A 144,179-nucleotide genomic window follows, 5' to 3' on the forward strand; every position below is an offset into this window, starting at 1 on the left:
ACAGCAATGGTATACATTGTCCCCAAAACTGAAAATTATAAAGCCTTCACAGAGTCAGTAGTCAGCCAGTCATTCTCGTATACAACAGCATGGTGGTTTCCCGCAAAAAGGGCCCAAATTGGTCTCTTTACTGTATAGATACCCGTCTTCATTGTGATTTTGCAGCACCTCCCATCTGGAGGCAGGGTCTGTCTCCTTGTCCTGGAGTCTGACCTTGGGAATTTGCTTTGGGCGGTTCTGTGTGCCAGAAGGAGTCCTAGCATGTCTTTTTTCTTTTCTTTTCTTTTTTTTTTAAAGATTCTCTTAAAGAGAAAAAGAAGTATTTAAAGGCTGAGAACTTCTATTTTTTAGGATGTAGGAGGATTTCCCCTCGTGATTTTGCTCCCTCTCAATTTGAGCCATCTCATGGACCACCATTTGAGTTTTCTTCAACAATTTTAGGCTAATTTTTATCTTGGTCTAATTTTTATATAATTCTTCACAATTCAAACAGATGGATTGTAAGAGGAATAGAAATTGTGATCGCGTATGAATAAATAATGTACGGAGAGGGGCCAGCATTCAGCTGCTCTGCGTCTGGAGCTTCTGGTAGGACTCTCAGACAGTTGGGATGTCCCTGTGTCCCCAGATTGACGGAGTAAGACTTGTATATCTTATATATCATTGATCCATGAAACCGAAGACATGTCATGAGTTGAGGCCTATGTGTCAGAGCTGTTCTCCTTTCTCAGCCTCAAAACTTACACAGCTGGTGCTGTGAAAAAAGTTACCTAACACAGATCTTGTATGAAGCTGGGGTGTGTGTGTGTGTGTGTGTGTGTGTGTGTAAAAGGATTCCTCCGTCTAGTTAATTAGCACATCCATCACCTCACATTTTGTGTGTGTGAGAAGATTGAAGTTTTACTCTCTCAGCAAATTTCAAGTTTACGATAGCGTGATATCAACAATAGCCACCATGTTTTCCATTATATCCTCAGACTCAATCATAGCTGAAAATCTGCACCCTTTTACCAATCTTTCCTTACTTCCCTCCCCTCCTCCCCACCCCCTGTCCCCAGCAACTATTTTTCTACTCCCTGTCTCTATGAGTTTGGCTTTTGGAGGGGGGTTGGGGGTTTTTTGGGATTTTTTTAGATTTCACATGTAAGCAATACCATACAACATTTCCCTTGCTCCATCTGGCTTATGCCCTTGAGGTCCATCCATTTTGTTGCAAATAATAGGATGTCTTCCTTCTCACGGCTGGACAATATCCGTTGTAGATACAGACTACATCTTCTTTCTCCATTCATGCATTGATGGCAACTTGGGTTGTTTCCATATCTGGACTATTGTGAATTATGCTACAATGGCCATGCAAATGCACGTGTCTCTTCCAGATCCTGTTTTCATTTCCTTTTGATATATACCCAGAGGTGAGGTTCCTGGATCACATTGGAGCTTTATTTAAAAAAATTTTTTGAGGAATCTCCACCCCATTTCCCATAGTGGTACCAGTTCACATTCCCACCAAAAGTGCACGGGGTGTCCTTTTCTCCACATCTTTGTTAACCCTTGTTACCTCCTATCCTTTTGATGATAACCCTTCTAACAGGTGTGAGGTCATATCTCACTGGTTTTGATTTGCATTTCTCTAGCGATTAGAGAGCATCTTTTCTTGTACTTATTGGCCAGGTAGATGTCTTCTCTGGAAAATTTTCTATTCAGTTCCTCTGCCTATTTTTTTTATCAGGTTGTTTGTTCATTTGTTTGCTTTTGCTATTGAATTGTATGAGCTCTTTATGTATTTTGGGTATCAAACCCTTATCAAATATATAATTTGAAAATATTTTCACCCACTCTGTAGGTTGCCTTTTCATTTTGCGGATGGTTTCCTTTGTTGTGTAGAGCTTTTGGGTCTGATATGGTCCCACTGTTTCTGCTTCTGGTGTCGAATCCAGAAACTCATCACCAAGACTCATCACCAGGATCTTCCTGCCTATGGAGTTTTATGGCTTCAGGTCTTACATTTAAGTCTTTAATCCATTTTGAGTTGATTTTGTGTGTGTAAAATACTGATCCAGTTTCATTCCTTTGCATGTGCCCATCCAGTTTCCCCAGCACAATTTATTTAAGAGACTATCCTCTGCTATATACGCATGTGCCTCGGTGCGTGCGCGCACACACACACACACACACACACACCCATCTGTTGGTTCTGTTTCTCTTGAGAACTCTGACTAGCATGACCGATATTTTTGCTATAAATAGAATTCGGGCTTAACATTTTTTTCCTCTCAACAATTTAAGTGTGTCACTCCATTTTACTCCATTTCCTTTTTGCTTGCATGGCTTTGGAGAAAAGATTGCTGTAATTCTTATCCTTTTTCTTCTCTAGGTAACATGTTTTTTGTTTTTTACCTCCCTCTGGCTTCATAACTTTGTCTTGGGTTCCTGCAGTTTGTATGTGAAATGTCTGTGTGTGTGTGTGTGTGTGTGTGTGTGTGTATTTATCTTGCTAAGCATTTTATGAGATTCGTTGATCATTTGTTTAATATCCACCACCATTTTGAAAAGTTCTCACCCATTATTTCTTCTGCCACTTTCCCTTTTACTTCTTCTGGGATTCCAATTATGTGAGTGTTATGCCATTGGCTAGTACTCCACTCCTGGACATCGTATTCTCTCTTTTCCTTCATATATTTCTCTTTGCATTTCATTTTGATTTGCATTCACCAGTTCAAGCTCTATTTCTTTATTCAGGCCCAGTGATTAACCTATTGAAAGCATTCTGTTTTACATTTCTATACTTTTGATTTCTGAGTGTCTTTCTTATTATTTTCATATCTGTCACAAGTACCTCTCTGATCTTATGTGTTGTCTGCATTTTACATTAAAGGCTTGAATATATCAAGATTGTTATTAATTCCCTGTGTAGTAGTTCAAGTATGTGTGTCATATCAGAGTTTGGTTCTGAGGTTTACTTTTACTCCTGAAAATATGGTTGTCCTGATATTTGATTATTACTTCTAATATTTTTGTTTCAGTTCAAGATGGCGGTGCTATCTTCATGCTCCTTTGACATGTTCCAGAATCTTCCAGAAGGGAACTGTTATATGCAGCTGGTACCTTGACTTTTGCAGCTGCCACCTAGGGAACATCACTTGATTGCCTAGCTCTGAAGGTCAAGAACATTTGGAGTCCTGGTGCCATGAAACTGTAATGAGCGGTGTCACCCAGAAAAGAGCTCATACCCATCTGGCACCTTGATTTCTGCAACTGTCATCTGGAGACACCTCTACGTCACATGGCTCTGGTGGCCAAGGGGGCTTACACTTGTGGGTCCCATATGACTGTCACCAGTGAAGAAAGAGTTCTTCTTCTTCTTTTTTTTTAATGTTTATTTATTTTGAGAGAGAGAGAGCATGAATGGGAGAAGGACAGAAAGAAAGAGAGAGAGTGAATCCCAAGCAGGTTCCACCTTGGAAACACAGAGCCCAGTGCAGGGCTCAGGCCCATGAATGGTGAGGTCATGACCTGAGCCTAAATCAAGAGTTGGAGGCTTAACAACTGAGCCACCCAGGAGCCTTAAAATTGTTCTTAAATAGATCCCATCAGCGGGGCAGAGAGGAAACAACAGACCCAGGCGTTCAGACTTTCTGTGAAGAAGATCCATTAGCTAATCATTATGATTGTGGTTTAAGGGGTAGGCTTCTAATTAAATACATCTCTAGGGGCTTACTGTAATCCTTTCTAGCAACCTCAAATGGTAGGGGCTATCTTTACACCAACCATCTGCCTCACCCCAGAGCACTAGCATCTCCTGGAGGAGAGCTTTACACATATCTGCTGCCCTGGTTTTTCTGTGTGTGTCGCACCGCATTTTGTGGCTGCCACCCATGGGCACCCCTTGATTGCTTGGCTCTGGCCAAAGGGCACTTGCATTCTTAGGTCCCTGAAGACTATGGCAATTAAAAGAGTGGATCTTAACCACAGCCTTGAATGCCAGGGCACTGCACAGAGAGCAGAATAGGGCACTCTCCCCAGGCTTTTGTGAATGAGACCTCTTGTCTGGGAGCATTGGCCTGAGGGACATGCTTCAAGTTTGGCACACATTTCACAACCTTTGGAGCTGCATTGGATGTTACTACAACTCTCTCTCTCTCTCTCTCTCTCTGCCTACTTCCAGCTTGCTGGTATCGCCCAGAAAAGAGCTTATAAACTCATTTGGAGCCTCAATTTTTGCAACTTCCAGCAGAAGCCGCCTCCAGATCACCTGGCCAGTAGAGCTTATACTGTTGGTCCCACAGGATTGTATATATTCGCACTTTTAAAAGCTGCTGTCTGAGGGTCTGGCTTCCAGTCAGCATGAATCTAGGTGTAGAGATCCTCCATTTTGAAACACAGACAGGTCTTAGCACATCCTCAACTATTATAGTTCTGGGACTATTAAAAGTAGCTGCTTGGACAAGCTCAAGGTTTGAGACACAGCGAAGAGCTGAGGCAACACTGACCAAGATTCATGTACACAAAGCCATTCCATCAAGACTAGGAGAGATGTTTGTTTCACCTACTGTATAGAAACCAACACAGAGAGTCAAGCAAAATGAAGAAAGAGAAGAATATGTTCCAAATGAAAGACCAAGATAAGACCTCAGAAAAAGACCTTAATGAAACAGACATAAGTAGTTTACCTGATAAAAGGCTCAAAGTAATGTCATATAGATGCTTACCACACTGGAGAGAAGAATGGATGAACACAGTGAGAACTTCAACAAAGAGATGGAAAATATAAGAAAGCACCAAAAAGAAGTCACAGGGCTGAAGAATACAGTAACTGAATTGAAAAATACTTGTGGGCTCACTAGATAAAGCAGAAGAAAGGATCAGTCAACTCGAAGAAAATACAGTAAAAGTCACCCAACCAGAGGAGGAAAAAAATTGAAAAAGATGAGAAAAGTGAAGGTAGCTTAAAAGACTTCCAGGACAACATCAAATGGAATAACATTTGCATCAAAAGTCTCTCAGAAGGAGGAGAGAGAGGAAAAGGGCAGAAACCTTATTTGAAGAAATAATGGCTGGAAACTTCCCTAACCCTGGCAACGAAACAGACATCCAGATCCAGGAAGCCCAGAATGCTCTAAATTAGATGAATCCAAAAAGTCCCACACCAAGACACGTTATAATTAAAATGTCAAAAGCTAAAGGCAAGGAGAGAATATTAAGACTAGCAAGAGAAAAATACCTTGTTACATACAAGGGAACCCCATAAAACTAACAACAGATTTTTCAGCTGAAACGTTACAGGCAAGAAAACAGAGGCACCATATATTCAAAGTGCTGGGAGGAAAAAAAAGCCTGTCACCCCAGCAAAAATGCTCTACCCAGCAATGTTGTCATTCAGAATTGAAGGAGAGATAGTATTCCAGGTAAGCAAGAGCTAAAGTTCATCACCACTAAACTGGTCTTATAATAATGTTAAAGGGATTTCTTTCAGCTGAAAAGGAAGGACACTAATTAATAATGAGAACACACATAAAAAAAATAAATCTCACTGAAAAGGTTAATATATAGTAAAGGTGTACATTAACCATATATCAAGCTATTATGAAGGTTAAAAGACAAGTGGTAAAAATAACCATGATTACAATAATTAGTTAAGGGATACACAAGGTAAAAAGATGTAAAATGTGACATCAAAAACATAAAACTTGGGGGGTCAGTATTAATATTTAGCTTTACAGTAGGATCAAACTTAAGTCATTATCAACTTACAATAGACTATACTAGACATATGTTGTTATGTATAAGCCTCATGAGAACCACAAAACAAAAACCTATGGTAAATACACAATGATAAAGAGAAAGGAATGTAAATGTACCACTAAAGAAAAACATTAAACCACAAAAGAAGACATCAAGAGGTGACAAGGACAGAAAGCAACTACAAAAACAGAAAACAATGAACAAAATGGTAAAAAGCACATACTTACTAATAATTACTTTAAATGTAATCAAAAGACATAGAGAGGCTGAGTGGGAAAAAAAAAAAAAAAGAAAAAAGCAAGATGGCTATGCTGTCTAAAAGGAGTTCCCTTTAAACCTAAAGACACACAAAGGGGATGCCAGCGCGTGGGAAGCTCAGTTGATTAAATCTAACTTCGGCTCAGGTCATGATCTCACGGTTCATGGGTTGGAGCCCCGTGTCAGGCTCTGTGCTGACAGCTCGGAGCCTGGAGCCTGTTTCGGATTCTGTGTCTCCCTCTCTCTCTGACCCTCCCCTGATCTCACTGTCTCTCTCTCAGAAATAAATAAACACATTAAAAAATATGATAATAACGTCCAGCCCTGTGTGTCCTCACTCACGCTGCAGCCTCAGCCCCCAGTCCAGGACTTTGCTCTGTCGGGAAGGAAATGGGCTCACAGACACACACACACACACACACACACACACACACACACACGACAAGGTGCCCAGAAGGGCTCTGAGAAGGAAAAGAAAGAGCTTTTCTTCTCTCTTTTTCCATAGTTGAGGTGAGGTTGAAATATAACAAAATGGTCCAGTTTTTGCAACAAAGATGAAGTCCGCCAGGTGCAGGTAAACTGGATGCCACTCCTCGACCTTTAAGAAACAGGTGACCTGGACACCCTCTTGCACTGTTGGTGGGAATGTAAACTGGTACAGCCCCTCTGGAAAACAGTGTGGAGGTTCCTCAGGAAACTAACACTAGAACTCCCCTAGGACCCAGCAATAGCACTACTAGGAATTTACCCAAGGGATACAGAAATGCTGAGGCATAGGAGCACGTGTACCCCAATGTTCACAGCAGCACTCTCCACAATAACTAAAACATGGAAAGAGCCTAAGTGTCCATCAACAGATGAATGGATCAAGAAGAAGTGGTTTATCTATACCATGGAATACTCCATGGCAATGAGAAACAATGACATCTGGCCATGTGTAGCAACATGGATGGACCTTGAGGGTGTTATGCTGAGCGAAATAAGTCAGGCAGAGAAGGACAAATATTATATGTTTGCACGTATAGGAGGACTAGGAGGAACTTAACGGAGGACCGTGGGGGAGAAGAAGGGGGAAATGGTGGGGGAGAGGGAGGGAGGCAAACCATGAGAGACTCTTGAATGCTGACAAAAACTGAGGACTGATGGATGTGGGGGGGGAGGGGGGATGGGCATGGGGGAGGGCACTTGGGGGGATGAGCACTGAGTGTTATGTGGAAACTAATTTGACAATAAACTATTTGTAAAAAATAAAAAAATTAAAAAAAAAAAAAAAGAAATAGGTGACCTGGACAATCACCTCAATTTTGTCACCCATAAAGAGGGGTTCTTTTATCTGACCCCAACATCAAAGGGATATTACAAGAAACGTTTATAGGGGCACCTGGGTGGCTCAATCAGTTAAGCATCCAACTCTTAGTTTCGGCTCAGGTCATGATCTCAGTTTGTGGGTTCGAGCCCCCCGTCGGGCTCTGTGCTGACAGCATGGACCCTGCTTGGGATCCTTTCTCTCCTCTCTATCTGCCCCTCCCCTGCTCACTCTCTTTGTCTCAAAATAAGTAAACAAACTTTTAAAAAAGAAATATTTATACAATATCTTTAAAGCATTTGTGGTTGTCCGGGGGTGGCGGTGGGGGAGGGGGGTGGATGAAGTGACACCATACAGTAAAGCATCGGAAAACAAGTGAAGACAGGTTCTCAGATCACTACCAGATTTCCAGCACCCCCGGGACGCGGCCTGGCCGAGGGCCCCTGGGCCCCCTCTGGGAGCGCCGTCGGGGACAGTCCCAGCATGGACCCCCTGAGGAGCACACAGGGCCTCCTCCCGCCTCGGCACCTGCCCTTCCTAGCGCCCCCTCGCCCGTCGTCCCCCCACCTCGACTACCAGCAGCTCCCCACCACCGCCCTGCGACACCCACCGCCCTCAACCCCGCCCGATGGCCTGCAAGTCGGGCCTCCAGGAAAGCAGGGGAGACTGGAGAGAGTCTGGCCGCGCCCAACTGGCAGGTGACAAGTGGGACCCGTGAGGGGACTTTCGAGGTTGCTAGCACCGGGAGGGTCGCACCAAGGCCCTGGCGGGGGTCAACCGGCACCACCCAGAAGGGCCCAAACACACATTGCTGGCTGGAGGCTGCAGGCGTGAACGGCCGCCCACCGTGGGAAAGGTGGCCGGGTTGCACGTTGCAGGGCAGGGAGGAGGCGAGGAGCCCGCGGCCGCCCTCGAGCAGCTGGCACGCGAGCTGCGGTCACGTCCTCTCCATGACCTCCTGCAAAGCCACCGTCCATCAGTCACCCTGCTAGCCCTCCGAGGAACACTGAGGAGCGGGCCGGGGACAGGAGACGCGGTCTGGGCCGTGTACTGGATTCACAACCTGTCATCAGAAGACACTTAGTAAGTTGCCTTGAGCAATAACAAGAACAGCTCATAATTTTGAGTGCTTACTACGCGCCGGGGACCATTCCAAGTGCTTTTTGTGCACGACTTCATAATAACCTTCTGCAGAAAGTGCGATCACTAGTCCTATTCTAACTAGGGGGAAACTGAGGTGCAGAGAGGCTCGGTTACCTGCTTCCGTCTTGCAGCTAATAAGTGTCCGCACCACGTCTTAGCCCAGGCCCCCAGCACACTCTTCACCCCTTTTTCACACAGTCACCTCTCAAAATAATGAAGAGCCTGTATTAAGTGCACCAGCTTCCAGGAGGTACCATGGCCCGAAAGAAGCAGAATGCCGTCCCGGGTGCTGACACTCCCCCCGGGCACACCGCGGGCTAGGGGAACGAAGAAGCTAGAGCCGTAGTAACACCAGCCAGGCACAGTGCTACCCATGTACCCTGCTTTCTTAATCCTCACGATAATCCCACAGGGACACAGTATTACTCCCCTTTTATCCACGAGGAAACCAAGGCTAAGAGCAGATCAACAACTTGCCTGATGGTCATGCAGCACACATTTGAAAGGACTCCATCCCGAATGGTCACATGTACCCAGCACGGGCCGAGCCCTCTGTGGCACCCTATAGATCCACGGCCTTTGGGGACAGGGGACCCTGTCCTATGGCCCCAGCACCGAGGATGGAGCAGCTTTCAATAGATGGAGTCTTCAGTAGAGAATGAAACAGTGTTGCTCAAAATGAAAATGCAAAATTAACAGCCAGCAATCCTTAAAGGTCAGAGAGGCGGGTCATGTAACAAATGTTACTTTCAGAGTCAGGAAGGTTGGATCCAGGCAGCTACAAAGTGATACAGCCCGTCCACGTGGACATTTTACAGGGATCCCTTCAGCCTAGTTCTGTGAGCCCTTCCTCGGGTCCATGCCGACTTGTAAAAGCGGCTGCTGCCCTTTGCAATTAGACACCCCAGACCTCTCTTCTGAGCCCTTAAATATATACAGTGACCTCTGTGCTGATGTGGCCAAAGGACAAGGAACCTGTGAAATTGTTCCCATTAAAATCAGCCCCGGGGGCAGCCACTGCATAAGCAGGTGGCAGGCCTGGCAGGGTCCTCAGATCTGTGTGACGGGGTGGTGGCCTTTCTCTGCCTGTTAAGTTCTGTCCGCCCCTCACTCCCACACACTCACACAACACCTTCTCCTAGCAGCCGCTGATTTCAGGGAAAACCTTATGCTACATTTCTGATAGAGGCTCTGTACCTACTAGAATAACCAGCCAAGTATACTGTCTGCTTTACAAGGTTGGGTGTTTTTTTTTGGAGGGGGGTGGCGTGTGGAGGGCAGAGAGGCTGGAAAGACCATGAACACGGTGTGGGCACTAAACTTCAATTCTTACCCAGGGCCCAGGACACTCGCTCTTTCATAGCACGTCTTCCTGGGTGCACAGTACAAGAATGCTTCAGCTCTTGGCGGGCTACCAGCCGTGGAGCCTCATGACAGGGCCCCAGTTACTTTGCTAACAGTAAAGAAGAAAACATTTTAGAACAAGAGTTAAAAGGGACTGCGGAAAATTCCCCGCTGTGCTCTTTTAGAACATTAGTTGGGAAATATCTCCCTCTTGTGGTCTAACTGGAAATTGCTGTTCTTACCCAGAAAGTTTTCCACTGCTTGAAAGTAATAAATCTTCGGTGCCACACACCATACTGGCAATCGGGTAAAGCCAAGGGACCCAAATTCATAAGGCAAAGTACATAGAACTATATAAGAAACCATTTATATCTAGATTTATATAGCCCGTTATTAAATAAGTGGGGGCTATATGAATACATGTGTTTCTTCATGAAAAGATGCTCAATGTCACTCGCATCATCAGTGAAATAAAAATCAAAGCCACAGGCCACCTGGGTGGTTCAGTCGGTTGAGCGTCCGACTTCGGCTCAGGTCATGATCTCATGGTTCTTGGGTTCGAGCCCCGCGACGGGCTCTGTGCTGACAGCTCACAGCCTGGAGCCTGCTTCAGATTCTGTGTCTCTTGCTCTCTCTGACCACCCGCCTCCCCCTCACCCCCCACTCTTGCTGTCTCTCTCTGTCTCTCAAAAATAAATAAAACATTAACAAATTTTTTTAAAAAATCAAAACCACACTGAGATACCACCTCACGCCAGTCAGAGTGGCTAAAATGAACAAATCAGAGAACTCTAGATGCTGGCGAGGATGTGGAGAAACGGGCACCCTCCTACACTGTTGGTGGGAATGTAAACTGGTACAGCCCCTCTGGAAAACAGTGTGGAGGTTCCTCAGGAAACTAACAATAGAACTCCCCTAGGACCCAGCAATAGCACTGCTAGGAATTTACCCAAGGGATACAGGAGTGCTGATGCCTAGGGACACATGGACCCCAATGTTCATAGCAGCATCTCAACAATAGCCAAAACATGGAAAGAGCCTAAGTGTCCATCAACAGACGAACGGATCAAGAAGAAGTGGTTTATCTATACCATGGAATACTACATGGCAATGAGAAAGAATGAAATCTGGCCTGTGTAGCAACATGGATGGACCTTGAGGGTGTTATGCTGAGCGAAATAAGTCAGGCAGAGAAGGACAAATACCATATGTTTGCACGTATAGGAGGATTAGGAGGAACTTGACGGAGGACCAAGGGGGAGAAGAAGGGCGGAAATGGTGGGGGAAAGGGAGAGAGGCAAACCATGAGAGACTCTTGAATGCTGACAAAAACTGAGGACTGATGGATGTGGGGGGGAGGGGGTGATGGGCATGGAGGAGGGCACTTTGGGGATGAGCACTGAGTGTTATGTAGAAACTAATTTGACAATAAACTATTTGTAAAAAAAAAAAAAAAATACAGAAAACAAACTGAAGGCTGATGTGGGGGGGGGAAGTGGGTGATGGGAATGGAGGAGGGCACTTGTTGAGATGAGCACTGGGTGTTGTATGGAAGCCAATTTGACAATAAATTATATTTATAAAAATTTTTTTAAATAAAAAATAAAAATATATGTGTTTAACACAATAAACAACAAGGCCTAGTGACAAGTCTTATTACCATAAATAAAAAAGTAGTGATGAGATAAAAGGAATCATAATTATGAGACATCAACGGCAACTGTAAAGCAATATGCAAATAGCTAGGGATTCCAGAAGTGACCAAGTCACGGTTCTGATAACTCTACAAAGGTCAGTATTTGACCTCCCATTGCCATTTACCATTGAAGGAAATTCTTATTTCAGTAGGAGGTCAAGCTCCAATCTTTCCCATCCCCCAGTGCACGGGTCTCCTGAATCCATGCCCAGACCCCTTGGGGTCGGTGGAGCCCAACTCTTCTGACTTAACCTATTCAATGAGCAGCTTCTCCCACCAGGCCAGGTTACCTATTTGTGGTATTTCAGGGACCAAAATGCTGTTGTTATCCCCAGGGTGTGTGTGAACCAGAGGATCGGAATAACACGGCCAGTCTGACACGCACAAAGTATCAGAAACGACAGCGCTCTAAAAGCCAGGAGCCCTAGCTTCTGACCCGTCGTGGGAAACGGAAACGAGATAAAGTACAGATAAGCCTGAAGTCATAGAGAGGCTGAAACCCACCTAATTCTCCTCGGGGAAGGGGAAAGCTTGCCTGGGCTGGTGATAACCGGAACGGCCAAGAGTGTGAGCGCCCACCAGGGGCCGGGCTGTCAGGCACTCTGCCATGACGAGGAAGGGGCTATTAGCTCTGCGTCGCCCCCAAGGACATGGAGGCTGGCGACGGAACTGTCATGCTCGGCATCACCCGGCTGGTGAGTGGTGAGGTCAGGACCTGGGATGGGAGCCCAGGCTCTGGTTCTAAGTAGAAAGTCTTCAGCCCCTGTTGGTTTGTAAGGTCAGGAGCTTCCCTGGGTGAAATCTGAAACTGGCCCCCGTAGTCATGGGGAGACGGCAAAAAGAGGCAGCCACTCCGGACCGACAGGTGGCAGATCTCACAGGCAAGGGAAGGTAGGAGGCTTGCCCTGGGCGGCTGCGGGATGAGCCGCTCTCCATGCTCATCCAGAATCTTCAGGCTTATAGAGAGACCTTAATGGGGGGCGGCCGTGTGTACTGTCCAGAGGGTCCCAACAAACACACAGCTCTCCCAAGGCCGTGTCCTGGAAAGGGGCTCCCGCAGGGAGAACAGTGAGCCGAAGGCACGTGTCAGGGACAGAAGAGGGGTGAGGAGCTTCCGCTTGCCCTGTCCAGCTGCGGGGCCAATTCTCAGTCGCCTCTGCTCCGGGACGTCCTCTGACATTTTACCCCTCATGACTGGTTCTCACAATCCCACAATCCCCTCCTCCACAGTGGGCCCCGACCCGTTGCAAGGAGTTGTATTGGCGTGGAAATGGCTTGTGTGCTGGCTCGCCGGCTGCACTGGAGGCAGATACCATAGCAACGATATAGGCACGTGTCAGAGAAAACACAGAGGGAGATAATGATCCCCCAGAGAAGTTTATTCCATCAAGAGCTCCATGATCCAAACCACTGATTTATTAAGTCTGTTTGGATAATGGCCCAGGTGCCGCAGCAAGAAAGTCCAAGGGCATTTTGGAGGACAGCCTTTCACACTGGAGACATTTCAGTGCTCAGCGAAGGCAGGTTGTGCTGGCTTTCATTTAAGACTTACCGGGTGCAGGTAGCAAGGGCTTCTATTTGTGTGATAAAGTCTTCCAAGACAAGGGCGGGAACAAAGACTGCGGCCAAATGATTGTAGCAGAGGAAAGCAGAACACCCTTGAGGAGGAGGAGGTAGGCAGCTTCAGAAGCTTGACCAGGCTGTGTAGACCATCCACGTTGGCCAGCGGAGACGAGGAGGTGGTGCGGGGGCGGGGTACACCAGACAAGCACCCCACTGTCTCCCCTCTGCCGACGGTGCGTGTCGCCTTCCGTGTACAGCATGTTCCACAGGCCTGGGATCCCCGGGGGAGACTGAGCTGCTCCGTCTCTCCCAAGGGTGTGAAGTAGTTCACCCAGCCTGGAAGGCCACCCCACGGCAAATTCAGTGGCCAACTCCTCCGGAGGGGTGCAGGGACCTGGGGTTCTCAGAAGCGCAGCACGCTGACCCCCGGTGAGAGTTGGGCAATGGCTGCCCCCCTCAACTTCCATACCTTCTCGGCGTTGGGTGGCTCGGCTGTGACACAGGAGGTGACAGACTCTGCTGGTCAGCCATCCAAATGCCTCGAAGTCGGGGGCTGTACTTCGTCCATCCAGCCAGGGTGGCTCCCTGGGAGTAACTTAATGTGCTGGGCCGTAGCCCATCTGTTTCCCTTCCACCAACCCCGCGGCTTGTGGGTGACAGGAAGACGAACTTCCATTCAGTGTCATGCTCCTTTGCCCTTCGTGGCCTCTGACCTGGGAGCCCCTCCCCCCGGGCACTGTCTATCTGCCTGACGTGGAATCCACACATGGTACTGGCTTCCGTAAGCTCTGGCGGTGGCAGGCCCGGCTCACACGGTGACAGGAAAGCTGGGCTGACTGCTTGCAGGTCCACACACTCCAAGGAGAAAGGGGCCGACTTCGTCAGTGTGCCACTGAGCAGCTGCCTCAGAGGAAAGGACCCCTACCCCCAAGGGGTCCCGGTGACAGCCCCCCCTGGGAAGCACACATTGAAGGGGAAGCCAGCACGCAGGGCAAACCTCTGTCCCGTCAGTGCTTCCGGGAGAGACAACACGTGATGTGAGCAGGTCCGCTGAGGCCCCCGCGGCCACGGAGAACCACCGCCCCTGGCTAGAGCCCCTGGCCCCCTTTCCAGAAGCCTCTAATCTACCAAGCAAGTGCAAACGTGTCGCTTAACCCACTGGGCTGGCTGAACGCCTCTGCCGACCACCCCCTCGGGGCCTTTGATTGGCAGCCGACGGCTCTCACCTGCGGCCCTTCTCACCTCCGGAACTTCCCACAGGTCGCCTTTGTCTGCAGCCAGTGCCGCCAGCAGCTCCCCCTGCCACACACACACACACACATGCACACACGCACTCACGGGCGACGGGAAGTCTCTTGCTCATCCAGACATGACCGGAAGGAACATGAGCGGTGGCCCACTCGCTGCACCCTGCCTGCCTGGGCCCCCCGCACGGCCTCCTCAGCCATTACCACCACTGCAGGCCTCTCTCTCTGCTGAAAACCCTGTGAAACACCCCATGAGTCCCCCGTGAGCATGCACTGCGTTCTTAGGACCACTTTTCTTTTTAAAAAAATTTTTTTAATGTTTATTTATTTTTGAGAGAGAGAGAGAAAGAGCAAGCAGGGGAGGGGCAGGCAGAGAGGAAGACGCAGAATCGGAAGCAGGCTCCAGGCTCCGAGCTGTCAGCAGAGCCTGATGCGGGGCTCGAACTCACAGACTGTGAGACCATGACCTGAGTGGAGGTCGGATGCTTAACCAACTGAGCCCCCAGGCACCCTCAGGACCACATTTTCTGAGGAAGGACACACCTGGGTCGTCTCACTGTCCCTTGTGAGAGTCTCTCCCCAGGGTGTCCAGGCCACCCCACCAAGGACAGACCTTCACCCAGACCCCAGGCCCCACAGCCCATTGCCCAGGAGCCTAAAACACATCCCATCTGTTGGCCTGAGTAGCAAGGCTGGCGTTGGAGCCACGAAAACCAGCCTCTTTGCCTGGTCTCCCCCACCCCCTTTACCGCGTCAGGGGCCGGGAGGCTGAGGGTGAGAGTCTGTCAGGTAGAACTGGGGATGGGACGTGCCTCTCAAGTCTGTCAACGTCCACGCTGAACATGCAGGCCTTGCCTGTGAAGCCCAGAACTCTCCAAGGAGGGGCCTTCTACACCTGCTCCCTCACCCGTGGGTGCAGACACCTCTCAACAGCCAGCTTGTGCCCCTCAGGGCGCAGCCCCCAGAAAGCCTGCTCTGGCTCTGAGGAGTAGGTCTCAGCAGCTGACCCTTTGCTCAGGGCCCCAGAGCCCGGAGGGCCCCAGCCTTGGGATTGAGCAGTCTCTCAGCCGCTCTGGGCACCTCAGAAACGGGCCCCGGTAAGGCCCAGCCACTCCTCCCGGGACCAGTTGGAGCTTCAGCTCCCTAAACACCCATAACTTCCCAGGGACTAATTTCTACCCTTGCAGAAACAGGTATCCCCACCATGCGGGCAACTGGTGGGCCTAGGCCTTACATGATATGACCAGGCTGGGGCCATTTTGGGATTCAGGCACCGACCTTCCAGATGCAGGGCAGAGCCCGCTGAGAATGAGAAAATCAATCTCCTCAACGCTGCAGCGTAAGCGACTTACTTCCTCCCCACACTCCCAATCCCTGTATCTGATCAGCGCGTGAAAGCATTCATTCTTCTTATTTTTTAATGTTTACATATTCTTAAGAGAGAGTGCATGCGCAAGCAGGGGAGGGGCAGAGAGAGGGGGAGACACAGAACCCGAAGCAGGCTTCAGGCTTTGAGCGGCCAGCATAGAGCTCGACGTGGGGCTCGAACCCACGAACTGTGAGATCATGACCTGAGCCAAAGTCAGATGCTTAACTGAGCTACCCAGGTGCCCCCAGCATTTATTCCTTTGAACTCAGTCTCATCCTGCACCCAGCAGAGGCTCGGTACCCTTATTTCTGCCCACCAGTCTCCATGGGAGATATCTCAGCCAATCCAGGAAAAGGGACGCAGTGCTGTCATCAGACCATGGGTGTGGGTGTGCAGCATGAACATTCTCTGCCTCCCAGGGATGGACCAAATGCAGTAGCAGGTGGCTGTGACTCGCAGCCGACCTTGCCAGATGCACAAGAAACACCCATTTCTTTATTCAGGGAGGCCCGTTTCTGACGCTGAAGCCCATCCCACGGGGTGACGAGAAACTCAATCCCAGCCATTACCGGCCCCCGGACCAACGGCCAAGGTGGCGGCAGGTCCGGGGTCACCAGGCCACGCTGCCCAGCCCCACGGTCCCTTCAGATACAGACGCTCCACTCCATTTGGTGGGAGACACCCTCCGGGAAAGCTGCGATCCCTCTACACCAAAAAGCTATCTCCTCGGAGATTTTGCCACTTCCCTCAATCCTGGTCCCGGACACTCCAGCGTCTACACTCCATGCAGCAAACAGCCTTGGGGCAGGAACATGCACAGGGCTCCGCTAGTTGGCTGGAACAGAAAACAGGGAGAAAACCACAGAGAGCAGCCTCACACGAATCCACACCTTACTACAACAGCCGCCTTCAAACCCACCCTTGTTCCCAGGTCAACTTCACTCCTTCCCGGAATATAAATTCCTTAAGGGCTCCCCTGCCTCCCAGGACCTAGAACGGTAAGTAGTCACTCGACATATAACCTTGAACTACTAGGGAGAAGAAAATGGACAGGTAATGAGCTAGATGGATGGAATGAGAGCGAATGCCTTCTTATAAAACAAACAGTCCAAGAAACAGGAGGGAGTTTAGCAACTCTCTGACTTCTCTGGAGGGCACCCCAGCCCAGTCCCACGCCAGCTCCCGCACTCAGCCTCTCTGCGCCTTGTTTCTTGTCTCCTGTAAACGGGGCTGAAACTAGTGGCCAGCTCATAAGCGGCTGCTCAGATAAGTCTGTGGATTTGGAATGCATAGAAGAGGACTGGGAACATGACGGACCCTAGATAACTGTGAGCTGCTTTTAGCAGCACAGAAAAGGAATCTACGCGTGGCGTTAGAGTCGTTAAGATCAGAGGCAGCAGGTGAGAGAGACCCGAGCCCCAGCTCAGCTCGCTTGCTGGCTGGAACAGAAAACAGGGAGAAAACCACAGAGAGCAGTCATGTGACTGCAGACTAGTGGCTCAACTTCTCTGTAACCAGCTGACTCCTCTGCAGTGTGAATAAAAGTAATATCATTTTCCCCTCTGGAAAACAGTGTGGAGGTTCCTCAGGAAACTAACGATAGAACTCCCCTATGACCCAGCAATAGCACTGCTAGGAATTTACCCAAGGGATACAGGAGTGCTGATGCATAGGAGCACATGTACCCCAATGTTCATAGCAGCACTCTCCACAATAGCCAAAACATGGAAAGAGCCTAAGTGTCCATCAATGGACGAACGGATCAAGAAGATGTGGTTTATCTATACCATGGAATACTACATGGCAATGAGAAACAATGACATCTGGCCATGTGTAGCAACATGGATGGACCTTGAGGGTGTTATGCTGAGCGAAATAAGTCAGGCAGAGAAGGACAAATATCATATGTTTGCACGTATAGGAGGATTAGGAGGAACTTGACGGAGGAACAAGGGGGAGAAGAAGGGCGGAAATGGTGGGGGAAAGGGAGAGAGGCAAACCATGAGAGACTCTTGAATGCTGACAAAAACTGAGGACTGATGGATGTGGGGGGGAGGGGGGGATGGGCATGGAGGAGGGCACTTGTGGGGATGAGCACTGAGTGTTATGTGGAAACTAATTTGACAATAAACTATTTGTAAAAAAAAAAGTAATATCATTTTCATAGGGTTCTTATAAAGCTTGAATGAAGTATTTAAAATTTTTTTTGATGTTTTATTTATTTTTGAGAGAGAAAAAAACCTAGCATGAACGGGGGAGGGGCAGAGAGAGAGGGAGACACAGATTCTAAAGAAGGTTCCAGGCTCTGAGTCAGCACAAAGCCCAATGCATGGCTTGAACTCGAGCTGTGAGATCATGACCTGAGCCAAAATTGGACGCTCAACCAACTGAGCCACCCAGGCGCCCCGCTTGAATGAATTATTTAAAGACTCAGTGCAGTGCCTAGAACTTGAAGTGTGCAGCTGATATTGAGCAAGTCACTACTCTATGAAATAGAGTAACTACCATGATATCATTGAAACACAGCAGCAGTGGACTGTGGAGGTAAATGTGGCATCGGCAAAGATTGCAAAATGTATCCGTGACAGTCAAATTCAGAGATGCTTCAGAGACAGCGAGTGAAAGACTAAATGCTGTAGAAAAACGGAATTCTGGGGGCGCCTGGGTGGCTTAGTCGGTTAAGCGTCCGACTTTCGCTTAGGTCATGATCTCGCAGTTCGTGGGTTCGAGCCCCGCGTCGGGCTCTGTGCTGACTGCCAGCTCAGAGCCTGGAGCCTGTTTCAGTCTGTGACTCTCTCTCTCTGACCCTCCCCTGCTCACACTGTCTCTCTCTCTCTCTCCTAGAAATAAATAAAACATTAAAAAAAAAAAAAGAAAGAAAAACGGAATTCTGAATTAGAAGTCTGTGAAGGTTGATGTTAGCCGTTGAGCTGACTGGGCCCAGGGGTGCCCAGATATTTGGTCAGTTATTCTAGGTGTGTCTGAGTGTGCGATTCACTGTCTGGGTAAGGTTAAGGCTTGAATCCATAGACTGAGTAAAGCAGACTGCCCTCCCATTGTGGGCAGGCTTCACGGAACCCACTGGAAGCCTGAATAGAACAAAAGACTGAGCGAGAGAGACTCTGCTCTCTGCCTGATGGTCTTGGAGCCAGGCGGGTCTTCTCCTCAACGCGAGCTCACATCATTGGCTTCCCTGGTTCTCAGGACTTCAGACTACAGATCTTGGAAGTGGCCTGCCTCCGTGAATCTGTGAGTCAATTCCTTGCAACTAATACAAAAAACATTTCAAGAAACTCTCCCAGAATGGAGAAAAAGTTTGAAGATTATAATAATTGTTAAGAAAAAAAAAGAATAGCTCATATTATTGCATATAGTACACAGAAAACATATGGGGGGATTGAGCATCCAAACAACAGAAATTCCAGAGAGCAATCAAAAAGTACATGGAGGGGCACCTGGGTGGCTCAGTCGGTTGAGCGTCTGACTTCGGCTCAGGTCATGATCTCACGGTTCGTGAGTTCGAGCCCCGCATCAGGCACTGTGCTGACAGCTCAGAGCCTGGAGCCTGTTTTGGATTCTGTGTCTCCCTCTCTCTCTGACCCTCCCCTGCTCATGCTATCTCTCTCTCTCTCTGAAATAAACATTTTAAAAATTAAAAAAAAAAAAAGTACATGGAAAGGAGCACCAAGGTGGCCCAGTCCGTTGAACGTCTGACTCTTGATTTCGGCTCAGGCCATGATCCCAGGGTTGTGGGATCGAACCCTGAGTCAGGCTCTGCACTGAGCATGGAACCGGCTTAAGATTCTCTCTCTTTCTCCATCTGCCCCTCTCCCCTGCTCACGCATGCGCTCTCTCTCTCTAAAAATAAAAAATAACTAAAATACAATTTAAAAGGTACATGGAAGAAAAACAATCAATTCTCTAAGCTTAAGAAAGGCTTGCGTTTTTGTGTCAGCACGTGAAGGGCTTAGGAGTCATCACTCCAAGCACAAGGAAAAGGCTGCACAGACAAAGTCAACAGGTCTTTTTAGAGCTGTCAGAGAACGGAGGTCGGAGTGGAAACAGACGCGCCCCAAACTGGAGGAAAAGGCAGCGGCAGGAAAATCACAGGAATAAAAGCCACTGGAACCAGGATCTGGGAGGAAAATAAACAGCCATGGACACAACGCTGGAAACACGGACGGCTGGGGGGGGGGGTTGGGGGGGGACCAGCATGGGAGGGAAGCACGCCCAGGGGCCCAGTTTTAGAGGGGCCCCCGCCCTGTCGTGAGCCTTGTCTCCAGGAGCCCCATCAGCTGCCCTGGGGAATACTGAGGAACCCCTCCCCCTTCCAGCAGGGGAAAAGCACCTGAAGGAGGGCTCTGTTCCCCGCCTGCCCTCAAAGGGACCCACTCATCAGCGCTGAACGAACATGGGGAGGGGGAAGCGCCCACTCCAGGGGCCTCTTGCCTTCCGGTCTTAGAAGAGGTGGGGGAGGGCTGGGAGGCACTCATGAGGGTCCCAGCCCTGGGCCACAGGCTCGGCCTCATCACTGGATTTACAGAGCCCCTCTCCTACCCCCGGCCTGACCACCCCACCGACAGGGCTCCTAGAGAATCGGAGGCCTGCAGCTTGAAGGACTAGGGGGCCCGGATTTCATTTAAGGAGTTCTAGAGAAACACGAGACAACAGAGGAGACAAGGAAACAAGGACACTAGAGGGAACTGAAGCCTACGGACCTACAGAAAACTGTAAGCACAGTCTAACTCCTAGCCAGAAAAACATAAGCCCTCTTACCAAAGGTCTTTTTACCTCAGTTTCTTTTTACCCAATGCATCGTGTCTGCCTTACAGAAAAAAAAGAAAAAAAAAAAAAAGCATGCTAAAAGGCAAGAAAAACCCAGGTTGTTCTATTTTCGTTGACCTTGGGGCCTACACGTCCTTCAGGGAGTCACTACTATGTTGTCAACATCCACCTCGTGCTCAGGTGACAAGCCAGGGGCAAGTAGTTCCCTCCATAGATCCCAAGGAGCCCAAGGAGGAAACTGTTAATAAACCAAGCTTATAACTCACTTGCTGTTGCTGCTGTACCAAATGACCACAAACTCGGTGACTGAACACAAACTCACTCTCTTAACAGTGCTGGAGATCACAAGTCCAGACCAAGGCTGGCTGAGCTACAATCCAGGCGTTGGCAGAACAGCGTTCCGTCTGTTTGCTCTAGAGAATGTTTCCCTCCCTTCCCCCGTGGCTAGAGGCTGCAGCTCTCCTTGGCTCAGGGTCCCGTGGCTTCACGGTCAAAGCCAGAAAGGCTGATGGTGCCGGGTCCTTCTAGGCTGCCATCTGTTTCTCCCTGTTCTGTCTCCCTCTTCCACTTTTAAGCAACCTGTGACTACCCTGGGCCCACCGGGCAAACTGAGGATAAACTTCCGATTTTAAGGTCAGCAAAGTAGCAACCTTAACTCTACCTACAGCCGTAAGCCTCCTTTGCTATGCAGCCTAATGCACTTGCAGGTCTGGGGAGGGGGGGAAGAGACACAGGTGAGTGTGAGAGGCCATTATTCTGCCTCCATGGAGTAAAAAAGAAAATTAAACATGCTTATGCTCTGTTCTCTCTCTCAGGTGTGGCTGTTTTACATGATTCAATGTTAAGGTTTCAGGCTGGAAAATTATCTGAAATGTAAACATTGTCACAAATTTCAGACACGCTCTAGGTAGTTATGCAAACCCCTCAGGCAGAGTGGGATTCAAGAGTAGTGATCGTTCAAGGCCAATGCCAGGCGTAGCTGCACTTCGAGTTGAGTCTCGGTTTCCAGCTAAAAATGCAGTCTTCGGTCTCCATGAAAGACGGAAAAGCCAGGGCAGATTTTGGTTTGAGATCCAACTGTCACAATTCACTTGCATCCCTTCCACAGAAGGAGGGGACACCTCCTCTGCTCCTGGGAGTGAACAAACCTGAAGACAAGGCGAATCCGTGGGGACGGATAGCAGACGGTCTCCGAGGGAGGAACTGGGTAAGAGAGACTCTTACCACATGAGAAGAAAACCCTTTGAAATGGATACCGTGTATGTATATTCTTATTCAAAAAGGGTACTAATTTTAAAAGAAGGTATTACGCAGCCCAGTCTATCATGGTGGCTGGTGAAGGCGGAAGGGGTGAAGGTTCTTCCTCATCCCTTCTTCCAGGAGCTGGTACAAAAAGAAAGCATCGGCCCCTCAGGGGGCGCCCTGTCTGCAAACGGTGCTTCCTGGGCACAGAGGAGCCACAAGGCTGGAGGACCAGCGGACTGGATGTAAGAGACACAGCGAGATCAAACACCCTAAATGCTCAAAGGCCACCCCAAGAAGGAGGAAGGGAGGAGCCCAAGCTATGCCATGTCTACAGACTTTGTAAATTGAGTAAAACTGAATGAAAATCAAAAACAGACTAAAAGCAAAGGCCAACTATTATCAAGAGAGGATCTAAGAATAATAATGTAAGTCTAAGCCCCACTTATAAAAATAATTGTTTTAAAAAAGGTTAAGATTTGGCTGAGGATGGGGGGTGCGGGGAGGGAGAGTGAGAAAATAAAAGTATCAGTGTTCCAAATCACTATGCCCATTCGGGATATATTTAAGATTTCTGTAACAAGGATCCCGGGAGCTAGCTTGTTCAACTTCAACAAATTTGGAAGACATACAAAATCGACAGATTTTCTGATAAACTGTGGGTTGTGAGCTACATAATAAAACAGCTGCATCTGACTTTAAAACATGGAGAAGTAGGAAGAAAATACACATTTTAAAAGATGAACACATTGCAAAAGATTTAAAAGTGAAAGATGAACACATCTCACCATCTCCCCTCTCCTTAGGCCACTGAACATGAGAACATGCCAAACATTTTCCAAAAATCAACCCAAAGAAGTAACACTTGAGATTCCTCATCTTAAAGAACTGGGGCAAATCATAAGTAATGAAGAACATGGTCCAACCATGATCAAGTACGGGGCTGGCAGGTGAGAGAAAACACTTAAACACAGTCTCATGCATTTACTCCAAGTGGGTATTGTCTTATTTCCCCGACCGGACCGCCATTTGTCAAATAAACTGCAGAAACTATAAAGCTGAAGGATAAACACTTCAAATAAGAATTCATACTCCAAGCAAGTAAGAATCTTTCAACTTTTATTTCTAGGATACATTCATCTGGAACCTTTTTGTTGCTTTACAATTTTCCCCCTAAGAGAAATGAATACAATAAAAATATAATCCAACTACCAGCAATGTTTGTAACCAGAAAAGAATCTAAAATCTCTGGTGTGATAATATAGGATTTTTCTTTAAAAATATAAACTTCATACCAGAAATAAAGCCTGAATATTCTCTTTTTCTTTAAAAATATAATTTTTCCTTCTTAGCTCTTCCATGTAAATCTTATAATCAACCATGTAGTTCTAAAGTGTATTTTTAAACTAGTAATTGTAACACTATAGCATTCCCTTCCTGCTTTGTATCCTGTTCTGTACTGTGAGCCAACTAATAACTGCAGAAGTGTTTAAAAGGGAGGGATGCCACTAGGCGGTAGCAAGATTCCTCAAGACATATTGATCATTAAAAGAAAAAGAAACCCATTAGCAAACTGAAACCTACTTAATAAATTGCATTTTATCATGTTTGTGAAATTAGAAAATGTGTATAAAGCACTTTCGCAAACTTTGTAAAGCTCTAATGGAAAACATTTTTTAAATGTTTTGACCAGAAAAGCTGCTGACTGGGATAAAATGTCAGGAACACAAGATTCTGTAAAATCTTATTCATTTTTTTCTGGTAACTTCTTACGTTTAGGGAGGGAGAGATTGTAAATTGCAAAGAAGGTAGGGGTATGGGTACAGGACCATCTCACAATGATTGACTGATCTGCAGTGACGTAGGTCTTTTTCTTAACTGAGAATAAAGCCCAAGGGACACAGGAGCAGGCCGATACTTCACACCAGACCGAGAAGTCGAGCCATCTGTCTCCAACTAGGAACGAGAAATGAGAGACGTGAGGCTTTTCCCCACTTCTGACCAGCTCCTTCACACAGCCCACTTAAAAACAGTATTCCAGGGGCGCCTGGGTGGCTCAGTGGTTAAGCGTCCAACTTCGGCCCAGGTCATGATCTCACAGTCCATGGGTTAGAGCCCTGAGTCAGGCTCTGTGCTGACAGCTCAGAGCCTGGAGCCTGTTTCAGATTCCGTGTCTCCCTCTCTCTCTCTCTGCCTCTCCCCTGCTCGCTCTCTATCTGTCTCTCAAAATAAAGACATTTAAAAAAAGAAAAAGAAAAAAAAATAAAAACAGTATTCCAGACCCGAACATAAACGGTCTGGGAATGGTTTCTTTAGTTTGGAGAAAGAATCAAAAAGCCTAATTAAGAACATAGGTAACATCGTATCTGCACCAGAGTTACACTGCCATTAAACAGCACTGTCCATGACAACTTGTTAGAGTGTTCTGTGGACTAGAAGAAGGTGAGCAAAGGACAAAAAAGCTTGGTAACTAAAATAATCCCAGTGAGGGCTTCCCTCGTTTGCTAGAACCCAAAACAGACGTCAGAGAAAACTTCTTTCCAAAAGCCAGCCTGCTGCAGTCAGAAAGGCCATGGAGACAGACCCAGCCGTGAAAGGCTGCAGAAATGTGGTCATCGGTGCCCCACCACAGCTGACCGAAGAAACTACCCTCGGTTATCTAACGGATGCGTGGACGGACAGGAGGGGGGCGGGGTGCGTTACGCGTGAAAAGGCCTCGAGCAGCTCGGCAGGCTGGACGGGCCGCCACTCAGGGCTGCGGGCCGTCCCCGCCAGTGTCCAGACGGTCTTCCAGTGATTCCCTGGGGGCAGGCCCCCGAGGCACAAGGTCTGCGCCGAAGGGCCTGGTAACTCCTGTCTGATGCACTCCCTCTTAGTGCCTTCTTTCCCCAAGAGAATATTCAGGCCAATTGGTTTTCGTTTATTCTGCACTAGTAAGAATAATAAACCAGCAATTTGGAATATACGCTTGCTTCTCACTGGGCAGCTCGGGTCAGTATACGATACCTTGAATAGTAAGAATGTAGAACTTCAATGGCTTTTACATAAGAGTCAAACAAGCCTATGCCATACTTTGATGATTCCACATTAATAAAATTCAGCTAGGCTATGTAAAAAACTACTTTTGCCAAGGTTTTAACTACTGGACTTTAAACCAATTTCAATATTCCATGGAAAAGTCATTTGTAGTAAAGTAACATGCCTTCATGTTTTCTACGTACAACAAAGTAAGATTTTTTTATAATGTACATATATTTTTAAACCAATTCACTCCCTTTTACAATCATACCTTCAATCCAACATTTAAAATATAAACCCAAACTGTCAGTGAGAATAGAGAATAACAGTGGACCAAACGACAGTATCATTTAAATGAAACAATAATGCAAGAAAAGGTGAGCATTAAAACTGAGAAAATAAACATAAACGGACTCATTGGAAATCTGCTCCTGTGCCTGAGGGGTTCACGAGCCTCACGCAGAGCAGACCCCGCTCTGCAACAACTCGCTCCTTCCTCATTTACTCGCTCTGGGATGCAAGTCTCACTGTTTTTACTGAGGTTTATACAGTGATTGGTTATCCTAACAGCAGAGATTAATATTAAATATTCAGCCTACTCCAGAATCGGCATATGTTCCCAACAACTATTTTGTGTGCTCCCTGAATTAGAAAATAGTCTCATCCTTTCCGAGCATAAAAATGAAAGGGCTTAGATCTAGTCATATACATTGTGCATTAAATGTTACTAAATTAAGACAGTAAGGTGGAAAATAGGAATCCAGGGGTACAGTAAATTTTCTTTAAACAATTCCATTACATTAGACAATACTGTCAATGATATGTATTTATTTTAACCAGCTTATGAAAAAAAAGCAAAGGAAAGAATTACCTTCAGAATTTGTATCAATTTCTTGGAGAAGCTAATAAAACTTTATACATATTTATTTGTATATTTATTTGAAGAATCTTTGGTAGCGATTGTGTTTCTTCCACATTATAGGGCTTTTCAAAATAAATGTCAAAATTAATTCACTGATCAGCATATGAAAAGATAAATTACGGTACTATTCTTTTGGTTTTCCTATAACCCTGACTATTAACTTGCACTAATCATGCACTTAGACACAGTTATCTGTTTAACTCATATACATATAAAATGAGAGACTAATACCAGAAAGAAATTAGACAGTAATGAGAATCAATGACAAAACATAACAATGACAACTGTTCTTAAGTAATTTATTTTTAAATTATAAGATTTACAATGCTTTGATTATGCAAAATAGTATAATGGAAATTAAACCAAACTGATAAACCAAAAGAGAAAGAGAACGTAGTTTCCTTGCATATCAGCACTTGAACCCTCACTGTAAGTATCTGACGTCCCGACCAGAGGTCTCATGTAGACAGAAGTATAATCATTTCAAACGTTTCACTTGTGGGTTTAATTTCTCATTTTTCAACTCTGATGAACTGAAATGTAATTTATCTCAAATCCTATTATACCTATTATAGTGTTTACACTGCGACAGCAGCACCTCTGAGCGTGCAGTCAGACGGGGGACTGGGCACAGCTTCAGCTCGCAGCCACAGACAGATGCTGTACACTGTGCTCCGCACACCAGGGCGCGTGGCTGTGACCAGAGCACGGACTTTAGTGCACTTACTGCAGGGCTGCCGTTTCCTTCCCCTTGAACTGAGCCAGTCGACCTGCCGGGCTGGCGTGTTACTGCTGCGGGTAGTAAGTCTGCTGCGGGGGCTGAGGGAAGGGGTATGATGGCTGCTGGGGCCCCGGGTACGGAGCCTGTCCGGGGCTCTGGTGATACACCGGCGGGTACGGCATACTGTACTGACCATAGGCGTACGGGTTGTAGCCCATGGGCATGGGCATTTGGCAATACCTGATGGGAAGAAAACAAACAAAAACACGCATTGGTACATCACACACTAGAAAGCGAGACGTATAGTCATTATTCTAAAACCGAGTTTCTCAAGAAAGTCGTATTTCTCTATTTCTCAGTCTAGTAGTCAACAGTGGGAAGAAAAGCAGCAGTTAAAGACAAGTGTTCCTATCCTGACGGAGATGAAAGAATACCCAGTGCTTAACACTACCCAGAAAATAGCACTGTTGATAGAAGTAAGTCTAAATATTCAACTATTAACAAAGAATAAAAATGGAGACCCTTCATTTTAATGTGGTAAGCTAATTACATTCCTAATTCACAAGATTCAATACTCACTATGATGGACATAAATTTACTGTTTACAAAGGTTTTTTTTTTTAATGTTTATTAACTTTTGAGGAGGGTAGAGGGGCAGGGGTGGGGACAGAGGATCTGACAGCAGCCAAGCCCAACGCGGGGCTCAAACCCACGAACCATGAGATCGTGACCCGAGCCAAAGTCAGACGCTTAACGGACTGAGCCACCCAGGCGCCCCTGTTTACAAAGTTTTAGTATTTAGAAGACAGAATGTACTTACTAACAAAGTAAAGTTTGGAGCACATCTTAAGAGGCAGTCAAATGTCTGGATTTTTAAGATTAAAAGATTATCACACAGAAAGCTGTTCTTTAAGAAAGTGCACACGACAATCAGAGTCGTGTTAGACGGGGTCAGAAGGCCAATCCCGCAGTACAGGCACATGATGAGGTCCTGTTGGGCTTGCTAGGATCAGCTCAGGAGAGGTGCCTGTCCTGATATAGACAGACAAGGAAAGTCTGCATTCCATACAGGAGACAGATTTCCTCTGAAGCCAGCATGTAGAAACTAAAAAAAATAACTAAGCCTGGGAAAGAGCTGTTCAATCACTCAAATAAGCAACTCTACCATCATTTCTATCGCTGTGTCAGCTGACAGTGTGGCTCATTCATTCATGACGCCTCCCTTCAGAGAAGGGGTGACTCTGCTTTGAAAGGTTAAGCAGAAAAATGAGCAAATCAGAGAACACTAGATGCTGGCAAGGATGTGGTGAAACGGCACCCCGCCTACACTGTTGGTGGGAATGTAAACTGGTGCAGCTCCTCTGGAAAACGGTGTGGAGGTTTCTTAAAAAATTAACAACAGAACTCCCCTATGACCCAGCAATAGCACTGCTAGGAATTTACCCAAGGGATACAGGAGTGCTGATGCACAGGAGCACATGTACTCCAATGTTCATAGCAGTACTCTCAGCAACAGCCAAAACATGGAAAGAGCCTAAGTGTCCATCAACGGATGAATGGATCAAGAAGATGTGGTATATCTATACCATGGAATACTACATGGCAATGAGAAAAAATGAAATCTGGCCATGTGTAGCAACATGGATGGACCTTGAGGGTGTTATGCTGAGTGAAGTAAGTCAGGCAGAGAAGGACAGATACCATATGTTTGCACGTATAGGAGGATTAGGAGGAACTTAACGGAGGACCATGGGGGAGGAGAAGGGGAAAAATGGGGGGGGAGGGGGAGGGAGGCAAACCATGAGAGACTCTTGAATGCTGAGAACAAACTGAGGACTGATGGATGTGGGGGGGAGGGAAGGGGGTGATGGGCATGGGGGAGGGCACTTGTGGGGATGAGCACTGGGTGTTATATGGAAACCAACTTGACAATAAACTATTTGTAAAAAAAAAAAAAAGAAAGAAGTCTCAGCCTTACCCGGGGTACCCTGGGTAGGTTGGGTACGGGGGGCCCTGGGCCTGCGGAGCGGGGGCCGTCCCTGCCGGGGCGTGCGGCGGTGCCTGCGGAGCAGGGGCCGTCCCCACCGAGGCTGGCGCGGTGGCAGGAGGAGCTCGGTTTGCCGGGAGCACAGGGGGCGGAGGCCGGGCCGGGGGCTGGGGCTTGGCGGGCTGCAAGACAGAGGGTTTCCATCAAATTACTGCTGTTAACATAAATGAGGGCATATGAGAAACCCCGGAACCCACCCAAATAGATTTCTAATTCCCATTGTTAAATGCTGACTTAGTGCCCTAGAAATGCCTCACAGCTCAGGAATGACTCCAGTCTGCTGGGACTCTACTGCCACTGCTCGGTCCCTGGGGCCTAACGCTTGGTCACTTACTGCCTACGACTGCTCCCACCCATGGTAACACATCTGAGACGGGGCGACGGAGCTCGTCAGGGGCAGTTTATTCCTGTGCCGCCTCCAGGACGCGCAGCTTCCTATGTGGACACCACAAATGCCAGAACACCTGGAAGACTAGTGTGACAGACAGGCACGTGTTTATCAGCTACATCCATCATTACTAACACGTGACCACACGCAAGTGCTCTGCAGTGACAGCCAGCCCTCCCGACGGCAGCCAGGCTGCCTAACGAAGGGAGCGACTTTTCCTACCACGGAGTCCACACTCCACATTCAAGTTTCTCTATCACAAAATAAAAAGTTCTTAAAGAAGAGGTTTTATGAATCAAGATCCAGCCAAGGCTCATATATGGCAGGATTGCGATGAATCTTCCCTGTCTTTCAAAGCAGAATGCCCCACACCCATTCTCTCACTCGTAGAAAAGACAAAGCCAAGGGCCTCCCAGAAAGTCCCAGTTCTAGGTCAGCACAGTTGTTCCCAAGCGGCACAATTTAGCTCCTCGCTTTATTGCTGTATTTGCTATACACTGAAAGGTGGCTCTAAAGCCTTGATCAGACTCAAGTGAAACGTCTTCTGGCAAGAATTCGTGGGCGACGCGGATTCTTCGTGCTGCAAACCGGAGAAGGGGGGTCTCGGGAAAACCTCGGGAAAACCGCCAGACCTCTACAGCATGGCTTGTTCCTCCTTCACGCAGAGCACACAGTCCCTAAGGTGAGAGGTCCACTTAAAGACCATGGCTGGGTACTGACCGGGATGGTCCTGGGCGCGGGCGTCGGCGGCGCTGGAGCCGGAGCCTGGCCCCCCGCCGGGGAGGACTGATATGCAGGTGTCGGGATTGAGGGGGCACTGGGTTCCCTGGCGATGCTCTGTTGCAAATCCCTTAAAGACAAAGGTGTTAGGAATTAACACAATTTCAAAAAACAACACATCTAAAATACTGGTTCTTTTTAAAATTTTTCTTCTCAAGGGGCACCCGGGTGGCTCAGTCGGTTAAAGCATCCAACTTCAGCTCAGTCATGATTTCCAGTTCCTGAGTTCCAACCCCACGTCAGGCTCTGTGCTGACAGCTCAGGGCCTGGAGCTGCTTCAGATCCTGTGTCTCCCTCTCTCTCTCTCTGCCCTTCCCCTGCCAGAGCTCGGTCTCTCTCTCTCTCTCTCTCTCTCTCAAAAACATTAAACATTAAAAAAATTTTTTTAATAAAATGTTTCTTCTCTTCATATATGAAACATAGAAAATAGAGCCAAAACAATGATGGTGCTTTAAAATACACTACATTTCTGTTCTTGACTAGAACTAACTTAAATCTTCTTTCGTATGATTTTTCTTCCTAGGAAACAAGGTAAACTTTTTCAGAGGTCGCAGTTACAGCCACAGTAAGGAACATGTCAAATGGGGCAGACGGTCCTAAAGGACTGCCCGCTCTCTGGTAAGAAGTCACCCCTAGAGAGGCGCCTGGGAGACTCAGTTGGTTAAGTGTTCGACTTTGGCTCAGGTCATAATCTCACGGTTCATGGGTTTGAGCCCTGCATTGGACTCTGTGCTGACAGCTCAGAGCCTGGAGCCTGTTTCAGATCCTGTGTCTCCCTCTCTCTCTGACCCTCCCCTGCTCATGCTGCCTCTCTCTCTCTCTCAGAAATAAATTTAAAAAAAAATTTTTTTAAATTTAAAAAATAAAAGAAAAAAGAAGTCAACCCCCAGAGGGGCCACTCCTAATGTGCTGGCCTGTCTAAAAGTTTTCAGAAAATCAAACAGCTCACAGTCGGTGAGCTGTATCCCACTGGCATTTAATCATTGCATCATGCCAGTGTTTACAGAAAACGAAGAAAGCTAACCTATTCAAAGCATGATACAAATTTCTTCATAAAAACTTTCTGAAATTATCAAAGAAATGCAGCACTGAGCTATTTTATGTTAAAAGACACTTCATAATCTATAATTAAGGTAAATGCAGGACCGATTGTTGAAAGGACCATTAAAATGCAGAATTAAAACTTAGGAAAAATGGAATCCATCCCAAAATCTCACTAACCAAACCCTAAGGTAAAATGCGCTCTATGAAACAACAGGGTCTTGATCAACTTCTCCCCAGCACGGATCTGCATAAATCATGTATTGTGTGTGAACATGTTGTGTGTGCAGTAAACACAGCATGTCCCACATGCGTGTGACAGCACCTGCTGTCCTGAGGTGCTGATTAACCGCAACCCCGGAGCCCCCGGACCACACGTTCACTCCCATAAAGGGTCCCAGTTGGAAGATAAATTAGTCACTACCTATATTATGAAAGTTAATACACATTCGTCAAGAAACCAAAAATAATTCTTCATGTTTCTAAGTTTAATAAATGCTGACAACACAAACTAGATTTTACTCAACATTAAAATTTTGAAATTTTTGAAATGTTTATGTGTATATTTAGCTGATACATATACCAAATATACTTAATCATATTTAATATTCTGTTTTACTATAATTGTTTATATAATTACAACTAGATATCTGAGTATACTGCAAATTTAATATCTAACATATGTAATTATATTATAAAACCTTAACATAATACTTTCATTTTCCTTTGATAGACTCCAGAGATGGCTGGAATACATAACACAGTTGCAGGACAAATGAGAATTTCCTAGCTACTCACTAATTGTATGATTCAAAGCTATTAAATCATGAGACTAATAACATTACAAAGAATATGTGAAATAAAATCCCACCAATATTTCCATGCCAACAACTATCATTACTAACATTAGTTTTAAATCATTAGCATAGGGGCGCCTGGGTAGCTCAGTCAGTTGAGCATCCGACTTCGGCTCAGGTCATGATCTCACGGTTTGTGGGTTCGAGCCCCGCGTCGGGCTCTGTGTTGATAGCTAGCTGGGGGCCTGGAGCCTGTTTCAGATTCTGTGTCTCCCTCTCTCTCTGACCCTCCCCTGCTCATGCTGTCTCTCTCTCTCTCTCTCTCTCTCTCTCTCTCTCTCTCAGAAATTCAAATAAATAAATAAATAAACAAAATAAATCATTAGTGTAAAGAAGGTAAAGTTCAGAGTAAAATATTTATTCTTTTTGCACACTTATGAGAGGACCTATTAGTCATCAGGAAATAGGAAATATTCAGCTCAGGTCAAGATTTCACGGTTCGTGGATTCGAGCCCCACGTCAGGCTCTGTGCTGACAGCTCAGAGACTGGAGCTGCTTCAGATTCTGTGTGTCTCTCTCTCTCTGCCCCTCCCCCACTCATGTTCTGTCTCTCTCGGTCTCAAAAATAATAAAATAAACTATAAAAAATTTTTTTTAAAAAAGAGAGAGGACAGAGAGAGGGAGAAGAAAAGAAGGGGAGAAGGGCAGAGAGATGGAGGGAGGGAGGGAAAAAGGGAGGAAACCCCAAGAAGGCTCCTTGTTGTCAGCACAGAGCCCAATGTGGGGCGCAATCCCACAAACCATGAAATGATAACCTGAGCTGAGATCAAGAGTCGGACGCTTAAATGACTGAGCCACCCAGGTGCCCCCACAAACCTAATTTTCAAGCTAGAGATTTGCAATAGGAAATATTTGAAAAGGAGAATATCCCCAAATTTCTTCATAAGCCATGAGCTTCTATTATACTACCCAATTCTAAAAACTACTTTAGCCCATTTTACACTGAAGGTTCAAGTGGAGAAACTAAGAGTACAACTAGAAATTATCATGGACAAAAATTTATTTCAACCAGGGCTGGCAAATTTTTTGTGTCAAGAGCCAGAAAGTACACATTTTAGGCTTTGCAGGATACAGGGTTTCTGTCACAAATACTCAAGACTGCTGATGTCAGTGCAAAGTCAGACACGGACCATACAACATGAAGGGCACGGCTGTGTTCCAGGAAAACTTTACTTAGAAAAATACTTACCCTGGTGCTACAGTCTGGCCCCCTCCAATCTAAACTCAGAGACTCTTTTTGGCTCTTACTTGGTCCTGAGCTACAGATTTTAAGGGTTGTGTACAGTCAGCTCAACGGCTGCTGCTTGGATGAAGGAAAGAAAAGACGGGCGAAAGGTCCTGCTCCCAGCCCCTCACCTGCTTGCATTGGAGCTGGACCCGTTTTTATCTTTTTACAAACTGGGCTTCTCTGTAACACTAAGCTTGAGCAAAGGGCTCTGCAGTTTAAAATAAGGGGGTTGTGGGGGGGCGGTAATAGGCAGTAGGGAATGAATCTGATAATTTAGCTGTACAGTCTGAAAAATAAACATCAGACTACTCGAATGTGACAATAAAAACATACGCAGTCCCATTAATTATTCAGTTGACCTTCATAGAACTTTCTGAAAAGGTAATGTGTTCTTCACTTGATTCAAAATAAAAAGAGTCAAAAGCCCCTGCTTGCGAGCCCCCTCCCCACCACTCACACCCCCCGAGACACACTACTCTTTCCTAGGAAACTGTCCAGAGCTTCCTGACACATAAATAAACCAACTCGAATGTATGTAATGTTCTCTTTTTACACAAGAAAGCATACTTTACACTGTTCTATACCTTTTTTCTGCACCATAACTATTTATCTTCAAGATCAATAAATATCCATATTAATAAATAGAAAACCTCTTTTTTTTCAAATAGCTGATATTTTATATTAAAAAAAAAAAAGCTGCACAGATGTAGCCTTATTTATCTCACCTGTCCTGGACATCTGATTTGTTTCTATTCTTTCCCTGCTACAAGCAACTCGGAAATGAATCAGCTGGTAGATGTGTCATTTCGAGCATACTCGAACACACACTCGGAGTAGATTCTCAAAACCAGACTAGCTGCGCTAAGGGTATACGGCTTTGTAACGCAGGCCATTAGAGCGAAAGAGCCCCAGGCAAGGATGGCAGCGACATGCGTGGATGAACCCAGTCCCCCTCACAGGCCGACAAGGCATGCTCTCAGACCTCCAGATTTCTGCCATCCTGAGCAGTGATATTCTGGAGTAGTTTTAAACTTATAGTCACATTATATTGAAGGAGGGCAGGTTTTTGTTTGTTTGTTTGTTTGTTTAAACTAAGCTCTAGGCAAAATGTGGGGCTCGAACTCACAGCCCCAAGGTCAAGAGCTGCATGCTTTACCCACCAAGCCAGCAAGGCACCCCAGGAAGGCATTTTTTCCTACGCTCAAGAACCAACTACTTACATTTCCTCAAATGCAAAATTTCTGTTCACAGACTTTGCCAACTTTTTCTAATGGGTTTTTCTCCTCCTCGGTAACATCTAGGAGTTCTTCATAAATTAATTTTTTTGATGTTTATTTCTTTTTGAGAGAAAGAGACAGACAGAAAGACAGAGGGCAAGCAAGGGAGGGGTAGAGACAGGGAGACACAGAATCGAAAAGCAGGTTCCCCAGGCTCTGGGCTGTCAGCACAGAGCCCGACGTGGGGCTCCAACTAATGAACTGTGAGATCATGACCTGAGCCAAAGCCTGACACACAACCAACGGAGCCACTCAGGCGCCCCTCTTCATAAATTAATAAATTTGCCTTTTACCTCTGTGAGTGGGTTTCGAATATTTCCCCCAGTTTATTACATAATAACTCTGCTTATGTTATGATGCACCTATCTTTTTTCTTAAATGGCTTCCAAATGTTAAGTCAGAATAAGAAAGACCTTTCCCATTTCAGCTTTATAAAACAATTCTCTCATATTCTCTTGTAAACTTTACATTTCATTTTACACATTTCAAGTTTGACCCACTTGGAATTTATTCTGGTATAAAAATAACTTTTGTTTTCTAAATGACTAGGCTTAGGATCTTTTTTACATTAAATTCACAATGTAGTATTTATCGATTTCTATTTTGTCTTTGGTCTGTCTAATCATGTACTAGTATCACTGTGTTTTTTATATTTTTTTTAATGTTTTTTATTTATTTCTGTGAGAGAGAGAGAGAGAGAGAGAGAGAGCGTGAGAAGGGGAGGGTCAGAGAGAGAGGGAGTCACAGAATCTGAAGTAGGCTCCAGGCTCTGAGCTAGCTGTCAGCACAGAGCCCGACACAGGGCTTGAACCCATGAACCGTGAGATTATGACCTGAGCCGAAGTCGGACGCTTAACCTAAGCCACGCAGGCACCCCCACTATGTTTTAATTAGACACGATATTCTATATTTTAGTGACTGGTAGAATTAGTTTCCATTACTTTTTTATTCGGTTTTCCTGGATAACAGTTGGTCAGTTTTCTAGATGACCTTTAGGATCAAGTTGTCTGGTTGTAAATGAAAATCTACGTATTTACTTTAAATCAAATTCTGCTGAATGCATAAGAACTGACTAGTGTCATCCTACCCAAAACCATGACACACCTTTCAAATCTTTTTTGTTGCTAGTGTAAGTAGGGTCTTTTCCTCCATTATGTTTTCTATATGAAAGCTACTGATTTCTACAAATCATCCTTAGGATCAATTGTCTTCAGTAGAGATTCTTCTATTATTTGCAGATTTTTTGGGTTGATTCTCTTGGGCTTTCAAGTTGTACAATCACAAAGTCTGAATGTAGTATTTCTAATTTTATTCTACTGTCTAATTGTGCTGGCTGGTATTGCCAATATAGTATTAAATAGCTGTGTGGATGGTATTTTGTCCTAGCTTTTTAGAAGGATTGTTTACATTGTTTCTCCAATTAACCATGATGCTGAGTTCTGTGCAGATAGATCAGAGTGTACACACACACACACACAACCCTATCTTACTGAATACCAAAACAGTTATTTTCTCAATTGCTTTTCTCCTTAATATAAAAATACTGAACCAGTCACTGCATTATTGGAATCACCACCTCCATCCCCCCGATCATGGTTCTTTTTCTAACATACTGGTAGGTATTTTCTTTAGGACTTTTGCATCCATATTCATATATAAAACTGGTCTGAAGACTGTTTTGTCTTAATCTTTGTCAGATTTTCTTATCAATAAGACTAACTTGGAGGGTTATTTTTTTTAAACCTCTGAAACCATTATAAAGCATTTCAGGGACACCTGGGTGGCTCAATCAGTTAAGGATCCAACTTCATTTCAGGTCATGATCTCGTGGTTTGTGGGTTCGAGCCCCACGTCGGGCTCTGTGCTGACAGCTCCGAGTCTGGAACCTGCTTTGGATTCTGTGTCTCCCTCTCTCTCTGCTCCTCTCCTGCTGTGTGTGTCTATGCATTCTCTCTCTCTCTCTCAAAAATAAACATTAAAAAAAATTTAATAAACAAAAGCATTTTAATTATTTGCTTTTGAAAGGTTTAGTAGAAAAACTGTAAAAAACAACACTGCTCTTTCTCGGTGAGGGGTGCAGAGAGGTAGCTCTTTGATAATTTCTCCAAAAACTTCTATGAAAAACAGTTTAAGTACAGACAGGGGATGAATAATGGTCAGGGTGGCTGAAGGGCTCAAGACTCAGCAACAGAAGAGTCCCTGAGTCCTCCGTGTCTATCACTGAGGTGCGCAGGATGCTGTGCACACTTGAAGGACACGAAGGACAGTCTCACTGGATGTCCCATCCGTGGCTCTCACCTGCTCTCTGGAGCTCCAGGGGCAGTGACCCCTCACGTCCAGCAGGCAGCGCTGGGAGCCCTAACTCATTTTCACCTTTTTAGAAACTGTCTTCATCTTTCTGCCCAGTTAATCTGCCGTTATCTTTTATAGGCCTGGGTGCTGACGGTTCTTGTTCGTGTTTCCCAACCGTAAGACACACCATTCCAACAAGCCTTCACTTACTTTCCTAAAGGAACATGTTCTTTAGGAATATCATTAAATATCTGTTCTGAACAGAACACTGAACAAAGAATATTGTCTTTTCTTTGCGGGAAATTCAATTTTGCACATTTGGAGCTTCTCTGACAGTCTTCTAAATACTTTTTTTTTACTAAATTCTTTTTTTACTTTGGTTTCATTTTCCTTGATTTCCACTCTGTGTGCCTACGTCTTCTTCACTGTCTGGTCTCCTTTTTGCTCCTTCCCATTTCATTTTGTATCTGAGATGGTTTTGTTCTCCTCTCTTCTACTTGTTTCCTGTATCCTGACACCTCATATTTTATCATGTCCTGTCTTCTCACCCTCCTCCTTGATTCTGTACTTCCATGTGTGGTGTTCCTCAGACTGACTGCTTCTTAATCCTTTTCTCCTTTTTTTTTTAAATTCATGATGAAATGTTCATTCAGAATTTTCATCTGTTCTATGACTATTCTGGTGTCTATCCTCCATGTATTAGGTTTTATTAAATTCGGTTCATTTTGGGGGCGCCTGGGTGGCTCAGTCGATTGTGTCCGACTTTGGCTCAGGTCCTCATCTCACGGGTTGTGGGTCCGAGCCCCACATCAGGCTCTGTGCTGACAGCTCAGGGCCTGGAACCTGCTTCGGATTCTGTGTCTCCCTCTCTGTCCCTCCCCCACTTGTGTTCTGTCTCTCTCTGTCTCTCAAAAATAAATAAATGTAAAAAAGAAATTTTTAAAAAATTTGGTTCAATGTTTCACCATTTTTAGAAAACACCATACGTCCTCCCCACAGCGCAGGATGGGTCCTGTGGTGCTGGCGTGACCTTCCTAGCAGGTTCCATCACAAGGGAAACATGCTCGTCCTTCCTGAGCTACTCGCTCTGCCCTCGCCGTATTCTGTACCTCTACTTCTATATGTAAGGAGCCTGTTTGCCATTTCCAGGTAAACTGTTCATGTTTATTGGCATTTCTGGGATCTGTCACCCTGGCCTGTCGTGTTGCCACTTTGGTGACATGACTGTGCTTCCAACACCTGGAGTCTCTGCCGCCCTCTCTCCTTCACTCTCAGACGGGGCAGCTGTCGGTCGCCGTGTCAAAGTCCAGGCCGAAAGGACAAAGACTGCCGCCGCAGACTGCCAAGGTCACCCCAAAGCTTACACATGTAACTTTTCAAAAGAAAAATACTCTAAAATTGATATGCAAAATAAACTTACTTTAAGAGTTCATCTCTTTCTGTCTTCCGTGCAAACACTATATCACTGCATTTGGTCTGGAACCTGACCAGGATTTCCGTCAGCTCATTGTAAAACTGTAAGTAAAGAAATACAAGCAAGAAAACAGAATGATTTCTTAATCTGAAGAAGAACACAATCTAAAGCCCATTTGTCAATCGTGGTTAAAGCTAAAGAACTAAAATCCTCTGCATGACACAGTCACACCACTTAAAGTTCAACAACTTAATACTAAATATGACCTAATATCCCTAAAGACAATGAAATAAGACCATTTTTAGAGAACACCTGTCACCAAAAATTAAATGGGACAAATTATAAGTTTCATGACCATGAGTATGTTCCCAATTCCTAGAGAAAAGGCAACTACTTAATAAAGACAGGAAACCTATTTCAGTGGAAGGATTAGATTACACATTCACTTCAGAAATACAGACATCACTTCAGAACCCCTCAGAGGCATTCCAAAGGCTCTCAGGGATTTTCTCAGCTTGTCTATTTCAACAAAGCATTTTAGACCAAATTAAAATGGTGTCTTACTATCCTATTTCTAAGGCTTCATAGTATTTCTACCCCCTCTTCAGAGGGTTTTACATTCCATCCACTGTATTTGAATTAAGATAACTGTAGTCAATAATCATTATGGTGTTAAAACACCACAAGGTATCATGTATCTGAAAAACTGAAAAAACACCTGTTCCCTCAAAGTAAAGTAAATGATAAAAACAAGTATAATCATTTCCTAAGCTACTTAAAGGAAAGTCAAGAAAATACTTAACATACTTAGTAAGTACCGTGAGATAACAAGTCCATCATGATCCAAGCCAGCAGCACAGAATGTAAAAGCCATACCCTCTCCTCGCCTCCCCACCACAGATCAGCTTCCACTACTCCTGTTCCTGCATAATTCACTCAAATTGGTCAACTTTCTGTCCCCCCAAAAAGTGTCACTGGCTTTGACATCTCTGCGCTAATTCCTTTTACCTGAACTTCCTACATTCTCTGGTAAAATATACAATTCCTTTTTCAACGTTCTCATGAAATAGTGGCACATTAGTTCGAGACAAAGAATAATACAGTCCAACTGGAAAAACTATTAACTTCTGAAACCATATTTTCACATCTGTACTGGTTAACTACTGTTTCTTTTGTACTTCATACCTTTGTGCCCTCCTTCAAATTAGCTACAAGTTCAACAAAGTTGTCATATGCAGTAGCTAAATTCTTCAAAACTTCTTCTCTTAAGTTGGCTTCATTATTAGATTGCTTCATTTTTGAAAATTCCTGGTGTGAGACCTTGTTAAAAGAAAGATTTATATATTTACATTTATCAAGTTGATATAGCTCATAACATTTTTATTGATAATTTTCCCAACTCTATATGAAAATCACTATGATTAGATGCAGGAATTGCTGGAAATTTACCTCATATAATATTTATTTTAGGGTAACACAGTACCTTGAGTCTTTTCTTAAAGTAAAAATACCACAATTCAGTGGTTATCAAAACATAACCCATAACGATTACAGATTTCTGTTAGTGTGCAATATTCGCAAAAAACACAATCCTGACAAAGATTTAATCCAGGTTTATCCTTTCTGTGATTTTTAAACATAAATCTTACTAAAGCAAATAACCTTTACCTGAATATTTTTAAGAAGTTCTTCCTGTTGCTTCAGAGATTCTTGGACTTTCGCTGTGAGACCTCCGTAGGCCCGATCCAGCTCGGTGACAGAAAGAGCTTCCTCGTTTATCACACCATCTTGAGCCAAAGCAGTCAAAAATTTGCTTGTCATGTCAAAATTCACGGACTTCAAGTCATTTTCCAGCCCTTCTCTTTCCTTCTTGATTTCATCAAGATTAGTCAGTAAGGATTTTAAGACATTTACAACCTAAACAATTAAAAGAAAAAACAAACAAAACCCCTTAGTTTAAACTGCCAAAAACACCAGAAGCCAATTTCAAGAAAGGAATTATAGACACAAAGGTTCAGTCAGAGTCAGGAAGAGATGGCTTCTCAGACAGACTGTACATCAGGTCTATTTAGCTCAGACACTGTCCGGTTAGTGGACTCGGATGATCGCAGCAGCGTTGGGCAGGCGGGTTACATGAATCCGTATGAGGTGCCAGAGACTGTGCTAACCACTTCACAAACACAACGGTACCCTGAAGCTACCCACTAGGGTATACACGTATTACTTCCATGCCACAGATAGAGGAAGTGAGCCTCAGAAAAATTAACTTGCCTGAAGTTTCACACTTACTAAGGAACAGAGGTAACACTTGAGACTGAAGTCTGCCTGACTCCAAACTCAATCTCGTAACCACGCTACACCATGTCCCTGTCATGGCTCTGAGGCAGAGGGAGGGATGAGCTGAGTAAGCAGATACCCTGTTTGGCTGGCATGGAGATGGAGAGAGAGAGACATGCAGCTAGAAACAGATACAGATCTATCTGGAGACAGCACCTTAGAGAAAGGGAGCCAGGGATGTAGACAAAAAGCTATAAACTACGCATGTATTTTACACACTGGGAGACAGAAAGGAGGGTGGCTTCCTGTACGTCTCTTTGGATCATTTAGAGTCTGCCTCTGACTCAGCCCAGGCAGCCTCTGACACCCACATGTTCATAAACGGCCCTTCAGAGTCAGTGGTACAGTGCCCGGCACCCCGCTGCTGCCACTAACACACTGTCCCTTTCACTCACAACTCTGCACGCTTGCTGAGGCCACCAGGGAGAGCGCCAACCCTAATAATGCCTGTCGTGCTGGCCCCACGATGCTCAGAAGCGGGCGGGGGCAAAGACAAAGGAAGGGGGACACCCAGGGACCCCTCTACCCCTGTCTGCCCTCTCACCATGGCGTTTCCTACGCCAATGGCTCTCCCCACCCGCTGCCGGCATCCTCGTCCTTGCACCACAGCCCGTTAGCTCCGTGGCAAATGTCCAAAATCACCTTCCTCTGTGAAGACTACAGATCGGAGGAAAAATCTAAATTTCTTCTAATTTTTGGCCTCTGTTTACCACCTACACCTCTGAAGTGTCCTATCTGAAACGCAGGGTCTTCTAAGCCTCCAGAGTCGTGGGAAGAGCTGTGGCTCCTGGAGGTGCAAGAAGCCTCAGGCCTCAGGCGCCCTCAGTGGAAGGAAGCGGACACAGACTCAGCCTCAGGGAGATGCAGTGGGTTTCAGGGGCCCAGTGGAATCTGAGGTTAGATGGGGTGCATAAAACCCGTTTCCAAATGACTTCTGGGATATAGTGTGACATGAAATAAGACGACAGATGTGAGAAATGGGCGCCTGGGCGGCTCAGTCAGTTAAGCATCTGACTCTTGGTTTTGGCTCAGGTCATGGTTCTCTCAGGTTCGTGAGATCGAGCCCCATGTTGGGCTCTGTGCCAACAGCCTGGAGCCTGCTTGGGATTCTCTCTTTCCCTTTCTCTGTGCCCCTCCTCCACTCTCACTCATTCTCTCTCTCTCTTTACATAAACTTAAAAAAAAATGGGGTACCTGGGAGGCTCAGTCGGTTAAATGTCTGACTTCAGCTCAGGTCATGATCTCACAGTTCGTGGGTTCAATCCCCGTGTCAGGCTCTGTGCTGACAGCTCAGAACCTGGAGCCTGCTTCAGATTCTGTGTCTCCCTCTCTCTCTCTGACCCTCCCCTGCTCACCTGTCTCTCTCTCTCTCAGAAATAAATAAAACATTTTAAAAAATGACATGTACATACATAATCTATTATGTATATATGTGTGCACATGAAATTTTTTTAAAAAAGAAAGAAAAGCAGGACAAACCAGAAACTAATAAATAAGGTTGTTTATAGAGAATGAATGGGAACAAGGTAGAAAGAACAGAGATGAGATTTCTCTGCATGCACCTCTGGAATTATGAACATTTTTTACACATTCAAAACACAAAATTAAATCAAAACTTGAATACAGAAACACAAGTACCTACTTATCCACCAAAGTGAAACATGATTATGTAGAAAAAACTGTCTCAGCCCTGACTGCATTCCCTTCATGGGACATTAAGACTTAGGTACTGTGTAACCAAGGGTACCGTACCTCCTGGAAAACTCCACTTCGCGATCTGCAAAACAAAAGTAAGAGTGCCTAGCCCAGAACTGCTGTGGAGACTGCAAGAGTTCGTATCGAGTGCTCAGAGTGATCTGTAACACAGGGTAAGGGCTCAACGGCGTGGCAGCCATTACTATTAGCTGGCAGGAAGGTTTTACGGTCTAACCCTATGCCTGGGCGCGCTGCAGAATAACGAGGCTTACGAAGCTATACAAGAAGAAGAGAGGAACAATGAGGAACAGATTAAGAATTAAAGTATTTATTTTGCTGGACTGTAACTACTTCTGTAATTACAGGACACATCTTGCAGGGGGAGAGGGGTGCAACGGGACAGGACCTGAAAAGGCTGTTGTCCTATTTTAAAGGGATCATGGAACCTCAACCATGACTGTTGACTCTATGTGAAGGCTGTTTCGCTATTAGAAAAATGCCACTTATCTTTCTCTCAGTTGTGTCCAAAACAAGCCAGTAGCCAAGTAAAAAAAAGCTGAGGGAAAAACAGGAATATGTAAAACCAGTTTGAAAAAAAACAGTCTACTACACAAAGCTGGAAGTCAGGGACACCATAACACTATTATCTAGAAATAGATGGCAATCTCTTCCATAGTGTAGCAACTAAGATCCTCTCATCAAATAATGGGTCACAACTGTGGGGGCAGCACCCAGCTTAGCTAACAAGCTTAGCTAAGAGAAGACAGGGCCCACGTGGACACAGCCTCCTCTTCAGTGAAGAGGTAAGTGTACGTACACAGGCAGCAGAGTGAAGCGGACCCCGGCAGAAAGTGGAGAGCCACGAGTTCTAATCCCAGCTCCACTATGAAGAAAAGCTAATCCTAACTTTTATGGTGGTCAGTTTTCTACTCAGTGATTAAAAAAAAAGGACTAAAGATCTATTTAGTAAGTCCTATTCTATTCCAAAATGCTAGGATTCTTAACTCTCTGAAAAAAATGCCATTTGAAACAACCAACTTATAAATGAAATCTCAGACCACCCCACACAGTCTTTCTACGACAAACATTCTTTTCTTTTTTCCCCAAACTATCATATACACTAGTTTAACCCTATTTTAGACTGTATGATACTGGCCTCATTTTAACAGAATGAATACAGCAGAAAATGAATTAAACTGCTTCTACAAATGAATGACCAGAATAGTAAGAAAAGTAAACCACGGCCTACATCTCTTACCCATTCAAAGTCTGAGGATTAATGTGTTACCAAGTTTGAGTATAGAAGTAATTAGAATCCCTACGCACTGCCGTGTTCAATGATGCAGCACCGTCTACAACAGGTAAGGTATGGAAACCTGAAGCCTCATCGATGGATAAATGAATAAAGATGCGGTGTACACACACACAGAGGAATATTCAGTTATAAAAAAAGAATGAAGGACTGCCAAGGTGGCTCAGTCGGCTAAGCACTGGACTCCTGATTTTGGCTCAGGTCATGATCTCACAGCTCGTGAGATGGAGCTCCACGTCGGGCTCTGTGCGGACAGCATGGAGCCTGCTTGGGATTCTCTCTCTCTGCCCTTTCCCCACTCGCACTGTCCCTCTCTCTCTCAAAATAAACATTAAGAAAAATGAAATCTTGCCATTTGTGACTTGAATATGCCTTGAGGGCATTATGCTAAATGAAAGTAAGTCAGACAGAGAAAGACAAATACCCCCATGATCTCATTTATATGGAATCAAAAAGAAAACCAAGCTCGCAGATACAGAGAACAGACTGCTGGCTGACTGAAGCGGGGAGGGGAATGGGCAAAAAAGATGAAGGGGGTCCAAAACTTCCATTAATTAAATAAAGAAGTCATGTGGAGATGATGGAAAGCATGGTAACTACGGCTAATAATACTACACTGCATATCTGAAAGTTGCTGATAGTAGATCTTAAAAGTTCTCAACAAAAGAAAAACAATTCTATAACTACGTGCTGGACTGATGTTGACCAGGTTTATGATGATGATCATTTCACAATACAAACAAATACCGGATCATTACGGTGTGCACCGGAAATACACTGTATGTCAATTATACCTCAATTAAAAAATTTTTTAAATAATAATTTGAATCCTGTGGTATTTATTTTCTGTGTTTCATAAACAGCTCCAATTAGCTTTCAACTGCAGTTAACTACATCCTTTCATAGTTAGGTTACCAGTGGTTATCATTCCATCAACACTTTTGAATCCCTTTGTGCTGGGTACTGTTCTCAGTTCTAAAATACAACTACTAACAAAAGCAAAGTCTCTCCTTCATGTGGGGGGCCAGGAGAAGTGAGGGGAGGATTACGCAAATACACAAAAATAGAGCAACATGGTAGACAATGACAAAGAAAGGGAAAGGGGGACATCTGGAGCTTTAATGAAAAAGAAGCAGGAGCCAAGCAAAACGGAAGAAAGACCCCGACGGAAGGAAAGCAAATGTCAAAGTCCTGAAGCAGGAACGAACTTCACCAACAACAGAAAAGGCCAGAATGGCTGAGACGCGATAAAGGCAGGAAGGCAGGAATGAGGTCACCTGAATCACTTCACCTTTAAGACCCATGGCTGCCGCACACTCCTCCTGTGAAGAACCAGACGGAAGGGAAAAAAGACAAACGTGTTTTGCCTTTGTGAGCCACTGTCTCCATTAGAGCTATTCAGCTCTGCCTTTCTGGTGGGAAAGCAGCCATGGACGTTTGAAACGCAAAGGACAGAGTGCGACTCTGCTCCCACACACATGTATGATGGGTACTAGGATCTGGATTTCATGTAACGTTCATATCATTTTCTCAACCATTTCAAAACGCAAAAAGCATTCTCGGCTCACAGGTGGGCAGGCTGGACTGAGCCCGCAGGCCACACGCGCCGGGCCCACGCAAGTGCCCAAAGTCTGTGGCACCTAACGTCACCAACACGCACACACTCAGTGAGACCACAGCTTTATGCCCAGAGGAGGGGACACGAGACCACGCTGACGACAGGCCAGCAGGAGCCTGGCCACACGCAGGGCTACCCAGGGGTTTCCATCTCTCTCGTAGGACCACAGGGCCACTGTTTCTGGCACATAACACGTCTTCGACAAGCGTTTGGTGAGTAAATGAATGAAGAGCTGTCAGTCAATCTCGACACCGGTCTGCACGCTTTCTGTTCTGGAAAACTAAGGGTAAATAAAAGCTGCACTTGCTGATCACCCAGTAGTCTAGAAGATGACTCTGTGAACCAGAAAAAAGCCCTAGAAGGATACATGGCCCTGGATAGTGCTACTTTGTGAACCATCTCTGAGGAGATGGAAGATTTTCTCCCAAAGGCACCCTTCCATCGCCTGAGGCGGACACAATACTGTGAGTATAAGTGGATATCACTTTTGTACCAAAAAAAAAAAAAAAAAACCCCACAAAAAACCCACATGCCCCTTCCTCTGGGCAGACTCAGCCCTACGGCAGGGCCAAGCCTCGGCTGACCAAGTGAAGACAAGATTCTGCACCCCAGGAGATCAGGCACACAATCACAGCACGGTCCTAAATATTCAAAACAAATTACCCATAGCTTGCAAAATTTTTCAGAGTAAATCAGTAGGTAAAAACAAATGCCCAATGAGACCAAGAGAGACAGGAGGCCCCTTCCCAATAAAAGAAAAAAGAGCGCGACCATTGAGATCGGACTACCTTAATAAAATGTGTACTTTGTATCACTTTAACACCAGATTTCACACGACTGCGTTTTTGTCATAAAAAACTCTGGCTACAACGTCATCTACGATGACAGCTATCTGAAATGGCTTTGATAAAGGCTCCCGACGAACGGGTACATGGAGCCCTGACGTTTTCTGCTGCTCCTGTGCAGAGAATCTGGCCTCGGGGATGGGACTTCACGCTGACCGTACCAGGCCCCCTCCCCTGTACCACCACCATGAATCAACAGCCGCAGAGGGTGACACGCCCGTGCTAACGCAACTGTGCTCAGCACAGACTGTCTCCGCAATTCTCTGCACGCAGGAAACCAATGGACAGAGGCCGAGTAAGTTCTGAGTCACTGACAAGACGACACAAAGGCAAAGCAGAGAGGGGCCTTGACCGGCTAGGCTGATGGAGCATGCGACTCTGGATCTCGGGGCTGTAGGTTCGAGCCCCGTGTCGGGGGTAGAGACTAGTTACAAATAAACCGGGAGGGAGGACGGGAGGGAGGACACAAGCGGATACGCAGCAGCCATTCTCCCTTCCCGAAAATAAAAGAAGGGCCACTTTGTGGCTGTCCTGTGGTCTGCAGTCTCTGTTCCTCCCAGATTAATCTAAGCAGCTCCCTTCTTCCTCCCTCCCGTTTCCTTAAAGCACCTAATAGATACTCCTGGCTCCGTCAGGTCCCCCCACCCGTAGAGACCTGGCTTCTGTGCACATTCAACCACGCGGTCTTTGCTGCGGGGCCCATTTCCAGCGAACCTCCGGGGGTGCCTCTGGACACCCCCACTCACTCAGTCCTTCTGGGGTTTGTGTGTCTGCTCTGCCTGCCCGTCTGCTCTGTTCTCACCGTGTGCCAGTGCCTTAAGAAGCCTCTTAGGAGACGCTAGCATTTAGGTGCTTCATCACGTAACCTGCACAGCGAACTTTCTGTAGCTACAACGCTTCCACGCCTCTACCTGTATCGCAGCCCCTCGTGGACTCGTGTACGTGTCCCACACTGGGCGGGAACTGAGGGGAAGGCTGTGTGACATGCATCTGACTGTCCCCAGGCCCGAGCACAGTGCCCTACAAGGAGGCACCCAACAAGTCCTGGTTGAATAAATACATGAGATGCTCCTGTGGAAAGACGAGGCACAACACTGTAACTTCTGAGACCCACTATCCCGGGAAAGTCACCTATTTCAAGACATTCTCAGCAAACAGTTCTTGCCCTTTGGCCCGTTCTGCTATGCACCCCAGGGCCTCTACCTCATTCTACTCCGTCGCCTCACAGCAGTCAGCCACTAATGCACAGCTGCACCTTCTCGCCTCAGGACTTTCTGACCCCCATGCCCCACTATGGGCTCCCTCCCTGTCACAAGCAGAAATCCACGCTGCCGTCACCCACTGGTTAACACACACGGCTGGCTGGCCATCCCTTCTGAGACACTCCCCCAGGAATCTGGTGGAGGGCAGTAGAGCACGACGTAACAAAGGGCAATAAACTGTGTGGTCAGAAGGACATCTGATCAAACCCAATCCTCCTGCTTCAAGGAAGTTTCTATGCTTCCAGCCTCTTCCTTTTATAAAACCTGACGTACGTACTGAGTATCCAGCACCGAGCTCAGGGGAAACATTCAGTAAATGGAAATCACCATCATAGGACAGTAATATCACCAATGTAATTACATATTACACAGTGTATACATCCTGTGATCTATGAACCTCAATTCATGTCTGCGTTTTGGAAAAGATGACCAAGAGAAACCGTCAGTCCGCCATGTCCCCGGCGGCCTGACGCCACCCGCCCGGAAGCGCAGCCTCTCACCTCGCTGCCCTGCATGGTCTTCGCTGGGTTGGCAGAAGGGATGGCAGCGTTGAGCTCAGGCTCCGGCTTACACAGAAGCGCGATGGTGTTTCGGTGCGACTGGTAGCGCTCCTTCACTTGCCCGTCTGCTTGCACAGCCTTGTCCAGGACGGACCTGAAGCTGGTTCCCTCTGTGGGGGAAGGAAACGTCACCTGAGCGCAGCCCTGACCTAACAGCAACACCTGTGGGCTGCTCAGACCTTTGGCTCAGTGCTCCAAATGTACTGCTGTCCCCTCTTCTGGGGGGCCCTGTTCACTAGAGAACAGAAACTGAGCTCCTGTCTCTCTTGACAATTTTTGTTTCTGGAGAACTGCACAGTAAGACCTTAGAATACGTTTGTGGTTATTTTCTCTCACCCCCCCCAAAAAAAGCTAGTTGACATCAGTCTAATCTTTTCCTATAATCTCACTAAGACAGAAACACTCCAAAAATTGTTACAACTTACTTACAAAGTATCCCCCTTTCAAAGGATCACTGCTTCAACTTGACTTTAAAGAACAGCAAATATATTTTTAGAAAATCTCAATAGTACTAATGTCTTTTACAGAGAAGTAAAACAAGTCTTGAGCTATCACAAAGACATTTATCTAACAAGCACAAAATCTTAATAATTAAAGTCTTAAAAAATAATAAGTTGACTTCAAATTAACTGGTGGGGGCGCCTGGGTGGTTCAGCTGGTTAAGCGTCCGACTTCAGCTCAGGTCATGAGCTCGCGGTCTGCGAGTTCAAGCCCCGCGTCGGATTCTGTGCTGACAGCTCAGAGCCTGGAGCCTGTTTCAGATTCTGTGTCTCCCTCTCTCTCTCTGACCCTCCCCTGTCTGTGCTCTCTCTCTCTCTCTCAAAAGATAAATATTTTAAAAATTTTTTTTAATTAACTGGTAAAACTCCTATTTTCCACCCACCACTAAGTGAAATGAAATTATAAAACTGTACGCATATAATATGACCTCATTTATTTTTTTAAAATATACAGAGCTTCATAGCAGTTCCCAGGACCACTGATATCTGCCTAGTGGCTATGGGGATGCTCTTAAAAGAAGAAAAAGAAAAAAAGATGCACAGTGGAACAGGAAAAGAGTCAAAGAATCACTTTAATTTTACTTTATACCATTTTTAAGAATCTGAACTCCTTACAATAAACACGGACTACCTCTGTTACTTATTTATTGCCTTACACTGAGCTGAAGAAAAACACCTGTGTTTTCATAGTAATAGTTTCAGTAACAACTGGTTTAAAAACACCCTAATTTTTAAAATTTTTTAAAATGTTTTATTTATTTCTGAGAGAGAGAGAGAGAGAGAGAGAGAGAGAGACACGTGAGCAGGGGAGGGTCAGAGAGGGAAGCACACACAGAATCTGAAGCAGGTTCCAGGCTCTGAGCTGTCAGCACAGAGCCCGAAGTGGGGCTCGAATCCACGAACTGTGAGATCATGACCTGAGCCGAAGTTGGACACTTAACTAAGCCACCCAGGCGCCCCCAAATGACCCTAATTTAATCAAGCAAAAATGTGGGTCCAAATTGGGAATTTACTGCGCACCTTATTCAGAAGAGCATACGACTCTTGATCTCAGGGTTGTGACTCTGAGCCCCATGTTGGGTGCAGAGATTACTCGAAAATAACATCTTTAAAAAAACAGAGAACTTATTCAAGTGAAAGCCATTTATGCACATTTTTACCTGCTCTTAAAGGCTTATAGAGATCATTAGATGGTGTCCTTTGCCAGCGTTCCTTGAATTTTGCTCTTAAATCGTTGTCAGTCGCTTCTTCTTCATCCAACAATCTTAATGACTTTTAAAAAGGAGGCAAAGCAGAATGAAATATCATTTCTGATAGTAAAAAATTTAAAACATCTCTTAAATGATCAGACTCAATACAGGTGAGAGTTAGTGAGGTGGGAATACTGCTACTTTACTGGAATACAAATTGGTACAACAGTTTTTGTTGCACAAATCCAACTTAGAACATATTTAACACAAAGTCTTATAAAATGTAAGGCTGCGTTTAGCCATTACCTGACTCAGTAAATTAAAAAGGAAGAATAGCTAAGCGATTATGGACATCCATACACCAAAACTACTTTAAACAGAGATTCTTTTTAAGATCAAAACAAACAGAAAGCCTTTAAGCCTCAGAAGGCAGACACAAAACAAAAAGACATTTAATTTAACTACATGAAAACAGAAGATTCAGACTTCTGTCCCGGCACAACGAAGCACAGGTGACATATAAAAGATGCCCTCAGCAGGTTATCAGAGAAGAGAGCACCAGCGGGGGCGCGAGCACGCCGGCGGACACGAGCGCGGGGGCTCCGGCAGCTGGGCGCGGACACCTGCCAACGCCTCTGCTCGACACTAGAGGAACCATTTCAGGCTTTGGGGGCTTCTGTGCACGGTGACACTGTGGGCTTTCCCGTGAGATCAGGGACAAATCAAGAATGTCTGCTCTTACCACTTCAACACTGTACTGGTCAGGGCAATCAATCAATCAATCAATCAATCAATGGCATCCAAAAAGGAAGAAGTAAAACTATCTCTACTTGCAGATTACCTGAAAATCCTTAGGAATCCACAAAATAACCATTAGAAATAGTAAACAAATTCAGTAAAGTTACAGAATACAAAAGAAACATACAAAATCAGTTGCATTTCTATACTCTAGCAACGAACAATCCAAAAAGGAAATTAAGACAATTCCATCTACAATAGCATCAATAAGAATAAAATACGTAGGAATAAATTTAACCAAGGAAGTGCAACATTTATACCCTAAAAGTTACAAAACACTGTTGAAAGAAACTGAAGAAGACCTAAATAGATCTGTATTCACGGATTAGAAGACTTAATATTGTAAAGACTGGCAATACTCCCAATATGATCTAAACATGCAGGGCAGACGCTATCAAACTACTAACTTCAGGATTTTCTATATAAAGGTTAAGTCAAAACCACAATGAGACACCACTTCATGCCACAAGCATGGCTAGAATGAAGAAACAGAACAAGTGTAAGGGTTGGCAAGGATTCAGAGAAACTGGAACCTTCCCACACTGCTGTAAGAACGGAAAATGGGTAGCTGCTCCGGAAAATCGTTCCTGAAAAAATGAACGTAGAATTCCTACATGATCCAACCACTCCACTCCTCTGTAAACACCGAAAAGGGCTGAAAACAGGTGCTAAAAAAAGAAAATGTTCTCAAGTAGCATCATTAATAACCAAAAAAGTGAACCATCCCAAATATCTACTGCCAGTAAGTGGATACACAGTATGTGATACAAGAGTACAATGAAGTATTATTCACCTGTAAAAAGGAGTTAAGTGCTGACACTACAACTCGGATCTGAACTTGAAAACCTCACGCTCAGTGTCAGAAGGTAAAAGGCACACATACTGTTTATGATTCCATTTACATGAAATGTCCACAAAAAGCAAATCCAGAGACAAAAATCAGATCAGCAGCCGCCTAGAGCAAGGGGCAGAGGGTAATGGGGGGGGAGGGGGGCAGACACACTGAAACTGGACAGTGCTGGTGCTTGCACAAACCAGACGAATGCACTAAATGCCACCCTCTTGTACACTTTCAGGAAAGGTTAAAATGATGAATTTTATGTTATGCAAATGTTACCTCAAAAACAGACATGCAGTTGTGAAATAAACACAGGAGATTGTTTTTTTTTAAGAATTAGGTGTGTTGAAAACAAAAGGTATCAATAAAGTGAAAAACAAAACCTCAACAGAATGGCCGAAAAGCACAAAAAGCACACGCTAGTAATGAATTAATGAGCCAGAAGGCTGGCCAGAGGCAGTCTCCCAGAAAGAATGACAGCACAAAGAGAAAAAGTCAAAGAAATGTTGAGAGACAGGCAAACTGATCACCATCAAAAGAACCCCACCCATCTAACAGAAATTCGTTAGGAGATAACGGAGAAAAAGAAGTAACTGAAGCAAGAGAATCTGTGGACAGGGAGGGAAGATTAAAAGGACCCAACAGATCCCCAGCAAAGACAAACTGGTTATAAAAATTAAACTAACTGGACACTTAATGTTTCTAAAAATCAAGACTAAACTAAATTTCTAAAAGCTACCAGAGAGAAGAACATTCACAAAGCATACCAGCTTCACAACCCTACTCCCCAACTCACAACCTACTTACAAAGTAATAGTCACTACTTCACAAGGCTGTTAGAAACCTCAAATAAGATAAATAAAAGTACCTTGTGTGAAGACAGGCAGGCAACATACATATACCATACACACTAATAATGCTGGTTTTCTGTAATTTATAAGGTAAGCTTTTTACACTTTTTACATTTTTGTTAGCATTTATAACAAAAATGCTTCTCACAACAACATTGAATTACAGTATTTCTACAGGCAATGTTCTTTTCCACAATACTTGTTTCAAAATCAAATATGCATCATCTAATCAATGACATCTTAAAATCAAGGAAATATAGTAATATTTAAGTAACTACTAACTAGCAGGCACATGCATGATCCTCTTCATTGCTATCTTATGTGATAAATACTATTCTCCCATTTTTTTGGCTAAGTAAACTGAGACATAATTATTAAGTAATCAGCCCAAGGTCACAGCTAAGAATGAAACCTGGGAATCAAATACAACTCCCAACACTGAAGAATGGTTTGTGACTCTAACTTCTTACTAAATGCCCCTGGACTGCGATTTGCCTGCGATACCTGCATTTTCCAGTGTTGTCTTCCCACCACTATCAATGACTTCTTGCTGCTTTCACTTACGTGCGATCTTAAATAGCACTGTCCAAGTTTTTCTCCCTCCATCTATCTACAGCTGTAAAGTCCTTTCCATTGCACCAGCAGATAACAAGCTTGTTTGACATAAGAATCAACAAAGTTTTAAAGAACTATAAGGAATTCACACGAATAAAGTCTATGACCTTAAGAGCAGTGTCTGTTAAATATTCACGTGCACACAAATCACCCTGCGATCTTGTTAAATGCAGATCCTGATTCAGAGGGTCTGAGATGCTGCCCTTCTGACAAGCTCAGTACAGCAAGGCTTTGGCACTGAACTACAGAACATCAACTCTGTTTGCTTTCAATCTGATTACTAACTACGTCTGCATATATGAGGTTGGTAACACTGATGGTATAATATAGAACCACTCATGAATCAGATTCCCCAGGCCAATACCACAGTAAGTTTTCATTTAAGTTTTCTAACTTTTTCCAATAGCTAATATGCCATCACCACCGTCTCTGTATCGGTTAGTATAATCACCATACGCTCATCATCATAGTAATATAATCGTAACAGTAGTAATAGCTATCATTTCTTAAACACATACTATGTTCCATAGGCTACAGGTTTCACTATTTTACTTTAGATAATCCTTGGGGGGAAACCCTCGGGAGGTGAATATTCCCCTCCCCACAACTCACACTGTACAGATGACCCTTGAATCACACAGCTTTGAATTTTGTAGGTCTGGTTACATGTGGACTTTTTACAGCACAATATTATAAATGTATGGTTCTTAAGTTTTTATTATTTTCTTTATGATTCTAATAACATTTTTTACTTTAAAAAATAAAAAATATTTATTACTTTAAATATCATATAGGAATATGATATTTATAACATGCATAATATGTGCTAATCAACTGTTTATGTCACCAGTAAGGTTTCCAGTCAACAGTAGGTTATGAGTAGTTATGTTGGGGGGAGTCCAAAGTTATACTTGGATTTCTGACTGCATGGGGGGGGGTCAGCGCCCCATGTGGGTCAAGGGTCAACTGTCCCTGTCCCAAAGTACTTGGAAATGATGTAAATGCAATATTCTCTGCAAGTCAACTGAAAATTAAAACAGTATGGATGAAAGCACTGATTAACAGCAGTCACCTGAAAGATGTGCCTCCTCAAGTGGCAAAAGCCACTATAACCATCTGAATATATTTACTGCTACAGAAAGAAATGAATCAATGAGGGCACAGAGGTGAAGGCACTGTAAAATGAGAGTGACACTGTCAAGCACTGACTTCAGCCAAAAACTTCAGTGTTCCACACCAATTGATAAAACCCCTCTCTTACTGGAAGACGGATGCAGTGGGGTTACCAAACATTGGGTGGCCTAACCACCTCAGTCTGATTCTACATTTACCAAGGAATCTAATCTTTCATAGGAAACCATTAATAATGAAGACGCTACAGTTTGTGTGACAGTAATTTCTCACAGTACACCAACATTACATGACGGTCACATGAGTCTCATTAATGTGCCTTCACATACCCTTAAGGCACGTACGAATCCATTCTCACTCAACCAGAACTCCTCTTGAAGTTGAAAGGCAGGCTCTGAGCCCCAGTAAATTCATCGAGACAGTGAGTATTACCCTAGGAAACGCAACAAAAGAACACCTGGACACCAAGATGTAGAGCAGTTGTTACTTGAAAAACAAATCTCTAAAACATACCTCATCTAGGATTTCTCTATTTCTTTGTAGTAGTTCCGGCAGCTCTTTAATCAACTGATCAACAGTCTGGATGCCTCCCTGTTCAATCACAGATGTGGATTTAGTCAATATAGACTGAGGCACAGTATCTCCAGATACATCTTCAATTGCTGCTGGGAGATTAAGGGAAGCTAACACCCTGAAAAAATGAGACACTGTGTCATCCAGAGGTCTAAACCACCTTTAAAACATTAATCTCCTATATATCTGAATCAACAGCAATGGAGTTTACACCCCAAAAATAGCTGATAACCCTCATCAATGAAAAAAGAAAGCAAAGATAAAGGAATAAAAAACCGAAATCAATGATTGATAAAATTAAAACAAAACTGTTAAAGAATGAAGTTCACAGTTCAGAATTAAAACCCAAACCGTAACAAATACACATTAAAAAATATGAGCTACTTTAGGGGCGCCTGAGTGGCTTAGTCGGTTGAGCGTCCGACTTTCGCTTAGGTCATGATCTCGCGGTAAGTGGGTTCGAGCCCCACGTCGGGCTCTGTGCTGACTGCCAGCTCAGAGCCTGGAGCCTATTTCAGAGTCTGTGTCTCCCTCTCTCTCTGACCCTCCCCTGCTCACGCTCTCTCTCTCTCTCTCCTAGAAATTAAAANAAAAAAAAAAAAAAAAAAAAAAAAAAAAAAAAAAGAGCTACTTTGAGCCCAAGCTCAAACTTAACGTCTTTCAGTCTAAGAAATTAAAAGTCAAAAACCCTATCTTAAAAAATACAAACTTCTTTCACACTTCTGGTTGCTATACTGTCACTGATGAGTCAGAAATAATGTACAAAAGAGTTTTAATTTCATGTCAGCTAAGAAGAACGTCAAGACTACATAGTTGGTCTAGGCAGTAATCACAGAATCGTCCTCTGTTCTCAGTTTTGTAGCACAGTTTCAAGTATTCTGTTATTTCATTTACATAACGGAGGGGTTGTTAGGGTAAACTTACGTTTTCTTTCTAGAAAAAGGAAAAATTAGGTCAAAATCCATGCATTCATCAAATTTAAAACATGAAAAAGGAAACTGAACTAGGAAAAAAATTCCTCAATTACATACATCTGACAGGGGACTCGCTCTAAAATCTACTAACAAGAAAAACTCGATTTTAAAAAAATGAGCCTAAAATGTCAACAGATACTTCACAAAAGGTATATGAATGGCTATTAAGCACATGAAGACTTACTCAGAATCATAAGTAATCACAGGAATATAAACTGAACCACAAATCAGATACTGCATCCACACACTGAACTGGCTAACATCATTAAAAAGGCTGACAACACTAAGTGCTGCCAAGGACGCAGGGTTCCCAAACAGTGCAGCTGGGAATGTGCACTGGAACCCCCACTTCGGAAAAGCGTCTGGCTGTTCTGCAGGACGTTCAGCTTACACCAAACAAACAACTCAGCAACTCTAATCCCAGGTATCTGTCAAGGGAATTCGAACATGTCCACACAACGGTTTGCACCTCAGGGCTCAGAGCACGTGGAATGTCTCCGAACGGGTGAAAGTAGAATCAAGTGCTATTTATCCATAACACAAAACACTGCCCGTTAATACGAAGGACCAAACCGGTACACCCTGCACCGACAGTCCTCAGACACAACATGTGAAGTGCAGGTAGCTGAGCACCCTCGAGCACACACTGTGTGCGAACATGCCGGAAGGGCCCCTACTGTACACACTGTAGCAACAGCACAGTGCATATGTCATGTGCTATAATGTAATGCACATGCTGTGATGATGACGCTTGTATCAATCTGTATGAAAAGAGAAACTAACCCAGAGTGACAGCGAGCAGATCAGCAGTGGCTAAGGGCCAGGGGAAGAAGGACTGATGTGGAAAAAGAATTTTTTAGGGTGATGGAAATGTTCTCCACCTTGATCACAGTGGTGGTGTTACACGGTATAACTGATCAGGAAGAACTGAACTATACACTTAAAATGGGTCTATTTGTGGTACTTTACTGAAAATTATACTTAAGAGATTTTAAAAGCCAATGGATTATTTTTTGACTCTTCAATCCACCAGAAACAAAGACGGGTTCCAACACATGTTCTCCATCTTCACTTACAAGTTCATCTCTACGTCTCATTTCCCGCAAATGAGTACCTCCTAACGTGGGAATTAGTGATCAAAAATTCTCGCTTTGTTTCAGTAATGGAATTGCTACCAAACAGACTTGCTAGGACTTAATAGATGCAGCATCTACGGCAAGTGGCTGTGTGTGTGTGTGTGTGTGTGTGTGTGTGTGTGTGTGTGCGTGCCCTACTTCACAACCCTTGACACTCAGCCCCAAACTCAGAAAACCAAAATGTTCATAAGCTATTTAGTTAGGGTAATAGTCAAACAGAAAACTTTATAGATTTATAAATAGATCTATAAAGTTCTAAAGTTTTACCTACCCATTTGCTGTACCTACCCATTTGCCAAAGTGGTGGCTTCTCTCATCTGAGCAATTGACCGGTTAACCAAGTCGGCTTTCCTCTGATTGTAGGCAGCCAACGACTGCTGCACGGACACAGGAACCATATTCTCAAACAAATCTAAAATAAGGAGTGTAAATTTCAACAAAATTCCAAGACAAAAATGCCATCTGTAAACTGAACACTCATACTCCTTGTCCAATATTCACATAAAAAGTCTACAAATATTTAAAAATCAAAACTAAATCACTACTGAAGGTACAATGATGAGGAGAATTTTTAGATCACTACATTCATGGTCAATGAAAGCTTTTCCTTTGAACTTAATTTTCTTAACTTTTTAAGATGTGTCTGTCACTGACTTCTCTGGTGAAGAGGATCTGCACTGTTCAACAGTTGATTACACTTGTTAAGCAGTCCACAGTGCCTGGTTTGATTTCCAGCTCCTTCCACCACTTCCTACCTCTGCAACACTGGGCAAATTATTCAAGCCCTCTGTACATCAATATCCTCGTCACTCAAATGGAGATACCAAGAGTACCCATCTCATGGGACTGTTGTGAGAATCTGAATTGTGAGCTAGTGCCTGTACTTAAGAATCCCTGGGCACATGGGAAACACATCTTGAATGCTAAACAGAAATAAGTAAAATAATCAGCCTTTCCCAATAATGTAGAATACCATTCTTGGGATCTCAGCTAGAAACTACTAGACACTGAATATATCTACAAAATTCAAGGATATTTTAACACTTATCTCATACAATCATGACACTGTAAGTTCATACGTTTAAAGTCATGTTTATGAATGTTTATTTTTAATAGCAGAATCTAATATAACAAATGTTAACAAAATGACAAATGCTTAAAGTCTCTATCATTACTCGGATGCAGTTTCAAATTTTCTGACTGTTGTATAGTTTACATAAGCTTTATTACCATTTACTTTCCATCTTGAGTTTTCACTATAGATACAACACTTCATTTTTACTCTCATATTCGTTTTGAACAACATGAATGCAAAGCATATTCAAAGCATACAATAGCAGTTATGTGATTTTAGCTACCAAACAAAGAAAACAGATTAAACTGGGGAAAAGACGAGTAATACTAAAGTGTATCTGAGTACTTGACATACCAGTGAATTTCTGGCTGATGGGTACACTGACTGGGGTAGATTTCACAAGTGTGGCTTTGCCAATAGGGTCTAGATCTTTAAGGTCTGGGACTCGATCATGATAAATGAAGTCATTATCCTTCTTTGCTGCAGAGAGAGCACGGCTGATTTTGTCAGAAAAATCTTTCACGTTGACATATTCATCATAGCGAGATGCCACTGTTTTAATCAATTCTGCTGCATGCTAAAAAGAAAATGTTTAAGGAAAAAGTTTTATTTTTCACAACCAAGGATCTAAGCAATGGTTTTTCAAAACTTTGAGGACTTGCATTTCTAGCAATGTGGTCAACAGAATAACCTAGAAATTATTCCATCACAAAATACCAAAATATCAAAAATGAAGAATTAACATAGTAGGCATCTGTCCAAACACATGGGAGAACTACCAAAAAAGTAAAAAAATTTAAAAAATCCATGGGGCAGTAAGTATAAGCTAACACTGAGGAAGGCTGGCTGCCAAATAGTTCTATAACCCAAAGGGACCAGCAATTAAAACACATCACAAGCTCTCAGACATGTCTCCATCTACAGAGAAACATTCGTTTCACTGCCCCACATGCAGGCAGGAACTTCAAATGTCTACTCCAGCAGGGTAAGGATGGAACAGAACAAAATTACCCAGCCAACAAAGGAAGTCAGCAAAGAAGCATGTTATCTCAGCATCCATAGGAACATATCTTTTTAGGGGCACCTGGGTGGCTCAGTCAGTTAAGCATCTGACTCTTGATTTCAGCTAAGGTCACGATCTCATGGTTCATAAGATCAAGCCCCGTGTCAGGCTCTGCACTGACAGTGAGATTCTCTCTCCCTCTCTCTCTCTGCCCCTCTGCCACTCATGCTCTTTCTCTAACATAAACATTTAAAAATAAAAATAAAAGGTCTCCCCTCATATTCATAAGGTAAGCATATGCCTCACATAAATTTAGGGCTTCAATTACATTACTTAGGTGGTTTCAGATATAATAACAGCAAATAAAACACGCAATGAAGCCAAAAAGCACCATCAGGGGTAAATTCAGTACTTGATGTTTGATACCTGCCAGTCTGCCAAAAAGAAATAAAATTTCTTAAATTTTGCGTTTAACAAGACTCTATGTAGTAAACAATTACAACGAGAAACCAATGAATCTATACCTCATCAGAGTGGAAGATTTTAACACTCCTGTCTCAGCATGACAGACCATGTAAGCAAAAAAACTGTACGATTATAGAAGATTTGAACAACATAAGTAATGAGTTTGATTTATCAGACACTGAGAACCCGAGGCTCCACAATTAGAGAATATAAAATCTTCTCGGGCACAAAAAGACCACAGGAGAGAAAGCAAATATGAAACACTAAAATTACAGAAATACAAGAATGGTTTAAGAAAACTTATTTATGTAATTATTGAAATAATAGATTAAAATTGTTAAAAATCAAATTATCTCCACAGATGTTGAAAAGCATTTGATAATATTCAATATTCATCACTGATATTTTTGAAAATCTTAGTAAAATCAAAATAGATATCCAATTCATTAACACGACAGAATCTCAACCCCCAAACCTGCTGACATACTCAACAGAAAACTAGAAGAAACATTCCTATGGTCAAAAGAAAACACTATCATCAATGACCTTAGAATATGTCAAAACCTCTAGATTAAAAAAATGAAATAAGAGGTATAAAGAAGTTATAAAGGAAAGGAAAAAATGATCATTTACAGATGATGTATTTATATACCAAGAAAACCTAGAAAAGTCAACTGAACTATTCTAAATAAGAGGTAGCTTAGCTGCAAAATCAACAGAGCAAAATAAAAGCTACATCTTCAGTTATGCTAGGAGATGAGAAAAGGCACAAATTTAAAACACTTTCAAATTTGATTTATATGTGGTCAAACATTCCCCTCAAATAGCAAAGTTGGTACTAGAACCATAAGATATACTGAGTACAGTGGAGAAAAAAGGGATTGCTAAGACACCCCGCCCCTCCTTGAGTGGAAAGGACTTTAAGCAAATCTGAAAACAATGAAATGGGATAAGATAACAAGTGCCAACAAATGAAAAAGGCAAAGCCACATGGTCCGCATCAGCCACCAAGGGGTCTTAGGGAAAAAATGGAAGTGCTGACAGACCTCATCCCTAAAGGGAGCTGCTGAGAGCAAGAGGCAGGTTAATCGAGGGCGGGGAGGCTGCGGGAAGCAGAGAAGAGTGAAACCAGGGAGAAAGAAGAAAGGGGGCGAGCACTCAAAAAGGTTAACAAAATAACGAACTCTCACAGCAGACACACCACCTTGCAAAGTAAAGGCTGTGAGGAACCCCGGGAAACACGGCTATGGAGGCAGAGTCCTTCCTCAAGCAGGCCAGGCTTCGAGAGCCAAGGGACTGAAGCTGGGGAGGGAGCCCGGGCACTCGGAACACTACCAGAGGGGGGTGTTCCCCCACTTGGAAGCCTCTTGCTCTTCCTTCACTAAAATCAATCTCATTCAAACACAAGTAACCGAAAAGGCATCCCATCTGCTTCAACACAAAGAAACCAGAAGGGAAAGGATGAAAATGAGCGTATAACTTTACAACAGGTAATAAAACTTCACCAAGAAAATGTTGTCACAAAGCAGATGAAAACAGCATGCTGAAAAAACTAAAATAAACGAAAAAGCTTAAGAATATAATCATAGTATCGAAAGAATACAAGACATGAACAGAGGACCAGATGGCCCAGACAACGGTGACAGCAGACAGCAAAAGAAATGTGGAACAGGAACTGACAGAACTCAGGCAACAAAGTGAAGAAAAATTCAAAATCATTAAAAAAAAACAAAAACTGAAATATTTACACAAGTAACAAAAAAGGGGTAACAGACATCACTATAAGAAACACACAAAACAGGAAAAGTAAGGAAAACTCAGTATGGCAGGCAAGGAGAGGGAGGTGGTTACAAATTAAAGATTGGTGAGGCACATCAACCAAATGCAATGTGAGGACCTTGTTTTCCACAGACCAACTATGAAAAAACACTACAGAAAAAATCTTGGAAAACTAAACTAGATCTAGATAATACCACCTTACCAGTATTATTAATTAGTATTAATTTTGTGAAGTGGGATGACACTGTGGTTTTAGGGATTTTTTTTAAAGGTTTATTAGAGAGATGTACATAGTAAAGTACTTAAGGGATGAAGTACGTGAGAGAGCTGTAAAATACTCCAAAAAAAATGAGAAAGAGAGGGTTAGGGAACATAAATGAAATACAAATAGCAAAATACTGACAGTCCCTGAAACTGGGTAGAAGATTTTGCTGATTCATACGCGTATATATTTCAAATTTTTCACAAAAGATATTTAAACAAAAGAAAGTTTATATAGAAGCATAAACAAGCCAGGGGGCGCCTGGGTGGCTCAGCCGGTTAAGTGTCCGACTTCCACTCAGGTCATTATCTCACAGGTTGTGGGTTTGAGCCCCACGTTGGGCTCTGTGCTGACAGCTCAGAGCTTGGAGCCTGCTTCGGATTCTGTATCTCCCTCTCTCTCTGCCCCTCCCCTGCCCACACTCTCTTTCTCAAAAATCAATAATCATTAAAAAAAATTTTTTAAAGAAGCATAAACAAGAACAATCGGGAAAATTCAAAAACGGGAGATGAGAGAATTCAGAAAATGAGAGATGATGATACGTATCATCATTTCATGCCTATCAGGCATTAAAACATTCTAGAGAGTCACCTGGGGCATGAACAGATCAAAGCTAACAGCTAATGAAACAATTAAAAGCTTAGAAATACACCCCAAATACATATGACAAATTTAGTGTGTGATAAAGTCAGAATCTCAGATCTGTGGGAAAAGAAAGTCAATGTAATAAGTGGGTTTGGGGACAAGTGGGTAGCCATTTGGAGAATTAAAAACTGGATCAATACTTCACATATCAGAATAAGCTGCAAGTGGATTAAAGATCCAAGTATAATAGGATTAAAGATCCAAGTATAATATACAGTAATTACATATGTACTACACTTTTATATCAGCAATCCCATTTCTAGAAATTTAAGATAGACTCGAGGCTATGGACCAGTTCTGTGCAGAGTGGAGTCCTTTAAGACCTCGGGTTTTGAATCCCAGCCAAGCACCCACACACCCCACTGGAGAAGAGAGACTGGGAGGTCACCATTTTTTCTCCCCGTCACCCACACAGCGGCCCCCAGTGGATGCGGGACCTGCTTACAGCAAGCCTCGCCCCTCCATGCCTGGTGGCCTGACCCGGACCAGCACGGCCCCGGTCCCAGCACCAACAGACAACTGTCCTGCAGTTTTGTAGGTTCGTTTTTTTTTTTTAATATTTTTTTTATTATTTCTTTTTCTTTCTTTCTCTTCACTCTTCTCTTTTCCCTTCTTTTTCTTTCTACCCTCGGCTTTTTTTTTTCTTCCCTTTGGAAACTAGCTCACAGTTTCTGATTTGATTTTTGGTTAGTTTTTATTCCGCTTGTTTAATCAGGCATTTAAATCTATTCTTTTTACACCTTTTCTATATCTTCCTTTATTTTCCCCTCGCTCTCTATGGATTAAGCCTTATAGTTTCTTTGATTCTCTGCCTGGTCGTCTTTTATCCACCCCTTTCATTTCTCTCTTTGTACAGATTAAGGTTCCCCCACACACACTTTATTTTTCTTTTGTCCAGGGTTGCTTCAACAAACAAATCAACACATACCTGGTGAAAGGTCCAAACAATCCACCACTAAAGCAGTGGGACAGAACAGCCAAAGATGCAACAACAGAGTGCGTGCGTGCAACACACTCAAAACACACTTCCTGAAGTGCCAGGCTCTGAACAGTGTAAGACCCCTTTTAAATATGGTAGTGCTCACATGACAATTAAAACACATAAAAGACAGAAACCTAGCCAAAATGACAAAACAAAAAAATTCTCCTCAAAAGAAAATCCAGGAAGAAATGAGAACTGCTCAAAACAGATAAAAACAACATCTCTGAACAAGAATTCAGAGTAACAATCATAAGACTACTAGGTGGGCTTGAAAAAAGCATAGAAGACAGCAGAGAATCTATTGCTGCAGAGAGCAAAGATGTAAGATATAGTCACGATAAATGAAGAAATGCTGTAAATTAGGTGCAAAATAAACTACACGCGGTGATAGCAAGTATGGAAGAAGCAGAGGAGATGATAAGTTAAATAGGAGATTAAAAATATGAAAAATGGTGAAACTCAAAAAAATAGGAAAAAAATTACTAGACCACCAGGGGCAAATTAGAGACCTAAGTGATTCAATGCAACAAAATAATGTCTGTATCATAAGAATTCCAGAATGAGAGAGAGAGAAAAGGGCAGAAGGGTTATCTGAACAAATTACAGCTGAGAACTTCTCTCATCTGGGGGAAGAGACAGACATCGAAGACCAGGAGGCCCAGACAACTTCCTTCAAAATCAAAAACAGGTCACACCATGATGTATCATAGTGAAACTGGCAAAATACAAAGATAAACAGAATTCTGAAAGCAGCTGGGGACAAACAGGCCTACAAGGCCTACCTACAAGGGTAGACACATAAGGGTAGTAGCAGACCTGTCCACTGAAACTTCGCAGGCCATAAGGGAGTGTCAGGAAATATTAAATGTGCAGAATAGGAAAAATATGCAGCCAAGAATCCTTTATCCAGCGAGGATGTCATTCAGAATGGAAAGAGAGATAAAGGCTTTCCCAGACAAACAAAAACTAAAGGAGTTCATGACCACTAAACAGCCCTGCAAGAGATCCTAAGGGGGCCTTTGTGAGTGGAAAGCAGCAAATACTACAAAGGACCAGAGACATCAACACAAGCATGAAACCTACAGATAACACAATGGCACTAAATTCATATCTTTCAACAGTAACTCTGAATGTAAATGGACTAAATGCTCCAATCAAAAGACACAGGGTATCAGAATGGATAAAAAACAAAACAAAACAAGATCCATCTGTATGCTGTCTACAAGAGACTCATTTTAGACCTGAGGACACCTGCAGATTGAAAGTGAGGGAGCAGAGAACCATCTACCATGCTAAGGGATATCAAAGAAGCTGGAGTAGCCATACCTATGTCAGACAAACTAGATTTTAAAACAAAGACTGTAAGAATATTTGAAGAAGGGAATTCTATCATAATTAAGGGGTCTATCCATCAAGAAGAGCCAACAATTATAAATATTTATGCCCCCAATGTGAAACACCCAAATATGTAAGTCAATCAGAAACATAAGCAAACATATTGATAATAATACTGTAATTGCAGGTGAATTTAACACTCCACTTAAAACAATGGACAGATCATCTAAGCAGAAAATCAATAAGGAAATAATGGCTCTGAATGACACACTGGACCAGATGGACTTAACAGATATACTCAGAACTTTTCATCCCAAAGCAACAGAATACACATTCTTCTCGAGTGAACACAGAACACTCTCCAAAAACAGACCACATACTGGCTCACAAAATAGCCCTCAACAAATATAAAAGGACTGAGATCATACCATGCATATTTTCAGATCATGGCGCAATGAAACATGAAATCAACCACAAGAAAAAATTTGGAAAGCCCCCAAATACATGAAGGGTAAAGAACATCCTACTAAAGAATGAATGAGTCAACCATGAAAACACAACAGTCCAAACCCTTTGGGATGAAGTAAAGGCAGCCCTAAGAGGAAAATACATTACAATCCAAGAAGCAAGAAAGGTCCCAACTACGCAACCTTACACCTAAAGGAGCTAGGAAAGCAGCAGCAAAGAAAGCCCGAAGCAGCAGAAGAAGAGAAATAATGCAGAGCAGAGCAGAAATGAACAATACAGAATCTGAAATAAACAGACCAGTGAATCTAAGGGCTGGTTTTTTGAAAGAATAAACAAAATTCATAAACCCCACCGACACTTCTCAAAAAGAAAAGAGAGAGAACCAAATACAGAAAACCATGAATGAAAGAGGGATCACAACCAACACCACAGAAACACAAATGATTATTAGAGAATACTGTGAACAAGTATATGCCAACAAACTGGACAAGCTGGAAGTAACTGACAAATTCCTAGACACCCACACACTACCAAAATTCAAAAGGGAAGAAACAGAAAATTTGAACAGACCCATACCAGTGAAGAAATTGAATGAGTTATCAAAAATCAGCCAACAAATAAGAGTCTTGGGCCAGATGGCTTCCCAGGGAAATTCTACCAGACATTTAAAGCAGAGTTAATACCTAATCTCCTCAAGCTGTTCCAAAAAATAGAAACAGAAGGAAAGCTTCCAGACTCATTCTATGAAGCCAGTATTACCTTGATTCCCAAACCAGACAGAGACCTTACTAAAAAAGGAGAATTACAGGCCCTGATGAATATAGATGCAAATATTCTCAATAAAATGCTAGCAAATCAAATTCAATAGTACATTACAAGAGTTATTCACCGTGATCAAGTAGGATTCATTCCTGGGCTGCAGGGCTGGTTCAATATTAGCAAATCAATCAATGAGGTTCAATATTCACAAATCCCAAAATGTGTATGGAATCACAAAAGACCCCAAATAGCCAAAGTGTCAAGATTCCTCAAAAAATTAAAAATATAATTACCCTATGACCCAGAAACAGCACTACTGAGAATTATCCAAAGGATACAGGGGTGCTGATTCGTAGGGGCACATGTACTCCGATGTTTAGAGCAGTGCTTCAACAATAGCCAAATTATGTAAAGAGCCCAAATGTCCATCATAACTGCTGGAAGTCACACACACTCACACACACACACACACACACACACACACACACGAATGCTACTTAGCAAAGAAAAAGAATGAAATCTTGCCATTTGCAACAACGTGGATGAAACTGGAGAGTATTATGCTAAGTGAAGTAAGTCAATCAAAGAAAGACAGATCTATGATTTCACTCGTATGTGGAATTTGAGAAACTTAACAGAAGACCATAGGGGAAAGAAAGGAAAAATTAAGTTACAAACAGATAGGGGGGCAAATCATAAGAGACTCTTTTTTTTTTTTTTTTAAACCATAAGAGACTCTTAAATACAGAAAACAAACTGAAGGTTGATGGGGGTGAGGGAGAGGGGAAAGTGGTGATGGGCACTGAGGAGGGCACTTGTGGGAATGAGCACTGGGTGTTGTATGGAAATGATGAATCACAGGAATCTACTCCTGAAGCCAAGACTACACAGTATGTTAGCTAACTTGACCATAAATTTTAAAATAATTTTAAAATAATAATAATAAATAAACAGAACAGAAATTAAAAAAAAAAAGAATGAATAACAACAGACTCACACTTAGGTTCAACAATTGTTACAAATTTGCCATATTTGCTTTATATACATATATGAAAAAATAATAAAGTAACAGCAAATTTTTGAGAGAGAGAAAGAAGGGAGGGAGGTTTTTTTTTGCAGAATCATTTGAAACTGAAGTTCAGACATCATGACCCTTCATCCCTAAATACCTAAGCATACATCTCCTGGTAAGAACAATCTCCTTAAAGCCTACAAACTACTATCACAACTAAAAACAAACAATAGTTTCACAAAATCAGTTTTACCGTCCTGGTCCCTCATTAACAAATTAAGTAAATTTGACACATATTCATTCTATTGAGACACATCTTTGTGTCTATATGTTTTTATGTCTTGATTTTCAAGGCTGTACTGTGCTTTGTGGGTATTAGAGATTCCACCAAGATGATCAAGTGTACAGCCTTCGGTAGCCAAATAAAGAGCACTGTCCAGTAGGGTATCTCATGAGCCCTGTAAGCTCAGCTACATTTTTTTTGTCCCTGGAAGTATATCCCAAGCAATAGTCTTACCTTTACTGCTATTTTATCTACTGTTTTGTATTTCCCCGACATTCCCAATGTTTTGGGTTTTTTTTTTTCTGCACTGCTGAGAGCAATGATTGAAAGGCTGGTTTCTTGGTGTGACCATCTAATGATCTCTATCAGGTTCATGGGGCACTCTGAACCACAGTACAGAGAACAGGATTTCTTGGTCATCTTTTTTTGTCTATTTGTTCTGCTTGCCTATTTCTGAGCTCAAACCAAGCAAAACAAACAAACAAACAAAAAACACCTCATTCCTGGAAAGAGGCACAGCCCTTTTGTGTTAACTTCTGACCTATGACTGACGCTATAAAACTGAAGGTACAAACTGTTAAGTGTCTGTAACTGGAAAAAGTCTTTACCTCTCACTGTTCAAGGTTCAAACAGTTTCCTTTTTCCAGAGGGGACTTTAAACATCAACATTTCGAAAAGAAGTCTTGTGTGACTGGTTTATAGACACTAAGTAAGAGCTTACTTGAAACTAATAGTCCTAGGGGCGCCTGGGTGGCTCAATTGCAGGTCATGATCTCACAGTTCATGGGTTCAAGCCCTGTGTCGGGCTCTGTGCTGACAGCTCAGAGCCTGGAGCCTGTTTCAGATTCTGTGTCTCCCTCTCTCTCTGACCCTCCCCTACTCATGCTGCCTCTCTCTCTCTCAGAAATAAATAAAACATTAAAAAAATTTTTTTAAGTAACTAACAGTCCTAGAATTCTAGAAAATAAGCTAAATTTCTCATACTTTAAATTTGCTAGACTGAAAAAAATCCTTCCCACAGAAATCACTTTTTCAGAAGCATTTTTAGGGAGAAATCTAAGTTACCATAATCAAAGTGAAGTCTGGACAAAACAGATATGTTTGAATATCTGTGTTTTATTAAAAGTATCCCTTCCAAAAAGTAAATAAATAAAATGTACACCTTCCTCTGATTTTGTCTGTGGTGACACGTAAGCACACATTTTCTATAGACTTGGTTTTCTTCTCTCATAAAATGACAAATTAATCTGAGCTTCCTAAATAACATCTGCAGAGTATAATATCCAGTCCATATTCAAGACTGCCTCACAGTCTCCCCCTACCCTCTGCTCACCGGTACTGAAATACCGACGACTCCTACAAACGGCCCCGGCCCCTGTCGTGACATTGGCCCAGAAGCCCCAGCAGGTTTCTGACTGCCTCGTACTGGCAGGAGGGGCGACTGCACAGGAGGCACTCTGACGTCTACTGCATCTACTCACATACACAGCTGACACGGGGCAGTGCAGGGGTCAGTGGCCCCGACACCCTCCACTGGTGGAAAAATCTGCTCTAACTTCTGACTCTCCCAGAGCTTAATTACTAACAGCCTACTGGTGACCAGAAACCTTACCCATAAAATAAATAACACACATTTTGTATGTTACACACGTTTTATACTGTATTCTTATAATAAAGTGAGCTAGAGGGGGAAAAATGTGAAAATCACAGGGAAGAGACAATATATTTACAGTACTATAAAAAAAAATCTGTGTGGGGCGTCTGGGTGGCTTAGTCGGTTAAGCGTCTGACTTTCGCTTAGGTCATGATCTCGCGGTTCGTGGGTTCGAGCCCCGCGTCAGGCCCTGTGCTGACTGCCAGCTCGGAGCCTGGAGCCTGTTTCAGAGTCTGTGACTCCCTCTCTCTCTGACCCTCCCCTGCTCATGCTGTCTCTCTCTCTCTCTCCTAGAAATAAATAAAATATTAAAAAAAAAAATCTGTGTACCCATGGATCCACACAGTTTAGCTGTGTTGCTCAAGGTCACCTGCATGAGCCCTCACGCTGTGGCACTGCATGTCCCAATTCAGACAAAAGGTAGGCCACGAGTTAAGCACTGAACCACCTTTCTGGAGCATGGTGATTAACTCAGAATATTTTATATTAAAACAAACAGGGAGGGGCACCTGGGTGGCTCAGTCGGTTAACTCGTCTGACTCTTGATTTCAGCTAAGGTCATCATCTCACGGTTTGTGGGATCGAGTCCCATATCAGGCTCTGTGCTGACAGGGCATATCCTGCTTGGGATTCTCTCCCCCCCCCCACGCCCCTCCCCTGCTTGCATGGGTGTGTGTGCTCTCTCTCTCAAACAAACATTAAAAAAAATGGGTAAGAGAACTGAATGAAAATGTTGCATAATTTTTTAAATAAAACAGAGACTTCAAAAAGCACCCAGCATGTAAAGCTTAAGGATGAAAACAACCACTTTTCTCTGCTGATAGGGGCAATGAGTAGGAAAGGTTTTTTATGAGCAAACTTGGGAATCTCACTGGGAAAAAAAACAGAGAGCCCAAGTTACTTAAATATTTCTTTCCAAGAAACTCACCTGTAACCTTGCGATCTCCTCTCCGAATTTCTTCTGCTGTTTTGCCAGGACAGACTGGTGGTACTCGGCATTGGCCTGCATGATACAGTGTTTTGCGGCCAAGACGGGGAACACCTCCTGGAAATAAAAATACTGACCAGGGGAGAGTCCAACCACACAAACCACCACAGACAACATGGGGATGCAGGAAGAAAAAGGAAAAGGAGACAGAGATTAGAATCACCCCATTAATGGTTTAGAGGCAGGTTAGCCATTAGGTGTAAATGGAGAAGACAACACGATTTTGCAGGAACTGAACTCAAGGAATTCAATCTCTTACTTCCAATTAAAATTAAAGGGGTTTTGTGGGGTTTTACTGCACTGTTAAGTGAAGCCAATTTAAGTTTTTATAAAGTCTTCAATCAAGCCATGAAGTCAACATTTGTTTACAAAGGAGAGAGGAAAGCATGCGTTAGGGAGAGAAGGAGAACAGACACTCAGAGGACTGTGAGCACGGGGCTTTAGAAGCTTCCTCAAGAGCCCTTGCCCGGCCCCTGGAGCGACTAGACCGCCATTACTCACACAGACTAAGGACAGTGCTCTAGAGCTGTTGCACCGGGTTTTTAAAAGACAAAAGACAGTAAATTAAGTTCCCACTTAAATTCATACCTAAGAGACTCTGTAACAAAGAGGATTTCTAGCCACATAAAGACTTTTTCGTATAAACACTAACATTTCAGATCATATACTCAGAAACACATAGCAAACAGACGATGCGCTAAGTTAATATCTAATATGATAAAGTGTTATTTTGCCCCAATTTGTTTTGAAGAAAATCCCAGTCAGAATTAATTTTAAAAGATCCAAACATATGAACCAAGAAGCACTTATAATGGTAGATGCTCTTCCAAATGTCCAATCGTAGCCTGCATCCTCGCTGCCTTTGGCAAGTACGTGCCGTATGAAATCCAAGAAAGAAACTAGGCAGTCGCTGTCTAGACAAAAATGTGAAAGAATGAAACACTGAACTACCCCCCTGGTGTGCCTTCCTGTCTCCCAGCGAACCATCTCCTTGCTTCCGGGATCACCACCTGCAGATATTCCAGTTTTACAACCAGAATATGAAAATACCTTATGAGCTTATTAGTCAAACGGCAAAAAGACATCTAAGTCTCAAACGGTTTTCATGCCAGATCGCCAGGGAAGGCCAGAGCACCTTGGTTTTCTAACAGGAGATTTTCAAGGAATACCAGGAATGCTGCAGAGGTAGTTTCCAAGTCTCCGAAGGCGACACTCTTCTCTCCGTGACACGGCTGAACTAATGGCCCGACGGGATGTTACGGTACACTATGCAGCCGTACGGGAGGTCTTTCAGGTGAAAACAAGGGGAGAGAAGATCCCAAGGCCCTTCCTCAGGAGTAACAGTATTAACATCCAAGAGTCCTGGGCAAATTTCTAGTAACCCCTTGGTGTATTTTAAATCTCCAGGAATTCTCTCACATTTATTCCTAATTCTCTGACTAATGTGTGCTGCTGCTGTATTTATGCTTTTTTACTTCACTACAAAATTGTCTGAGATTTCATAATTTACTAAGAGTCCTGAATGACTCATAAATCAACAAATTTAGGGCGCCTGGCGGGTTCAGTTGGAAGAGCATGCAACTCTTCGCCTCGGGGTCGTGAGTTCCAGCCCCATGTTGGGTGTAGAGATGACTTAAATAAAGTTAAAAAAATAAAATAAATCAATAAATTCTCCTACAAAATATCCTGTATCAAAAACCACATGCTATTATCATACAGGTAAAACTAATTACCTGAACATTTCTGGCAGTTGAAAGAGTAGTTGAAGCATCCTACATTTCACTCAATCTGTCAGTTTCCTTCTCAATCTTTCTGAGTTTCCGTGTTATTCTAATCATCTGCTTCGTCATTTGACCATCACTGACTAGTCTTTTCAAATGCCACTTGGGAAAAGTTTACATTAAAACAATTAACATTTAGTGTGATGTGTGGCTGAAGGTGGCTGTCTTCCTAGCTGCACAACAGCAGCCCACTTTTCTATCCCTACTGGCAAAACTTAATTCTAATCGAAATACTGGATGAATCTGTTTTCTTTTCCTTTTGTCTTTATGTCTGTTTTTGTGCTTTAAGACTCATCTTTAAGAAAACAGGACAATAATTAAAAGTGCAAATAATCAGCAAGCTCAAGTATTCATGCTTGTACCAAATCCCCAATGAACCAGAACTACACAAGGCCTTGATGTAATAAAATTACTAGAGACAGATGTTCAAAAATTTCCAGAAAGAATTTTGGAAAAACAGATTTAGTACAGAGGAGAGAAAAAGGCATCCCCTAAATATAAAAGAATTTTTCATGCATCTTAAATATGAAATAAAAAATTATTTCTACCAACATATTCTTCAAATGCCTCTCCTGCAATTTCAAGTTTCTTTATAAAACATAATTTTCAATGTGCTTCTTACATACAAAAACCTCTAAGTATTTCCACATGCAAAATAACCCAGTATTTGCAAAAACGATAACTGACCTTGGGAAGAGTATCTTTGTACTGACACTGTTTAAAAGCATCACCAAAGTAATCAGCGGCCTGATTAGCCAATTTGGCTATGATGGCATCTTTCATTTTATCTGGAATAAAATATTACATTAACCATTTTAATTAAAATAAACAAAATCATCTGATACGTCATGGTAACTTAGTATGAACACTGAGATCACAAGTTTGTACACTGTCTTCCTATTTTAAAAGCTGATCACTTCTTTCCACATGTAACAAAATAGGGGAAAAAATTTAGAATTACCTCTTGTGGCTTTTAAGAAAAATACTTCTTGGGCCTGTGCCAGCATAATAAGACTGAGGGTCCCAACAGTATCTGGAGACAGGTCCACGGTAGGCTCTCGATTTAAGGCAGATAAAACTGTCTCTTTAATATGTAAAAAGGCACCACTAGCAAACTAAAGGGGGAGAAAAAGAACTTCTTTAAAATCTGCATAAACTCAGCAAGACTTCATTTTCTATTGTTACACACAAATCACTTCAAATGCTAATTCGGTTAAACAGTTACTATTTTTAAATTTTTATATTGCTACAGATCTAAAACATATGACCTACAGACAATAAGGGTATTTTTCTGAAATGCTGTACAGTAACAGATTTAACTAAGAGTAAAAGTAAATTGCTGCAAAAAACACAGCAACTTAATAGCACGAATTTAAAATTATTTTTAGATATACTTCCCTAAGACTAATATGAGAATAGAGGTAGGGATAAAATGTTATTAAAGAGCTTTTAGTACTGAAATGATCTTGCTTACAGACAATTTCATCTGTCCCACAATTAAACACGCTGTGCTTCGGGGAAACCTCAAAACAGCACAGGTAGCCCGTGCTCTGAGGAACAGCACTGCTATCCATTGCCAGTGATTTCTACTAGGCTTTCCAAGGTCCCTGGTGAAATGTTCCCCATCAGATGTTTTTTTTATTCCGAATCACATTTTGCTGAGGTTAACACAAAATAACTACTTTTATGAAACAAATGATCCTGGTAAAAAAAAAAAGACATGAGTCCAGCATTAAGAGGTCGTGTGGGTTATACAGAGCAGCTATGCTGATGTAACTGAAGATTAGGCGCATTACAAGCACGCGTCATGTTGTCTACAGTCATCAAGTATCACAGAACTAGAGTATCTGCAGAGAGTGATGAGCTGACCCTGCTTAATGCGCTAAGAGAACCACAGACCAGAACGGCGAGGGGCCCACTCTCTCACAAACCTGGAACCAGAGGCCGACAGAGGCTGTTATAGAGCCTGGACAAGCCGATCCAGGGCTTCTGATACCACTGCCCCTTCCCATCACATGAGGTGACCTGCTGCGAACTGCAGAGGTGACTCACAGGATGGAATTTAGTATCACATGACAATTAGCTGAGTTACAGTTAACGAAAATTTTACTTCATTTTCACATTTTAAAACATTGGCCCTTTATAGGCTCAGAGAGAAAAGCATGTGCGTCGTGTCTGTCATCTGAGGCCACTTAAAATTGCATGACAAGCCACAGCGTAGAGCATTCTGTGTGCTTACATGTATTTTCCTCTCACTTTCTTAGCATTCTTAATCTCACTTGTAAACTTCAACAAGAAGAAAAATCAGACTCCACCTCTGGGACAAATTCCATAGCCCTGGAAGGCAGGAAGCACCATATGGAGTTCCAGAGAATTTGAATCAGACACCTGAAACCTCAATGGACCACTTTATTAACATTCTGACCTTTGAGTCTCCTTGTGTGTAAAATGGACCGACATACATAACATGCGTTACAAGTTTATGTGAGAGCAAAATAACGTGCATGAGCACACTCTGTAAATTACAACATAATATAAAACACGAAATCTATCACTCAACAGCAATCATTTATTAAGTTAAAAGAAAAATAAAAGTTGAGTAAATAACATACTGCCACAAAATAATACAGCATATTAGTGAGAGTACCTAAAATCTAAACTCTGCTAACTTAAGAACAGTACATATCTGACCACATTTAACTATGATTTCTCCACAAGTCTGAGTTAAAATTTTCTTACTAAGTGGTCTTAACTTTTACGACAACAGTAAAATGTTAGGTGTGTCTCTAAGAACGAAATACATGTAAATAATGGACATTTGACCCTTGAACAAGAGGTTTGAATGACAAAAAAGTCATACACAGACCTTTTTTTTCAATAAATATACTGCAGTACTGTAAATGTATTTTCTCTTATTTCTTTTTTTTTTTTTTCTTTTTAAATGTTTGTTTATTTCTAGGAGACAGAGAGAGAGACAGCGTGAGCAGGGGAGGGTCAGAGAGAGAGGGGGTCACAGACTGAAACAGGCTCCAGGCTCTGAGCTGGCAGTCAGCACAGAGCCCGACGCTGGGCTCGAACTCACGAACCGTGAGATCATGACCTAAGCGAAAGTCGGACGCTTAACCGACTAAGCCACCCAGGCGCCCCTCTCTTACGTATTTCTTAATAACGTTATTTTGCCCAGCTTATTTTATTGTACGAATATCATATATAATACATATAATGTACACAATACAGATTTTTTAAAAATTACTTTTATTTATTTATTTTGAGAGAGAGCGAGCCAAGTGTGAGCAGCGGAGGGGCGGAGAGAGAGAATCCCAAGCAGGCTCCGTGCTGTCAGCACAGAGCCCAAGGCAGGGCCCGATCGCACAACCCGTGGGATGGTGAGCTGGGTCGAACTCAAGAGCTGGACACTTAACTGCCCGAGCTCCCCCGGGTGCCCCGCAGTCAGTACATTTATTCAACTGCTTATACTCTCCGTGAGGCTTCCAGTCAACAGTAGGCTGTAAGCAGTAGGGGAGTCAAATGTTACAGGGTGCTTTCTGTCTGTGCGAGGGGTTAGCACCCCCAACCCCACGCTGCTCAAGGGCCAACTGTACAAAATGCTTAAATGAGGTCAATAATTTAAAAGGGATTTAATCAAGAACTTCATCTCAAACATTCAATCACTTGTTCTCCCAACATCTACTGAACCTTTGTCATGTGCCAGGCACTGTCCTAGGGGATAGGTATTCAAGAGTGAGGAAAACCAGAGCTGGTCTATAGGTAAAGAGTTCATCTAAGGATTTCAAAAGTGTGAATCAGTTCATTAAACAGTACATTACGTTTCAAGAAAATATCTGTGTATAAAGAAACATCTATAAATCTAAACACAAATTATTTTCAATTTAATCCCAGTTAGCGTTGACTATTGTGTAGCTGCTGTTCTGCGTACCTGGTAATGCTTGGCAGCAATTTTCAATCCTTCATCATTATCCAGGTTCTGTTCCGCTGCAATCTGGCTGGCTAAGGCCGCACAGTTGAATAACACACAGCTCTTTTCATATCCTAAGCTTGCAAGAGCTGTAAAAAATTAGGAAGGAAACAGTTATCAGATTATTTTTTCTAAAGGAAATGAATGTTCCAAAGATAAGTACTATCAAATCTACCCCACCAGCTCTCACAGAAACAAGTTTCCAGACCCGTAATAGTGCCCCTATTTCCAAGGCTGCCCGGCAAGGCATTTACTTCCACAACAAAAATCCCATCATCTAAAATTCAAAAGAGCAAGGAGTTATTTTTTCTTTTCCTATCCCTTCCTTTCCTTCCACCATGCTATTAGGTTCCAAATGAAAAAGTCATTCTCACGTCAATTCTCACTTAAAGTCAAATAAACTGTTTTCCCCTCACCTCTCAAACTTTTATTTAAGACTCTGTATAAATGAATATATATGTGTGCATATCTTCCCCCATATTCAAGCCAGTAAGTCAGCTCTTCACTATTACAAACCTAACCCAGTGCAACACCCTTAGCCCAGTACGTCTCTCAGAAGGCTGGCAGGCTGTGCAGTTACAACACAACTCTGCCCAAGAAACTACACACCTCACGTCCCTGGAGACAGCTACTATCAGGAACAGAAATAAGAAACAAGTGGTGAAAAGTACGGGGAGAGAGCGGCGCTGCTGTGACCTGCTGGCCGGGAATGGAAACTGCAGTCCTGGGGAAAGCACCAGGGCACTTCCTCAAAAACCTGTGGGAAATAAAGTTCCCGTGGGACCCGACATTCCCACTTCTGGGTACAGACCCGAAAGCACTGCGGCAGGCACAGAGAGATACCGGTTGGCCCGTGTTCACAGCCAAAAGGCGGCAGGAGCCCAAGTGCGCACCGACGGACGGACACGCAGACAGAGCGTGGGGTGTCCACACCGGAAGGTCGTTCCGCCGTGAACAGGGAGGGAATCCTGTCAGGCGCTACACCATGGAGGAACCCTGAGGACATGACGCTGAGTAAAGTAAATACAACGGATCCCAAAAAGACAAATTTACAGGCCTACCTCATTTTACTGTGCTTCCCTTTTTTGAACTTTGCAGATAATTGCATTTTTTGACAAGTTGAGGGTTAGTGGCAACTGCATCAAGCAAATCTATCAGCACCATTTTTTCCAACAGCGTTTGCTCACTTTGTATCTCTGTGTGACACTTTGGTAATTCTCAGGGTATTTAAAACTTTTCATCATTATTATTACATTTGTTATGGTGATCTGTGGTCAGTGATCACAAGTCTCTGAAAGCTCAGATGATGTTCGGCATTTTTTTAGCAAGAAAGTTTTAAATTAAGTTATATACATGGCTTCTTAGGCACAATGCTAGTGCACACTTTGAACAGACCACAATACAGTATAGACATAACTTTTATATCCACTGAGAAAAAGAACAAAGCTTTACACTTGAATAAAAGTATACTTGTGCTCTCATTCTTAGTATCCTAAAATTACACAATATTCCAATAAGCAGGTAGCCCACGCTTTATTTAACCAAGGCATTGCTGAAGGACATTTAATTCCCCATATTTGCTACTGGAAGTGACTTCAGGAACTACGTCCTTCTTTATTGATGTTGTCTTTTGCTTCCCACCTCTTCCCAGAAGCAACTGTCTCACTTAAGTATCTTCTAGTGGCCTCTGCTCCTTGTTCTCAGCCTACCAATTCCACCTTAAAAATCCTTTTCTTGACCTGGTCTCCCTCTCAGCATAATATCTTGTCCTTACTTCTTTACTTAAAATCTTCTAAAATGAGCAACCCACTTTTGCTGTTTGCCATTTCCTCACCTCTGCTCCACCCCTCAACCTGATGTAATTCCGCTTCCTCAGCATACCCCTAGTGAAACTTCTTTCATGACCAAATCCAGCGACTTCTCCAACTTTATGTGACTTGACCTCTGCCACAATGACTCTGCCAGTGATGTTCCTACCTGAATGCATATTAAAATCACCTGGAGGTATTTTCAAGGCTACTAATTCTAGTGGTCCACCCTGAGAATTCCTCCTAGCACACCTGGCATTCTGTATCTTTACATGTGGACCTTTCACATTTTCCCCAGGTAATTCTTTTTTTTTTTTTTTTTTTTTAATTTATTTCTGAGAGAATGAGAGAGAGAGCAAGTGAGCAGGGGAGGGTCAGAGAGAAAGGGAGACACAGAATCTGAAGCAGGCTCCAGGCCCTGAGCTAGCTGTCAGCACAGAGCCCAACGCGGGGCTCAAACCCACGAACCATGAGATCATGACCTGAGCCGAAGTCGGACGCTTAGCCAACTGAGCCACCCAAGAGCCCCTTCCCCAGGTAATTCTAACATGCAGCCAGGTTCAGGAACTGCTGGACTGTGTGACCTCTGAAGCTCCTCTGGCACTCAATGCCGTGTCTCTTTTTCCCTCTGGTCCCTCCGGGATCTGAAAGCTTTTTTTCCTCCTCATTCCCAGGAACCTCTTCCTCTGTCTCGCTTGAATGTGGAATCACCAGCTCTGGCTTTCACACTTTTCCCAATCTATAGGCTACCAGAAGCTGTAAATTTATTATCATTTAATAACTGTTCCTAAATCTGTTACTACCACCCTTGAGTTTTAAATGTTTCCAAACACCAAAGAAAAAGTTCTACCCACACGTAACATACAAAAGTCAAGCTCAATTTGCCTTTTGGAAGGAATATCCAACAGCTTGAACCTAGTTATAAATCTTAGAGTCACTTCAACCACTACTCTTCCTTCTGAGAGACAGCCAGCAGAACCAGTCAGTTTCTACTTCAAAATGTCACTCAAACCCCTGTCTTCTCCTCTGGCCCACATGTGCCGCCCTGTCTCATCTCATCTGTCACCAGTCTCCTCACTGGCCTGTTGCTCTCTAGCCTCTGGAGTCAGGCTTTCTGGAACCACATCCCATGTCATCAAATCCTTACCTTATGATCTAGAAAGTCACTCAATCTTTCTAAACCTGTGTATTCAAACGGTAATAACAGTGCCTTTCTTCATTGGGCTTTTGGGAAATTCAGGAAGATAATATATGCAAAGCCCTTTCCACACTACCTAGGTGGAGTAAGTGCTCAATAAATGTTAGCTATTAACATGTGAGAGAGAAGAGTACAAATTCATGGTAGATTTGCAACTCTTCAAAATCTACTTTCTAGTGTCTTCATCCTTCACAACCCTCAGTTCAACCTATGGTCTCAAGCCTTAACAATACTCTTATTAATATGTATTACACATAATTTGTACTGTTTACTATGTATTAGACAGATTTTCTATAATGCATATACTATAAATCATGTTACATGTACTTATTCACTATAAAATATATTACTATTACTGCAGCTAATATTTACTGCATACTCTTCTAAGAACTTCACGTTTCACTCATTTAATCCTCACAAGAGCCCAAATAAGATAAACAGTATTTCACAGTACGATTTATTCCCCATTCCAAAAAACAAGAAAGTTAACGCACCCAGTGGTTAACCTGCCAAGCTGGCACATCAAAAAAAAGTCATTCTTCTGACCTTTGGTTATAATGTTCTACCTGTAACATTATTTTTTAGCTGGGAAAACCAAATTCATCCTTCAGAGCCTCACCCGAACATCGCTTGCTTTCAAAAAGCAGAATTCATGTCTTCCTCACCTACGGGCTCACTACTTTGTTCATATCCTCCTAGACTACCTGCTGTATTTCAGAGTGATCAGCTGTCTTCCTAAACTGACTGAATACAGCTGTCTTATTCACTGTTATAACTAGGACAGTGCCTGGCAAGGCGCAGGCTCTCTACAAATATTTGGAAATTACATTAAAAGTTGAGATTAAAAAAAATAATTTTTATTATTTACAAAAAGTTGTCAGGAGAGCAATTTTTAAAACCTAAAATAATACAAGGTGTTTAGACCAAGTGTCTTATCATTTTTTTTTTTAATTTTTTTAATGTTTTATTTATTTCTAGGAGAGAGAGAGAGACAGCGTGAGCAGGGGAGGGTCAGAGAGAGAGAGGGAGTCACAGACAAACAGGCTCCAGGCTCTGAGCTGGCAGTCAGCACACAGCCCGACGCGGGGCTCGAACCCACGAACTGCGAGATCATGACCCAAGTGAAAGTCGGACGCTTAACCGACTAAGCCACCCAGGCGCCCCTGTCTTATCATTTTTTAAAAAAGTAATTACATACCCAATTTTACAGATCCTCCAAAAAGTGAACCTTTATCAAAAGCATCCTTCCAGGTAAATGTTAAGCAGATCTTTATAGAAAGAGAGAAAAGAGAAAATTATCTTATCTTTCTGTATCTCATTAAATATTAGGTCTTTTTTTAATCTTTATTTATTTTCGAGAGAGAGAGAGAGACAGAGCACGAGCAGGGGAGGAACAGAGAGAGAGAGAGAGAGACAGAGACAGACACATAATCTGAAGCAGGCTCCAGGCTCTGAGCTGTCAGCACAGAGCCCAACGTGGGACTCGAACTCACAAACCATCAAGGTCGTAACCTGAGTTGAAGTTGGACACTTAACCAACTAATCTACCCAGGCGCCCCAATATTAAGTCTCTTTTAAAGAAAAACCCACAGTGAGGAAAAGGACTAAAGTTTGTCAAAACATTATCTTCTATAGACAACTAACTCCTTTCCCTTTTCCTGGACCACAAAAATTTTCTTTTTTAAAAGTAAAACACTGGGGTGCCTGGGTGGCTTAGTCGGTTAAGCGTCCGACAGTCGGTTAAGCGTCCGACTTTCGCTTAGGTCATGATCTCACGGTTCGTGGGTTCAAGCCCCGCGTCAGGCTCTGTGCTGACAGCCAGCTTAGACCCTGGAGCCTGTTTCCAATTCTGTGTCTCCCTCTCTCTCTGACCCTCCCCTGCTCACGCTGTCTCTCTCTCTCCTAGAAATAAATAAAACATTAAAAAAAATTTTTAAGTAAATAAATAAATAAATAAATAAAAGTAAAATACTAAGATATTTCCAATGGTCATTCTGCCTCAGTAACTGTACATATATTGTCCTCTCCAGAAAACACGATCTCACTCATCTTTACCACACACAATGGCTTGAACAGAATAGGCACTTAATAAATGATTGTCAAATAAGCCAAAAGAAGCAAAAGTTTCCTTGAATATAAAATTAAAAATTATTCCCTGACGACAAAAGAAGGGTTACCTTTGGGAGAATGAGATAATGTTATTTCTTGATTTGGCTTGCTCTTACACATGTATATTCACTTTGTGAAGATTCAGACTATTCACATTACATACTCACTTTTGTACATATGCTGTACGTATATAGAAAGTTTACTTAATAAAAAGATATATTTCACTCTGATTCTAAAATATTACACATATAAAGATTAAAAAACAACTTACCATCTTTTAAATTATGTATTGCAATCCCATACAAAAATTGCATAACTCTGGATTTGAGAAATTGTCAATGTACACAAAACGAGAGAGAATACCGTGATGAGCCCCATGCAGTCACCACAGCCTTAGCCTTTTGAACGTCTTGGTTCACCTGCCCCCACATTCCCTGCCCCCCAACCCTACACATACACCTTTTCTTCGAGTATTTTAAAGCAAATCTCCACATAGTATGTCACCTGTAAAAACTTTACTACAAGAATGTTTAGAGCATTTTTCATAAACTACATACTTTAAAACTTAGAAATGTCACACAAATTGGGAACTTTTAATAAGTCTCTCAAACAAAACTGTGAGAAATCATCAGCATTTTCAACATCTAGCCTTTAAGGGAAAGCAGATGTTCCTGTTGTGCAACGTTTAATCTTAACAGCACTTGCAACTTTATATGCAAATATGTCAATTTCTAAAACATATAAGCTGAGACTAATACTTCAGTTTCCTTCTTTATTCTGTATAATACAAAAGAAGGACAGCACAGATTACGTTAATCAATCAACAGATCATGTTGATATAAAATGCAGGGGAAAAAAATGCAGTCCAATGGTCCACATAAGCCCAGAAGTTACTAAGGAATGACAGGGACAGGAACAGAATTCCAAGCGGCTCCTCCAAAAGACATAGATTCTCATCAGGTGGGTTTATAAGCTTCTAATCTGTATCAAAAGGCCTTATAAAAACATAAAAATAGTGAAGAGACACCATTTATTTTAAAAAGTGGTATCACGTGTGAGAAGGAATGGGTGTTTGCCATTATCATTATGTAACTTTAAAACAAATTAAAATTAGTGACTTACCTGATTTTCAGAGAATGGGAATTTGGGTTCAATAGAACAAATTTGATCATAGTATCTAAAATTTAAAAAAAAGAAGAAAATTTATAATTACCAAAGCATTTATATTATATATATTTACATATATACAACTAGTTTACGAGTACACAAGAATTATTCATGCTTACTTGGAGCAGCCCACAAATCAAATTCAATCAGCCATTTTAAAGTTAATAAACAATATCTTTTAATGTGCAAATCAGAATTTGAAATGTACACATTAAAAAAAATTGTGGACAAAAAACTCATACTCCCCACCAAAGAAAATATGTATCACGTGTTACTGGCTAAATGGAAACTAACATCTGCGCGGGACAGTATTTCTTAAAATACTCTTTCTTACTAAGGTAACTGTTTATATCCATTGAGCAAATCGACATCTCCGACAAACTGCTATTTAAGAACAGGTTTACTAACTTTCACCTATGCTTTGGACATCTCCACTCTGTCTCTCTCCATTGTCACACAGTTCAACAAAGCTTCCACCCTGCCCAGAAATAAACTTACGATTATTCAATTAATCTTTAACAGTGGAGGCAAGAATATGCAATGGGAAAAAGACAATCTCTTCAACAAATGGTGTTGGAAAAACCGGACAGCAACAAAAGAAAGACACTGGACCACTGTCTGATGCCATTCACAAAAAAAAAAACTCAAAATGCATTAAAGACCTAAATGTGAGACCTGAAACCATAAAAATCCTAGAAGAGAGCATGGGCAGTAATTTGAAAAGATATATGCATTCCTATGTCTATTTAAACATTATTTACATTAGCCAAATTATGGAAGCAGCCCAAGTGTCCAACAATAGATGAATGGATAAAGATGTAGTGTGTGTATATGTTACTCGGCCATACAAAAGAATGAAACCTTGCCACTTACAATGACATGGGTGGAGCTAGAATGTACAATGGTAAATGAAATAAGTCCGAGAAAGACAAATACCATGTAATTTCACTCCTATGTGGAATTTAAAAAACAAATGAGCAAAGGAAAAAAAGAGAGAGAAACCATGAAACAGATTCTTCATTACAGAGAATAAACTGATGGTTATGGGGGGAAGGGGGAATGGGTGAAATAGGTGATGGGGATTAAGGAGTGCACTCGTTGTGATGAGCACTAGGTGATATACAGAAATGCTGAATCGTTATATCATACACCTGAAACTAACACTGTATGTTAACTAGAATTAAAGTAAATATTAAAAATGAAGTGTACTCTTTCTTAATCCCCTTCACCTACTTCACCCATTTCCTCACCTAACTACCCTCTGGTAACCATCAGTTTGTTCTCTATGGTTAAGAGTCGGCTTTTCAGTTTGTCTCTTTTTTTATTTTTCATTTATTTTTTTTTCCTTAATGTTTTATTTTTGAGAGAGACAGACAGTGAGTGGAGGAGGAACAGAGAGAGAGAGGTACAGAGCATCTGAGGCAGGCTCTGCACTGACGGCAGAGAGTCCGTGGCAGGGCTCGAACTCACAGACTATGAGACCTGAGCCAAAGTCGGACACTTAAACTGAGCCACTCAGGCACCCCTCGTTTATTTTGTTTGTGAAATTTGTTATTCTGTTTCTTAAATTTCTTAAATTACTGCCCATGCTCTCTTCTAGGATTTTTATGGTGTCAGGTCTCACATTTAGGTCCTTAATCCATTTTGAGTTTATTTTTGTGTATGGTAGAAGAAAGTGGTCCAGTAATATTCCATTGCATACAAACACCACATCTTCTTGATATGGTTTATCTATACGATGGAATACTACATGGCAATGAGAAAGAAGGAAATCTGGCCATGTGTAGCAGCATGGATGAAACTTGAGGGTGTTATGCTGAGTGAAATAAGTCAGGCAGAGAAGGACAGATACCATATGTTTGCATGTACAGGAGGATTAGGAGGAACTTAACGGAGGACCATGGGGGAGAAGAAGGGGAAATAGTGGGGGAGAGGGAGGGAGGCAAACCATGAGACTCTTGAATGCCGAGAACAAACTGAGGGCTGATGGGGGTGGGGGGAGAAGGGGAGTGATGGGCACGGAGGAGGGCACTTGTGGGGATGAGCACTGGGTGTTATATGGAAACCAACTTGACAATAAACGATTAAAAAAAAGAAGTTACTATGAGTTGGGAAACTCCTTTATTGGTAAAATTACATGCCTTTCTACATCCAGAGGGTAAATAAGAACTAAATGTATTTTAAAACACTTTATACCAATATATACCCAATTTTTAAACCTTGAGTGTTAATTATTCTTACCAAATATTAGTAGCATTATTCAAGTATTAGGTTTGGCCTGAGACATTTGGACAGGAGCTAAAGTTGAGGTTTTTTGACTATACACAAAGGAATTGTGTTTTGTTATTCTCCCATATTAAAAGGAAATAAATTTGCTGAAAGGTGAAAAAACAAAAACACCACATCTTCTTATCCATTCATCAATCTATGGAAAGTTGGGTTGTTTTTCAGATCTTGGCTATTGTAAGTAATACTGCAATAAATATAGGAGTGTGTGTATCACTTCAAATTAGTGTTTTTATTTTCTTTGTGTAAATATCCAGTAGTGGAATTACAGGATCAAATGGTAGGTCTATCTTTAATTTTTTGAGAAACCTCCATATTGTCTTCCCAGTTTGCATTACCACCAAGAGTGCCCAAAAGTTTCCTTTTTCTCCATATCCTCACCAATACCTGCCATTTCTGTGTTTTTTATTTTAGCCATTCTGAAGGTGATATCCCATTGTGGTTTTGATTTGTATTTCCTTGATTATGAGTGATGCTGATCGTCTTTTCATGTATCTGTTGGTCTTCATGTCTTGTTCGGAAGAATATTCATGCCTTCTGCCCATTTTTTAGTTGGATTATTTGTTTTGGGGGTTGAGAGTAAAAATTCTTTATACATCTGGATACTAACCCCTCATCAGATATGTCGTTTACAAGTACCTTCTCCCATTCCATAGACTGCCTTTCAGTTTTGTTGATTATTTTATTAAATAAAATAGAACCATTTTATTTAATGTAGTCCCAATATCTTTGCTTTTGTTTCCCTTGCTTCAGGAGACCTATCTAGAAAAAAGCTGCCACAGCCAATGCCGGAGAAGTTATAGCTTGTGTTCTCTCCTAGGATTGTTATGGTTTCAAGGCCACGTTTAGGTCCTTAATCCATTTTGAGTTTATTTTTGTGTATGGCATAAGTGGTCCAGCTTTACTTGAAGAGACTTCTTTCCCCATTATTCTTTCCTGTTTTGTCAAAGATTAATTAATCATATGTAATTGTGGGTTCATTTCTGGGTTTTCTATTCTGTTCTATTCCTCTATGTGTCTATTTTAATGCCAGCACCATACTGTTTTGATCAATACAGATTTGTAATATAACTTAAATCCAGAACTGTAATCCTGCTTTTCTTTTTCAAGACTGCTTTGGCTATTTATTTAGGGTCTTTTCTGGTTCCATACAAATTTTAGGATTATTTGTTCTAGTTCTGTAAAAAATGCTGCTGGTATTTTGATGAGAATTGCATTAAATGTGTAGACTGGTTTGGGTAGTATAGGTACCTTAACAATATTTATTCTTCCAATCCATGAACATGGAAAGTCTCCATTTTTGTTATCTTCAATTTCTTTCATCAGAAAGAATACTTTTCAGAGTACAGGTCTTTATCTCTTTGGTTAGGTTGATTCCTACATATCTTATGATTTTTGATGCAATTGTAAATGGGATTGTTTCTTTAATTTCTCTTTCTGGTATCATGTCATCTGCAAATAATTAAAGTTTTACTTCTTCCTTACCAATGTGGATGCCTTCTATATCTGTTTGCTGTCTGACTGTTGTGGCTAGGACTTCCAGTACTATGCTGATTAGAAGTGGTGAGAGTCGCCATCCTTGCTGTGTTCCTGACCTTAGGGGAAAAGTTCTCAGTTTTTCCCCATTGAGAGTACATTTACCCTGATAAGCACTGAGTAATGTACAGAAATGCTGAGTCACTACATCATACACTTGAAACTAATACAACACTGTACGTTAACTAAACTGGAATTAAAATTTAAAAAACAAACTTCTACCTCCCTTTAAGTAGACTAATCAAAAAGTCTCCTGCAGTCATTTCTCATTCTTTTCAATCTATTCTCCCCACAGCAGCCAGAACCATCATCACATACAAAGCAGTCTTCTCCCTCATCACGCAGACCTTTGAGCGAACATGAGGGACTGGGGGTATCCAAGGCGAAGCCTTCTAACTGGCCTCGAATCTTTCCTCCTTCTCTCATTACTTCCCCTCCCCTCCGCACCTTCATCAGGGCTATCATTCCAATGACTGTTTCTGAGGTCAATCTTTCAGGGGAGGGGAAACATGTGTGAGACCAAGTTTTTGGCTGACATGGCCATAGGTTTGGTTACAAACAGGAAGAACTGAGCAATTAAGTAAATACAATGAAGATAACGACACTAATTTCTAACTATCAGAGAAAGGAATTACAAACATAGGAAGAGAAATGGAAAGAATAAATTCTGTAGTTTTTGCCTGAAACTGGAATTATCAGTGTGGTTTTTACTATAATGGAGAAATCCAGGGGCACCTGGGTGGCTCAGCTGGACGCCTGACTTTGGCTCAGGTCATGATCTCATGGTTCATGGGTTCGAGCCCCGCTGTCAGTGCAGGGCCTGCTTTGGATCCTGTGTCTCCCTGTCTCTGCCTCTCTACCCCTACCCTGCTCCCTCCCACACATTTTCCCTCTCTCCCAAAAATAAGTTTTATGTATATATATGTGTATATATATATACACACACACACACACATATATATGCTTTATATATAGTGGAGAAATAGAAATACAGGTATAAATGTGTGTGAGAGTGTATTTCCTACACATATACACTCAGAGGGCCCTAGAAGCAATAACACCTCAGTAGCATAAGCACATCTAGATCCCAAATGAATAATTCTCTGCTTTAGGAGCCAACACTCCTTCGAGAAATGACAGATTCCATGGCTGAGACGGAGAAAATTCAAGAATCAAGCCTAAAACATCTTGCTATGTCAGATAGTTAAAGTAACTAGCCTATACTCCTTAAAAATGTCAAGGCTGTGAAAAACAAGGAGAAACTGAGGAAATGTTCAGACTGAAGGAGACCAAAGAGCCAGTTAAATGCAACACAGGATCCTGGATTAGATCCTGAGCCCTATTAAAAAAACATTATAGGGAGAATTAGCAAAATGTAAATGCATTTTATGGATTAAATGGTAATATTCGATCAATTTCTCGATTTTGAAAGTTGTGCTGTGATTATGTAGAATATTCTTGTACTTAAAAACTGAACTCCAAAAAAAAATGAATTCTGAATTATTAAATGTTGAAACCCTTTAATGGATTCCTATTATGCTTAAAATTTAATCCAAAATTTTTGACAAGGTCTGGCATTATCCAGCCATCATTCAACTCTCCAACCTCATCTGAGAATATTCACTACAGTCTATCCATTATCTATGCTCTCTCCTGGCTCAGGGCCTCCACCTAGTTTTTTTCCTCTGCACACTTTTCCTATCACAATGTCCTGCTTTTCTTGTCCAGGCTGATATACCGTCAAAAAAGCCTCCCCTCATTCAATCATTCATTCTTTCATTCACTCACTCAAAAAATATACACTGAGAACTTACAATGCACCAAACACAGTTTTAGGACATAGAAATTCAGCAGTAAATACACACTTAAACTTTTGAGCCCTTGTAAAGCTTACTTTTTAGAGGGGGAGACAAAATACATAAGTAAACATAGTACAGTAATAAGTGCTATGGATAAAAAGAAAGAAGGGTAAGGTGTTGTACAGGGTGAGAAGACTGTGGTCTTCAATCACTACATGTGGTAACTTGACTACACAGAAGAAATTTAAAAATTTAATACCACAAATAGAGAAGGTACGAAGGAGGTGATGTGATGAGGCAGGAAGAGAAGTGAGATAAAAGCATTACCAGTCAAGGGAAGATCAACTGCCAAAACACGGGTGCAAGCGTATGCCTGAAAATATCCCGCCATGGCAAGGAGGCCGATCTGGTCACAGAGCAAGCCCAGGAGAAAACAGTAGAAGATGAAATCAAGGAAGTAATGATGCCTTGAGCACAATTGTGAGTTTCAGTTTCTACTATACAGAAGAAGACGGGGGCCATCAGAGTCTGGACAAAAGAATAACATGAGCTCATCTGTTTTCACACTCATTGACCAGGGCTACTACATGGAAAACTTGTGCAAGCAAAAGAAGAGAGCTCTGTCAGGAAGCTGTTCTAGTAACGCGGTGAGGACGTGTCGTAGCACAATGAGGGTGTTCCACAGTGGTGGCAGAAGGGACAAGGTCAACCTAACTCCCATTTGAAAGTAGTTCCCCTCCCTTTATAATCTCTCAGGCCTCTGAACTCATCCTTCACAGAACTTAGCACAGTATGTAACACATTTACTTATGGAATTATGTACGGCATCTTTTTCCTCATAGGATTCTAAGCTCCATGAGAGCAGAGAGTGGGTTTGTTTGCTATTTTATTGTTAGCCCCAAACATATCAGTAATTTACAAATTTTTAAGAAATAACTTTTTTTTCTCATCCCTGAAAAGTAAAACCCAAGATTCTCTGTTTTGTGAATCAACAGGAACTGCCAAAGAACAAGCCCATAAGGAGATAATAGCCAAGTACCAAGGGTCAGAGACCACAGAAGGCAGGTGTGCCTGAAGGTACACAGGCCCAGCAACAAGGCTGGTGTGGCTGCAGAGCAGGGATTCCGAAGCTTTCTGAGAAGGGCTGCTGTAGGCTTTGCCAAGCAAAAGGCGAAATCAAGGACACTATGAGCAAGCACAGGAGAAAACAGGAGAATCGATCTTTCTATAACAAGAAAGAAAACTCTTGCCTGCCCTGTATCCTTCTGACCTGACTTGGGCCACCGCAGGTGGTGGGCACACTAGGTACACAGCTGCCCAACTGTCATTAGCTAGATCCACTCTCCAAGGAAGAGTATCTGGTCCAGTGAGAGGGCCCCAGGGGAGGGGGTGGGCAGTACACAACACAGTCACCTTCACTCTCTGCTGCAGGGACACCCAAATTCCAGCACGTCCTTCTCTTCCCCCGGAGAGCCCAGCCATCTCAAGCTGGGCCGCTGGCTCAGCTGCTGGAGACAAGCAATCTGCTGAGTCACCAATTCCCTGCCTGAGATTCTATAATCACTGCCAAGTGCGGGCGGCACCACAGCTAGTCCCGGGCAGCAGTGAGGTGTAGCCAATGGCCAGGGAGGTGGGCGCTGGGGATAAACGGGATGATGGGATGGAGGGGAGCACCCCAGCGCTGGGGATAAACGGGATGACGGGACAGAGGGGAGCACTGCAGCTAGGTCTCCAAGGCTCCACAGCCCCAACCCACTCAGAATGGCCATGAACAGTACCAAAATAGGCAGTTGAGCAGGCCTCAGTCTGCCGACTCCTCTACAGTAAGCAAGAAAGACAGTAGTAGAAGATAAAGCTACTTCCTCTGCAAATGGATTAGGAGGAGAAAAAAGAAAAAAGCTAAACAGAATGTTCTTGTTTATACCTATCCTCTATTCAAAGCTTTTGGGCTCAACTCTCAAAACGTTAAGTTGTGTAGGGGAAAAGTACACTTACAGCACAGACTGAAATGACTGGAAGCTATGTGACGGAATCCTCAAAGTGAAATAGCTGTCTCGGACAGGTCATGTAATTTAAAGTAACTACGGGAGAATCATCGTTGGAAATCAATATCGGACTCATACGGAGTCAACCCCAACAGAAACCAACTAATGACTTTCGAAGAAAGCAGCCATTGCTACCTGCAGTTACTACAGGCAAAATGCTGTTCCTACAGCACCAAATACAATGAACTACTCCTTCTACAGAATTCCTTCATACTATCCCTCATAAGTCAGCCTAATGTCAGGTCTAGACAGGGATCAAGGGCAGAAACAAGAAAATCTACCCACCTCTCTATCATTTAAATATGCTTTACTGTATCAGCAGATTCTAGCTTAGGATATATCTCTAACAAAGTAGACCAATGCTGCAAGTTTTCCACAAACAGGAAGAAGGAAAGCCAGTATGCTACACCAGAGTAGGCCAAAAAGAAAAGTGTATTCTGGGGGAAAATGCTGCAAAGAATCTGTATGTGCTTTTAATATTTTAGAAATAAGGAATGTTTGGGGCGCCTGGGTGGCTTAGTCGGTTAAGCATCCGACTTTCGCTTAGGTCATGATCTCGCGGTTCGTGAGTTCGAGCCCCACGTCGGGCTCTGTGCTGACTGCCAGCTCAGAGCCTGGAGCCTGTTTCTGAGTCTGTGTCTCCCTCTCTCTCTGACCCTCCCCTGCTCATGCTGTCTCTCTCTCTCCTAGAAATAAATAAAAATATTTAAAAATAAAAAAAATAATAAAAAAAAAATAAAAAGAAATAAGGAATGTTTTGGGGCGCCCGGGTAACTCAGTCAGTTAACTGACCGACTTCGGCTCAGGCCAAGATGTCACAGTTTGTGCTGCCAGCTCAGAGCTTGGGCGCGTTTTCAGATTTTGTGTCTCCTTCTCTCTCAGTCCCTCCCCCACTTACCCCTGTCTGTGTGTGCGTTTCTCTCTCTCTCTCAAAAAATAAACCTCAAAAAAAACAATTTAAAACAAAAAGTTTAGGGGGAACACATGGAGACTGAGAACCAGGCCACACTACCCAAAGTGACAGTGCGATGCAAATTCGTGTGACCTACAGGGCTCCAGTCAGGACTTAGGGCTGTGTGGCTCCCAACCACCAGCCAGCCAGAGACACATGGCGATCCAAAGAGCAGGGTCACATGTTGGTCAGAGTTAATAGATCCTTCCAGAACCCTGTTTTCACACTTCTTTCTTCACCCATTTTATCCCATGAAGAGTCATTAATGAAGCATTCTGCAGCAGAGTATAATAGAAACTAACTAGTCAGGGAGTCAAGAGGTCTGGATCTTAGTTCAATTCTGTCACAAAGGAAACTATGTGGGCCTAAACCTCCTGTGTTCAAAAGACTCTCCTTAGTTTACACAGAATGAAGACAGTCCTGATAAGCTTCTTTATTTAGCAAACATTAGAAGTCAAAACACAGAAAACCAAATCAGATTTTAAGTCTTCCTTTAAATTAGGTCTATTCCTCTCTGCAGAATAAAATTACTGAGCTAAATCAAGGTCTGGCAAGTACAGATACTCCTTGAGACCAAGGGCCAGATCTTACATATCTTCACTTCCTCCACACTGTTTGAGTCACAAACCTGTAGTAATGTCATCAGCACTAAAATTATCTTAATATCCTCACTCCCAAACCAACAATCTGAATGTTAGCAACAGTTGTGAAGTAAAATGGAACAGCAGTATTTTCTTTTCCTCATATATAAAAAACACTAGTGCTTTAAAACAATTCAGAAATTAGAGACTAATTCCATCAACTTTATTTACAAGTGAAAATGATACTACCATAACCCAACAAACTAAACAGCCCCTAAGAGAATAGCAAAGTTAGAATTTTTACAAAAATGTTTATGACTTGAGTTAGGGAAAACAAAACTAAAATTACAAACTATTTAAAAATAAATGTCGGGGCGCCTGGGTGGCTCAGTCGGTTAAGCATCCGACTCCAGCTCAGGTCATGATCTCACGGTTCGTGGGTTCAAGCCCCGCATCAGGCTCTGTGCTGACAGCTCGGAGCCTGGAGCTGCTTCGGATTCTGTGTCTCCCTCTCTCTCTGACCCTCCCTGCACGTGCTGTCTCTGTCTCTCAAAAATGAATAAACATTAAAAAAAATTTAAAGGATCATGTTTTAAAAAAAAATAAATAAATAAATGTCAATGAAAATATTACTATCAAAACCAACTGATACAGCCAAAAGTAGACTAAGGAAAAGCATACACTCAAAAAACAAAAACAAAAACAAAAGTATACACTCTTAAAATAAATGAGGGGAAAAAATGATGAAAAAAACTAAAATTCAATACAAAAAGAGGAAAACAAAAGGAAATGAATGACAAAGGCAGAAAACAAACCAAAAAAACCCCATAGACTTGGTTTTAAAAAAGAACGAGGTAGCTTCAAACCCATAGCAAATTTGATGAAGGGGAGAAAATCATATGTAACACATTCACATTAGGAGTAAGAAAAACATTACAACAACCGATTATGAAAAAAAAAACATTTTGTAAGAACTTCCGTATGACAAAAGGTATCATGAACACAATTGAGAAGTTAGACACAGATGTAAATATGCATAATGAAAAAAGGATAACCGGAAAATGTAAAAAACTCACATAGATCACTAAGGAAAAAACAAGCAACCAGAAAATGGGCAAAGAAAAAGAAGAGTCCATTCACAGAAAAAGAAATTAAGTAACCAGTAAACATAAGATGCTCTATCTCAGAGAAATCAGGTCAACGCAGTGGAAAACAAGATACCATCTCTCATCCACTGTTTAGCAAAAAGCAATAATTGAAATTACTAACAGGGCACCAGGCAGCTCAATCAGTTGAGCATCCGACTCTTGATTGTGACTCAGGTCATGATTCGAGGGCCGTGGATTGAGCCCTACAGCAGGCTCTGCACTGAGCATGGAGCCTGCTTAAGATATTCTCTTTCTCTCTTTCTCTCTGCCCCCTCCCCCATTCATGCGTACGCTCTCTCACTCTCTAAAAAATAAAAAAAAATAAAAATAAATTATTAACCAGCATGTATCAACAAGAATGCGGAGGAATAAAAAACTCACGTATAGCTGTTGATGGGAATGTAAATTAATAAAACCACTGTGAGAGATGAAAATATAAACAACCGTCTTCCAGTTAACCAGAGATCTGAACAAATACCCTTCTCTATTCCCTCACAAAATTCCACTAAAAAAAAAAAAAAAGGAATAAAAAAATTTAAAGATATAAATGCACAAGGACAAAGACAATGGGAAATGGCATACACGAGGTTTCAGGAAATCTTCTAAAACATGAGAAGTGAAGGAATGAAGCAGAGAGAGAAAGCTGAAAATCCAACTGCCTAGAGGAGAGGGAGCTAACAAAGTAAAAGCCAAATCATGCCAGCGAAGCCAGAAAGAATCTGAATTATGAGGTACCACTCAGAAAAGGAATTAAGCAAGAGTCTGGCAAGAGAAGGTGCAGTAGGGACACCTGGGTGGCATAGTCGGTTAAGCGTCCGACTTCAGCTCAGGTCACATGATCTCATGGTTCGTGGGTTTGAGCCCCGCATCAAGCTCTGTGCTGACAACTAGCTCAGAGCCTGGAGTCTGCTTCAGATTCTGTGTGTGTGTCTCTCTCTGACCCTCCTCTGCTTGTGCTGTCTCTCTCTCTCTCTCCCTCTCAGAAATAAATTTAAAAAGAGAGAGACAGAGACAGAGAGAGAAGGTACGGTTGAAAATCTTTGAAAAACACCATTAGGCTCCCAGCTCCTCTACTCTGAGGGCAATGTCAGGGGTATCAAACACAGCTAAGGTGGGGATCAGCCCAAATAAGTGGGGAGGACGGGGACGGACAGGCTATGGTTGGGAGTGTTAAGTGCCTGCATCATTCTCTCCCCTCCTTCCTTAACAGAACCCCAGATTTCAGCTGGGTATATGGCCGTTCTTAATGAAAACTGCTTTTTCTCTCCTACCCTTCTGTGATGTGGACATACGTTATAGGCCAGTAACACATAAGCAGGGTGTTGTGGGCAGTTCCCAGGAAATATGCTGGAAACTGAGCCCTCTGCCCTTCTCTCTTCTTTCCTACCATCTGAAACTTGGGTATGACTACTCTCTGGGCCTTGAGAACAAGGACTCCAGGTTTCAGAGAGCAGAGAGCTGGAAGACACCTGAGCCTGAGGAACTTTCCAGAACCACTATGCCAGCCTCAGAGGACCAGAACTACCTGTCTACCAACTTTTTACACAGGAACAAAATCATAATTTAACTCCCTGATGACTGGAGCTACATGCAACTGAATCCAACCCTAATAAAGGTGTCACACTCAACTAGATGGCATAAAAGACTGAAATCCCCAACCTCCATTTCCCCTTGATCAAATTTCAGAAAGCTGACAACCAGGCTTTTTCATGGAAAGAGACCAGAAGCTTTCTCTCTTAAAAAATAAACAAAGAAACAAAAACAAAACTAATTGCCACAAAAGACAGAGATCTGAAGTTTCCCTCCCCCACCTACCAAAAAAAAAAGTGCCCCCACATCACCCTACAGTTTGCCAAGGCTCTTCTCATCAATTTTTAGCTAATGCCACATTGTAAAGGAGGATGTCCATTCTCAATACCATAGTCATAAACGTATACTTAGGAAATTTTAATAGAGTTCTACAAGTTAGTAGTGATAAAAAGACCAGTCCATCACCGGACCTCTACATGGTGCTATGAACCAGTCCTTACCAAGCCAGCTTCTATTCTTTACAAATCAGCTCAAACCTCTCAATTCAAAAATTTCATTTAAAAGTTCATTAGGGGGGCGCCTGGGTGGCTTAGTCGGTTAAGCATCCAACTTTTGCTTAGGTCATGATCTCACGGTTCATGGGTTCGAGCCCCACGTCGGGTTCTGTGCTGACTGCCAGCCCAGAGCCTGGAGCCTGTTTCGGTCTGTGACTCCCTCTCTCTCTGACCCTCCCCTGCTCACACTGTCTCTCTCTCTCTCTCTCTCCTAGAAATAAAACATTTTAATAAAAAAATAAAATAAATAAAAATAAATAAATAAATAAATAAAAGTTCATTAGGGTATGTGCTGACTGCCAGCTCAGAGCCTGGAGCCTGTTTCAGAGTCTGTGACTCCCTCTCTCTCTGACCCTCCCCTGCTCACGCTGTCTCTCTCTCTCCTAGAAATAAATTTTAAAAAAAAGTTCATTAGGGTAAAACTATGTAAATTAATATTCAGCATACACAATTACCTAAGCATAATTATTAAAGTAAGATATTCCAGGGGCACCTGGGTGACTCAGTCGGTTAAGCATCTGACTCAGTTTCAGCTTAGGTCATTCATGATCTAAAGGTTCCTGAGTTTGAGCCCCCCATCGGGCTCTGCATGGGCAGCACCGAGCCAGCTTGGGATTCTCTCTCTCCCCCTTGATCTCTACCCCTCCCCGACCTGCGCTGTCTCTACCAAAAAAAAAAAATAAACTTCTAAAAACATAAATAAAAATAAAGTAAGATATTCCAGGGGCGCCTGGCTGGCTCAGTTGGTAGAGCATGTGACTCTTATCTCAGGGTCATGAGTTTGAGCCGCATACTGACTGTGGAGCCTACTTAAAAATAATAATAAATTTTTTTTAAAAATTAAGATATTCCACTTGCTTCAATGAATGAACATCTCTCAACTGTTTGATTTTTACAGCATATATACCCAAGGAACTTTTATATACACCTCCGTCATAAAACGTAACAGACTGTAGTATATCTATTAACTTATCCTGGCACACTAGAAGGGCAAGAAGTGAAAAAAAATATACAGTTGCTGAGTGAAAGGGCTAGAAGAGAATAATATCGAGGTGCCTGATGAAACACGGTTAAGTTCAAAGACACCATTTCTGCAATGACCCTAGTACCTCGTTATAGTTCTCACATTTACGCCTGAGAAAAGAATAAGGACTGAACGAATGAATGAAGTTTTAAAAGTTCACAGCAGAGCCCTATCACAATCACTATCCACTATTCCCTCTTGTACGTTACTTTTTTTTTTTTTTTAGTTTATTTACGCTTTTGGAAAGAATATAAGCACGAGAGGGGCAGAGAGAGAGAGAGAGAGAGAGAGAATCCAGAGCAGGCTCTATCCACACTGTCAGTGAGGAGCCTGATGCGGGGCCTGAACTCACAAACCATGAGATCATGACAGGAGCTGAAATCAACAGTCAGATGCTTAACTGACTGAGCCACCCAGGGCCCGCTGTTGTCTGTCAGTTTTGAAACGATGCACCAACTGCCTAAGAAAACTCCAAGCTCCTGAAGAGTTGGGACCAAACACTCTATTTAACAAGACTTATCACAGGGTTTGTTACACCACATGTCATGCCTTCTTAATACTAGAATGGAAGACCCTCACTAAATACTACCGTGGTCTACAACAGAATCGCTTTGGAGGGGCACCTGGGTGGCATCTGACTCTTGGTTTCCACTCAAGTAATGATCTCACAGCGTGGGAGATTAAGGCCCGCACCCGGCTCTGCGCTGACAGCACAGAGCCTGCTTCGGATTCTCCCCCCCCCCCAACTCTGTTCCTCCCCCGCTTGTGCTCTCTCTCTCAAAATAAATAAACCATCTAAGAAAAAAAAAAAAAAAAAGGACAGCAAAGGATCATAATCTCTCGGAGCCATCTAGTCAGCATCCTCCTCTTGATGAACGAGCCCTTCCCGGGTCCCTTTTACTACCACTCTGATCCATGTGGGATGGAAAAGATAAAAGGAGCAGAGAGTGACTCACACAAGGGCAAGCAAATTAGTAGATTTCCCATCATCCATGGGCTCAAACCCACCCAGAGGCCTCCCAAGGACTTGGCCAGAGTTCAGGAGAAAAGCACTCTCTCGTTTATTAAGGGCCACTGTAATTATAGTAGGGCTGGGGGGGCGGGGGAGGCACGTCTCCAATGCAGGAACAAGACTCACCTAGAATTAGGGAATCAACATGGATGTAGGATGATGTCCACATGCTTAAAGCCAAAGCAGCACTATGCCTATACTTTCCAGATACCAGGACAAATAAACTAGTGGAATCCGGGCTTGTCCTTGCGTCCTAGGACAGCTGTGTCTCTCCGCTGAGGCAAGGAGGGTATGTTACACGTAAGAAACGGGGCTCTTAACGAGGGAGCGAAAGGACACTTTTGACTATGAAGTGCTATAAAAATGTTGCCATCCTACCCGAAAAAGTACCACAAACGGAACCCTCATTAAATACAGCCTGAGCTCCGGACGCCTGGGCGGCTCAGTCGGTGGAGCGTCCGACTTCGGCTCAGGTCATGACTCACCGTCCGTGGGTTCGAGCCTCGCGTCGGGCTCTGTGCTGACAGCTCGGAGCCCGGAGTTTGCTTTAGGTTCTCTCTCTCTCTGCCCCTCCCCCGCTCATGCTCTCTCCAAAATAAATAAACATTTAAAAACAATTTTTTTTTAAATACAGCATGAGCCTGCCAGGATAACAAATTCACTCTCTTGGGCGCACGCCGGCTGTGAACAAACCGACTTGAAGCAACCTCTCCGGAACGTTCTGCCACTCGAGCTGCATTTCCCATAATCGCGGCTCCTAACGCTGGGAATTCTCCGTCGTGCTAACAATGAACTTAACAAGGAAGCGCCTGTCAAGTGACTGGACGTTCGCTCCCGTGCCCCAACTCCCCCACTACCCCCAGGCAACTACTGTTAGGAAATCCTAACCCGGCCAACAAAGTTTTGCGCGGAAGCAAACACGGGGGAGGGGGCGGCGTCTCGGGGACCCCCCCACACACACACAGGCGCGGGAAACTACTTGTGGGGAAACGCGCCCCGCGGGCACACCGCGCGTCCCAGGTCCCCCACGGCCCGGCTCGCCCGCGGACCCAGGGCGGGGGCGGGCGGCGAGGGCCGGGCGCGCGGTGTGCCCGCGGGGCGCCGGCCCGGCTCAGCGGGAAGGAATGCGGGCCGCACCTACGCGCCCGGCGCCGCCAGGGCGGGGCGGCCGGGCCGGGGCCGCGGCGGCGCGGCGAGGGGAGGGGAGGGGAGGGCCGGCGCGGGGCGGGGCGGGGGCGGCGGCCCGGCGCCCCCCGGCCCCCGCGCGCCCCCGGGCCCACCTCAGCAGCGTCTCGAGAGCGCCCTCGTGCTTGTCCAGCGGGCGGCCGAGCGCGGCGCGGCGCAGCTTGCTGAGCTCCTCCGCCGCGCGGCAGTACTGGGCCTGCTCCTCCCCGCCGCTCGGGTACGTCTGCTGGATGAACTTCACCAGCGGCTTGGCCAGGTCCACCTCCGAGGTCTTCTTCAGCTGGACCGAGATGAACGTCGCCATGGCGAGCACCCCGGCCGCCGCTCGGGCCGCACCAGACCGCGGGACGCCGACGAGGGCCGAGGCGCGCGGACGACCCGGCTGGCGGACCGGCGGACCGACGCACCGACGGACGGGGCTCTCCGCCCGAGCTCTGGGTCCGGCCACTTCCGGGAGCTCCCGCGCAGGCGCACCGGGCGCGCCGCCCGCAGTCACGTGAGGCAGCCGGGGCCGCGGAGCCGCGGGCCCGGGCGGGGGTGCCGCGGGGTCGAGCGACGAGGAGCTGGCCCACTGTCACCGGCGGAAGTCTCCCCTTGCGGCCCGCTGTCGCGGCGCTTTCCCGTAAAAGTAGCCATTCCTCCACTCGAGCGGCCTGTCGGGGAAGGAGCGTTCGTGCCCCCGCGAGAGTGTGCGGCGAGCTGTCCGAGACGTGGCAGCCGCGGGGTTGTGACCTGCGCGGTTCGCGAGGACCCGGCGGGCCCTGTAGGCCAGGTCCTGCCCTGGTGCCGCTTACGGGCAGGTAAGGACGCAGAAACCAAGGTGTACCACGTATCCAAAGCTCGGTAGGAAAAACAGGGTGCTTGGAATGTAGGGTGTCAGGGCCCCTTGGAAGAACCGGATTTAAACAAGACCACCAATTAGAGTAGGCTTCTCTGAGGCTGACTACCCACGACCTGCAGTTTGAGAAGATGCTTGACGTTGGTGGAAGGGAAGGGCGGCAACGGAGAACCTCACAGACCAAGGGGCAAGTGCAGAGGCCCCAGGAAGCAAGCACTTTCCCTTCAACAGGAAGTTGAAGCAAACTGTGGCAAAACCTTAAAAACCACACAGGAAACGGAATAAAATAAAGTTGGAAGAGTAAAGCAAGCATCATTCATGCAGAACCTTGTAGGCCACGTTAAAGAACTTGTTTTAGGGGCGCCTGGGGGGCTCAGTCGGTTAAGCGTTCGACGTCGGCTCAGGTCATGATCTCACGGTTCGTGGGTTTGAGCCCCGCGTCGGGCTCTGTGCTGACAGCTCAGAGCCTGGAGCCTGCTTTGGATTCTGTGTCTCCTTCGCTCTGTATCTGCCCCTTCCTTGTTCGTGCTCTGTCTCTCTCTCTCAAAAATCAATAAACATTAAAAAAAATTTTTTTTTAATTTGTACTATGGAATAAATGCAAAGAAAGCTGTAAGTGGGATGGATACGTTTTAACAAGGCTGCCCTGTGCATCGATCTGATAGTGTAGCCCTTGATACGCTGTAGAATCAAGTATACGATGTCACCTATGATATATTCCAGGCAAAAATGTTTAACTTGAGTCTATCAAAACTTTGCATCTAACAGCTTACTAGGAATGCAGGGGATAGAGGAGCCAACTAAATTATCTATGGGAAGTAACCAAACAGCCAGGAGGTGGAATGTTCTACTGGACAACCGTCCATCTCTTCAACAATATACTGCTGTGAAAAAAGCCACCGCTGCATGAAAAAACAAAAACTTTAGGGTACTTAAGAGTGGATTGAATCTTGGGGCGCCTGGGTGGCTTAGTCGGTTGAGCGTCCGACTTTCGCTTAGGTCATGATCTCGCGGTTTGTGGGTTCGGGCACCGCGTCGGGCTCTGTGCTGACTGCCAGCTCGGAGCCTGGAGCCTGTTTCAGTCTGTGACTCCCTCTCTCTCTGACCCTCCCCTGCTCACGCTGTCTCTCTCTCTCTCTCTCTCTCTCCTAGAAATAAATAAAAACATCAAAAAATTAAAAAAAAAAAAGAGTGGATTGAATCCTAGTATGAAGAGATTACCTACAAAATGCATTTTCAGGACAGTTGAAGGAATTTCGATATAGAGAGACTGAGCATAAGATGCAAATGTATTGCCTTGGAGAGAGGGAGATTATTCACTGAAGGGCAAGTCACAGAACATTATGTGTGTTACATATCTCACTTTGACTACAAAATGCACATACGTGTATGGGGTGCCTGGGTGGCTCAGTCAGTTAAGCAGCCGACTTCAGCTCAGGTCATGATCTCACGGTCTGTGGGTTCAAGCCCCGCTCGGGCTCTGTGCTGACAGCTCAGAGCCCGGAGCCTGCTTCCCATTCTGTGTCTCTCTCCCTCTCTCTGCCCCTCCCCCACTCATGCTCTGTCTCTCTCTCTCTCTTAAAAAATAAACATTAAAAAAATGTTAAAGATTCTAGGGTAAAAAAGACAGCCACGTTGCTATGTAGACAATGCATTAAAGAAAGGCAAGGTGGAAGTAGAGGGGTAAATCATGAGATCATTTCAGAAATCGGGCAAGAGATCATGAAAGGTAACATTAGCAGGGGTGAGCTAAGTTGATGCAATTTTGAGTTACAAATTGAAGGATTCACTGATAAACAGGAGTCGGAAGGTGAAGAGAAGGGAGGGATGAAGGATGGCACCTGGTTTGGGTGCCTGAACTTCTGGGTGATCAGTAGAATCATTTACTGATTGATACAAGGAAAACTGATGCATAATCTACTGGTGAGGGAGGGGATTGGGAGTGTTTGTACCCCCATTCAAGTGGAGTCAATAAATTGACAATTGGGTATATGGAATTAGAGCTTCTGGGAGAGATGGTGATTGGGAATCAGCAGTGAGCTGATTTTTAAAGCCCTGGGACTCTAAGGGAACACAAAGAAATAGAAATAGGTCAGAAGCTACCAATTAGGAAAGACAGTATCAGATTAGGTGTATTTTTAAGACAGAAGATGATAGATTTGCTTGTAGGTTGGGCTCACAGAACAGATGCACGGGGGCTTCAGGAGAACCTGAGAGGCAGAGTGCATGGAAAGAGGAGAGGAAAGGGGTAGCCATAACACGGAGGGGAGAAGGGAGGGATTCTCTTCTGTCAGAAAGACGGGGATAAGCCCGTTGCTGAGGCGGAAGGGAAGTGATCGTAGATGTAGTGAACTGTGCTGCATTGGTCAAGGGGAGGTAAGGTGAGGCTGTCTGATGGACCTTGGAATAAAATCCAAACTCCTTACCGCAGCGCGATCTATTTCTGCAGATCTCTTCCATTTCATGTGTTCCTCTTGTTCCTCATTTATGACTGTCCAGTCACACTGGTCCCATTTTAGTTCTCAAAATTACTAAGATCTTTCTTTCCTTATGTGACTTAGAATGCTTTCTCCCCACTTTCTTCGTATGTTAGTTGAACTGTCTCCTCCCCATCATCCCATGTGAAACAGATCCGCCCTGTCACTGGCTAGCTTAGCTATTGCTTATTTCCTTCAAAACACTTACCCTCACTGGCAAGTATTTTTGTTGCCGTTGATTTAATTTTTGTCTGACTTCCCCACTAGAATATAAGCTCTATAAGAACACAGTTGTGTTGTTTTTTTAAGCACTGGGCACATGGGAGATACTCAGTAAACATTTTTGAATGAGTAAATAAGTTTCACTGCTTGTAAAAAAAATTAGATTTCTACTATCAAAATGACACATCTTTCTCAATGAGAGGTACGCTCATGAATGTGGCTATCAGCCAGTGTAGTTAATTAGGCAACAATCAATGAAGCAGTAGGCCAGTGGCCAAAGTAGCATGACATATGCTTGTGTTCCGATAATAGCCAATTTCCTGACCGTCTCTTGTGACTAAATTCCACACTTAGCCTTCTCAAGGATGTCGGTCTCCTCTTGCTCACTCCTCATCATCCTCCCTGGACCAGGCATTCTTCTAGAGCTCATTCAAGACTCAGCTCCAGTTGCCTCCTACAGGAAGCCTTCCTGGATCTCCCTAGACCCCGCCACCCCCACAACCCCTGATTTCCCTTTGGCTCTGGCACACACCATAGGAGCTCAGGCAGGCTGCTACTTTCCAGCCTCTCCCCAGACCGAAGAGTCCTCATACTGTTATTTTCTGTTTGCCACGGGGCCTGTGCTGTGCCTGGCACACAGCCTGCGGTGAGTGCAGTGTTCGGGGAAGTGGCCTCCGTTCCTCTTTTCCAGCTTTCACCCATTTCTTTCCTCCTCCTCCCCTGCTCTTCCAGCGTCATTTCAAAACATTGCTCTGCTCTGTCTTCAAAGCACAACACGCCTTCCCTGGAAAACGTGGCACATTTGAAGAGTCGCATGTAAAATGAAATTCTGCGGGTCCACAGCCTGGACGTCCTCTGTAAGCAAAGCTCCTTGCACTCCCTTCTCTCAGCCCATCTATTTTCTTTGGCTAATTCTCATGACTCTTTTGCGTGCAACTTTGTATCTCATTATTTTTTTCTTCCTATTCTGTCAAGCATGCTCAGTCGTGAAAGACGCTTAGTAAACACTGGAAAACAATTTCAGAATCTCTGTCTCTCAACATCGTAAACTCTCCAAGGTCGCTGTGCTCCAAGTAGCGTGTTAGTGATGCAGACTGCTCTGATCTTCTAGCTCAGTTATCTCAACATGAGGCACACTTTCAAGGGGGGACGGGAAATGTGCCGCATCACACAGCAGTTTTCCACTGCCGCAGCCCTCGCTTGCGCTCACGCTTCCCTGGCTGGGACCTCTCACCTGGCCCCGTCAAAATGCAGTGGGACTCGGAAGGAGAGGCTTCCTGGTGCCCAGGAAGGGAGGAGGGCTGGATGTAAAGGAGCACCAGCGATGTGTCCCAAGGATGAGTTTCACTGCTTCCAAACTCACTAAAGGCAACGTTGATTTTCCATCCGTGTAATGAAACTCCGTAAAATACATTCTTGGACTTAGTCACCTCCATGTCGTGTTTTGGGGGGATCTTCCTCCCTCATAGTCTGTAGTTCCGGCGGGCCCAGATTGAACCAATGGAAATACTTGCCTCTTTGGAAGAAGAGAACCCGATGAAACCAGGTTTGAATTTCAAAATAAGAGTTTTTGAAGTCCAAATGGAGACCAGAGCCTGAAAGTATGCACTTGTGATTTGGGGAGGAGTCAAACTTTGGGAGGAAAGAGGCTTATGTAAACCAAGCCCATAAGGCCACAGAAGAGAGTGTTTACAATGAACGAAAGAGTAAGTAGGACAAGGATTCGACGTAAGGAAAATTCCTGCACTGCAAGAAAGAGAAGCCCTTGGGGGGCTGAGAGGAAGAGTCAGAGGGTAAAGTGCAGACGGTGAATGAGATGGTGATACTTCCCTCCACACTCTAGAGTGGTGGGTAGAGAAGGGACAGGGAGGGGCCTCAAGGAAAGGAGCTAAGTAGAAACAAAGAGGCGATGAAATCAGAGCAGCAAGGATGGAAGCCTCAGGTCCCCTTACACACCTCCTGTGTAAATGGACAGCAAAAAACGGTGTGGGGCCGGGGCACTGGGTTTTTTGCACCATGTAATAGAGAATATTTGTCTCTTTAACCTATTTGCAAATGTAACTTTCAAAGAAAATACAACATGTATGCAAACAAAGAAAATCACTCACTTTTCACATATGGGTATGTAAATTCTGTCCACATAGCGCCAAAATTTTTAAAAAGAGTTAGAGGGAAACTAGGGGTCCTTTTATCTGCAGTTGCCCCCGGTGAGCCCTCTCTCATCCCGAACACGGCTGCCTACGTTGGTCAATCGCCGTTTAAATAACGGCTGCCCCTGGCCACTAGCGTCTCCTAGACGACAGTCACTGTACGTAAGTAAGATAACGCCTAAGAATAACATATCAGGATTTTCGGGGTGGGGGGAATGCTTTACGGAATAGAAATAAGTATTTTTGGAAAGCTGAAAATCATGAGTATCTCAAGACTCCAATTTTCACTAAACTCCAATATTTGTTTAAGTATTTCGGCTTGAAAGAGGACCACCCTCACCCTCTCACCCTGACTTTTGTTGTTAATTTGCGGGTTACAGCTACGCATGAATGTGTCTCCAGCCTGTCCCCTACAGCACGTAGTAGCTCCGTGTCAGGTTCAGGGAGCAGCCATCAGCGTCTCTTCACACCAAGCACACTCGAGTTCCTTGTAAGGAAACTATGCATATACACAGAGTGTGTGTAATGTTGCTTATCTTTGCCTCTTTAACATTTATGACCATGTGTTCAAAATCAAACTCTGCAGGCTTCACGGTACAAAGCATTAGTAGCATTTGGATGGCCATACTAAGTTATTCAGCAAGTATCTCTGAGTTTCCACTGTATGTCAAGCAAAATGTGAATCGAGAGAATTCTGCAACCAATCTATCAATCTACTCTGTATAGTTACAGAAGTCTTGATTCCCCCTCACAGAGGAGAGTTCATAAGGAGAGAGCAGTTAAAGGAAAGCCTAAAACAGCAGGTGTGCCAGCCCAGACTGAGGCAGGAGGTTGAAGGTCTCCAGAAGGAAGGTCCCAAAGAGAAAAAGAAAGAAAGATTGGCGGGATGAGATACAACACCTGATACGATGGAGGTTTCAGAAAAAATAAATATTACCAGGAAGAATAAAAGAATAACCGTGATACTAGAGAAAAGACTGAGCAAGTGAGGAAATGAATCAGAGCAGCTAGCTTTGCATGCTGTTAACAAACTTTACAGTCATAATAAACCCTATTTTTTTAAAGATTTTATTTTTAAGTGATCTCTACACCCAACACGGGGCTCAAATTTACAACCCCAGGATTGAGACTTGTACACTCTACCAACTGAGCCAGCCAGGTACCCCAAAACACTAATTTTTTAACGTGATGTCTACCATATTTCTTCCTGGAAAAAATATTTTCTTTTTGTAATTAACAAGTCACTTGTGGGTATATACTTTGAGACTGTATGAACATATTGTTCCTCGTTAAACATTTTTCTACTGATGTTTTTCTTGCGTTGATGATCCTTGCCTGAACCTATGACTGCTCAGATGCTCGCAAAATGGAAATTTTCTTATCCATTACTCCTCCCATATTTATTAGTTGGCACTATTCTGTAAGCAAGTTTACAGAAGAGTTTTCCTTTTTCTCTCATTTACTTATTCACTCAGTTATAAATTTATATCATCGTGGACTCATAGATTATACTCTCTTCCTATCACTATGTATTTTGGTATTCTCTTTTGGTTAAGATTTGACCAGTGGAAACGCCTTCAGGCTGGCTCGGATGTTCTTGTACTCTACACTTTAATTCTTAAAATTTTAAACAGTATAGAATTTTAAAGACACCTACATATCCACCACCAAGATTCTAACATCAACATTTTATTATCACACGTATCTATCTTTATCACACATCTCTCTAATCATCCCTCTGTCCATCTATCCATTAATCTATCTTATTTTTTGGATCTATTTCATAGTACATTGCAACTATCAGAAAGGAAAAGTAGAATAAGTAATCCGATTGGTGAATGGGTGATGGAAATCAAAAGATATTTAAATGATACCATCAAGTGTCATTTAAACCTGACAAACCAAAGTTTGTCAAAGGAACTGAGGAAAAGGAACACCAAATAATTAAGAAAAAGGCATTAGCATAAAGGTAAACATAAAGTGTGTATGTGTGTATATATATGTATATGTATATATATGTATATACATATATATAGGGTTCCCTGGGTGCCTCAGTTGGTTAAGCATCTGGCTTGAGCTCAGCTCAGATCTTGATCTCAGGGTTGTGAGTTCAGCCCCCAAAGCCGCACACTGGGCTCCATGCTGACCGTAAAGCCTACTTAAAAAGTAAATAAATACACTTGCAAGCAGAAGGCTGTTTGGCTGCAAGAGCGGGGCAGTGTCTCAACCAAAGGAACTTGTTTCTTCAAGCTCTTCTGGCAGCGATTCTGACAGTGAGGTTGACTAGAAGTTAAAGCAGAAAAAGCAAGTTACTCCAGAAAAACCGGTAAAGAAGTCAAAGACTGGTAGACTTCAAGAGCTCTGCCATCCCCTAAGCGGATATGTCAGTGTTCCAGGTTTTACAGGGAAGGTCCTAGTTGATACTAGAGAATATCAGATGGATTCGGAAGGTTGAATGAAATACCTTAAAGAAAAGGTATTTCTTGAAATCCTGAGCAGTGGAGCCAGCTGAAGGAACAGCAGTAAGAAAAAGGTAAAATCAGGCACCTGGGTGGCTCAGTTGATTAAGAGTCCGACTTCAGCTCAGGTCATGATCTCACTGTTCCTGGGTTTGAGCCCCGCATCCGGCTCTGTGCTGACAGCTAGGAGCCTGGAGCCTGCTTCGGATTCTGTGTCTCATTTGCTCTCTGCCCCTCCCCCACTTGTGCTCTGCCTCTCTGTCTCTCAAAAATAAATAAATGTAATAATATTTTTTAAGTTTTTAATAACTATATCAGGCAACCTAAAATTCATGTACCAAATACATGTGTACCACATACCAAATAACACAACGACCTCCATCCAAAAAAAAAAAAAAAAAAAAAACCCTACAAGATTAAATTTCCAAGTAATAATTTCAAATCTTTGGGCCAAATCTGTCAGTAGCTAAGGGAATTAAAAGGAATATTTCCCAGAGATGATCCAAAGAAGATACATTTGGAAGCAAGGTAGGTTGAAGTAATAGTGTGTAATGCCTCATTATGAGAGATGTGGCTTTGCAAATTATAGGACAGGTGAGAAAGTGTATCTACTTTGTTGTCAGGCTGTACTCTGTGAAAATTAATATTCATCTTTGGGAGTTGATGATTTAATAGTGACCTCCAGCCCCTTTAAGAGAACAAAGTGACTCATCCACAAGTCCGGGAAGTGAGTTCCTCCGCCCACCTTGTAGTTGTGGTGGGGCCTGGCTTGTCAAAGTTCCCCACTCCCACTTGGCCTATGGGAGGACTCCACCGCTCTCACTCCCCTGGGGAATTGTCTAGTGGTTCTCAGGGAGATGTAATTCCGTCCCCCCAGAGAGCATCCAGCAACGTCTGGGACGTTTTGGGTTTAAACAGCTTGAGGGGGCAGAGGACGGTAAGGGGAAGGATACTACTGGCATCTAGTGGGTAGAAGCCAGTGATGCTACCTACATGCACAGTACAGTGCCCCACAGCAAAAACTTACCCTGTCTAAAAGGCCAATAATACCAAGGGTGAGATTCACTCTTGAGAAATGTACTGTTAAGAACAGGGTCCAAATTGTGAGGACCATACTTCCACCCATTGGAAGCGGTGGGTTGTTTCAAAGAATGAATGAAGACTAACTTTGAGAGGTGAGAAAGAAGCGTTGTTGAGAGACATTGGTGCCTAAGAACAGGGGAAAAAAATTAGCAAATGGAGTGTAACAATGAGCATTGAATTTCATAAGGACTTTTGTATTAAACTAAGGAGAAAGGCATTGTCATTCTTTCTGTTGCCCTAATTCTTACTAAAGGGAGAATGGAGGAACAAGGAAGTGGCCTCTCATGCCAACGTCTTCCAACCACAGAAAGAGGAAGCTACATCCTGCCCTGGTGACTGTATCCAGAAGTTCCAGGTGGTGACCAGCAGCAACATGACACATGTTCTCGCAGAGCTGAGAGCCCCAAAGAGGAAGATATGTGTGAAGAGCAGGGGACGGATATGACTAAGGGGTTTAAGATAAGTTACATTGTCTGGTGGACATCAAGGTCCTCCTCCCTCACATAATACCTTCACTTTTTCATACTTCTCCAAGTATTCTGATTTTCCCCTGGCTGTCCTCACTTCTCTCTCTTTGTCCTTTGTCTCAAGCCTTAAGGGATATATGTGTCTTGAGCCTTAGATATAAGTGTCATCCCATCCTCAAGCCCCAGTCATTCAGAAAAAAAAAAAAAAATCTGGCTTTTGAGAAAGAAAAAAGGTTTGCCAGAGGTGTCAGAGAGGGAACCATCTTATTCTTTTTTCTTCTTTTAATGTTTGTTTATTTTTTATTTTTAAAAATATTTTTATTTATTTCTAGGAGAGAGAGAGAGACAGTGTGAGCAGGGGAGGGTCAGAGAGAGAGGGAGATACAGACTCTGAAATAGGCTCCAGGCTCTGAGTTGGCAGTCAGCACAGAGCCCAACGCGGGGCTCGAACCCACGAACCGCGAGATCATGACCTAAGCGAAAGTCGGATGCTTAACCCACTAAGCCACCCAGGCGCCCCTAATGTTTGTTTATTTTTTAAAGACAGAGAGCGTGCAAGCGGGGGTGGGGGGGGGAGGGCAGAGAGGGAGGGAGACAGAGAATCTGAAGCAGGCTCCATGCAGCCAGCTCCACTTGGCAGTCAAATCCAGGAACCGCGGGCTCATGACCTAGGCCAAAACTGGACGCTCAACCCACTCAGCCACCCAGGTGCCCCACATGCTGCTCTTTTGAGAGAATTTCTGTCTGTGACCTTCCTTTCCCCAGACGTGATGAGGAAACATTTCTCTGCATGTCAGAATCCTTACTTTTCACACTAGAAATGAACTGTGGATAGTTGGAACGCAAAAGGAACTTGTTAAAGGATATCAGGGAGTTCAGAGAATCTCTGGGAAGGCCAAGAGAATCGGGCTTCAGGGGGATACAGCAGAAGATATCCTACTGCCTAACTGCTCCAGTTATGGAGTGACTGCGGGCCCACTGAGCACAAGTACCCCACTGGCAAGGGGGTCCCAACCTGAGCTGCTGCAGCTGCAGCCTGAGGATTACCAGGAGGATTTCTCCACGGTTCCCGCACCTTCATGTCACTAAGTTCCATGTGAATATCTGGAAGGGCATCGGCAGAGCTGCAAGGGAGGCTGGGAAACAGAATGTCTGGATTCCATATTGGTGAATTAAGATTCCTACGAGGAGAACTCCCTATAGGAAAGGTCTGCAAAGTTGTCCTACTGCATCAAGAATGCACATGTCAACCGTACCTTGGGAGTTTTCGGTAACCATCTTGTGACTTTTTCTTATTTTATTTTTAATGTTTGTTTTTTAGAGAGAGAGAGACAGAGCATGAGGCAGGGGAGGGGCAGAGAGAGAAGGAGACACAGAATCCAAAGCAGACTCCAGGCTCTGAGCTGTCAGCACAGAGCCTGACATGGGGCTTGAACCCACCAATCATGAGATCATGACTTGAGCTGAAGCTGGACACTTAACCGACTGAGCCACCCAGGCGCCCCCCCATCTTGTGACCTTGATGGGGAATTAGCCTTTAGATGAAAGCGACATGCCAGAAGTCAGAGAAGAGAGTTATAAAGAAACTGACGATATCTCTGCGCTGCTGGATCAACCCAGAGCTGAAACTCACCCTGACTCTGGGATCCAGGTCCACCACCTAGTAAATCCCTATTATTTGAACTTCTTTGAGTTGGATTTTGTATTACTTACAAATGAATTAATCTGAAATTAAATAATATGTAAACAGAAAATAATTGGAAAACATTCATAAATTTTTAGCAATGGAATTATTGGATTACAGGGTACATACATTTTAAATTTGGATATATGTTACTAAATTACCTTCCAAACTGTTGCACCATTTACTTCCACTAGCAGTTTGTGAGAGTTTCTTCACACTCTCACCCCCACACTAAATTTTATCCTACATTTTATTAACCGGTTAGATGAAAAGTAGCATCTCACTATGTTTTTAATCTTCATGTTTAATAAATTATTTATGAATGAAATAAAAACTCTTTAAGTGTTAGTTATTTCTGTTATTTCTATTAGCTGCTTATTTTTATCCTTTTGCCATTTTTCTATTGGGTTACCATTTCTTTCCTTACTGACTTGTAAGTGCTTATATATATATGTAAATTATAGGTTCTAATACATATTTATTTAACAGATATATACAGTACATCATACGTACTGTATGCTTCTGTCCTTCCATGACAGGCTCAGGAAGAGAACGCAAAGGATCAGCCTTGCTTATAGTTGACTTTAAGAATGAAACATGGACAATTTAATAAAGTTGCAAGATACAAAATACATAAAAATCAATTGCACTAACAATGAACTATTGGAGAGAAATTAAGAAAACAATCTCATTTACAATAGTATCAAAAATAAAAAATACTTAGGAATAAATTGAACCAAGGAGATGAAAATCTTCACACTCAAAACTATAAAACACTAATGAAAGACACTAAAGAAGACACACAGGAATGTAAAGCTAGTCTGCGTTCATGGATTGGAAGGGTGGTATTGTTAAAATACCCATAATACCCATGGCCATCTATAGATTTAATGCAATCCATCAAATTCCAATGGCATCTTTTACAGAAATAGAAAAATAATCCTAAAATTCATATGAAATTACAAAAGACCCCAAATAGCCCCAAAAATCTGGAGAATGAACAAACCTGGAGGCACCTCTTCTTTCTTTCTTTCTTTCTTTCTTTCTTTCTTTCTTTCTTTCTTTCTTTCTTTTTCTTTTCTTTCCTTCCTTCCTTCCTTCCTTCCTTCCTTCCTTCTTTCCTTCCTTCTTTCTTTCTTTCTTTCTTTCTTTTTCTTTTCTTTCCTTCCTTCCTTCCTTCCTTCCTTCCTTCCTTCCTTCCTTCCTTCTCTCTCTCTCTCTCTCTTTCTTTCTTTCTTTCTTTCTTTCTTTCTTTCTTTCTTTCTTTCTTTTCTTCTTTCTATTTTTAGAGAGAGAGAGAGAAGGAGAGGGAGAGAAAGAATTCTTAGAAGTCTCCACCTCCACACCCGGAGGCCGGGTCTTGATCTCAAGACCTGGACATCATGACTTGAGCTGAAATCAAAGAGTTGGTTGCTTAACCAACTGAGTCACCCAGGTGCCCCTGGAGGCATCACTCTTTCTGATTTAAAGCTATATTACAAAGCTTTAGTAATCAAACCAGTGTGGTATTGGCATAAATACCAGATACATAGATCAATGGAACAGAATACAGAGCCCAGAAATAAATCAGTATGTATTTGGCTAATTAATTTTTGACAAAGGAGCCAAGAATAGACAATGGGGAAAGGATAGTCCCATCAGTAAATGGTGTTGGGAAAATCATACATCCACCTGCAAAAGAATGGAACTGGATCTCTATCTTATACTAAACAAAAACATCAACTCAAAATGGATTAAAGACTTAAATATAAGACCAGAAACCATAAAACTCTTAGAAGAAAACATAGGACATAAGCTCCTTGATATTGGTCTTGGTGATCATTTTTTGGACTGGGCACCAATAGCAAAGGCAAAAAAAAAAGCAAAAATAAAGAAGTGGGACTATATAGTGGCGCCTGGGTGCTCAGTCGGTTGAGCGTCCAACTTTGGCTCAGGTCATGATCTCACACTCTGTGAGTTCGAGCCCCGCTGTCTGTGCCGACAGCTCAGAGCCTGGAGCCTGCTTTGGATTCTGTGTCTCCCTCTCTCTCTGCCCCTCCCCCCCCACTCTCTCTCTCAAAAATAAATAAACATTAAGAAAAAAAGTGGGACTATATCAAACTAAAAAGCACATCAAAAGAAACGATCAACAAAACGGTCAACTCCCAACCTATGGAATGGGAGAAAATATTTACAACCCACATCAATAAGGGCTAATATCCAAAATATAGGAGCGCCTGCGTGGCTCAGTCGATTGAGAGTCTGACTTCAGCTCAGGTCATGATCTCACGGTTCAGTGCTCTATGCTGACAGCTCAGAGCCTGGAGCCTGTTTTGGATTCTGTGTCTCTCTCTCTGACCCTCCCCTGCTCACGCTGTCTCTCTCTCAGAAATAAATAAAACATTTAAAAAAATCTTTTTAAACAAAATATATAAGGAACTCATCAACTCAATGGCAAAAACAAAACAGATAACTCAATTTAAAAACAAAAAACAGGCAGGGGCACCTGGGTGGCTCAGTCGGTTAAGCTTCTGACTTTGGCTCAGGTCATGATCTCTCAGTTCATGGATTCAAGCCCCGCGTCAGGCTCTGTGCTGACAGATCAGAGTCTGGAGCCTGCTTCGGATTCTGTGTCCCCCTCTCTCTCTGATCCTCCCTTGCTCATGTTCTGTCTCTCTCTGTCTCTTAATAATAAATAAGTGTCTAAAAATATAAATAAAAGATAGGGGCTCCTGGGTGGCTTAGTTGGTTAAGCGTCCAACTTTCGCTTAGGTCATGATCTCACGTTCGTGGGTTCGAGCCCCGCGTCGGGCTCTGTGCTGACTGCCAGCCCAGAGCCTGGAGCCTGTTTCACAGTCTGTGACTCCCTCTCTCTCTGACCCTCCCCTGCTCACGCTGTCTCTCTCTCTCTCCTAGAAATAAAAAAAAAAAAAAAATTTTTTTAAATATAAATAAAAGATAAAAATAAAATACAAAAAAGAAACAGGCAAAAGACCTGAATAGACATTTTCCCAAAGAAAACATACAGATGGCCAACAGGTACAAGAAATGATGCTCACTAATCATCAGGGAAATGCAAATCAAAACTGCAATGAGATATCACCCATACCCGTTAGAACAGCCATTATCAAAAAGACAAGAAATACTAAATATTAGCAAGGATGTGGAGAAAAGGCAACCCTTACACATCTGTTGGGAATGTAAACTGGTACAGCTACTCTGGAAAACTAAATGAAGGTTCATCAAGAAATTAAAAACAGAGGGGCGCCTGGGTGGCTTAGTCAGTTAAGCGTCCGACTTTCGCTTGGGTCATGATCTTGCAGTTCGTGGGTTCGAGCCCCGCGTCGGGCTCTGTGCTGACTGCCAGCTCGGAGCCTGGAGCCTGTTTCAGTCTGTGACTCCCTCTCTCTCTGACCCTCCCCTGCTCATGCTGTCTCTCTCTCTCTCCTAGAAATAAAAAAAAAAAAAGAAATTAAAAACAGAACTACAAAATGATCCAGCAATCCTACCTTTAGGTATATATGCAAAGTAATAAAATCATTATCTCAAAGAGGTATCTGTACCCCAGGATTCATCGCAGCATGTATGGAATCAACCTAAGTCTATTATTCTATACATATAATATTTATAAATATTTATATTTTTATGTATATTTATTTTATATTTATAAATCTATAATTTATACATAAATTATATAACTATACTTTATATTTATAAATATATATATTCAGCCATATAAAGAAGGTAGTCCCGCCATTTGCAATGACATGAATGAACATGAAAGGCATTACCCTAAGCGAAATAAACCAGAGGAGGACGAATACTGCATTATTTCATTTATACATGGACTCAGAGGGAAAAAATAACTAAAAAGTAAAACTCATAGAAACATAGTAGAATAGTGGTTACCAGAGTCTGGGACGAGGGGTCAAGCGGAGGTTGGCAACGGATACAAAGTTTCATTTAGGAGAGGAACAAAGTCTGAGGATCTAATGATAGCATGATGCCTGTAGTTAAAAATGCTGTTATGTGGTTGGAATCCGCTGAGAGAACCCAGGGGTTCTCACACTCACACAAGTGACGGAAGGTGCGGATCCTTTCACAGTGCATATGAAAGGATCGCATTGCCCAGTTTGACTATACCGTGCTTTTATTTGCTAAGTACGCCTCAATACGGTTGAAGGGGGAAGAAGATGAAAACGAAACAATGAAAGCTAGAAAACTGCTCTGTCCTCAGACCCCAGTCTTCCGCCGCTGCCCACCAGGTGTCACTGTGGAAACACGGAAGACCTGCTATGCGAGGCGCTCAGGACACGGAGCGGCCTTAAGTACTCCGCCAGCCCGCAGTTCCAAGGTCACGGGGCCACGGGCTGTTTCTCCTGGGACACCCAAGGGTGAAATGTATAAAGACTTGAGCTGGAAGCCTGTCGTTGCTGCAGCAATGTTAGGTCCAGGGAAGCAGTCCCCTCCCACCCCTACCCCCTTCACGGTGAACTCCCCCTGGGACCGCCCTGGGGCCTTGGTGCCATCTGGGGTCAGGGCCACCTGAGTGCGTCCCAGGTGATGCAGTCACACTGCCCTTCCTGCAGAAAGCCACCAGAGTCTCGCTAACTTCCTTCCTTTTTCCCAGGACACCTCCCAGGAGTCTCCTTCAGTCTTTGGGAAACTGCTGACCTTGCCCCCAGCAAACTGCAAGTTCGGGAGCCAAAGAACAGAACAAGAGAGCAGGGTTGACCACTCCCAAAAGTGCCCGGCCACCCCTCCCCCCTTCTTCCCTTCCCCCTACCTGACTAAAAGGAATTCCCCCTTCCAGAACTCACGATCAGAGGGAGACCTCAACTGACAGAGATGCAGCTGTCCCTTTTTTTTTTATTTTGCTTATTTATTGTTTTTAGTAATCTCTACATGAAATGTAGAGGGGCTCGAACTCACAACAAGAGAGCATGAGTTAGTTGCATGCTCTTCCGACTGAGCCAGAGAGGTGCCCCACTGCTATTAATTTTAAACAACACTTTCTCTACTAATTAAAATTCTACCTTGCTGAGTGGCTTATTAAATACAAAAATGGGATTTCGGCGGTGGTGCGGAGCTGAGGTGCAGCAAGCAGAGCCGGTGCGTAGGGGGAGGGCAGCGGGCCCGACTCTCAGCCTCCCCACCCTACCAGCCGGAGCCCCCCAGCCCAGCGAGAGCCCAGCCTGGGGCCCCAGCATCCACCACCTCACCTCACGGCGGGGGCACCTGTCGCAGCAAGGCCATTGCGGGGTACGAGGAGCCGCCCTCGGTCCGGGCACCGTTCTGGGGAAACCAAACCTCTGTCAGCGTCACGCTGGCTGAGGTCGGCAAAGGTGTCCTGGTTGGCCAAGACTGGCCAAGTGCTTTCGTGACTAGGCTGACACTCGGGGGCCAGACCCGCTCTTCTGATCCGGACTCGCTGATGCCAGTCAGGGAATTTACCAGGGATTTTCTACCGGGAGACCCTGCACAGCTCCTGCTTCCAACATCACTGTCACCGTGACTGCCAAGACCTTCACCCTGCCCATGGCCAAGGGCGCCCAGGGAGGTGTGACCAACAAGGGATGCTATGAAATGGCCTCCCACCTCAGCATTCCCGGGACTGACCTCGTCTGTCCCCCCCAAGCTGCTTCTGCACCCCTCTCCTGCCCACACACACATGCACCATTTTTATTTGGGGGGGAGGCTGGGGCTGGATGGACAGACTCCTCCCCCACCCACACCCCTCCTCTGTGTAGTTAGAAAACTGTTTTGTTTGGGGGGTGATTTTTTTTTCTGAATAAAAAAGAGTCTACTAACAAAAAAATGGGATTTTACCCCACATGCTGTTTTAAGTCTGTTTTCTTTACTTAATTGAGGCATTATCCAGGGGATAAGAATGTCGAGAATCCCAATGTCTTAGTCTGCTCCGGCTGCTACGACAAAAATACCGCAGACTAGGTGGCTTAAACAACAAACATTTATTCCTCACAGTTCTTTTTTTTTTTTTAATGTTTATTTATTTTTGAAAGAGAGAGAGAGGGGCAGACTGTAAGCAGGGGAGGAGCAGAGATGGAATCGGAAGGACGCACCAGGCTGGGAGCTGTCAGCACAGAGTCCAACGCTGGGCTGGAACCCACAAACTGTCAGATCATGATCTGAGCCCAAGTGGGAAGCTTAGCCGACTGAGCCCCCCCAGGCTCCCCTAATTCCTCACAGTTCTGAGGGCTGGAAAGTCCAACATCGAGGTGCAGACATATTTCGTACTTGGTGAGGGCCCTCTTCCTAGTTTGCAGATGGCCGTCTCACATCCTCGCATGGTGGGGAGCACACAGCAGCAAGTCTCCTGCGTCTCCTCTCCTAGAGGCACTAATCCCATCATGATCTGTTCCTTCCCAAAAGTCCCACCTCCAAATACCTTTACAATGGGGATTAGGGTTTCAACATAGGAACTTGGGGACAGAAACATTCAGTACAAAACCTGACCGCCAAATTTTGAATTCCAACTTCAGCATTTACTATCTGTGTGACTTTGGGCCATTTGTTCAACAACTCCAAGTGTCACTCTTCACATCAAAGATAAGTAATACTACCTACTCCCAAAGGTTTACTACAGAAATGAAATAAAATATATTAAACACTTGACAGGTTACCTAGCACACAGTAAGTACTCAATGCTAGCTGCTATTGCTGTAACTATTATTTTACTATCATTATCTAAAGCCGTTCTTTGCACCCTCTCAAAGTCCAGAAGAAGAAATAGTCCACCCCTAGAAGGAAATCAACCTTGCCAGTAACAAAGCATAGAACCCAGAGAATTATTTTTTAATAAAACTTGTTTTTTCACCAAATCTCATTTCAGTTCCCCATCAGCTTCTTAACAATACTAGTCATTTTTTTATACCATAATTTTTATACCATAACTTTTTTTAAGTTTATTTATTTTGGGGAAAGAGAGAGAGGCAGACAGGCAGACAGACAGACAGAATGGGGAAGGGGCAGAGAGAGAGGAAGATAGAAAGTTCTAAGCAGGCACAGAGATGCGGAGAGCTCTCAAAGCTGGAGCAGAGAGCTGCAAAGGCTGATGTGGGACTCAAACTCATGAACCATGAGATCATGACCTGAGCTGAGGTCAGTCACTTAACAGATTGACCCACCCAGGTGCCCCTATACCATACATGTAATACTAAATTCTGATAAAACATCCCTTTGCCATAGGGAAAGTGTTATTTTCACTATTTTTGTACTATTGAGTAAGTAGGTTATTTCCACTTTCTCAATGTTAGAAACAATATGGAAAAGATAAGTTAAATCATTATTCACATTGACTACTATTTCCTTATAATACATTCCCAAAAGTAAATTTGTTAAGTCAAAAAACATAACCATTTCTTACATTTATTTATCTTTGAGAGAGAGAGCACATGCTTTCTACAAGGGCGGAGAGGGAGGGGGTGGAGAGAAAATCCCAAGCAGGTTCTGCCCTGTTGGTGCTGAGCCCAATTGTGGGGCTCAGACTCACAGGCCATGAGATCGTGATCTGAGCTGAAGTCAGACGCTTAACCAACTGAGCCACCCAGGAACCCAGGACATAACCATTTTTTAAAAGGTTTTGGTCTGACTTACTAATCTAAGCTTCATCCATAGTTGAGATGTAAGACTTTACATTTCTATCATTTCTATCAACAGTGTATAAAAGTGGTGAAAACTTAATCAACATTGGCTGTATTTTTTTAAATCTTCACCAATTGAAAAAGTGAAAACTATTTTCTCACAGTTTTAATTAGCATTTATTTTATTTCTAGTAAGGCTATGGAATTTTTCATAGCCACCATGGTTTCCCACCCATCATTGTATTCATTAGTGCATTCCTGGTTTTAGTTTTTCTTTTGGAGAATTTGAGTTTTTTCATATTGATTTGTAAGAGTTTGTAATTATAAGTATATATTTATATTATAAGGATAATATCCTTATTCCCCAGTTTATTTTTTCCTTTAAAATTGATTTATGGAATTTAAAAGCACCAGGCTCCTGACATAGAGTTAGAGCCCCAAGGATTGTGAAGTAATGGAACATTAAAAACAAAGAGACAATACTCTGAGTATCTGGGGGTGGGGGTAGGGGGAAGGTCACATGTATGAAATCATAACAGGGGCACCTGGGTGGCTCAGTTGGTTAGGCGTCTGACTTTGGCTCAGGTCATCATCTTGTGGCTCGTGAGTTCAAACCCCGTGTCAGGCTCTGTGCTGACAGCTCAGAGCCTGGAGCCTGCTTCGGATTCTGTGCCTCCCTCTCTCTCCGCCCCTCCCCCACTCATGCTCTGTCTGTCTGTCTCTCAGAAATAAATAATAAAACATTAAAAATTTTTTTAAAAAGTAATCATAATAAAAATGACTCTGGACTTCTCAACAACTCTTGAAGAAAGAAGACAGTGGAAAAATGTCTTCCATGTGTTGAAGGGAAAGGACTTCCAACTCGAATGGTATAATCAGCCAAGCAATCAATGTGAAGATTGAATACAGACATTTTAAGACTTGTAAGATCTGAAAAAATCAACACCTGTATTGGTTTTCTATTCCTGCTGTAATAAATTACCACAAATTTAGTGGGTTAAAACAACTCAGCGTTATTCTTTTACATTTCCAGAGGTCAGAATTCCCAACTAAAAGCATTGGCAGAGGTCCTTCCAGAGGATCTAGGGGAGAATCAGGTCCTCAACTTCCCTAGCTTCTAGAGACTGCGGCATTTCTTGGCTTGTGGCCCCTCCCTCCATATATAGAGCCAACACTCTCTCTCTCTCTCTCATTCCGTCTCTATCATACCTTCTACCTCCCCTACATAAGACTCCTATAATTACATTGTGCCCACTGATAACCCAAAACAGCCTCCCTATTTTAAGATCCTTAATTTACTCAAATCTGCAGTCTCTTTTGTCACTGAGAGAAACATACAGGTTACAGGGATTAGAATGTGTACTGCTTTGAGGAGCCATTGTTTGTCTACTGTACCACCCAATTGCCTGGTTTCCACTAAAATGTAGGAGTAATCTGAGAAAGAGAGCTGAAATAGGAGACTGCTCACAGGACAGCAAATGGTGAAGTCACAATGTCCAAATAACAACTGACAAGCAGTCTCATTGTGGTGGTACATGAGAGACAGGTGGTCCTCAGTAGGCCTCTGCCAGTGTAATTTATTTACTGTTTTTAACCTTTTTAAAAAGATGTTTATTTATTTTTGAAAGACAGAAACAAACTGTGAGCAGGGGAGGGTCAGAGAGAGAGGGAGACACAGAATCTGAAGCAGGCTCCAAGCTCCGGGCTGTCAGCACAGAGCCTGACGTGGGGCTCGAACCCATGAACTATGTATGAGATCATGACCTGAGCCAAAGTTGGACGCTCAACTGACTAGGCCACCCAGGTACCCCTCACAGTGTAATGTATTTTTTAACTTGATAGCACTATTAAAGGATCTGCTTCACCAGAATAAGGAATAAATTTACATGTGTAAACACAGACTACACACCCAGGAAATTTAACTCAGAAGAAAATCAAAGGGAAATCCAGGGCTAACATCAAAAGGAATTCCTAGGATTATGGTTGCATAGAAGATCTACAGAGTAGCCAACGGGGACTGAAAGGGAAAGAGGTATGTGGAGGGGAGAGTTTGAATGTATACAGAGGTATACAGGTGGGGAAAAATGTTTCCCAAAAGATTGAAACCAATAGATTTCAAGGCAATCAACATATTTTTTTTAACTGAGGAAAAAATTGAGGACTTCAGCTTTTGGTAATAGCAGATCTAGATGGCTGAGACCATTCCTATCACCAAAGACAAATAAAACAACTGGATAGAATATTTAAATAAAACTTCTTGGAGCGCCTGGGTGGCTCAGTCCATTCAACATCTGATTCTTGGTTTTGGCTCGGGTCATGATCTCTCACAGTTGGCAAGATGCAGCCCTGTGTCAGGCTCTGAAGGGAGCCTGCTTGGGATTCTCTCTCCCTCTCTCTCTGCCCCTCCCCCACTTGCATACTGGGACTTTCTCCCTCCCTCTCAAAATAAATGAATAAACTTTTAAATAAATCAAATGTCTTAAAACATGAAAGTGAGAGCATGAGACTAAAATAAAATGCAGGAGAGAATGGAATCAGGAGAAAATAGTGTTCAGGTCACTTTTGTTCTAGGCATTTCTGGTCTGAAAGAGGTGGCTGAGGCACTGTGCTTTTGAAGTCTTTCCAGAACTACGGGACAAAAGTCAGAGTTCAGAGCACACTGAAGGTGAGTGCCCTAGTAAACAATCTCCTACTTTGGATGAGGATCTCAAAGGGCTACGTCCTAGAAATAAAAGTGCTCTAACAGTAAATCAGCCTTCCCACAAACTGCCACCAGCTTTGAAATATGTGTTGGGTCCAAAACACAAAGCTTTGATATTGGATTAAAGTTATCCTAGATTTCTAGCAGTCTCAGAAGCACGGCAGGGGCCATTGGAAATCCTCTCTGGAGGAGGATAATATCATCCTGAATTTTTGATTATTTTTATAACTAATTTTTGAAATGTATTATTCAACACAATCAAATATAACTAGATACCTTAGGGGTCAAGATAACATAAACAAGAAGCAATGGAAAAAACTGACATCAGACACAGCCTTCGAAGGCTTTAACTATTATCAAATACAAATAGTAAAACAAGTACCTTTACTAGGTCAAGGGAACAGAAATACCATGTTTAAAAATTTCAGCAGAAAACTGGAAGCTATAAAAAGTGACATAACATAAAGCAACCACAAGGGATTTGAAAAGCAAAACAACTATAAACCATATTTAAGCACATAACAAACTATGTTACAAAACATACTCATAAAACAATAGGATAATACTCTGAAAATTACACTTGCATGCATATAAAAATATAAACACGAATACTGATTTGACCAAATCTTGAAATATTAACCACATTTAGAAATAGAAGGATGATAGAGGAGGGAATGGAGCTGTAAAACTAAATCACATCCAGCATTTTTTTTAAGCTAAAGAGATACATAATCTGAAATAAGCTTTTAAAAGTTCACCTGGATAATTTCATCATCCACTTTTTTTTTTTTTTTACCATGGATGTTATTGTTTTTGTTTTGTTTTGTTTTTTAGGTTTTATTTATTTATTTTAAATATAATTTATAGTCAAGTTAGCTAACATGCAGTGTATACAGTGCGCTCTTGGCTTCAGGAGTAGATTCCCATGATTCATTGCTTCCATATAACACCCCGTGCTCCTCCAAACAAGAGCCCTCCTCCATGCCCATCACCCACTTTCCCCTCTCCTCCATCCCCCCTGCCAACCCTCAGTTTGTTCTCTGTATTTAAGAGTCTGTTATGGTTTGCCTCCCTCCCTCTCTATTTGTAACTATTTTTCCCCTTTCCTTCCCCCATGGTCTTCTGTAAGTGTCTCAGGATCCACGTATGAGTAAAAACATATGGTATCTGTCCTTCTCTGACTGACTTATCTCACTCAGCATAATACCTTCCAGTTCCATCCACACTGCTGCAAATGGCAGGATTTCATTCTTTCTCATTGCCAAGTAGTGTTCCATTGTATAGATAAACCACATCTTCTTTCCCATTCATCATTTGATGGACCTTTTGGGCTCTTTCCATAATTTGGCTATTGTTGAAAGCATGGCTATAAACATTAGGGTGTCTGTACCCCTGTGAATAAGCACTTCTGTGTCCCTTGGATAAATTCCTAGTAGTGCTATTGCTGGGTGTAGGGTAATTCTATTTTTAGTTTTTTGAGGAACTTCCACACTGTTTTCCAGACCGTTTGCCTCCTTAACCATCAATGGCACTGATGGGGACAGAAAACTTCTGAGGGTTACCATCTGTTAAAGTATAATCAGGGGGCACCTGGGTGGCTCAGTCAGTTGAGCATCCGACTTTGGCTCAGGTCATGATCTCACAGTCCATGGGTTCAAGCCCTGTGTTGGGCTCTGTGCTGACAGCTCAGAGCCTGGAGCCTGCTTTGGACTCTGTGTCTCCCTCTCTCTGCCCCTCCCCCACTTGCATTCTGTGTCTCTCTCAAAAATAAATAAACATTCAAAGAAAAAGGTATAATCAGATCTAGTATCCACCAGCATTGTCACTTTTTGTTGTTGTTGTTAGATTTCTGGAAGGCCAGATAGTGAACTCAACATGAGGCCTCTCATCTTCTCGAGTGGCCCTCCCCTGAGGTCATCTTAGCCGGCATCCTTTACCCAGGCCATAGGAGGCACCCACCTGAATGGGACTGGGTCCCTGAGGCCTCTGCTTGAGAGCATGGGCCATCTGGGAGGGTAGGGAGAGATGGGCAGGTCTGAACTGCTGTCCAGGCTTTACAGCTGTCCACAGGCTGCCCAGCAGTGTGGGGTTGTCATTCTGTGTCTTCAAGGATGTCTCCGCAGTAATGAAGTCAGGCCACATTTGCTTCCAGGTTATTTTTACTGGACCCTTTATAGCTGATTGGCTTTCCAAGTTTCCTCTCTGTTTTGAGCCTTTCTCCCATTCTGTGCCCGTTCCTGGGATGTGTCCCTTTCCTCCAGATCAGCAGAGGATTGCCCAGCATCATAAATGTCTTGTCCCACCAGCAGGCTCAACATGGATATCAGTGTCCCCTACCAGGTGCTGGGGCGGACTGGAAAATCTTGGATTTCATTGCTGCCGTGAATGTGGCCCGATTAGGGCCTTCGAAGGAAGGTGCATAGGATGCAAAGCTCATTTCCAACTCTCTAAGAATTTGCTGTGCCTCCTCTATAGATTCCAAGGGTCCCCCTTGCACATGGGGGTCCTTCTCATTGGGTCAAGCCTCCCTACAGGATGGAATAACCTGTAAGGGAGTGGGTTCACTGCTCCCAAGCGTTCATGCAGGTGCTGCCAGAGGTCAGAGTGTATGGTGAAGTTCACTGTCTCTGCCTCTGCTCTTGTTTTCTTTGTATAGGTATACAGTGTTTTGTTCACTTCAAGGTAAGTCCCCACAGCATCTTCCTCTTTGCTCTCTTCCCTTTTTCCGGGATTCTACCTCTTAGCACCCCAACTGGGCCTCATCACAGGTGCTTGGACCTTAATCCCTGGCAGCTCCTGCCCTCTCAACTCTGCAGAACCTGTGCTAAGTCCTCCAATTCATCGCCCCGCTGTCCCACCTCATCTGTAGGCTTGTAGTAGTGCATCCTTACACGTTCATCCATAACCTCAGCTCTTCTTCCAACTGTATAACTTGAGCTGACATCCAGGCCACCCCTCCCCACACAGAGGTCACTGACCAACTGGGGATTGTCCCTGTGGATGCCTCATTCCCAAGACCCATTTCTCTGGTCACCTGCCTGGCTCAACAATGGCTGGTTTGCAAGCTCCTGGGGGGCTTCCTGGATGTAATCTGAAGCCAACCCCCATACTCAGAGGGCATGGAAAGACTACAGAAGGAAGCAGGCCACTCCAGGTTGGCAGGTAGCAGGTTGAATAAGCAAAGGAAAGTACATGCAAGGCTTGTCTGGAGTGACAGCAAGGCAAGTACATCTCTGACCTGCACACCACGTCTTAGATTTCCAGAGTGGTCTCAACTGGGTTCAGTCACGTGTACCATGTGGTAAGAAGGTCTCAGCATCACCATGTTTCTGACCAAAGAGCTAGCCTACTAGCTATGGGCCATCAGCATGAGAAAAGATAGACCTCACTGTGATTTTCCTCAACAGACTGTTCAATCGCCCGTTTTATGGCTATTTGGTTAGCATTATTGTGCTGATTCTCCTGCACCCGATTCTGTTAGTCCTCAAGGTCATAGCCTGCTAGCTTTTCCGGATGCTGTCATAGAGTTTGATCCACCTATAAATCATTCATTGCTGAGTGCTGTGGACCCCATTGTTCAACTACTTGAGCCTGGACAGTCTAACCCCTTGGAAATTCTGGTAAGTCCACTATTGACGTGGATGTGACTCTTCTCAGTTAATGCAGGGCACCAAGCCTCCATTTATATGTCCCACTCAGAAAGATACCATTTCTTGGGGCACCCAGGTGGCTCAGTTCATTGAGCATCCAAGGTGGCTCAGTTGGTTGAGCACCCAACTCTTGATTTAGGCTCAGGTCATGACCTCAGAGTTGTGGGATCAAGCCCCATGTTGGGCTCTGTGCTGACATGGAGCCTGCTTGAGATTCTCTCTCTCTCTCTCTCTCTCTCTCCCTCTCTCTCTCTCCCTCTCTCTCTCTCTCCCTCTCTCTCTCTCCCTCTCTTTCGTTCTCTCTCTCTATCCCTCTATCCCCCTCATAAATACTCTCTCTCCAAAATAAAATATTTTTAAATTAAAATTTAAAAATTAAAAAAAAAAAAGAGGGGCACCTGGGTGGCTCAGTCAGTTAAGCATCCAACTTCGGCTCAGGTTATGATCTCACAGTTCATGGGTTTGAGCCCCGCATCGGGCTCTGTGCTGACAGCTAGCTCAGAGCCTGGAGCCTGCTTCAGATTCTGTGACTCTCTCTCTCTGACCCTCCCCTGCTCATGCTGTCTCTCTCTCTCTCAGAAATAAATAAAACATTAAAAAAGAAAGAAAGATACCGTTTCCATTATGGCCTTTTCCTCTTAATAGACATATTACTACTTATTGACAGTGCATCTGGTTACCCAAGAGTTCTGAGGGAGGCATATCATGAGACTTCAATTTTCTCCATGCCAGCTAGCTAACACAACATCCCTTCTGCAGGCCATGGAAACAGGAGTAATCTTGACTTTCAGGTTTTCTTATTTAAGTAATACATGTTGTAGTTTGCCTGAGCTCCCATAGTCATTCCTCTGATGGACTTGAGTAAAGTAAACTGGAAAGGATTCATTGTTGTTGTTGTTGTTGTGTAAAGTAAGCTCTAGGCCCAACATGGGGCTTGAACCCATGATCCTGAGATCAGGAGTCACATGCTCTACAGACTGAGCCAGCCAGGTACCCCATGATTCACCTTTTTTTTTATGCCATTAAGAACATTCATGATTCATGGAAAGAAGTCAAAATATCAACATTCACAAGAGCTTGGAAGAAGTTGATTCTGACCCTCAGGAATGACTCTGAGGGATTCACGACTTCAGTGGAGGGCGTGACTGCGGACGTGGTGGAAATAGCAAGAGAACTAGAGTCGAAAGTGGAGCCTCAGAGGAGCCCCTTTGCACTGCTGGTGGGAATGCAAACGGGTGCAGCCGCTCTGGAAAACCTCCACTCCTGAGGTTCCTCAAAACAAATTTAAAAAGTAGAACTACCCTGTCACCCAGCAATTGCACTATTAGGTATCTACCCAAAGAACACAGGAGTGCTGATTCGAAGGGGCACGTGCACCCCAATGTTTATAGCAGCCCTATCGACAATAGCTGAAGTATGGAAAAAGCCCAAATGTCCCTCAACTCATGAGTGGATACAGAAGATGTGGTATATGTGTACAATGGAATATTACACGACAATCAAAAAGAACAAAATCTTGCCATTTGCAACAGCGTGGATGGAACTAGATGGTATTATGCTAAGTGAAATTAGTCAGTCAGAGAAAGACAAATATCATATGACTTCACCCATATGTGAAATTTAAGATACAAAACAGATAAAAGCAAAAATAATATAAAAATAGGGAAAGGGGCAAAACATAAAAGACTTAAATATGGAGCACAAACAGAGGGTTGCTGGAGGGGTTGTGGGGGGGGATGGGCTACATGGGTGAGGGGCGTTAAGGAATCTACTCCTGAAATCATTGTTGCACTATACGCTAACTAATTTGGATGTAAATTTAAAAACTAAATTAAATTTTAAAAAGATAAAAAACAAATGAATATAAGAGAAGGGAAGCAAAAATAATATAAAAACAGGGGGTGGGGGGACATAAAAGACTCTTACATGCAGAGAACACAGTGAGGAGTGCCGGAGGAGTTTTGTGGGGAGATGGGCTAAATGGGTGAGGGGCGTTAAGGAGGAAACTTGTTGGTGGGGGGTGTGGGGTCTCAGTCAGTTAAGCATTCAACTTCAGCTCAGGTGATGATCTTGCAGTTGGTGAGTTCAAGCCCCATGTCAGATTATGTGCTGACAGCTTGGAGCCTGGAGCCCGCTATGGATTCTGTGTCTCCCTCTTTCTCTCTGTCCCTCCCCCACTCACATCTGCCTCTCTCTCTTTCAAGAATAAGTAAACATTAAAAAAATTTTTTTAAATAAAAAAAGGAGGGCACTTGATGGGATGAGCATTTGGTGTTACATGCAGGGGATGAATCACTGGATTCTACTCCTGAAATCATTGTTGCACTATATGCTAACGTGGATATAAATTCAAAAAAGAAGAAAGAAAGAAATGTAGGTTGAAGATGGGACTGACTTGCTGGTAACACTTAAATAGATGAGGAGTTGCTCCTGATGGATGAGCAAAGAAAGCGGTTTTGTGAGATGGAAACTACTGGTAAAGATGCTGTGAAGACCGTTGAAATGCCAGCAACGGATTTAGAATATGACATAAGCTTAGTTGATAAAGCAGGGACAGGGTTTGAGAAGATTGACTCCAATTTAGAAAGAAGTTCAGAATTGTGGGTGAGGGGGCGCCTGGGTGGCTCAGTCGGCTAAGCATCCGACTTTGGCTCAGGTCCTGATCTCACAGTTTCTAGGTTCAAGCCCCGTGTCGGGCTCCGTGCTGACAGCTCAGAGCCTGGAGCTGCTTCAGATTCTGTGTCTCCCTCTCTCTCTGTGCCCTTCTCCTGCTCGTACTCTCCTCTCTGTCTCTCTCTCAAAAATAAATAAAATTATTTTAGGGGCGCCTGGGTGGCTCAGTTGGTTAAGTGTCTGACTTCGGCTCAGGTCATGATCTCGTGGTTCGTGGGTTCAAGCCCCCCTTCAGCCCCATGTCAGGCTCTGTGCTGACAGCTCGGAGCCTGGAGCTGCTTCAGATTCTGTGTCTCCCTCTCTCTCTGCTCCTCCCCCAATCATGCTCTGTCTCTCTCTGTCTCTCAAAAATAAACATTAAAAAATTGCTTTAAAGGTATTTTTAAAATAAATAAATAAATAAAATTATTTCTAAAAATAGTAATAATAAAATGAATAAAAGGCAGCCTAAATGCTGTGCTCTCACAGGGCAAGCTGCATTCTTTACTGTATTTGCAAGCCATAGAAACATAGGAGAACAGATTGAGTTGATAAGAACAGCTGAGGAAATAAATCAAGATAACATTTGTGTACATAAAGATAACAGGCTTCCACCTAATGTAAATAGACTGGTGCAATCACTGTGGACCAGGCAGCCCTAAATCTACAAGGTGCTATTGTCCATTTAGAACCCCACCTTGCAAAACAGATTATAAAAATACAAGCGCAGTAGAAACCCCAGAAACTACTTACAGTGGCAGAGAAAGAGAAACAACCAATCTTTTAAAGTAAATAGACCTAAAGGGAAAAAAACACCTATCAACCCAGAAACCCATTCACTGTAAATACGAACCCTTTTATAAAACCAAACCCCATTAACAGAGAGGTCACCAACGGCTGGAGGAGAGCAAACCCCAGGGGACCTCCATAGGGACTCAGCACTTTCTGTTTCTGGCTAAAGCTGGAAACATTGGTCCATATGTTACACGAACCGTATGAATAGAAAACCCTTTTGTAAAGAAAAATACTACCTATGCCACCATGCTGTTAGATACAGGGTCCAAGTAACAATGATACAAGATATCCTTCCGATTTAGAACATTTTACCAATAAAAATGAAATCCCTAAAGTATTGAGAGCAAAATTAACTGCAGGGACGGAAAGGCTTGATTCCTTTTTTTAAAATGTTTTATTTATTTCTGAGAGAGAGACAGAACATGAGCAGGGGAGGGTCAGAGAGAGAGGGAGACATAGAAGCTGAAGCAGGCTCCAGGCTCTAAGCTGTCAGCACAGAGCCTGGCTCGAGGCTCGAACCCACGGACTGTGAGATCGGATGCTTAACTGACTGAGCCACCCAGACGCCCGAAAGACTTGATTCCTAACAACTGCTGACAAACCCAACATTAAGGCCTACTGCCTCAGAGGTCCCAATTTAGCAAACATTCTTGGAAAGCATGTAATAGGACATGTTTAAATTAAGGAAAAAATTATTGTGCCTACAATTTCACCAGAGAATAACCCAGCTGGCCTGTGAAAAACCCAGAAGGGTCCCATAGGTTTACAGTAGATTATATGATTTTAAACAAATGCCCTCCCCAAATTGGAGGGGTAGCCCCAATCCAGGTGCTGTCATAACCAAGATCACCATTGGATCTGGAACTTTCTACATGGTGGTATTATAGGAAGAGATAGGATGAAATAGGGAAAAGATAGGCCTGAGGTCCCTGGGTGGGGAAAAACAAATTTTGGAACAATGCTGGGAGCATCTGACCACAGTAAACCTCTCAGGCTTAAGGATCCTCTTCAGAATGTAACAGAGCCCACCTACTCCCCCTCAGTTTTCCCTCAGGAATTTGACAAAAGACCTAAATACAGGCCTCAGGCCACCCCTCATACAATGGAATTGAGCCAATCAGGAATGGACCACCCAGCACGTCAAGCTACTGGGCCAATAAGGGTGGGACCTGAGAAGGAAGGGGGAGGGGGGGTAACCAAACCCTTGTAAAACAAGACTCTTACCTACTGTCATGGGTGTGCAAGAGAGCTTTCCTACTTCCTTACTCTCTAATCTTACACCCTAAAAATCTTTTGCCTGCTGCTCCTGTTGTGTCCACCTCTTCATTCCTCTAAGCCCGGAGACAGCAAATCTGGAGTGTTGTGGCAAAAAACAATCCCGCAACAGAGGAGACTTCTCTGACATGCTGTTGGCGGTTGCAGTTGATGAGAAGAGCCCACCATGACTGCATTCACATCAGACGGCGGACGACCTCGCTTTACCAGGCTACCTCAAGGACACCTTAACAGCCCAGTAGTAGCCCCCAATTTCTTTTTTTTTTTAATGTTTTATTTATTTCTAGGAGAGAGAGAGACACAGCGTGAGCAGGGGAGGGTCAGAGAGAGAGGGAGTCACAGACTGAAACAGGCTCCAGGCTCTGAGCTGGCAGTCAGCACAGAGCCCGACGCGGGGCTCGAACCCACGAACCGCGAGATCATGACCTAAGCGAAAGTCGGACACTTAAGCGACTAAGCCACCCAGGCGCCCCAATAGACCCCAATTTCTAACACGAACCATCGACGGCTTTCCTAAAAAGGCACAGACAAACCAGCATTTTTTATGTGACGACATTCCTATTTATGGTGATAACTCGGAAGAACAGACGAGGGTCAAAACTGTTCGTTGAATTTCTTACAGTGGCACGATGGACAGTCAAGCCAGGTAGGTACAGGGACTCCACACTATAGTAAAATTTCTAGGTATGATTTAGTCCTCTGAAGGCAGAAAACTATCAGCCCAGTCATAAGGCACAAATGACAGAAACCTTCAATATTGGGAACAACACATACTACACATGAGGGTAACATTAAAACATATTTATGGAAAACTAGGAAAGGGAGGGCATTTAGGTGGATATTCAGGAGCCAGGCTTATGTGAAAGGTGCCACCAGACCTTTCGTACACCAGCCCCAGCTATTGAGTACTCTGAACCTACACTTAGGAGAGGGCCTGAACTCACAAGCATCTGCTACGTGGCGGCTATGGACTGAAATGGGCCAGAACTTCACATTTTACCAAATTGGGGCTGGGTTTAAGAAGTCTCAAATGGAGGGGCGCCTGGGTGGCTTAGTCGGTTAAGCGCCGACTTTCGCTTAGGTCATGATCTCGCGGTTCGTGGGTTCGAGCCCCGCGTCGGGCTCTGTGCTGACTGCCAGCTCAGAGCCTGGAGCCTGTTTCAGCCTGTGACTCCCTCTCTCTCTGACCCTCCCCTGCTCATGCTGTCTCTCTCTCTCTTGGAAATAAATAAAACATTAAAAAAAAAAAAAAGAAGTCTCAAATGGAGCCCTCTTGCAGTGATGGCTTCCATCAGCATTCAGCCGCTGGACCACGGTGGGCGGGCTGTCCTACAGTATGGCCTTGGACTGAACTAGGGGGTCCTGAAGCGCTGGTAATAGAACCGTTTAGCAAGAAGATTGTGGAGCACCAAAATCCGCATGTGGTGTGTGGCCCAGACCGGCGGAGGAGTTCAGGCTTGTGACAACCACAGTTATCCTGACGTTGTCTCAAGTGAAAAAAAAAATGTCAATAAGGTCTTCACTGATTCTACGTGTGCTAAGTGTGTTCGTGACAGGCTCCAGCGTGCTTTCCTATTTTTTCTTTTTTCTTTTGAGATAGAGAGAGTATCGGTGGGGGAAGGGCAGGGAGAGAGAATCCTAAGCAGGCTCCACGCTGTCAGCAGGACGAGCCTGAAGCGGGGCTCGAACTCATGCACTGTGAGATGCTGACCTGAGCTGAAGTTGGAGCTGACCCAACTGAGACAGTCAGACGCCCCCATGTGCCTTCCTAACAGAGGAGCATATAATCCTTGTGAGACTGGTGAAAGCACACGCACGGAGCCGGAAAGCTAAATTAAAAAATGAAGCCTTTTGAGTAATAAAGAGATCAAAAGGCTAAAACAAACAAAAGTTTCAAATGGCGAACGGACACCAGCTCACTGGAAGGCCCGTCTGGGCGCTCTCTGGGACCCCACAGAGTACAGCACTCACAGGAAATAAAGCAAACACATGAACTCCAGTAGCCTACATTGTGCTGGGTGGAGCAGACCCCAGGCAGAGAGCGACGAAGCCAGACCACAAAGACCTCATGGCAGAGGATCCCAGACTACTGAGGGTTGAACAAGGTAGCACCCCCCCCATCTCTGCAGCTGCACCCAATATTGCCACCATCTTGGATACCTTGGCCAATACCTAGGTTGTATCATGCCGGCTGGACTCACCAAATGCCTTTCCAGAGAACCCCAAATCAGTAATGTGGGCCCATTACACTGATGATATCATGTTAGCCTCTGCCACAGGACACCCAGCAGGCTTGGTAGAGGATGGGCAGTGAGCCCACAGAAAATTCAAGACCCAGGAACTACTGTAAGTTGGGAGCTGTCTGGTCAGAGAAGACTGAACTCAACACGACGGGATGTGTATAAGTAGAGCAGGTAATGAGTGTGACAACAGAAGGGAAAATGCCACTCAAGGTTAAAGAAGATAAAGGAAGTATTCAAATAACCCAAGAAATATTTCATACTGGACTTTTGAAAATTAATCTAGTAAGTTTATATTATACATTAGAAAACTGAAACCAAGAGAACATTTCGAAGACGAGTCATAAAGTCAGAGTAACTTTGCAGGAATTGAAAAGAAGGAGGGGAGCCTGGGGGGCTCAGTCGGTTAAGCGTCCGACTTCAGCTCAGGTCATGATCTCACAGTTCGTGAGTTCGAGCCCCGGGTTGGGTTCTGTGCTGGCAGCTCAGAGCCTGGAGCTGCTTCAGATTCTATGTCTCCCTTCTTTCTCTCCCTCTTCATGCTGTCTCTCTCTCTCTGTCTCTCAGAAATTAATTTTAAAAAACATTAAAAAAAAAAAAAGAAAAGAGGGAAAAAAACATGCACCTGGGTGGGTGAGTCGGTTGAGTGGCGGGTCCTTGATTTCTGCTCGAGTCATGATCCCAGGGTCATGGGACCCAGCCCTGCACTGAATGTGGAGCCTGTTTAAGACTCTCTCTCTCAGGGCGCCTGGGTGGCTCAGCTGGTTAAACGTCCAACTTCAGCTCAGGTCATGACCTTGCACTCTGGGAGTTCGAGCCCCATGTCAGGCTCTTGTGCTGACAGCTGGGAGCCTGGAGCCTGCTTCAGATTCTGGGTCTTCCTCCATGTGCCCCTCTCTGCTTGCACTCTATCTCTCTCTCTCAAAAGTAAATAAATGTTAAAAAAATTTTTTTAAGATTCTCTTCCTCTGCTCCTCTTTTCTCTCCCCTGCTCTCTCTCTCTCTCAAGATAAAAATAAAATAAGCTTCCGCCTCATAAAAATCTCAGGGACGGGATCCCTCTGCCCAGGGCATATGCTGGTATTTCAGGACCAGCTGCTCTCTTCAGGGCTGTGGGGCTCTGAATTCACCGTGCTCATTCAGGAGCGCTGCAAGTCCGGGGAATGGGGGACGTGCAACCGGCCAAATGTCCAGGTAGGCTGATTCCAGGGTGAGCTCTTGGGGTACAAGTCATCTGCTTACTTCCAAGCTCCAGCACACACAAATGTGCATACTTATTCCCTCTTCTGATAAACCTGGAGACTTTGGGGTGTCTTGCAAGACGGGCTCCGACCGGCCGCAGGAATAGCCCCCCCGGAAACGCCTGGGAACCTTGACTCCTGAAAAGCAGGGAACTTTACCAAGCAGCCAGCCAGCCCAGATGGGCACTCACCCAGTGGGATGCTGCTGCTTCAGAATGATTTCTGTGAGCTGGATTTTCTTTGCCCGGGGGGTGGGGAGGGTGGGGGGGTTGGAGGATGCAGGTGATTCTCGCCTGCCACGAGGTGCACAGGTCTGCAGGGTCCTAGCCCCCTTGGCAGACTCACGGAGTACGTACCGTGCATGTATGTGCAAGTGCATGGGTTAGGGCGCCCAGGGTCCTGGAACACGTACCCTGAGGCCAGCTCATGGAGGGGGCTATTCAGGGTATCTGGCTTGTGTCTTAACCTCCACACATGCGTATATCCCCCTGCAGACATGGCTGGAGGAATCTGGGGTGCCTTTTAAGGCCAGGCAGGAGAGATCCTCAGGTACCCTCTAGTAACAGATATCTGGGAGCTTTGAAGGCTGGGAAAGCCTGGGACCGGCTGAGGCAGCCTTTCCAAATGGGGAATGGCCATCACCACGTAAAGCTGCTGCGTCAGAAATACTTGTGGGTGTGAGCACCCACCCTCCCCAGAAGCAATGTGGTTTTGGAGGACCATCTGAGCCCCACTTGCCTGAGGGGCCCCGAGGACCCAAGGCTAGCTGGCAGATCGGGCTCAGGTGGAGGCAGGGTGGGCAACGCATCTGAAATAGGGCAGCTGTAGGGAGAGGCCTAGTTGCGGAAGGGGCCATTGGGCCCACAATTAGGCACCTACAGAATTCCGAGCCATAAACGCCACAAACGCACATACTCCCTGTGAAGAGAAAGCTGGAGAAATCTTAGCGCTCTTGCCGGGCTGGGAGGGGTGGGGGATTGCAGGGAACGGTCCCATCTGCCTGGTTCCAAGCCCTAACATAGGTGCTGGCTTTTCGTCCTTCCCAGTTTTTACTCAAGTCACCAAGGATCACATTCCCCAATAACTGACTTAGACATAAGCTTTAATCATAAAGTCTGACTTCAGGGGAATCAGGCTAAGATACCCAGCTTCTATAAAAATTCTTTCTTTCCAGATTATAGAGTCAGCTAAGGAGTTAACAATTTATTCCAGATTTGTGGAGATTCCTGCCAGAATTCCTTCTCCCTCCCAAGGCTTCCTTCAAGGCTGCCCACCCCAAACCCCACTCTACCATCATTTCTTGCAATGTGGTCTTAGTTGAGATGGCTCCAGGGCAGTAAGCCACGACCACTTCTGTGCTGACCACTCAGAGCCTGGATCCTGCTTCAGATTCTGTGTCTCCCTCTCTCTCTGCTCCTCCTCTGCTCATGTGTGTGTTCCCCCCCCCTCAAAAATAAATAAAAATATTTAAACATTTAAAAAAAAAAAAGAGCTAAAGAGAATAGGAACCATAGTGGATTCCCACACTGCCAGGCAGGGCTGCTGTCTCTCACTGAAACTAACTTGTCAATCTCTCCCTCAACTTTCCCTAGTATAAAATCCTCCGTATCTTCTAATACTCTGCCTTCACAGAGTATACAGCTCAAACAGGCGTCTGGATACATACTGTGGGCTGAAAAAGCTTTGAATCAAGAATGATAGGGACATGAAGCAAACCAGAAACCCGGTAGCAAGCCTGGTCAGTTTGCAAGTGCAATGGACAAGATGGAGGGACAGTTGGGTCAGATTTCTCAGCATTTGGTGAAACTGAGTAAGGTTCAGTGGCTTGCGGGGATTAAGAAATATCGTTACAATCCTCCAAGAAAGTTAAAAAGTAACAAGGAACCAGAACAAAGTTACCCACAAGAGAAAGTACCTGGATTCATTTCCATTGGCATTGCTTGCTCTCAGTAGGATGGTGTTGGGCTCCTTATACTTACTTGCTTAAGGGAAAGGATTTGTGGTCCTGTGGTCCTTTCTTCTGTTTTACTGATAAACGAAAGGGCAAAGGTGGAAGATACTCCCAAGCTGACAAAGTTCTGACACTAAACCAACTGAACTAAGGAGAGAACACATGAGATAGGCGTGGATGAGTCCAGATAGAAGTCATAAGAAAAAAAGAAGTCATAAGGGTCATTTCTACAGAAGGGCAGTGGCTAATGAACAATAAATACTAGTAAACAATAAATACAGAATGAACACAGGAACGGAGAGACCACAGCCAGTTTCACTAGACGGTTACTTGTCTTAAGGTTCTTTAAATTCATATTGAGACTGGGTTCACAATGCTTAATCTTGACACTCCAGAGGGAGGTCAGATCAGACGTTGTCAAACAACAAAAGGGGTCTTAAAACACCCACCCTCGGCGTAGTGTACTGTAGTTTGGGATAGGGTGCCACCTAGTGGTCAGTGGTAAATTTATGTTTTCAAATTAGGGGCAAGTAAGCAAAGTCAAAGGTCTTAAACCGGTACTATCCGGGGGGCGCCTGGGTGGCTCAGGTGGTTTAGCATCCGACTTTGGCTCAGGTCATGATCTCACAGTTCATGAGTTTGAGCCCCACATTGGGTTCTGGGCTGACAGGTTGAAGCCTGGAGCCCCCTTTGGATTCTGTGTGTGTGTGTCTCTCTCTCTCTCTCTCTCTCTCTCTCTCTCTCTGCTCCTCCCCAGCTCGTGCTCTGTCTCTCTCACACACACAAAAATTAAGGTAAACATTAAACTGGTACTGTCCAGGGGCGCCTGGGTGGCTTAGTAGGTTAAGAGTCCGACTTTCACTTAGGTCATGATCTCGCGGTTCGTGGGTTCGAGCCCCACGTAGGGCTCTGTGCTGACTGCCAGCTCAGAGCCTGGAGCCTGTTTCAGAGTCTGTGTCTCCGTCTCTCTCTGACCCTCCCCTGCTCACACTCTCTCCTAGAAATAAATAAAAAATATTTAAAAAAAAAGTTATAAACTGGTACTGTTCAATATATCTGTAACGCGAGCCACAATGTGGGAAATGTGTAGAGAGCTGAGGACCATGTGGGTGTTAGCAGTTTCTGTAGAAATGCACAAAGGTTGTAGGAGGCATTCTCTGAGCATAGAAATGATGAGAGATGATTCTAGGTTTGACCCCAGATCCTTACAATGAGGCCATCCATCTGGTCTAAGAATCTGTGGGATGGTCCCGAGGCTGAGGGCACTGAGCCTCAGGAGTGTTTTGGACCAGCTGCGTTGAACTGAGGTCAAAGAGGGTCATGAAAGACTATTTGTGCTGAGGGTACTTGAGTCGTGAGTGCCCCAGAGGACTAGTGTGTATTGTTTAACCCCAGGTTTAGTGAGGGTCACCTGGCCCTGCACACATCCAGGCTGATAGACACGCACAGGGGGTGGGGGCGGGGGAGGGGGAGGTGAGCTTCAGGAAGGCCTGCCGTGACCTTGGCTTACCGGCACATTTCCATAGGCAACTTGCCCCAGCCACCAGTACACACACCTATCCTCAGATCTTTTAGGTGCTGAAGCCAGCACTTCACTGGATCCCAAAGAACGCTGCTGATCGAGGTGCTATTTTCTGACTCAACTCACATCCTTTTGGATCTCCAAGATATGTTAAAAAATAAAAAAACATAAAACAACACCTGTTTGATTTGCCCAGTGGGATAATTGGCTTTCCTTCTGGAACCAACTATTGACATTCACCAAAATGCCTGACAAGCACAGGGTGAGAAAACAAGCCTCCTGGAGAGCTCCCGTGTGACTTGGGCAGAACAGCCTGCTCTCTGCTGTGGAAGGTTCATGAACTTCTTAACCATCATTGATAGTGCAGGAACATTTGAGACTATTGCATAACCTCAACTTTTTTTTTAAAGATCTTTTATTTTTTTACGTAGTCTCTGCACCCGACGTGGGGCTCAAACCCACAACCCCAAGATCAAGAGCTGCACGCTCCACCAACCCAGCCAGCCGGGAACCCCACATGACCTCACCTTTTAATCTGCAACGGCCCCAGCGGTCCCAAACACAGAGAGAGCTTGAAACCATTTGTGATGGAGATGTACAAGGACAGACGTGCCCAATGTACCGGGAGTACCTAGAGGAGGCTGGCCTGAGTGAGACACAGTGAGTTCTGGAAAGAAAAATGCCCACAGGGGAGAACTCGGTTCAATTCACTCAGAGAGCATCCGCATTTGGCTTTTCTTCCATTAGCACCTTCTGCTGACTTATATCTGCCCAGCTCTGGAGGAAGTTACATTTATCAAGATGTTGAGGGGGCGCCTGGGTGGCTCAGTCGGTGAAGCCTCTGACTTCAGCTCAGGTCATGATCTCACAGTTCGTGAGTTCGAGGCCTGTGTCGGGCTCTGTGCTGACAGCTCAGAGCCTGGAACCTGCTTCCAGTTCTGTGTCTCTCCTCTCTCTGCCCCTCCCCTGCTCACACTCTCTCTCTCTCTCAAAAATAAACAGTAAAAAAAAGATGTTGATTGTAACTGTTTGAAATAGACAAAAATTGGAAAATATCTCGATTATTCCTGTGGAGGATTGGCTCTGTCAATCCAGACACATCCATACCATGGAATCCTAGGTAATCATTAAGAAAGAGGTGAAGAAAACAAAAGGACACAAATATATGAAAAATAATGGTTTTCAAAATATTGGACATCAGGTGATCAAGGACAGTGGTCCCGATGGGACTCTTTAATACCAAATGCCCAAGCACAGTCTGGCTTCTCTTACCTCATGAAACTCATCTTGTACTTTGTTCTCTCCGCTCAAGGCATGTTGAACACGTGTCTATCCCTCATACCAGGATTCCTCTCACCACAGGGCCTTTGCATCTGCTCTTCCCTTTACCTTTTTAACTTTTACCCAGCCTTCAGATCTCAGCCTCCTCAGGCTCTCCCTGATCCTCGGGCAGCCCCCACAATACTAAGGATGCAAACATAAACTTATTGCTTTCGTTCTGACCTATTAAAGGATTTACACGGGACTGTAAATTAATCATAAATTCAAGTGACACATGCTAAATTCTAATCAGATCTAGATCTATTTCCTTAGTTTGATTTAGACATAGAATCACTTAGGATTAATACCAACTGCATGTAATAGAAAATCTAAATTAACAATGAATAAGCCTTGGGGTGCCTGGCTGGCTCAGTGGGAAAGGCATGCAAACTCCTGATCTTAGGGCCATGAGTTTGAGCCCCACCTTGGGTGTACAGGTGGCTAAAATAATACAATTTTGGGGGCACCTGGGTGTCACAGTAGGTTAAGCATCTGACTTGGGCTCTGGTCATGATCTCACAGTTCATGAGTTCAAGCCCCACATTGGGCTCTGAGTTCACAGCTCAGAGCCTGGAGCCTGCTTCAGATTCTGTGTCTCCCTCTCTCTCTCTGCCTCTTCTTTGCTCTCTCTCTCACACAAATAAATAAACATTTTTAAAAATTTAATAAAAAAATAAAATTAAAAAAAATGAATAATAAGCCTTGCGTGCGATAAGGTTTCGTCATCACACATATACATATAAACACAAATCCAGTCTAGAGACCCTAAGATATCATAAGGAGCACAGGCTCTTCAAGCTTTCCACTCCTATATCCCCAGGACTCTCATCTTCATGGTCTAAGATGGCTGTTGGAGTTCCGGCCATCACATTTACATTCTGGGCACAAGGATGAAACACTGGGTAAAAAGACAGAGAGAGAGAGAGAGAAAGATTAATCTTTTAAAGCAGTTTGCCGTATGACTTTAACTCCTTGCATCCCATTGGCAAGAACTTAGTCACGTGACTATCTAGCTGCATGGGGGACAGGGGAAATGGGAATGTCTAATCCAGGCAGTTACATAATAAGCTAAAATCAGAGATTATATGACTTTGGAAGATGAAGAGAAGTTGGGAGGGGTGGCTAACAGTCTACTTCAGAAACATTCACATATTACACTCTTTATTTAAATGGGAGGGAATGTGGGGGAAATTTAAGAAATTGGTTACAAGGGGTGAAGGGAAAGAGGTAAAAAGAAGAGAAGAATGGGAATGGAGTAATACAGATGAGGACAGAGTTATACTCCTCTGAGAATATCTTTTTGTCACAGAACCATAGTAATGCACCATATACCCTTCACATTCTCCTTCAAAAAATAAACAAGTTGTTCAGACTAATGAGGAGGTGGTGGGACGCCAAGATACAGCACAAGCAGTGACACATGAACCTGTATTATAAATAAAAGACAAACTCCCACTGAAGGGGTGAGGAAGAAAACTGCTCTAAGTGACCTTGGAAAACAGGACCTGGTCTGCACAATCCAAGGTTAAAGACAAAAATGATGACATAAATGCTGTAATCCTGATAATAAATGTGTTTTTCCAAGGAGTGTGGGTTGACACTTCTGACACTACTTCATGTGTGCTTTATGAATAAATAAGAACATTGTATACAATGGAGAGTCTGGTTTCTCACCACTGGAAAAAATGTTACAAATAAGAAACCGTGTAGTTTTGGATTGGAATTACAGAAACCAGCATAAAATCTTTTTTTTAATGTTTATTTATTTTTGAGAGAGAGAAAGAGAGAGAGAGAGAGAGCACAAGTGGGGGAGGGTCAGAGAGAGAGGGAGACAGAGAATCCCAAGCAGGCTCCACACTGTCAGCACAGAGCCCGATGTGGGGCTCAAACTCACGAACTGCGAGATCATGACCTGAGCCAAAGCTTAACCAATGAAGCCCCCCAGGCGCCCTGAACATTTGTATACAGATAGAGTTATATAGATGTGTGTGCACGGGTTAGCAGAGATACATGAATTTCCTGCATCTTTTTCCACAGAAAGAGCCTAGAGACAATGAGATCCGAGTAGCAATGAACACACTTAGCACCTAGATACTGGTTTCTATGCACTGCTCTTCAGTAAAAGGACCAGGATTCCTTGGAGAGTGGTTGATTCAAAGTCTGGGGCAGAGAAAATACAAGATGAATCCAGAATATTTTGTGGTGCCGGTAAGGAAGGAAGTGTGAAAAGTGGAAGGGCGTTGTCAAGAAGACACAGGGACCCAAAGAGGACAAGTTCTGAATGGCCAAAGTTAGAACAATTTGAGCATTAAAATAAATAAATGATGTTGCTGGATTATAACCCATAACATAAGATAAATATTATGAATCTAGACTGACATGAATACACGAGAAAGAATTCTTACAGAAAAACCCAATGCATGCATGTAAAAAGAGGGAAATAGAAAAATCAATAGGAGACAAGTACCAGTGTACTAATTCCTTTCAGACAAGATGGATGCTAAACTTAGAAGGCAAGCATTTGAGAGAAACAGGATATTTAGATACTCTTTCAGTATCTACTCCAAGCGAGTTCTGAACACAAGGGGAAGGTAGTATTTTATAGAGGAGAAACTGCACAGGCTGCACTTAACCAAATGGTCAAGGTTGGCGTGTGACAATGTAACAATGTCATTGGTCAAGGTTAGTGTCTCACAATGTAACAATGTCATAAAGGCTGATAAGCTACACTGAGAAGGACTAGGAGTCACTTTGTGGTCTTCTTGCCCAAACTGTATAACCTCATTCTAATCATGAGAGACCATCAGACAAGCCCAAATTGATGGCTATCTTACAAAATTCCTGACCAACACTCTTTCAAATGTCAAGGTCCTGAAAGATAAGGAAAGATTACAGAATGTGTGGCGTGTGGCATGTGTCTCAGATGAGAAGACGCTGTGGAGAAATAACAAGTCAATGCTCTGTGAACTCCCAACACAGGAAAAGGCCATCAGGGAAACACTGCTGAACTTCCAGGAAGTTCTGTACTTTAGATAATAGTATTACAACGAGTTTAATTTCCTGGCTTTAACCACTGTACTTCAGTTATATGAGATGTTAGATTGGAAATTAAGTGGGAAATATGTGGGAACTTTCTGAATGATTTTTGCAACTTTTCTATATAAGTCTAAAATTGGTTAAAAATGACGTCTTTTTTTAAAGGTATGGTTCCGAGGTGCCTGGCTGGCTCAGTTCATAGAGCACACCACCCTTGATCTGGGGGTTATGAGTTCAAGCCCCATGTTGGGCCTAGACCTTATTTAAAAAATAAAACAGGATAAAATAAAATAAAAGGTGTGGTTCTGTAAATGTGAGGTTTGGTGCAACAATAATAATATATTTTGATGTGAATACATTATCATATCAGGTGTTATTAAAATTATTTGCATTGGAGCAGCTGGGTGGCTCAGATGGTTAAGCAGTGGACTCTTGATTTCCCCTTGGGTCATGATCCCAGGGTCCTGAGATCGAGCACTGAACCTGGCTTGAGATTCTCTCTCTCTCTCTCAGGTAAAAATAAATAGAGGTGCCTGGGTGGCTCAGTAGGTTGAGCATCTGACATCACCTCAGGTCATGATCTCACAGTCTGTGAGTTCAAGCCCTGTATCGGGCTCTGTGCTGACAGCCCAGAACCTGGAGCTGCTTCAGATTCTGTGTCTCCCCTTCTCTCTGCCCCTCCCCCGCTCATGCTCGCTCGCGCTCTCTCTCTCTCTCTCTCTCTCCCTCTCTCTCCCTCTCTCTCTCAATAATAAATAAACATTAAAAATAAATAAATAAAATATAATATAAATAAGTTCTTGCATTATGTTTTAGTAAGAAACATGTCAAGAGTTTAGCTAAGGTGCCCATGCTATTGCTGACTTGCATTTACTTTGTTTAACCAAGCAGCTTGCCAGAGACCCTAACTCACACTAGCCCCCCATACAAGCACTTGCCCTAGACAATGACCTGAAGAGTCACAAGCCACTGTAAGTTCCTGACATGGCTTCCTCAACACGCCTTATGACCCACAGTCTCTCCTCTCTCTAGGGCCTTCCCCGTGCACACCTGAGATAAGACGCCCCGTGGAAAGGAGCCTGGAGTTAAGCCTCCCACTTCAGCTCAGCTCACGATCTTGCAGTTAGTGGGTTCGAGCCCCACCATAGGGCTCTGTGCTGACAGCTCAGAGCCTGGAGCCTGCTTTGGATTCTGTGACTCCTTCTCTCTCTGCCCCTCCCCCACCCATGCTCTGTTTCTTTCTCAAAAATAAATAAACATGAAAAAAATATTTAATCTCTAGAATGGTCTGAAGGACATATAGTCTATAAAGAAACATTTACTAAAAAAAAACCAAAAACTTACTGATAATACATACAAACACTATCGTATTTATAATTTTTTTAAGTTGGCTCCACACCTAGTACAGGACTTGAACTCACAACCCTGAGATCAAGAGCTGCATGCTCTACTGACTGAGCCAGCTGGGTGCTCCAAGAATATATGGTATTTAAGGTGAAACCTACTCCTTTCCAGCCAACAATGATCCCAGGGCTCTCCCCACCCCCCCCACCCCCCAGCTCCCAGTTAGAGAGCTATGTCCTACTTGGGGCAGTACAGCAGCATGTTTCATCTTGTCCCCATCAACCTGATGCTGACACTAACGTCCTGTCCGTGTGGCTGAGACATTAGGGCTCCCTTCTTCGGCTCCACCTTGGACGTGGCACCACTGAGCATCTGTACACCTCTGGCTGTCCTGGTCTCAGCTCACTGGACTCCACGCTGGAAGAGGCAAGCCAAGAAAACGTGAGGTTACTGCCCCCTCTCTACTCAGGGCTCAATTCCTTGTTTTTTGGTTTTTTTTTTTTTTAATTTCTTAATGTTTTATTTATTTTTGAGAGATTTTTTTTTAATGTTTTATTTATTTCTGAAAGAGAGAGACAGTGTGAGCAGGGGAGGGTCAGAGAGAGAGGGAGGCACTGAATCTGAAACAGGCTCCAGGCTCTGAGCTGGCAGTCAGCAAAGAGCCCGACCCCCCAAGAAAACGTGAGGTTACTGCCCCCTCTCTACTCAGGGCTCAATTCCTTGTTTTTTGTTTTTTTTTTTTTTTAATTTCTTAATGTTTTATTTATTTTTGAGAGATTTTTTTTTAATGTTTTATTTATTTCTGAAAGAGAGAGACAGTGTGAGCAGGGGAGGGTCAGAGAGAGAGGGAGGCACTGAATCTGAAACAGGCTCCAGGCTCTGAGCTGGCAGTCAGCAAAGAGCCCGACCCCCCACGAGATCATGACCTGAGCTGAAGTCGGAGGCTTAGCCAACTGAGCCACCCAGGCGCCCCTCAGGGCTCAATTCCTAAGGCAAGAGTGTCATTGCAGAGAAGTCTGCCACTGACCCCACCGCCTTCAGAGTAATGGCTCAGAGATTTTGCCTCAGGGAAGAAGGCTGAAAAAGAAAGCTCTTACTCGCTTCCCCAAGGAACTGACCTCATCTGCTACCCACACTTGAACTTCTGTTCAAGCTTGAGGGGTCTCTCAGAAACAGTGGAGACTGTGGTGAAAGGCATTCGGAAGGAGACTGACATGTGTGCTGGACACATAGGCAAAGTATAGCCCAGCTGGTTTCCCTGAGGAAACCTGGGAGAGAGCTGGGAGGAGCCTGCCTGGGATCAGGAGGAACTGAATCCTGCTCTCAAAAACTATCCTGCAAAAGGAGCCTGAAATTGATTGGTGTGGTCTGGGGAGCAATTTTTGCACCAGCGCAGTGCTGAAAAGAATAGAGTAGCCAGTGAACAATCAGCGGAGTCTAACAGAGGTGAGGTCCAAGGAAGAGGCATCAAAGAAAGCCGGGCCAAACCCTCCACGCCTCAGGGCAACTGCGGACACTCAGGCTTCCCCAGCCCCAGGGAAACAGTAGAGGCAGCGAAGGAGGAGGGTGACAGAAGGGGCCACATTAAGTAATCCAGGCAGCCACTAACCAAACAAGTGAATAACAATAACAAGCCCTACTGGAGAGGTTACTCCAATATTATCTAAAATGTCCAGTTTCAGGTTAAGCATCGACTCTCGGTTTCAGCTCAGCTCATGATCTCATAGTTCATGGGGTCAAGCCCCGTGTAGAACTTCATAGTGACAGCTCAGAGCCTGCTTGGGATTCTCTCTCTCCCTCCCTCTGTGCCCCTCCCCAGCTTGCACACACACGTGCACACACTTGCTATCTCTCTCTCTCTCTCTCAAAATAAATAAATAAACTTTTAAAAATTAATGAGTGAATCAAAATGAAATACAATGTCCAGTTTCAGGGCGCCTGGCTGGCTCAGTCGGTAGAGCATGCAGCTCTTGATCTCAGGGGTATGTGAGTTCGAGCTCCACATTGGGTGTAAGGTTGACTTAAATAAAACTTTCCAAAAAAATGTCCAGTTTCTGGGGTGCCTGGGTGGCTCGGTCGGTTAAGTGTCCAACTGCGGCTCAGACCGTGGTTTCACGGTTCGTGAGTTCAAGCCCCACATTGGGCTCCGTGCTGACATGCAGAGCCTGCTTGGGATTCTCTCTCCCTCTCTCTCTGCCCCTCACCCACTTGCACCCTCTCCTTCTCTGAAAAACATACACACGCACATAAAAGTGGGAATTAAAGTGTGTGAAGAGGGAAAAATGTCACTCCAATACTAGAAAACTAAATTCAGCAACATGTACAAATTATACACCATGACCTACAGAGATTTATCCGAGGAATGCAAGTTTGGCTTAACATCTGGAAAACAATTATTTTAATATATCATGTCACTAAAATGAAAAAAAGAATCACATGATCATCTCAATAGACACAAAAAAGCATTTGATAAAATTCAATGCCTTTTAATGAAAAAAAAAAAACCAACACTCAACAACTAGCGATTGAAGGGAACCTGACAAAAGAGTCTCTATAAAAAACTCACAAATGGGGCGCTTGGGGGACTCAGTTGGTTAAGCGTCCGACTTCGGATCAGGTCATGATCTCACAGTTTGTGGGTTCAAGCCCTGCGTCAGGCTCTGTGCTGACAGCTCGGAGCCTGGAGCCTGCTTCAGATTCTGTGTCTCCCTCTCTCTCTGCCTCTCTTCTGTTCCTGCTCTGTCCCTTTCTCTCTCTCAAAAATAAACATCAAATTTTTTTTTCTTTAAACTCACAAATAACATAATATTTAATGATGAAAGACTGGATGTTTTCCCCCTAAAATCAGGAATAGGACAAGGATGTCTACACCTTGCTATTTCTGTTCAAAGTTACAACAGAAGTTCTAGTAAGGGAAATTAGGCAAGGGGAAAAGGCATCCAGACTGGAAACGAAGAAGTAAAGCTATCTATGCACAGATGTTGTTGATGCGGGGGAGCATAAGGCAAGCTAAAGGCAAAGTACAAGCTACCACACCTTGACCCTCTGGGTGGGGCTTGTGTGATATTCTGCAGGCCCTCTTGGCTGCCCAAGGGCAAAGGAGAGGGAAAGAAAACCAATGGTTACCGATAGAGCTAACGGTCATGATGGGACAGAAGTCTCCATCAGTTTACAAATGTCTTTTAAAATTACAAGAAAAAGGTAATATAATCGATATACTAATCGCCAGGAACTCCCTACTGTCTTACTGTTCATGTTTTGCTAGAGGGAAAAACAGCCCTAGCTTGACAATAGCTAGGCCTCTAGTCATCTGTGAGTCTTCTTTAATGTCTGAAAACCCCTTTGGGGCACCTGAGGGGCTCAGTCAGTTAAGTGTCTGACTTGGGCGCAGATCATGATCTCGCAGTTCGTGGGTTCACAGCCCGCATAGGGCTCTGTGCAGACAGCTCAGAGCCTGGAGCCTGCTTTAGATTCTGTGTCTGCCTCTCTCTCTGCCCCTCCCCAGCTCCTCTGTCTCTTAAAAATAAATAAACATTAAAAAAAATTTTAATGTAAAAGAAACTTCCTCTTGACTTTACCTTCCCCAAGCCCATAGTACCTAACCAGTCACTCTTCACAACCCCAGGGCCACTCTTTCTGCCCAGGGGTCCTGTCCCCGTGCTTTAATAAAATCATCTTTTTGAGCCAAAGATACTTTCAAAAATTCTTTCTTAGCTAACATCAGCTTTGAACCCCACCATCATCAAACTTCATCAATGTGACCTTGTATATAGAAAATCCCAGGGAATTACCTGAAAAACTATTATTCTATTTTCATGAAAGCTGCAGAATGCAAAATCAGGATACAAAGTTCAATTTTTTCTGTATACTTTCAATGAGTAATCTAGAAATGAAATTAAGAAAATTCCATTTGAAACAGCATCAAAAAGAATATAACTCTTAGAAACACAATTAAAACAAGTATATTATACTCTGACAACTACAAAATATTGTAGAAAGAAATTAAAGGCTAATAAATTCCATATTTATGGGTCAGAAGACTTAATATAATAAGGGTGGCAATTCTCCTCAAATTGATATAAGATTCAGTGCAATCTCTATCAGAATCCCAGCTGACTTCTTTGTAGAAACTTACAAGCTGATTCTAAAATGCATATAGAATTGGGGTGCCTGTGTGGCTAAGTAGATTAAGCATCCAACTTCCACTCAGCTCATGATCTCATGGTTTGTGGGTTCAAGTCCTGCATCAGGGTCCTAGCTGACAGTGCAGAGCCTGCTTGGGATTCTCTCCCTCTCTTCTCTCTCTCTCTGCCCCTCCCCTACCTGTGCAAGTGCATGCTCTCTCTCTCAAAAATAAATAAATAAAACCTTTAAAAAAGTAAAATGTATATAGTATGACAAGAGCTTCTGAAAAGCTCAAAACAATCTCAAAAAAGAACAACCTTGGAAGACTCACACTTCCTTATTTCAAAATGCACTACAAGGTAATGGTAATCATGACATTAAGGTCCTGGCTTATGGTTAGACATAAATGTCAGTGAACAGAATCGAGAGCCAGAAACAAACCCATGTGTTTAGGGTCAATTGTTTTAAGTTTATTTCCTTATTTTGACAGAGAGAGAGAGAGAGCGCGAGAGCGCAGAGGGAGGAGCAGAGAGGGAGTAGAGAGAGAATCCCAGGCAGAGGTATATCTTCATAACCTTGGATTTCTCCATGTACTCTTAAATATGACACCAAAAAAACATTAACAACAAAGAAAATGGATAAATTAAGCTGCTCAAAATTTAAAACTTTCACAACAATATGGATAGACCCTAACAGCATTATACTAAGTGAAATAAGTCATAAAGAAAGACAAATGCTGTATGATCTCACTTATATCTGTAATCTTTTCTTTTTAAATTTATTTACTTATTTTGAGAGAGAGAGAAACAGAGAGAGTGAGAGACAGCACAAGCAGGGGAGGGGCAGAGAGAGAGAGAGAGAGAGAATCCCAAGCAGGCACTGCACTGTGACACAGAGCCCAACTCAGGGCTCAATCCCACAAACCGTGAGATCACGACTTGAATTGAAATCAAGAGTCAGATGCTTCACCAACTGAGCCATCCAGGTGCCCCTTATAAGTGGAATCTTACAAAATAAATGTAATTCATAGATAACAGAGAACAGA

The 144,179-nt window shown here is 43.6% G+C and overlaps 1 protein-coding gene, 1 non-coding gene and 1 pseudogene across 3 annotated transcripts; 1 reads left to right on the top strand and 2 right to left on the bottom strand.

Annotated features, from left to right (window-relative positions):
- Positions 1-25,921: 25,921 nt before the first annotated feature.
- LOC120246258 (programmed cell death 6 interacting protein) lies at positions 25,922-96,728 on the bottom strand. 2 transcript variants are annotated; one of them, XM_039253730.1, is made up of 18 exons: positions 96,415-96,728; positions 80,623-80,677; positions 78,590-78,659; positions 74,347-74,474; positions 71,371-71,524; positions 71,097-71,197; positions 68,569-68,685; positions 57,348-57,570; positions 56,207-56,330; positions 53,749-53,926; positions 48,973-49,084; positions 47,253-47,422; positions 39,352-39,600; positions 38,869-39,003; positions 37,690-37,784; positions 29,515-29,644; positions 28,338-28,528; positions 25,922-26,599 (listed from the first exon to the last, which is right to left on the bottom strand). In XM_039253730.1, the coding sequence occupies exons 1-18, from the start codon at positions 96,621-96,623 to the stop codon at positions 26,425-26,427; spliced, it is 2,616 nt and encodes an 871-aa protein (XP_039109661.1). In that variant the 5' UTR covers positions 96,624-96,728; the 3' UTR covers positions 25,922-26,424. The 2 variants fall into 2 exon arrangements, with proteins under 2 accessions (XP_039109661.1, XP_039109660.1); XM_039253729.1 differs by having other exon boundaries at positions 68,569-68,700.
- A 16,014-nt stretch (positions 96,729-112,742) lies between these two features.
- LOC120246266 lies at positions 112,743-129,943 on the top strand (annotated as a pseudogene).
- Positions 122,553-122,625, bottom strand: TRNAR-CCU. Its single transcript has one exon. It is a non-coding gene; the product is annotated as a tRNA-Arg (tRNA).
- Positions 129,944-144,179: the final 14,236 nt, after the last annotated feature.

The sequence above is a fragment of the Hyaena hyaena genome, unplaced genomic scaffold, assembly GCF_003009895.1.
Source record: "Hyaena hyaena isolate Hyena2069 unplaced genomic scaffold, ASM300989v1 scaffold_459, whole genome shotgun sequence".
Lineage (NCBI taxonomy): Eukaryota > Metazoa > Chordata > Mammalia > Carnivora > Hyaenidae > Hyaena > Hyaena hyaena.

What these genes read in the sequence shown, in the direction of transcription:
- LOC120246258 (XM_039253729.1), bottom strand. Translation starts at nt 96,623, where the DNA reads ATGGCGACGTTCATCTCGGTCCAGCTGAAGAAGACCTCGGAGGTGGAC. An exon ending in TTTCTTAAAAGCCACAAGAG is followed by an intron (nt 71,198 to 71,370) that starts GTAATTCTAAAT and finishes ATTTTATTCCAG; the next exon opens with ATAAAATGAAAGATGCCATC. An exon ending in ATTTGAAGGAGGGCACAAAG is followed by an intron (nt 37,785 to 38,868) that starts GTATGAAGTACA and finishes CTTTACTTACAG; the next exon opens with TTTTACAATGAGCTGACGGA.